The sequence below is a fragment of the Pleurodeles waltl genome, chromosome 1_2 (genome assembly GCF_031143425.1).
Source record: "Pleurodeles waltl isolate 20211129_DDA chromosome 1_2, aPleWal1.hap1.20221129, whole genome shotgun sequence".
Classification (NCBI taxonomy): Eukaryota; Metazoa; Chordata; class Amphibia; order Caudata; family Salamandridae; genus Pleurodeles; species Pleurodeles waltl.
The window spans coordinates 1204391048-1204535226 of NC_090437.1; the positions used below are offsets into that span (position 1 = coordinate 1204391048).

The following is a 144179-nucleotide window of genomic DNA, read 5'->3' on the forward strand; positions in this document are numbered from 1 at the left end:
TTAACCTTGTCTCAGGCTTGCCATTGCAAGGCCTGTGTGTGCAGTTTCACTGCCACCTCGACTTGGCATTTCAAAGTACTTGCCAAGCCTAGAACTCCCCTTTTTCTACATATAAGTCACCCTTAATGTGTGCCCTAGGTAAACCCTAGAGCAGGGTGCTGTGTAGGTAAAAGGCAGGACATGTACCTGTGTAGTTATATGTCCTGGTAGTGTAAAGCTCCTAAATTCGTTTTTACACTACTGTGAGGCCTGCTCCCTTCATAGGCTAACATTGGGGCTGCCCTCATACACTGTTGAAGTGGCAGCTGCTGATCTGAAAGGAGCAGGAAGGTCATATTTAGTATGGCCAGACTGGTAATACAAAATCTTGCTGACTGGTGAAGTCGGATTTAATATTACTATTCTAGAAATGCCACTTTTAGAAAGTGAGCATTTCTTTGCACTAAAAACTTGTTGTGCCCTTCAATCCACGTCTGGCTAGGTTTAGTTGACAGCTCCTTGTGCATTCACTCAGACACACCCCAAACACAGGGTACTCAGCCTCACTTGCATACATCTGCATTTTGAATGGGTCTTCCTGGGCTGGGAGGGTGGAGGGCCTGCTCTCACACAAAGGACTGCCACACCCCCTACTGGGACCCTGGCAGACAGGATTGAACTGAAAGGGGACCTGGTGCACTTCTTAGCCACTCTTTGAAGTCTCCCCCACTTCAAAGGCACATTTGGGTATAAAACAGGGCCTCTGCCCTACCACATCAGACACTTGCTGGAGAAGAAACCTGAACCAGAAACTACATCCTGCCAAGAAGAACTGCCTGGCTGCTCAAAGGACTCACCTGTCTGCTTTCTACAAAGGACTGCTGCCTTGCTGTTGCCCTGCTGCCTTGCTGAACTCTTGTCTGGCTGTGAAAGTGCTCTCCAAGGGCTTGGATAGAGCTTGCCTCCTGTTCCCTGAAGTCTCAGGACCAAAAACACTTCTCTTTTTCACTTGGACGCTCCGTGCGGCGAACATTTCGACGCACAGCTTGTTCCGCGGCGAGAAAAACGCCGCACACCGACGCGACGCTCTTGGGACGATCGAAAATCCGACGCATGGCTTCGCAAGGACAACGCCGCCCGACCTCTAGAGAAATCAACGCGACGCCTGCCGTGAGATCGTAATTTCGACGCGCAGCCCCGCAGACCGACGTCTAGAGGAGAAATTGATGCGACGCCTGCCGTGAGATCGTAATTTCGACGCGCAGCCCCGCAGACCGACACGCAGCTGGAGAACAAGCAGGAAAATCCACGTACAGACCCGGGACATCTGGTAATCTCCGCGATCCACAGAAAGAGACTGTCCGCGCGCCGGAAAACGACGCACGACTTCCCCGCGTGAAAAATAACGACGCGAGTCCGCGTGTGCTGGGGAGAAATCGACGCACACACCCTTTTTCCACGCACCTCTTCCTTTGTGGCCCTCTGAGGAGATTTTTCCACTCTAAACCAGGTTCTTGTGCTTGAAAGAGACTTTGTTTATATTCTAAAGACTTAAGACACTTTATATCACTTTTCAGTGATATCTCTACAATTTCCCATTGCAACTTTATTCTTTTTGACCTACAATTATCCTGATAAATATTATATAGTTTTCTAAACCCTGTGTGGTGTATTTTTGTGGTGCTATATGGTGGTATTGTATGATTTATTGCACAAATACTTTACACATTGCCTTCTAAGTTAAGCCTGACTGCTCGTGCCAAGCTACCAGAGGGTGGGCACAGGATAATCTTGGATTGTGTGTGACTTACCCTGACTAGAGTGAGGGCTTTTGCTTGGACAGGGGGTAACCTGACTGCCAACCAAAAACCCCATTTCTAACAAAAGTCAATCATGGTGCCTGTATTTGTGGATTCAGCAAGACCCACCATTTGAAGAATGTTGTGATGGGATCGCACCTCCAAATCCTCGTTTTTGACTTGAATGGCAGCTGGGACTTTTTGCATGGCCAATAGCTTCTCCGTGGTGTTATTCATACAGTGATATGTGATTCAGTCATTGAGATAAGTTTCTCTTGCTTTACTAGCGCTGTGGCCATATTATTAGCACACTATGTTAGAGTGTCTCTCGTGTTGTCTATGGAGGTCAGGTTTTGTTGCATCTGTAAAAGAAGAGCCTGTGTATCTGGTTTAGCAGTTACAGCGGGCTCCTCCACCCAGTCAGCAGGCTGCTTTCTTAGCTGGCTTGTTTGTGAATGGCCCTGCCCATTTTTCACCACCGACTGGGACCACACCTTGCACGTCACAAGAGTACTCAATGGGGGTGTTTAACGATCGTAGTTAAGGTAGTTATTCCAACCCCATGTCCGGGGCGCAGCTCCTAAGGGCCCCAGCAGGCCCACGGGTGGAGGGGGCAGAACAACACCATGCTGCAGTTGCAAAGATCAGCTGGCCTATCAGTGCAAAGCTCCTAGTATGGACAGCAAGAGTAGAAATCAAGTCTTATTCACGTGGGTTAAGCCCTTTCATACAGGCAAGAGGCACCAACAGGAGCTAGGATATGTAGAGCAAAGCTCTGTAAGCCTGTGCTGAATGGGGGTGGGAGTTGGCTGTTGAGTCAGGGGACCCCACTATTAACTGGTGTGTCATCTCTGGCAAATGATATCGTGAAGTGCAGCCTCACCCTCGTAGCGCCAAAGCCACATTGTCCGCCACAAGCAGGCCGCAGTCCTCCCCAGTGATCCACTGTCACCCTCAGGACCCTGCTGTGTCCTTTTAGGCCATTATCGTGTAGGCTCATTCCTCTTCTCAGGACAGCAATTCCATCTGGTCCCTGGCAAACAAACTGTGCTGTGCTGTAAGTGATGTGGGCTCCGCCAGGTCTGGTGGTTCTAGGCAGCAGCCGGCAGGCCTCCTACCATCCTCCAACGAACCTTCTTGTCTCCACACTTCAGCTGCAGCCCTGGACCCCCCATAATGGCCTTTTGCCACCCTCCAGGAAGCGTGTGCTGCCCCTGCCAACAACCAGGGCAGTTGCACTCTCGTCCTGGCGTGTAATGGCCTTTGGATGGATCCGGCTTGGGAAAGGCCGCACCGGTCTCAGGGGCTCTGATTTGGTCCCCTAAGCCGCAGGCAGCCAACCCACCGAACCGCCCGTGGCTCTTCTGAGTTTCTGCATGCTCCTCTCTTGCTGCCACAGTCCTCTTGTCCCCCTGCGCCAGCCCAGACAGAGCCATCGCCTCAGGGCCATAGCTAGTACCCTGAGGCCCAGCAAGGCGAGGGGCAATGACTGTGTCAAGAAGCCTGCTCCGCAGGCCCGCAAAGGGTCTTGAGTCAGGATGTGGGATCCTCCCATAATGGGGAATAAGTAAGTGGGTGGGTAACATCAAGATGCCACCTGTAAGATGTGGATTCAGCAGAATACTTGCGCTGGGCACGAAGAGCTTCTCACATGTGCGGCAATCTTGTAGCCAGGCACTCTAGCCTCTCCCTTGGATGCAAGATCATACCTAGAGCCCCTCACTTCCCTAATGGACCAAGTGTCAGTTACCTCAACATACTGTTGAGAAAAACAAGATGAAGTGCAATGCTGATATACTACTCAAACTCAATTTTCATGTCTAGCATACGGAGGCCTTCAGCTTGTCCGAAGCTCGGAACCTTTGCAAGGATGACCCTTTGTATGTCCCACCAATGTACATGATCACAACATCAAAGGGTCAATGATCACCACCAGGCAACCTGGTCATACCATATCTGACAATTCTTATTTTAGAACACTGCACTGTAAATCCCATGATATACCATTTGCTGAAGAGTTGTCCCTTCCTCATGACGACTGTGAGGAGGCAATATACATAATCTGAATTTACGAAGCATGCTTGACACAAACGGCAGCGACCACTGCCAAGTCGGTCTTTACCAGCTCTCACTTGTCCAGTCATTATCATGTGTCTATCCCCACTCCTTCCACTGCTTGCTCTCTTTACTGTCACCACTACTGTGTACCTTTGCTTGTATGTCTCTCTCCCTGACCCAAGAGATACAGCAAGGTTCAATTAATCACAGTTGTGCGCGAAACACTTATCAGTGTTGTGGGTGGATGTAATGTCCTAGGCTCTTCACGTTATTGTCGTGGCTCCTCCCATGGGCGTAGGAAGTGTGGGGGACGCGGGGGATGTATCCCCCCCAGATTTTGGAGGGTGGGGGACACGGGGGACGAAGGTGGGGGGGACAAGGGGACACAATAATTTCCCCTCTCACATCTATTATTCAGAGGGCCATTAGCGCACAAAAGCGCTACTTATAACAGCCCTGTACCGACCATCCTCCAATCTGATGGTAACAGAATGAAGGTGAGTCAGGAGGCCCCCTGCGCCCTCTGCTCTTTTGTTTGTCCTGTTCACACCTGTGGGCATTAAGGGTGCTCATAAGAACAAAGGGCATGAGGAGGAGAAAAGAGTTTTGGATGATTACTGTCTACACCAACTGCAGCTTTGAAGAGGAGCACTGCAGGAGGCCTTCAAGAGGAGCTGCAAGACATTGAGCAAGATCTAAAGAGATAACAGAGTCCCACTCAGCCTGACACCTGCAGGCTAGAAAGGAGACTGTGAAACACAATGTTTGTATTTGCCTAAGATCACACCAGTTGGTGAAACAGTGAAGTCGAGATTGGGCCCAGATTTTACCTTTTCACACAACAATTTAGCTATTAGAAGGGTATATTTTTCTAACATTTATGTTTAATGTTTTGTTATCTAGGTAATGAAGGGCTTGATTATAGAGTGTCTAACAGGGAGAAACCATATTTCATTTTAGGCTGTTATGTCTAGCGTTATTATTTATGTTGTTATTGTTACATACTTCAGCATATTGAAGTATATTATCTTTTCTCTATCTTTTCTTCACTGTACTCTGAAACAATCTACCCTATGCCACTGCACCCTACACCACTTTTCTCCACTCTGTGCTACTCTACACCACTGCAATCTATGCTGTGCCACCCTACTCTACACCACTCTACTCAGCAGCACTCCACACTACGCCACTGCAATCTATGCTATTCTACTCTAACCATTGCACAATACACCCCTACACTGTTCACCACTTTACTCAAATCCAGTGCTTTAAATGGAAAAATAGAAGTGCAGGTACTCTCTATCAGAGTACCTGCTTGTTTCTGAGAAGTGCCGGTACTCTCCAATTAAAAGTATTACGTTTTTCTTGAGATTTGCCGGTACTCTCCCTCTCAAAATAAAAAAGTGCTGGTACTCAGTACCGGAGAGTACCGGCCCATTTAAAGCACTGCTTAAATCCAATGCACTCTATGCCACTGCACTTTATGCCAATCTACTCTGCACCGCAGCACTCTATTCCACTGCTTTCAATGCCACTGTACTCTGCGCCATAGCACTCTAGGCGACTGCACTCTACGCCACTCTACAATACACCACTGTACTCTGCGACCCTCTAATCTGCAACATTGCACTCTGCCACTGAACTCCACGCCACTCTACTCTGCACCACTGCATTCAATGCCACTGTACTCTGTCCCACTGCACTCTTTTCTGCACCACTGCACTCTAATCTACTCTACTCTACACCACTCCACTGTAGGCCCTTCACTCTACTTTGAAATCATCTCCTCTATGCGACTGCAATCTACGCAACTCCACTCTATGCTATGCCAGTCTAATCTACCCTGCACCACTCCAATGTACCCTGCGCCACTCCAATCTGCTCTGTACCACTCTATGCTACTGCACTCTACATCACTATGCTCCACTCTGCAACAATCTACTCTTCACCGCTATACTGTACCCTGCAGCAATCTACTCCATCCCACTGCACTCTATGCCACTCTATTCTACTAAGCACCACTGTACTCTAAGCCACTCTTCTCTACTCTGTATCACTCTACATGACTGCACTCTACACCAATGCACTCTATGCCACTCTACTCTACATCAATGCATTCTATGACACTCTACTCTACACCACTGCCCTTTATGACACTCTACTCTGCAACACTGCACTCTGCCACTGAACTATACTCCTCTCTACTCTGCACCACTGCACTCTACTCTGCACCACTCAACTATATGCCACTCTACTACACTCTACACAAATGTACTATATGCCACTACACTATGCCACTCTACTCTGCATCACTGCACCCCACCATTGCACTTTACACCAGTCTACTCTACCTTGCACCACTCCACTCTACCATGCACCGCATCACTCTATGACACAACACTCTGAACAACTGCAATCTATGCAGTGCCACTCCACTCTGCTCCCCTCTACTCTTCACCACTCTACGCTACTGCACTGTACACTAAACCAGTGCTGTCTTCGTCAATGCACTCTACACCACTTTACTCAAAACCAACGCACTCTATACCACCACACTCTACGCCAATCTACTTTGCACCACTGTACTCTATGCCATTTCACTCTAGACCACCCAACTCCACTCTATGACACTTCACTCTGACATTACACTCCATGATACTAGACTCTGACACTCTATTCCATTAAACTATAACACTTTCTCCACTCTGTAACTCCCTACACAACTCCCTGTACGCCACTCCATTCCACTTTACTCCACTCTATGCCACTCCACACCACTCTATGTCACTTCAATCTACGATACTCTACTCAACGCCACTGCACAGCCCTCTATGCCACTCCACTATTCAACAATGTACTATGCTCAACAACACTCTACCCAACTTTCTCTATGCTAGTTCATGTTACTTTACTTCACTCTACTCCAGTTCACTCTTATTTATGCCTTTCCACTCTACGACACTCTGCCACTCCACTCTATTACACTGTGACACTACTCCACTCTACTACTACTTTATGGCATTGGCGCTTGATTAGAGATTCAGATCTCCATTGATTGCCTTGTCACTCATATGAGACGTGAGTCAGATTTATCTTCGCCGTTTTGGTTACAAGCACTATGTAACCCTTTTAACTCAAGCTTAAGAAGGCTTAGGATGATCCTGATACCTGTCTAGGGGATCGAAATATCGTCGGCCAAAGTACCTTGACTTGAATTTGTGATATTGTACATAAGTTGGCATAAGCATAGGTACTATGAGCTAATGACTTCTTGATTCACTATTTGAGTCATTCATGTAAAAGTGGGTGTATAACAGGGTGTAAATCACTATTGTGGATGCTAACCTTGTAGGAAAGTAGCCTCTTTCTAGCTTGGTTACCCCCACATTTGGCCTGTTTGCCAGTGTGTTTGAGTGTGTCTACTGGGATCCTGCTAATCAGGACCCCAGTAGTTATGCTCTCTCCCTTAAATTATGGTTGTTGCATACTGGTAACCCAGTATTTCACCCAAGATTGGCATACTGGTGCCCCCTTATAAGTCCCTAGTATATGGTACTTAGGTACCCAGGGCATTGGGGTTCCAGGAGATCCCTAGGGGCTGCAGCATTTTTTTTGCCACCCATAGGGAGCCCATGCAATGGCTTCTACAGAACTGCCATTGCAGCCTGCGTGAAAAGGTGCATGCACCCTTTCACTGCCAGTTACACCGCACCAGGTCACTTATAAATCACCCCTATAGCAGGCCCTCCAGCCCTGAGGGCAGGGTGCAGAGTACCTGTGTGTGAGGGCACCCCTGCACTAGCAGAGGTGCCCCCACGACCTCCAGGACCATTTTCCCAGACTTCAGGAGTGTGGGGATGCCATTTTACACGTGTACTGGAAATAGGTCACTACCTATTCCCAGCTACATAATGGTAACTCCGAACATAGGTATGTTTGGTATCAAACATGTTGGAATCATACCCCAAGGCTTTTTCAAGCATTGGTTGTATGATTCCATGCACTCTGGGGGCTCCTTGGCGGACCCCCAGTATTGCCATTCCAGCCTTCTGAGGTTTTCCAGGCAGCCCCAGCTGCTGCCACCTCTCAAACAGGTTTCTGCCCTCCTGTTGGTTGAGAAGCTCAAGCCCAGGAAGGCAGAATAAAGGAGTTCCTTTGATAGAGGGGTGTTACACCCTCTCCCTTTGGAAATAGGTTTGGAAGGGGTAGCTTCCTTCCCCAGGCCACTGGAAATGCTTTGAATGGTACATTTGGTGTCCTCCTTACATAATCCAGTCTACACCGGTTCAGGTACCCCCAGTCCCTGCTCTGGCACGAAACTGGACCACCACCCCAGATGTGCTGCTCAGAGCTCCTCCAGAGGGTCCCTGGGTTTTGCCATCTTGGATTCCAAGTTGGCAGCAAACTCTGGGAGCATCTGAGTGGCCAGTGCCAGCAGGTGGTGTCAGAGCCGTCCCCTGATAGGTGCTTACCTGTTTAGCTGTCCAATCCCCCTTTCAGGGCTATTTAGGGTCTCTCCTTTGAGAGGTTCTTCAGATTCAGATTGCAAGACTCTGCATCCTTTACTTCACTTTCTCACCTAAGAAACTGCATCTGGACCCTCCAGGAACTCCACAAACTGCAACAACGAAGCAAAGACGACTTCTGCAACATTGTATCTCCAGCTCTTGCCAGCAAATGCAACTGTTTCCCGGTTGTGCATCCTCAGAGGACAGCCTGTCTTCAGTCTGCACCAGAAGAATGAACGAATCTCCCTTGGAGTGAAGGAGTCACTCCCCTGCTTCAGCAGGCACCTCTCTGCAACGATGACCATCTGCATGGGTCCCCTCTCCTGACGAGTTGCATGGATCCTGCATCACGGGTGGTGGACTGAAGTGGTCCTGATGGTCCTGACGTCCTACTGTCCAACTTTGGTGGAGGTAAGAGCTTGCCTTCCCACGCAAGACAGTACTCCTGTGCACCACATGTTTTTCAGTTGCCAAGGCTTGTTGGCATCCTTCTATGAAATTCTTTGTGTACCATGTAGCTTCGGCCCCCAGCACTCCTTCCTGAGATGCACTGCTTCCTGAGTGGTTCTCTGGAGGTGTGGGATCCTTTGTTTTTGTGCTGCGTGAGCCTCCTTTTGCAACTCCTTTGTCCCCATGCTGGGGACTCCTATGTGCGCTGCCTGGTATTCCGTGGGCTCTCTGAGTTGCTGAGAGCCCCCTCTGACTCCTCCTCCTGGGTGGCCATTTTCCGCTAACCATGAGCTTTGCCTGTGCCAAGGCTTGTTGGTGGAATCCAGCGATGCAAACCAGACTGCAATCATCTATCCGGTGTGGGATATCATCTGCACCAACCACGAACCCGCATCCATCTTCTTGGGTGCAGTACTGACTGTTGTTCTTCACTAGTGGTTCTTCTTTTGCATCTTCATCCGGGTTAGCAGGGGCTCCTGTCCTCCCTGGACTCTTCTGTGCTTCTTGGACTTAGTCTTCCACAGGTCTTTAGGTCCAGGAATCTACCCTTTGTGTCTTGAAGTATCTTCTGGTTCTTGCATTATCTTCTTTCTCGTGTTCTTATGTGTTCTGGGAAAGTTACTGTGATTTACTCCTGCTTTCCTGGGCTCTGAGGTGGGTTCTATTACTTACCTCTGGTGTTTTCTAATACTCCTAGCACCCCTCTACACACTATACTTGCCTAGGTGGGAAACTGACATTCGCATTCCAGTTTCTTAGTCTATAGTTTGTGTTTCCCCTAGGCCCATTTCCAACCATTGTGATTTTCACTAATTGCACTGTTTTCTGTTTTTATTGCTATTGCTGCATACTAATGTATATAATTGGTGTATTACTTACCTTCTAAGGGAGTATAGTCTCTATGGTATTTTTGGCATTTGTGTCACTAAAATAAAGTACCTTTATTTTTGTAACACTTAGTATTTTCTTTCATGTGTGTGAGTACTGTGTGACTACAGTGGTATTGCATGAGCTTTGCATGTCTCCTAGATAAGCCTTGGCTACAGCTACCCCTAGAGAGCCTGGCGTCTAGACACTGCCTACATGTCACTAATAAGGGATAAATGGACATGGTATAAGGTGTAAGTACCATAGGTACCCACTACAAACCAGGCCAGCCTCCTCCAAACCACTGTACTATATAGGTTACTTTTTTACATTTTTCTTGTAATTGGTGACATTGGGTCATCCAGATAACTTGTGTAATGCCCGAATACCAGTCTTTCTCGATTTCCCCTGTTGATGTTTTCCCACTACATTTGATCTTTTATATTTTGATTGAATAAATGCATAAAACATTCCATTTGCATACTACTTTAATATCATTGTTTATGGGAGTGGTGTTGCATTTTATTCAAGGGACCCCTGTTCCTTTAAAGTTAGTTTACTGCTCCATTCTAGGACACTCTACTTACTCCATGATACTACGCCACACCAGTCGGTGACACATCATTCTCCTTTATGCCATTAACTTTCAGCCATGCTGAATAGTAGTCTCACTAGTGTACAGCATGGCTAAAACACATTGGCAAAGGCAAGATAACTTGCATAGGCGAGACCTATTGGCTATGCCAATGCTTGTTTATAAGGTATGAACTTTAAGGTGACTTGCAATATCCTTATGTACGCAGTGGGTATTTTACCCCATATAATACATGGTCACACCACCAGCTTTCCCACAAACCACTTATAACTCTAGTGCATAGGTTCCGTCATTCCAAGCTATTAAAATTAAAGTAGAGCAGAAGAAAGAAAAGCAACATTCATATATTTTTGCTTTAAACAGCTGCATTAATTATGCTCTGTGACCTGATCTGCCTTTTACCTTGGCTCCTAGCTCTGGCAGAAGACAATGTAATGTCAGAATTCAACTGTAATAACCCTATCATAGTCATTTTCTGATGTCTTTTCTTTATAATCAGTGAATGTCTTTTCTTTATACGCAGTGACTTGGTGCATCACAAACAGCTGTTTCTAAAGAAATTAGTGACTGTAGTTTATACAGAGATTAGAGAATCCATGTTTATATAGCCTGTAACTCCAAGAGCTTCTTCAGTTGAAATTCTCCTAGCTATGATTGATGTGGAGCTGAGCTTCCCAAGATCACACAAAGGAGCAGAAGTGTTATTAGAACTATGGTTTCCGAGCACAGTTTACAACTGTTGTAACTAATCGCTTTTGATCTCTCCAGTGCGGTTCCAATTGGCATGAGGCGAAGGGCATGATGGGTATGGGGCGCTAAGAGTATGTTCTTCCTTTTTACCCTCCCACCTTTATTTGCTTGGTGCATGAAGATGCAAGGTTAATCAACATGTTATTTTCACATTTTAGCTAATTACTTTGTGAATGTAAATAACAATAAAAGATACTTTCAGACTGTGAAAACATGCCTTCCTTTCTCCATATTTCACTTCCAATATATATATATATATTTATATATATATCAATTATATATATATATATATATATATATATATATATATATATATATATATATATATATATATATATATATATATATATATATGATTGTGTATATTTATCGGAGCCTGCAGTTCGTAAACAACGAGCGATTTGTATAGAGTTGATTGAAAGTCCCCCAAGGCTGTCCCTGTCCCCCCCAGAAATGTATTGTCTCCTACACCCCTGGCTCCTCCCTTTTGTACGGTGACGCCATTCTGGTTTGTGCTGGAGAGAGGACACACAACAGGAATGCGAGGGGCGGGGCAAGGCAGGGTTACACTTGGCTAAGGACCCATTGACGCTGGCTCGCCGCTCTGCCAGGTCCTCGCCTCATGCAAGGCCTATGTACCTTTCCATTCCTCACGCCTGACATCAGCCTGGCAAGTTTAATGGACTCATTCACGTCGTGTAGGATTAACAGATAGGGTTCATTCTGTCTATTTAACACAAACACACCACAAATCATGCACCAAAATATACTAGTTTCGAGAACGTGGTTCGAAGCAATGAACAGTAACGCCTTTTTTCTGCAAGTGTAGTTCCAGTTTACATCATTAGTTGATATCCAAGACGTTCATTTGGAACCTGGGCAGAAGACTGTCTTCCCTTTCTTGCCACAGAAGTTTTACTGCGCAGATTTCGGCCATCAAAATACAGTGACTCACTCTAATGCGACAGTCCGGCGCTGAATGTTGCAGTTTCATCTATTAAAGCTCCCCAGGGACAAGGAAGAAAACAGCTCATCACAAAAGCTGCGCCAAGGCTCGGTTTATTTGTAATTCTATTAAGTGGGTTAATAGATTTCAAGTAGAGGATTACTTGCTTGACAAGGCAACTAGCACAGATGTTTGGTTCAGTAAACACAAGGGATTCCAACCAGCAAATACGTTAAGTTCTTGATTTGTGACACTAAAATGAAATTGCACGGATCGATTGTTTTTTTTAACAATTTCACTTACTGTTTTGAAATTCAACAAAGATCAATAGCTCGATAATATGAAATCGGAACTCCACATTTCTACTTTCTTTACTAATGACTAACTGAAAGCAAGCGAGTGTATAGTTATCACTTCCGATGAGCGCGCGCGGATGCTCCGGAAGTCAGTGACAGGGTCCGTCAGGCAGGAGTCAAATACCGCAGAGGGCAGGGCTCAATTGTGCTCCTGCATAATCAGAGTGAAGCTAGCCAGGATTTCCTGAACCACTTAATAAAAGCCGGTTGCGGCTCTTCATCCACGTAGTGTTTTTTTAAAGGTATATACAGTTAAGGTGGTCACCTGCAATTTTCCCCACGGGCGTGACCAGTATTTTAATGTCCCAGCCTGTGCAACAATTAGGAAAACCAACTAAAGGCAGTATATTTCCCCTTGTCAGTACATCCTTTAAACAGTAAACATAAGAAGAAATCACTTCAAGATGTCTTTGACAGCTGAAGGGGCCAATTACCCCAGATCTACTCCGTGAGGGACTGGGGGTGAGGGGTTAGAAAGCACACTCGACACCAGAGTTTTGTAATTGTATAGGGGTGGGGGCTGCCCGGCATGGGCATGGCCATGTCCCTATCCCGAGTCTTTCTGCTTCCTCTGGGGGCAGATGGGGGTAATTTTCCCACTAGAATCCAGGGAAAGCTTTGTTTATTTTAATATAGGGGTGTCGGCTGCCAATCCTGGGTATTGTTTTGCATCCACCCCAACTAAACGGGCAACAGACTTTCTGCCCCTCCAATCTTCCTCTTTAAGGAGGGGGGGGACAAAAAGCCCCCTAGAAACCAGGGATTGTTTTTTTTTTTTTTAAATAAAAGGGTGGGGGCTGCCCAGCATAGCCATGCCCTCACCCCAAGTAAAAGGGGCAACAGTCTTTATGCAGGGGTAGATCAGGATAGTTACCCCCGATCTGCCCCCTAGGCAGGGCAGAAAGCCCACTGTTGCCCATGAAATTGCTAAACCACTTGTGTGGTAGGGCCTAGTGCCGGAGACACAAACAGATTAAACCAAGGTCAATAGGAGTCAGACTCCCATTGACCTTGGTTTGATCCGATCCTGTCACGGGCACTAGGACTAGCCACACAAGTTGGGAAGAGCTTTTACCAGCACAAGTGGGGTATTGCTGGGTGGCAGGAATTTGAGGATTCCAGAAGTTTCCATCACAGAAATGTAAGGAAAATGCGTGATTTCAGGCGAAGTTTGAGGTTTGCATGGGATTAGGGATAAAAAAAAATTAACCTCACGGGATCTACACAAGGACACCACCCTGGAATGCTAGGTGAAGGAAATTTGTAGCTCTCCTCAGATTCTAGGATTTTCTACCACAGAAATGTGAGGTAAATATGTTTTTAAGTCAAAGTTTGATGCTTGCAAGAGATTCTGGGTAAAACAAACCGGTGAGAGCCATGCAAGTCACCCCACCCTGGATTCCCCCAGGTGTCTCACAGTGTCACTTGGACTGGGAATACTTTTAAGGGTATCAGCCCTTCTGAAAGTCACCAAGAATTTCTCTGTGATAAATCTAGATATTTTCTTGTCCGCTTTAAGGATGTCCCAATTTCTTTAACATGTTATACATTTTTCTGTTCGCAACAAAGAGATTAGTGATAAATCACATTCCTTATTGTGAATTATTACCACTCCAAAATGTATTCTTATCAGTTACCACAATTTGCAGTTGGATATTATGCAGTCTTTTTGCTGATTTGATTAAAATATTCTAAAGGTAAACCCATTCTTTGACTCTCTCTACGGTGCTCTACTTAACATGAGTTTTGTTCTGCTCAGTTGGGCGTGATTTAAATGAGTTCCATAAAATAGATTTTTTTCTCACTAATACTAATAATAGTATTTTTTAATTAAATGACTTGGTATCAATAAATATTCTAATCTGTCATATGCATTATTGTGAAGATACGTCTTAAATTCCCCATTGGACCCTAACATTTTAGAAGTCGATTATGAGGCTCATGTAGACCGGCGCCTCAAGGGTGGTTACGTGGAAGTAGCATGCCCAATGGCTTAGTGCATCTGTTCTTTGCTTGCATGCAGAAGCTGCATGGGGTTACAAGTTTGTATACACTGTGCCATAACCTTGACAACCTAAACATCCAGAGCACAAAATCAATAGTTGTTCATACACAAATATCATTGGCCATTTGAGAATCCAGACATCATTGTAGAAGTCCTCCTTGAAACGCATATCAGGAACATAAATTATTTCCTGGTGAAAAATAATCTTTTGGATACATTGGTTTTATTCAGGATCTCAAATTGTTCTTGAACTAATTTGCTCTATGACACAAGAAAATTTCCATCTCACGCTGATGCACATTGCCGGCAAAATGGTAAATGGAGGTGGTGCTGTATCTTCCGAAGTCTGTAGACATGAGAGGGTTTATCCTTTTCCATGTCAAGTACTAGGTCGACTTTAAACCATAAACTGAACCCGAGTAAAGAGAAACAACCATTTAGCATATTGGTGGTTTGAGCCCTTTATTATTTTAAAGACAGATTTTGTAATTTGTCCATATTGTGACACCATGCACAGCATATTCACAACAGTGTCACCAGTTTGAAAAGGGTTCTTATTGACCAACAGTTCTGCATCATAGTTAATTTAATTAACAGTTTAGAAGAAGAATAAGCCTCCGGAAACAATGGTCCACTTCTAGGCTCCTTTAGTGATAAAAATGTTTCCATTCGCTAAATCTGACAAGAAAAGAAAAATAAGAATAAAAACTACCATGAAAATATAGCGACAGAAGGCTATAATATGTAAAAAATAGAAATCTATCAATTATATGCATTTTAAAACATGCAGCTGAATTTGCATAGTGGGGAATTTTTCAATCAATAAATCAATCAATCAATCACAATATTTGTAAAGCGCACTACGTACCCGTTAGGGTTTCAAGGCGCTGAAGGGAGGGGGGGGTGCTGCTATTGGTCGAAGAGCTAGGTCTTAAGAAGTCTCCTGAAGGCGAACAGGGCCTGGGTCTGCCGCAGGGAGGTCGGGAGGGTCTTGGCGGCAAGGTAGGAGAAGGATCTGCCCCCGGAGATATTGCGCTGGATGCGGGGAACGATGGCGAGGGCGAGGTTGGCGGAGAGGAGTTGGCGGGAGGGGGCGTGGAAGTTGAGTCTGTTGTTCAGGTAGGCAGGTCTGGCGTTGTGGAGTGCCTTGTGAGCGTGGGTGAGGAGCTTGAAGGTGATCCTCTTGTCTACGGGGAGTCAGTGGAGGTCTTTCAGGTGGTGGGAGATGTGGCAGCAGCGGGGTACGTAAAGGATCAGTCGGGCGGAGGCGTTTTGGATGCGTTGGAGGCGTCGGATGTCTTTTGCTTGGATGCCTGTGTAGAGTACGTTGCCGTAGTCTAGTCTACTGCTGACGAGGGCCTGGGTCACCGTTTTTCTGGTTTCCGTTGGGATCCATTTGTAGATTCTACGGAGCATGCGGAGGATGTTGTAGCAGGAGGAGGAAACTGCGTTGACCTGCTTGGACATGGTGAGGGCGGAGTCGAGGACGAAACCCAGGTTGCATGCGTGGTTGGCTGGCGTTGGCGGGGGTCCCAGCGCGGTGGGCCACCAGGAGTCATCCCAGGCTGAGGGGGTGCGTCCGAGGATGAGGACCTCTGTCTTGTCGGAGTTCAACTTCAGACGGCTCTTTCTCATCCACTCGGCGATGGACTTCATTCCCTCATGGAGGTTGGCTTTGGCGGTGTGTGGGTCTTTGGTGAGTGAGAGGATGAGCTGTGTGTTGTCGGCGTAGGAGAGAATGTTGAGGTTGTGCTGACGGGCCAGTTGTGCGAGGGGGGCCATGTAGATGTTGAACAGCGTCGGCTTAGTGAGGAGCCTTGGGGTACGCCGCAGATGATGTTGGTGGCTTCGGAGCAGAAGGGTGGGAGTCGGACTCTCTGGGTTCTGCCGGAGAGGAATGAGGAGATCCAGTTGAGGGCTTTTTCTTGTACTCCGGCTCCGTGGAGGCGTGTTAATAGGGTGCGGTGGCAGACTGTGTCGAAGGCTGCGGATAGGTCCAGGAGGATGAGGGCTGATGTTTCGCCGTTGTCCATTTGCTGTCTGATGTCATCTGTGGCGGCGAGGAGAGCAGTCTCGGTGCTGTGGTTGCGTCTGAAACCGGACTGGGAGGGGTCCAGGAGGGAGTTGTCCTCGAGGTGGTGGGTGAGCTGAGCGTTGACGATCTTCTCGGTGACCTTCGCCGGGAAGGGGAGGAGGGAGATCGGCCGGAAGTTTTTGAGGTCGTTGGGGTCTGCCTTGGGTTTCTTGAGGAGGGCGTGAATTTCGGCATGCTTCCAGCTTTCCGGGAAAGTTGCGGTTTTGAAGGATAAGTTGATGACCTTTCGAAGTTGGGGGGCGATGGTAGAGTCGGCTTTGTTGTAAATGTGGTGGGGGCATGGGTCAGAAGGGGATCCTGAGTGGATGGAGTTCATGATCTTGAGAGTTTCAGAGTCGTCTATGTGGGTCCAGGCGGTTGGTGCAGGTGGAGCTGTCGGGGTGGGGTCTGGCGGAGGCGTGGTGTTGAGGCTGTCGTGGATGTCAGCGATCTTTTGATAGAAGAAGGTGGACAGGGGGTCGCAGAGTTCTTGGGATGGTGGGATGTGTTGACGTTGGCGCTGGGGTGGGAGAGCTCTTTCACAATGCGTTGTGTGCGTTGTTGTTCAGGCGTTCTGTGAAGTGAGAACGTTTGGCGAGTCTGATTAGCTGGTGGTGCTTTCGGGTGGCCTCCTTGTGGGCTGCAAGGCTGTCGGGTGTGTGTTCGAGGAGCCATTTCTTCTTTAGTTTCTGACAGGTGCGTTTGGAGGTGAGGAGTTCGTCAGTGAACCAGGTGGCTTTTTTTCTTTCTTGGTTGTCGGTGGATCTCTTGAGTGGTGCGAGGGTGTTGGCGCAGTTATTGATCCACTGATGTAGGTTGAGGGCGGTGGCGTTTGGGTTGGTGGAGTCGGTGGGTGGGTTCTGGGCGAGGGTGCTGGTCAGCTGGTCTTCGGTGACTTTGCTCTAGCGGCGGTGTGGTGGTGGTTGGGTGCGGTGGTGTTCAAATGTGCTTCTTGAATGTGAAGTGGATGGAGTGGTGGTCGGTCCAGTGGAGTTCGGTGGTGTGGTTAAAGGTGACGTGGTTGCTTGCGGAGAAGATTGGATCAAGCGTGTGGCCGGTGATGTGGGTGGGGGTGTTGACCAGTTGTCTGATGCCGAGGTTGGAGAGGTTGTTGATCAGAGATGTGGTGTTGGCGTTGTTGTTGTTCTCCAGGTGGAAATTGAGGTCTCCAAGGAGGATGTAGTCCGTAGAGGTGAGCGCGTGGGTGCTCGTGAGGTCGGTGATGGAGTCGCTGAAGGGTGCTCGTGGTACAGGGGGTCAGTAGATGAGAGTTCCCCAGAAAGTGGTGTTGGGGTCAGTGTGGATCCGGAAGTGAAGGTGTTCGGCGGTCTTGAGGGTGTTGTCCGTGTGGGTGTGGATTTTGAGGGCGGATTTGTGGGCGATGGCTATTCCTCCTCCGATTCCGTTGGGGCGTCCCTCCTGGTGATCTTGTAGCCGTCCGGGATGGCTATGGCGATATCAGGTGCTGAGGAGTCGTTCCACCAAGTTTCGGTCAGGAAGGCTACATCAGGGGCGGTGGTGTCGCGCAGGTCCCAGAGCTCGGTGGCGTGCTTGCGTGCGGAGCGTGTGTTGAGGAGTATGCAGTGGAGGTGGTTTGTTGCGTTGTTGCGGGTTTCCTTGTTCTGACGCAGGTGAAGTTGCAGGCGTGGCAGGAGAATGGTCCCTTGGTGTTCTTTGGAGATGACTGGAAGCATGTTGTGGAGCGGCCGGGGTTGAGGGCGATGAGCTGGTTGGCCGAGTAGCGGCGTTTGGTGGTGCAGGGGTCGTGCGGACCAGGGGGGGTGGCGCTGGGCGCAGGCCAGGCGCGGGCCAGACACGGACGGGCGCAGACGGGCTTGCCTGTGGCGCGCTAACGGCGCACCCGCTGCGCGTTGACGCGCAGCGCCAGCCATTAAGAAGGGAGGGGAGGGAGGGGCAGCTGGGAGGCGGGAGGGAGCGGCGAATGGGGGTGTGATGGGGGTGGGGCCGCAGGGAGGCAGCAGCAGGGGAAAGCGGCAAGGGGGAGCGCCCAAGGGGCGAAAAAGCGGTTAGAAGGGCACAAATGGAAGCAAAACCAAAAATGGAGCAAAAGGCACAAAAAGCAAGGCACAGAATACAGTCACAAATACGGTGAAAACAGCACAATGCACACGAGTCTAGCGACGTAAAAGGGGCAAAAAAGGCAGATTAAAGCAAGGCACAGAATATAATCACAAATACAGTGAAATCGGCACAAAGCATACGAGTTCAGCGACACAAATGGGGCAGAAAGGCAGATTTAAGGCAAGGTACAGAATATAGACACAAATACAGTGAAAACGGCACAAAGCTTACCAGAAGCCCACTAGACGGGCCTCGAACACGCTAGCAGCAGTGTGGGCGGGGGTCAGGGGCACGACACAGCAAGGTAGTGCTGCGGACGTGGGGGAGCGAGCTCTTGACCGAAATCAGGTCAGAGGTCTCTCACCCTCGACGTGCAGCGCCAGCCATTAAGAAATTAGGTGGGAGGGAGGAGCAGCTGGAAGGCGGAAGGGAGCGGCGAATGGGGGCGCGAGGGTGGCGGGTCGCAGGGTGGCAGCAGCAGGGGAAAGCGGAAAGGGGGAGCGCCCAAGGGGAAAAAAAGCGGTTAGAAGGGCACAAATGGAAGCAAAACCAAAAATGGAGCAAAAGGCACAAAAAGCAAGGCACAGAATACAGTCACAAATACGGCGAAAACGGCTCAATGCACACAAGTCTAGCGACGTAAAAGGGGCAAAAAAGGCAGATTAAAGCAAGGCACAGAATATAGTCACAAATACAGTGAAATCGGCACAAAGCATACGAGTTCAGCGACGCAAATGGGGCAGAAAGGCAGATTTAAGGCAAGGTACAGAATATAGACACAAATACAGTGAAAACGGCACAAAGCTTACCAGAAGCCCACTAGACGGGCCTCGAACATGCTAGCAGCAGCGTGGGCGGGGGTCAGGGGCACGGACACAGTAAGGTGGTGCTGCGGACGTGGGGGAGTGAGCTCTTGACCAAAATCTTCAGGTCAGTGTGAGATGTGAAATGACGGGCCTGTGCACGTGTTTCTACCAGAACATCAGTTCCGAGTGCAGGAAGTGAGTAACCAGAAAATTCAAGCAGCCCACACTTTGAACCACACTTCTAATGGCCCTCTGCAAGTGAAACTTAAACCATCCTGCAAGAGTTCCCTTCACCTTTCCATCTATCCTTTCTTCCTTTCATCTTCCATCTGTTCACCCTTTCTTCTTTCCTTGTAGACTCCCTTCCTTCCACCTGACCTTCTAACATGCTTTCCTCATTCTACTATTCGGTCTTTCCTTTGCCCCTTCTTTTTACCTTTCACTCCTCTTTTCTTCATCTTTCTTTCTCCCCATCTTACTTACTGCCCTTACGTCTTCTCAGGTGTGTAGCTTGGTCAAGTAAGATTGGGAGGAGGTGAGGTTCAAATTTTCCGACAATCAGGTTGGCATATACTGTTTAAATACTTTACACCAAAAGCCGGGTCCGTGAGGTGCTTCAGGGACAGTGGAAAGGGAGAGGAATGCGGATTGGTAGGAATAACACAATATTGTGTAAAATATCCAGTGTTTTTGAGGTCTTTCAGAACAGAGAGGGAGAGAGTGTATGTGGGTTTTTGTCTGTGTGTATGCAAAAATTCTCGGTGAAATTTGACAGACATCTCACCACACCAGAGTGAAAGCACCTGTACCCAACTATTTATCAGAAAATACATTTATTGCGGGTGTAACAACCCCAGATATTGCACCCCTGCGTCTTCTTACTTTTTCCTCTCCCTACTGCCGATTCTGTTTGCCTCTCTGCCCTCTGTCACTCTTGCTCTGACACTTTCTTGTGATATTCTGTGAAGGAGGATCTCTATGTATCCACCTGTTATTCTCTTTGCCACAAATTGCCCCTCTACTCTCCTCTGTCTCACACACCATTCTCTGTTTCCCACGCCTCCTAGCTCTTGAACTCACCCACACTGAACCTTACTGCTCCTCCTACACACAGGCGCATCACATCCTCATCTTGCTCATCCTCCTCATTCCTTTTCTCTAGCCTACACGTCGTCTACTCACCGCCCTATGTAACGATTGTGTCACACACCCAATCTATCTCCATCTTCTAGCACCCTGACTTCTCATCCCCATCACACTTTCCACTAACTCAGCACATAGGCAAACTTCACTAATTTCTTCGCTCTCCACATCCTTATACTTTTCTTCAAACCTCCTTTTCCTCATTTCAGACACATCTAAGGTCCCCTCTTTCTGTTGCACTCTGCCTCTTGGCACCCATTTGTCTCTCTCTCTCTCTCTCTCTCTCTCTCTCTCTCTCTCTCTCTCTCTCTCTCTCTTTCTCTCTCTCACACACACACACACACACCTTTCTTACAACAGCTCAATACAACTTGCCTGTCCCTCACTCACAGCCCACCTCCTTAAAAAAAAAACTTTCCCTCAGAAGCCCTTCTAATAGACCCTCTTTCTATCTCGTGTCTTATAGGCCTTACCCTCCCTCAAATATTTTTTTTTCTTTTTCATGGCAGTTCTTTTTTATTTTTTATTTCCCCCTGTTTCCCATGTGCTTCTTCACTCTCTCTCTATGATTCACACTCTTTAATAATGTCTCTGTCTCTTATGGTGTCTAAGAATTGAAGGGTTGAATGAGCATTTTACAAACAGCACAGGTCAAAAATATGTACTTCACATTAGGCAGTGTCTATTTAGGGGCTTTGGTATTAACGTCTCTTTAGCAAATCTTTTGCAGGGCTGAACACTTAATGTAGTGATGATTTCAAGGTGAAACATTAGTATTTAGTTGTAAAAAAGAAGCAGAAAAAGGGATGCAGCCTTTTTAAAATGCTTGACTTCTGTAGGCACGTGTGTCACTGTTATTTGCAGCAGCCCAGTCACCCCCTTAATTTAAAAGTCATGCAAATACCCGCAAACCTCTTCAAAAAGGTTTTGAAGGCAGTGGTGCTGGAACAATTTTCAGAGTGTGGGTGATGCCATCACTGAAATTATTGGGGTTGTGAAAAATTCACGCATCACAAAAAGAACTAGTACAGGAAACGAGCCACACCCATTCAGCAGGAGAGTTGTATGAGTGTGGTATGTAGCCACTGGTGCATTTTGGAGCACGCTGTGGCAAAATATTACTGAATCATGGAGTGTCAGTGCACTGTCATTTACAGACAGTGAATTTTCCATTGAAATGGGCACTAAAGTTCCACAAGCATGTTGTTAAATAGGGAACAAATGATAATGTGTGAAATGATTTTAGTGAATATTTATCATTTGCGCATCACCAAGTAAAGTGTCTTAATTTGTTTTGATTCTATTAAAAGGTTTGTTTCTATCCTACTTCAGAATTACAAAAGAAAGTGTTTCATTTGTGCTTTCTTAACTATTGATATATTTTGAAATATTTGTACAGCTCAAGTTGTGTTGTGTGTTAGGAAAATTAACACCCTTTGCTTTACCACTCGGCAAGATTGTCACATAGTTTACATTACAAAATCCTCTCACTGTGCAGTTTGAGAAAGGATCTGAAAGGATGGTGACAACACTTCTTGTGATGTCAGGTGATGCCATTACACTTTGATTGTGCTATATAGTGCCTCCACTATTTTTTAGTACTTGTGCTCTTGTGCAGACACATATTACCCCACAGTGGGGCAAAGAATACTACATCTTACGTTGATCCATTTGCTTAGGTCATGGACCACTGTTCTGCACATGTTGTTGATGGAAACAGTGTAATATTTTCAGACGGATTCTCATCTGTAATTACCATGGCAGCATTCTTGAACAACGCGTTTTTTGCAGTTAGATGGCAGAGACAAATGCACAATTTGTGATGCTGCAAAGTCCCCTTTCCGTATAATTTAAAAGAGTGCTTTCTTCTTCAGACTTTGCTATTGGCCTTTTATAAAGAAACCTGTGGCAGCGGTGAACAAGAGAATGGAGCTCTGTTCTCGAAACACCAGAGTGAAAGGAATCCAGGAAGGCTTTTAAGAAACTAACTGTTGCTTGAGGGTCCTGAATGTGCTTTCTGCATACTAATGCCGGGACACATTCACAATCTGAATGAGTACCAGGCCAGTGCCAGTGTCCGCCTTGGAGACGCTAATTTGAATTTTAGAGTATTTGAACTCTTTCAGAATGTGAAGCACAAGCGTGCAGAATCCTTCCAACATGCCTAAGAAAACTGTAATTATACAGTGTACAGTACACATTAATTACACATTGCGGGATGATGAATTTACTACCAGGGAAACAGAATTGTGCAGATCCTGCTTTGAGTTATCCCTTTGCCTATAAGATGCGCACACGGCTGCAGTCAGGGACATCTGTTCTATTCATTCTTTTAAAGCATCTATTAAAGATGAATAGATTTTTTTTTTTAATTTCATCTTTGTTGACTTCCACGAAGAAACATCCCAGGAAATATCCAGGATACAGCAGATTAAAACATAATATATATATATATATGCCAAAGTTTCACAAAAAGGTGTTCCGAAATATCAGATCATAAATCAGCAGCATTACGAGTCATAATCGAGAAAACGATGAATAGATCAAGTATGGCACCGTAAACAAAGGTCTAAACATCATTGAACAGGAAGGATCTCCATCCACAGCCCACAAAGGAAAACTCTCCACCCCATCCCAGTTACTCCAATAACAGAGACTCAAGTATTTCTGTTCTAGGGTCACTGGTGTATGTGTCCTCAACTGTGCCAATAGACCTTGCTGAAACAAGACCCCACCAGCAGGGGCTGTTTCTCCTGTAGGGATAAGGGGCTGCACCCCTTTGAAATTCCTGCACATCTACATTAAAAAATATTCAATATATCGATTTGTTTTTGGAGATATGGTTGTATCTCCAAACAAATTGATGTATTTAAATCTGGGCTGTCATTCCTAGGCTGCCTGCCTGTCCCACTTCGCTTCGAAGAAGGAGATGAAGGCCATGCAGTAAATCAACTTTCCTGCACTGTGACGCACGACGCAGGGCTTAGCATTCTCAAGCCCTTCGTTTCCCTTGCGGTTTATGGCAGTATCCACTATAGGCCAGTGACGCTTTTAGCATCATGGTTTCGGACTTTGGAGTCTTCATCCCTCCATGAGGGTAGCCATTCATCATTTACAGGCATAGATCCCACCCTTTCCCATTTGTCAGACAGTAGGAGTGAATGCAACCACGTGTAACTTGGTGCCTTGTCTTCTGTAATGGTAAGTGTTATAATGCCAATCTTGAGTTATTTATATTGAGCTGTGACCCTTTATCACCTTAACCTCCCCCACTATGACATCCCAGGTTCTAGCTGCAGATTGCTAGCCGCTTCAGAAGTGGAGCTCCTATGTTAGTTCCCCCACTAAATGGTTCCAAAAGACGAGCAGGGTTCTGATTTTCCATACATAGTTTATCTAAATATCTGAATCAAGCTCAAAGCGAGAAATATGTGCTTACAGGAAAGGCAGTTATCTGCTGTATGGCATTACAGCTGGCCCTATCTTCATGTCCTTAACATTAATGCCAAAAACATGGATTGAGTTGCAAACAGTGAATGTTAAAAAAGTTAAGGTAATGTGTGTCAGTGATTTTGTTCCTCTCTTTATTCACGTTTTACTAAATGTTGCATTCCCCAAGAGAGTTAACTGTTTCATCTTGCTGTGTTTCTGTATTTTATTTCTCATGCATAGCATTACTCTTCAATAGTGCAAACTATGACTTGTGCCAGGTGCTTATGAAGGGTTTTGATTGAGCACGCTGGCGCTGAGGTTGAAGCCGGCAAAGCACAGTGCCTATCAATGGGTTGGTGACTCTGCAGAGCACACAGAACAATGGTCATGTATTCCAGTTACAATTACAGTTCAGTTTAAATGTGTGCGAAGGTTGTGCAGAGAAGTCAAAATATTTAGAAGGTGAAAGCAAAATGAAATAAAGTGCTTAAATATGAATGAGTGCAGTGTACGTTTGAGGTGGTATAATGCGGAAGATGCAAGGGAGTGCATTCAGGAGAGTGAAAAGTGGGTGCTGCAGAGGAAAGAGAGGAGGTTGAAAATGTGCAGATCGATGAAATGTGCAGAGAAAAAGGGCATACATATCTAATATAAAGCATACATAACTGAAGGCCATACTCCTTTCAAAGGCCTCAATAATATTTAATTTATAGTCTCACAGTTTCAGAATTGAAACATTTCTAATGTTAATTATTTATAACAAATCATTGTTGATACTCATTTATCTTAAACAGATAACCATGACAAAGCCAATAGGACTGACACGTTTTAGGTGTATGTCAGTTGTGTTATATTTCTGGGTGCAATAACATTTCTGAGAGAAACCAAACTACAGGTCAGGTGGCACACTAAGGGAATCACAGAAATTTATTTAGCATGCCCCTTTTAGAGAGCCTCCACTTTTTGAATCCCACTTAGAGACCGGTCTGCACATATTTCTGCATGACTGATTGCAGCCAGCAGCTGTGGGTGCTTCCCGATGCCTGGTTAGAACATTTTCTTCCAAAGTTGATGCTGCATGTAGTGCAAGACACTGGGCAAGCACACACTTTAAAGGGCCTGAAGTTGTCACGCAGTACAATTTGCACATTAAAATAACTGTTCCATTTATTATTACAGTAAGATATGGGGCAGTTTTTAATGTGTTTAATATTTCAAGGCTATATTTCCGCACTGCTTTATAAACCTTGCTTTCTCACTAAATTCATTTGCTTTCAAATGCAGCATTTGTCCATCTTTTTTCAATTCTTTCTTTGGAGGAGGCCCCACCATGGACCCCACGTTTGTCTATTAAGATTGCTCGCTTCACTCGCTACATTAAAGTTATACCCAACTTTTACGCCCACCACTTACAAATGTCCCCAGCTACCACTGCCCACCAATGTATAATGATTTCCTGTAATACAAAAATAATCATCCACTGTTGTCATGGGCGTTGATTCACCAAAATGTCAGGGATATCAGAAGTGACATCACATACCTGTCAACCTTAATGACATTACAGGAAGTGACATCATATAATCCCTGACCCTTATTTTATTTCTAGGAAGGCATGTCACATGACCCTAACATCAGAACAACTGAGGATTTGTGTTGGATTGTATATACAAAGTAACACAAATTGTACTCTGCACTGCTTTGCATTATTTTGTAGCAAGTGTATACCATGGCTAATGCATGGACATTCACATGGAACCATCCATGGGTTTTATCGCAAATTCCAATCTACAAACATTAAAAGACAGGAATTTGCAAAAAAATCAAAAGGCATAACAAGGAAATATTTTTTTCATTTTGTCTTGTTTTCCCAATTTTGCCTGGTTGCTGCACTGTACAGTAGATATATAAAGTGGGAAAAGCCTTAAAGCATAGTTTTTGTACTGGAAGGGACCCTTACCAGTACAAAACCTGTACTTCAGAAAATGCACACATTTTGTACTCTGACCCAAGGGTATGTGCATTTGTGCATGGCTGCCAAAACTGTGCCAGCGCATGGGGAGAAAAAAAATGCACCATATCTTATTAGATATGAGGCATTTTTTTCTCTCTCCATTTGACGGGAGGGTTGCACTGCATGAAAGAAAAGTACACCAGGGCCTCAATCTCACACACTACCTGCCACATGACTCGCGCACACATGCTGACACATAGAGAAACATTTTCTCACACGCACTCACTCTGTCTCTCACCTAAACAGTCATCCGCAAGCATCCATAAAACATACATTTACAACCATTTTTACTTACCAGAGCTGCCACCATAGGTCCTAAATTTCACTATCAGTATAATAAAAAACTAGCAGACAGAAGGAATGCAGAGCCCCCCTCCTGTGTTCTTGGCACTGAATTTGCAAACTATGAGGCCAGAAGTCACAACGACAGTGCCTGGAATCTCAAGGGGCAAGCCAAGGATCACCTCTGCAATCCCTAAATGACATAGATGACTGTACTCTTACATTTTAGGGAGGTCTGTCGGCTGAAGGGGCTGTCCATTTTGGGGCTGGTAGTCCGCAGCAAGGGTTCTCAATTTATTGCCGTCTTTGCTTTTGGCCCCCACTTATCTTGTGAGCACTTGCATTCATCTCAACGTGGACAAATATGCCCGGATCTACTTTCCACCTACAAAGGCAGCGAAGATCTCCAGTTTGTAGAAATCTGTCTCCTTGCAAGGATCAGCTGGAAGTCTGTAACATTTCTATGTGATATATCAGCTTTTGGCTGTGACATGAGCCCAAGGAGGCACTCTTTGGGCCTGGTCAGTGCACTGCTGTGCCTCCCGTGGCTCTACCCTGTAAGTAGAGCCCTTTTCCTGGCTCCTCTGAACTCCTGACCCATGTCAGGAGTTCGAGTCCCTCCTCCACCCGCAGGCTTCTGCCTGCACCTCATCCCTGGTGTCTAGTGGGACAGCTCTGCTTTCCTACTAGGCTATTTTCTGCCTCTCTCCTCCTTTTGCTTTGCTTTGCTCTCTGCTCTGCTTCACTACTGTCCCTTAGTGCTCCTTTTTCTTGTTTCTCTCTCACTCAGCTCTCTCTCTCTCACTTTTGCTCTACCCCTTTCTCTCTCCCCTGCCGCTGCTGCCCCATGCGGCCCGCCCCTCCTTCCTCTCCCGCACTGCATGCCCATCGCTGCTGTCCCCGCTGCCCCACCCCCTTTTTGGTTCCGCCCCTTTTTCGTGCCTTTTTCATCACACCTCCCAGCTGTCCTCTCCTCCCCCCTACCTCCCTACTTAATGGCGACCGTTTCTCAGCCCGACCCTCTTTAATGTCTACATGGCCCCGCTCGCTAACATCGCCCGATCCCACAACCTCAACATTATCTAATATGCTGACGACACCCAGCTGATCCTCTCCCTCACCAAGGACTCCACCAAGACCAACCTCCACGAAGGAATGAAGGCCATCACTGAATGGAATAAGAGCAGCTGCCTCAAACTCAATTCCGACAAGACGGAAGTCCTCATCTTCGGTGCCACCCCCTCCGCAAGGGATGACTCCTGGTGGCCTGCCACTCTCTGAACCGCTCCGACTCCCACCGAACACGCACGCAACCTAGGATTCATCCTGGACCCCTCACTATCCATGAGCCAGCAAGTCAATGCCATCTCCTCCTTCTGCTTCAGCACCCTCTGCATGCTCCGAAAGATCTACAAATGGATACCCACCAAAACCAGAAGAACAGTCAACCAAGCCCTTGTAAGCAGCAAACTGGACTATGTCAATGTCCTCTACACAGGAACCACGGCCAAACTCCAGAAGACGCTGCAACGCATCCAAAACGCCTCCGCACACCTCATCCTGGACATCCCCTGCCACATAACAGACCCCCTGAAAAACCTGTACTGGCTCCCAGTCAACAAGAGAATCACCTTCAAACTCCTCACCCACGCTCACAAAGCACTGCGCAACACCAGACCAGAATTCCTCAACAGCCGACTCTCCTTCTACACCCCGACTCATCATCTCCGCTCCGCCGACCTCACCCTCGCAACCGTCCCATGCGTCCGCAGAACTACAACCGGCAGTAGATCATTCTCACATCTCGCCGCCAAAACGTGGAACACTCTTCCCACCCACCTGCCCCAGACCAAAGACCTCCTTACCTTCAAGAAACTTCTCAAGACCTGGCTGTTCGAGCAGTAGCAGCACTTCCCTCCTCTTTTCCCCCCTCCCCTCCTCAGCGCCTTAAGACCCTCACGGGTGAGTAGTGCGCTTTACAAATTCCTGATGGATTGACTGATTTATGTCACGTTTGACAGTCCAATCTATGATGTGTCTCGTGACCTCACCGCCATCCACCACTACTTAATTACCACACAGATTCAGCCCTCTTTGCTTTACATCTGGGGCAGATGGGTGACATATCCAGGCACATGACCTGTAAAGCTGCCTGAGTTAAATATGTCCTGTGAATATAGATAAATTTCAAAAGCTCTGCTGGGCATTTTGTGAAACCTGCTGCACATGCTGCAGAGCACGGGCCCATTCAAAGTCTGTTAAGTCTTCCCACAAATCATCATTCTATTTAGTTCATAGAGTATGTAGGCTTTTTGCCTTGGTTGTCCTAATGGCCTTGTAAACTGCAGTAATAAAATTCCACCCCTTCGCACATGTGAAAAGCATATGTGTAATTGCATCTACATCTGGCTCTGCCCTGCCCCATGTTTGCGATATCACCTTGGATAATGATGCATGTATCAAGAACTGCCCCAGAGGCAATTTATAAGTGGCATTTATCTCCATGAATACCAGAAGAGTGCCTCAGCTATACAGCATGACTATTGAGGTCACTCCCACTCCTGCCTAAGCAGATTGAACCACAAGTTTTGCATTTGGACTAACCCTCTGCAGCACTGACAATTGTAACTTTGGGGCGTAAAGGGTCCTTTCCACCATAAATGTCAGATAGTGATCTTGGTTAAATTTCACTGATTGTAGGAGTATCAAGGTAAGTCGGATTGCTATCTTGAGATTCACGATGCATTCTCTGGTGTCAAGGGGATCTAATTCCTCATACATCTAGGTGTAGTCTAGAGTTGATCCAAGATAAAACTAGCCTACAACACACTGGAGCTGAGCCACCAGGTAGTACTATTGAAAACCGGGGGACACCCTGTCCTCCCTTTTCTAGGGGAAGATACAGCATTTCCAGTGAGACACGTCTCTTATTTGCCCTTCATACTAGTTCCATCAGATATGACCCTGAAAGAAGGGTCTCTTGAGTTGCAGGAGTTTGTTTTCAAAATAGTAAAGCAATCTGGATAGCATTATTAATTTAGAAAGAACCACCCTCTTCATCACCAATAGCACCAACTTACACCAAAATGCTAAGGAGGATCTAGCTGCCATCATCACCCAATCTAGATTACTTTGCATTACATCATTCAAATCTCTGTATACTCTAGCTCCTAAGTATTTAAATGTGTGGAATGCTACCAATAGCCCATGTATTGTAAAATAAGCTAAAACCATAGCTCCCTCTTGCTAAGTTGAAAAAGGCACAATTTAGCCATGCTAATTCAAACACCTGATTGCTTGCCAAATCCATTGAATTTATCCAGCACCAAAGTTGGGCCCTCAACACAGTCCATCCATATGTAACAGGAGGTCATTGACATACAACAAGATGACTTGGCTGTATCCATTGATTAGTATGTCTACCGTATGTCCGTCCTGCCTTGCATGAAAAGCTAGTGGTTCCATTGCTAGTGCAAAGAGCAGCAGTGAGAGGGTACAGCCCTGCCTTGTCCCACGCCACATCAGCAAAGCATTCAACACCAGTCTTCCCAATATGATCTGAACCGTGAACAAAGTGTACAAAAGCTGAATCTAGTTGATCACACTGGCCACAAAACTCATGCTCTGGACGACTGACCAGAGTAATTCCCAGTTTGAGTCAAATGCCTTCTCCGTGTCACTGGAACCACTGATGCTCTATTCTATCCAGTGTGGATGCTATTAATTATACGAGGCAATTTGTACACATTTGGGATCACGCCCCTATCTGAGATGAACCCAATTTGGTCCTGATGTGCTAAGTATGGCAAGACTAGTAATAGCCCATTAGCCAGTATCATCCTTAATATTTTACAATGAAAATTTAGTAACAATAGGCAACAGCATGATCTGACATCTGACAGTTGCACAGCTATGACAGCCTCCCTGGTGCTCTCAGGAAGCTCACGTCTTTCAAATGTCTGGATAACTGCTCCAGGGGAAGTCTGCCACTTCAAAGGGTTTTGCTGTCATAGCTGTAGTAACTGTCATAGCTACTTTAGTTTTGACCAGTGAGATCTGGACTTCTAAGCCCTCCATCTGTCCTGGGGTCAGCTGCGGTAATGCAGCAATCTGTATGTGGTGCTTTGTTATCTCTTTCCACTGCTCTGGACATTGAGTATAAAGTTTCTGACTCGTTGATTTTTGTCTGGGATTGTGTTACCCGCCTATTGTCTTGATAAAAAACTGTAATATCTGAGTGTGGAGTTTCATCCCAAACCATTCTTGCCAGGAGTCACCCTGTTCTAGCACCCTCAGAATGTCTTTGGGCAGCATACATAGCTTCCTATGCTCTGGTCTCAGCAAAGTACTGTCTAACACCACAGATTTTCATGTCAATTTCGGCCTTAAAATAGAGTCTAGTGTAGGGGGACTTTCTGGGCCGGTAGCCCCCGTCAGCTCAGAGACCAAAGTTCCCTGGGGCAACCCTGGGGGCTGTGGTGAAACATAGGCCCATATTTATACTCTGTTTGCACCGGATTTGAGTCATTTTTTTTTGTACACAAATCCAGCGCAAACTTAAGTCCATATTTATATTTTGACGCTAGACCCATCTAGCGTCAAAATATTGGCGTTAACTTCATTTTTTGCCGCAGAAAACTACCTTGCGTCAATGAGATGCAAGGTAGGCATTCCCGGGCTAAAAATTACTCTAAGGCCTTTGCGCCTTACTTATCCTCCTGTGCAAAAATCACATGCAGGTTTTTGTCAAAAAGTATAAACCGGGACTTAGTGCTCAAAGTCCTTTCTTGCTCTTGGTTCTTCATTCTTCGGACCCTTAGCTGAGTGTTAAATGCAGGCAGTGTTGTGCTCCACAATCTGCCAAATCACCCCTCTGTAGGAATTCAGGCCCTTTTTAGGTCAAGCGCACATGCGCTCTGACCTGTTGTAATCTATCTGTGGGCTTTTAACCACACCCATGGCCCGCCCATCACTATCACTCTTTTGTGGGCTTGCCTTTCAAAAATCCTTTGTTATCATTGGCAAATGCTTTACGTTTGTCCCTCCTTGGGGCAATTTGGTTACTGCCTTGGACATCGACCCTGTTACATAGATAATTGCACGACTACCGATACGTTTGAAGGTCAGCAATCTTCTTTCTCCTTTTGTGTCTCTCCTTGGCCCTCATGGCGGCCAAGGAGCTTTGAATTGGCTTGCTTATGTCAACTGTTTTAGTTTTCAATTTAATTAGCAAGAAAAGTCCAGTTAGGAATTTACAACGTTAACAGCTCTAACTCGAACAGACGTGAAACCCATTGCATTGCAAATGCTTGTTCTCCTTCAGTGAACAGCTAGAATGTGCATATTAAATACAGTTCCCAGTTTGCCCTGGCAGTCTGCTGTCCATGGTGCAGAATCAATAGTGTCAGCCACTTACTCAGTTGAAAGAGATCTTGGGCACTCATACTAGGTGGCAGCATTAAGAACCCTCCTGAACCTTATGTTGCACAGACATTTCAATTAAAGTTTCAGTGCTCTGCTTGCCACCATCCCACCAGGTCACCATCGAATATCCCTACATCCTTTCAATCACCACTGTACAGGCCACCAAATAAATCATGACCACTGCCCAGGTCCACATAGACAATGCAGCTTTCTTAGGCAGTACCGTGTCTTTGGAGGCACAGGACGCTGCTTTAGGATCGCTGTACTCCATGGCACAATGCAGTGGTGTGTTGGGAGTTCTGCTCACCCCTGTAGTGCCAGGACTAAGTGGGTTTCAGCTATGTACTCATCACCCCCGCGCAGGCCTCAGACTAGGCTGCGCCCACTGCCAGGATCCATGGATAAAGCAGGAGCCAGTGGATGAGTGCTGCTGTAGTTCAGGCCACAACGTCATTTGACACCAGCCACCTGGAGCACACCACAGCCCAGTCTCTCCTCCGCAGCTGGGCAACCAGCCCGGCTCTGGTCGACCAGTCAGCTTCTTCACTTCAGCAGGTCTTCAGTGTCCCGCCCGGCTGAAGCTCAGCATCCCATCCAGAACTTTGTTGCAGGTATATCCTTATGTCAGGTGCCATTGTGAGCTAGGCTAGTCGCATCTTCAAAGTAGCTGGGCCCATAAAGCCTCAATCAAGTGCTGCCACATCCAGACACACGCACTCGTTACACTTCAACAACATGTGCATAGTTTATTATATAGACTCTGGCCAATGCAGTGTTCTATACTAAACATAGCTGCGCCCATTCAACGATCAATCTACTGGCTGCAGGTTTACATCTTCAAAGCACTTGGGACCATTAGACTTTATATTTATGCATTTGAATGCATTGCAAATGAAGTATCAGCCTTCGAAAATGTTGAAAATCATGTAAGAGGGAAATTAGAATTTGATGTAATATAGCGCATCCCACTGCTATGATATATGATGGGATTTGTTTTATTTTATTGATGCTTCTATTTGACAGTAAGCATGAAATTAAATGGCATAAATGCAACAAAGCACCTGATGATGTACTGTCAGTCATTTTGTGTAGTTTATCACATTTAAATAATAACATTGAGAAACTAAATAAGAACCAAAAACTAATAACATTTTGGCAAGGCCAAGAAAACCAGAAAACATTTTATGTATGTTGAAACACATTCAGAATCAAAGCAAATGAAATCTTATTACTCTTGATTAGTATTGGGATTGGACATTAGCATTAACAAAGTCCTTAAATGGTTTTATTTGACGGTGTTAAACAATCGTCTTGATGAAATTTCTATCCCACTAGGCTTTAGCCTTGTTCTGAAAGCGAAATTGTATGCACACATCAAGATTTCATTAAAGAATATTTTATTGTATGAATGAATTCTGGGCAACTGAATTAAGGTTTTTGATCTACTCCTGATAAATGATCCATTCTGAATGTACCAGTAGCAGACAACATAATTTTATGAAAAGCAAATACCTGTTTGACTACAACTGATAAATATCAAAGTTTGAGTAAGATAAACAGGGATGCTAAAATCAAGTCCAATGTGCATTACCAATGACCATTAAGTCAGTGAAAACTGGGGATTAGGTGGCCAACAAAATGTCTACCAAACACAAAATGAATTTTAAATCTGAAAAGTACTATAACTGGACATTTCAAGTGTAAAACACTTAGGGCCTCATTTACAAGCTCTTTGCGCCACTTCTGCGTCATATTGATTTGACGCAGTCGTGGCGCTAGCAGTGCACTACACTGCTCAATATTTACAAACTGACGCATTGGGCCCAATGTGTCAGTTTGTAAAGCCATGCATTACATTTTACCTGCACCAAGTATAATGTGTGCAGGTAAAATGTAGGCGTTCTTCGGTAAAAGCCATGTAGAACTGGTGCAGTGAAATTTACAACTTTTCACTGTGTAATTTTATGACTTCACTGCGTCAGAATGTTACTGATTGCTCAGAGCTGACGTAAAATTGACGCAGGGCTTTTTCCTATGGCACTCTCCTCGCATTGCTGGAGTTGTGCCAGTTTAATGACTCAACTCCAGCAATGCATTAGTTCTTAGCGCCAACTGATGCGTCAGAATTTCTGTTGTGAAAACATTCGCCATGGAACTCTGAAGTGTAAATACAGCGCATCCATGGCGTTGTTAGGGGGTATGCGGCAGGCGCAAGAAATCTGATGCATCAATGACAATGCATTAGACTTTTGTAAATGAGGCCCTTAGGCCCATTTTTATACTCTATTTGCGCCGAATTTGTGTCAAAAATTTTAACAGTAGTCCCCTGGGCATGGCCATTGGGTGGGGGGCATGATTCCTGTCTTTCCTAAGACAGAAGTCATTTCAATGGGGGTTGTGCGTCAAAAAATGGCGTAAGTCCGGTTAGAGCCATGATTTTTTACTCTAACCTGACTTGCACCATTTTTTGACGCACAACCCCCATTCTTCCCTACGCCTGCGCTGGCCGGTTAGAGTCATTTATTTTGACTCTAATCAGCCCGCAACGCCGGCTAACGTCAATCCATAAATAAGACGCCTGCCCGGCGTGTTGGAATGGCGTTAGCCAGCGGTAAATGTTTTGACGCAGACCAGCATCGGCGCTGGTTTGCGTCAAAAAGTATAAATATGGGCCTTAGTGTTTATTTTTCTGTCAATATATTCTACACAGCACAGCACAATAAAACTTAACCTTTGGCCTGCACAATTAAGCTTAAGGATATAATAACGTAACACTTGTTTGGATCTTTCCCTGGATGTGTAGAGCGGCACATGAAATTGATAAATAAATGCATGGAATTGAAGATGCAGAAAGTGAAGTCGTTGCCACACAGTTGTTTGTTTGAGTGACATTTCCCTGGATTCCTAGAGGGAGTACACTACATGCTTACATAACGGTACATGTCTGCAGCTGTGTCTCTGTGGAAACCACAATTATGCTTTACAGTCTGACACATGCATGTTCATGTTGAACGCAAGTTGAGCCCAATGGTCAGCAAATTGTGCCACAGTCTCAAAGGTGAAGGGCGTCTGCAAACCATTTCTCTGAGTCCTTTCAATTGATTGAGGGGAGGCAGTCACACAGGCCTCTCTTCTCTGCTCGAAGGAGAAGGGTCTCCGTCTGTAAAATAGGTTTATCATAATAATTAGTACAATTAATACACTTAGCAAAATATATTTGATAAAAGGTGAGACTTAAGACATTTTAAGTTGTGTATGACAACAAATACATTCATTTATGTATTTATTAGCTCTATTGATCTGTACTAGGATCGGAGTCCAAACTGCACAATACAGCATAATGATTTCTGAACAGAGTCTCTGGTGCTGGACAGTCCGGTGGTCAGCCTTTAATGGCAAGATAATGTCTATATTAAAGTGTTTTGAGTCATTTGGGTTTAGGCAAGTATTTTGAGTCGTAACAGAAGGAGGAATTCTGAAGTTGCTTGTAAAGTGTGGAGGCATCCAGGCATTGTGGCACTTGTGCAATGTAGTTCTGAGAGTCAGGAATGATCCTGAAGTTTAGCCTGGAGTCTGGAGAAGACTTAACTCCAAAACTAGTGGAGAGACAGTATGATTGTGCTGATCTGGACAATGGGTATACTTCCAGAATGTCGAATTTAAAATATTGGGCTACAAAAAAATCATGGACAGCGTTTCGGTTACAAAAGTATTGTATGAAGGTATGCATATATAGGTAGCTATAGCTTTACCACATTTGTGTCTTGCTGGGACTTTGAAGTGGAACTAAGAATTGTAAATATATACCTAACTTCATTGTATGTTCGTATTCGACATTTCGGCTCCTATAGTTTTTGTAATATTATATTTTTGTGATAGATATCCATTATCAGTTTACATGGAGTATCATTATATCCCTTCATGGCTACTCTTGCATTGTTACAGGTTTGGAATGCAATGTCCACACATCCTGGACAGAGATTCATATCTTAACATTGCAAACACTGCACCTTGTAATGTGTTATGTGCCTAGAGGTGCTTTTCATCGTTCCCATTACTGACTCTCCTTGTAGAAATAGTGACACTGTGCTAACCCATTCACAGTTACTTTATTTTCTTTTGGCTCATTCCCAGGCTGTGCTTACACTGCATCATACTGATTTGTACTCAATACTCCCTTACTTTTCCCACAAACATTGTTCTAAGATGTTGTTGCTAGTTCTTTCTGGAATACTTTCCTAATACCTGAAAATACAGGTAATTGAAAGGAGGTTATAAGAACGTCAAGAAAAAACTGCTATATTTCTGATGGATGAAAACAACGAATGAATTTCTGCCTGGTTTCTTGTATGCTGAGGGCAATTTCTTTCCTCGTTTCCTACTGAAATATTCATCACCGCCTAATTTGGGAATGATGCTACTTTTATTTGTATACCTTACTGACTTGATAATTCCGAGCAGGCAAGATAAAAAAATGTCACAACACTTTGTTGAGCTCTATCATCAGGACTTGTTATTCTTTTGTTTCTATGAACCTTTACCCTTTTACAGCAAAGAAAGCATGGCAAAGGCAAACAAAATATCTTGACATTCTTTTTTTTTTGGTGCAATCTACAAGCAAAAGTCGTACCGCAACTACAGGACTACAAGGAGCCTGCAGGAGGTTTTGACCACCCTGGTAGGATGGGCGATTGATCTTTATGTATGGGTCTTGTTGGGACGGAAAAGTCCTCTGCATGGTAAGAGATGTGTACCCCTGCTCTGAGTGCCCTAACTGTATTGTTGTCTGGATCCCTAATGCTGATGTTTTGTCATGGGCGAACACAGATCATGTGTGTAAACCATGACATAGGCCTGCCTCATGGATTGCAGTCTTATTGGACCAGGAGGGGTCCCCAAAGGGCTACCTTTAAGGTGATGGAAGGCTACTGCCTGCCTTCACCAGGAGTTAAGCAGCATGAGCATGGCATTAGCAGCATACCTTGTAGTGATCAGTAGTACTGAACAGGACTTTTTTACCCTGTGTCACTGGAGTGCGGCCTGAGGGGTTATTCACCTTTTGAAAAGTTCCGTTGCTTAACTCACCCTTGGTCTACATCAGGTAATATGTGGAGGGCTGTGCAGCACAGCAGTAATTATTTTGCACTGGTTGTATGTGTGCCTGGGAAGGGTACAGTACAAGGATGGAGCAGTACTGTGCAGTGCATGTGTGGTTAGTAAATGTACTGGGTGTATGTATGCCTAAGAGGAATACATTGAATGAGAAATGTAGTGCTGAGCAGTGCGTTCGCAATGAAAGCATGTGCTGGATGTATATGTACTTGCAAGAAGTACAATACATGAAGGGTGAAGTGTTGTGCAGCACGCACATAGTGAGTGTGCTGGCAGTGTGCGTCGGTAAAGAGCACAGCCTGGTCAAATATAGAAAAGCTTCAGTGATGAACACTGCACTCACAATGTGTGTACTGAATTCACAGGAAGAGTGTGCTTGCTAAATGCATGTGTACATGTAAGTGTACAGTGCTTGGAGGAAAAGTGCTGGACAGAGAGTGTGCTGTAAATGTGCACTTAGTAAGTGTTCCTGCAATGGTACATTACATGGGGGGCCCTGGGTTCCTTTTTAAGAAGCCCAGGCCCACCTGGTGAACACATGAGGACAAGAAGAATCTACCCAGATAGATTTGTCTACTGCTGCATTCCTGTGAGCTGAGTATGGGCACACTGGAGGGAAAAGGAGCAGACTCCCTTTACACTTCACACTTCAAAAAAACGAATCTTTGATTCAGTGATAAAGCACAAGAAGGGGGCCTGGACACATCTCCGGAAGGGGAGATGATGCTGATAATGGAATCATAGAGTGTAGGGCTGGGGGGCTGGGATTAACTTTTTAATTCACATATCACCTTGACTGACATCCAGGTGTGAACTGTAGCCACTGAATTGTGTTGTGGACATTAGTTCTGATGTGACAGATATATTTCATGAATGAATGAGAAGTGACACTTCTCACGAAGCAGAAGCCCAACAGAAAATGTCAAAGACCCAGGCTCCAAGTCACACTTGGTGTCTGGAAAAGGACTATAAGAAGGGGAGGTTGAGTCCTGAAAAACGTGGCATGCACCAAGCAGCCAAACAGGTTGTGTAAGAAGGGGAAGCTCTGCAAGACTTTGGCCTGTGACCATGACTGAGGGCAAAGGTGAGCAAGTCTCCCTGCTAGGTGAGGGGACATAACCCAGAACACCAAGGTCACTTGTCCTGGAGCCTAAAGCACCAGCGCCTGCCTGCTTGCCAAACCAATGTGCTCTGTGAAGAAGAGCAGAGCGCTGGAGGGAGCTAGGTCCAGTAGGGAGCCCTGAAAGAAGATTCCCTGAGTGAGGTATGAGGCTGTGCACCGATAGGGCCATTGCCCATGTGCCGTGTTGACTCTGTGACCCCTGCAAGCCAGGAGAGGGCTGCAGCGACTGAGCTGAGAGTGAAGCAGAGTGTGGGTTTGGGCAAACCTGTACCGCTGTGCTGCGGTGAACCAGTATGTCTGAGGTGGCCACTGTAAAGTTATTACTGCTGAATCACTGGGATTTTAAACTGTCTTGGTGTGGGTGCTCGCACAAAGAAAGTCAGTGCCTGTCTTTTCCAAGAAACATGGCAACCCCATATGGCAGGATAGCCTGCCAGTGCCAATGTGCCAAAAGATCTGGGTCTTTAATTGAGGAGAGACAGGCTACGTCCCACGGGTTGGACCCTCACTGTGAGGGAACTGCACCTGATTGACCGGAGGGCTGCCGGCCATGCAATGGACGATGTCGAACTTCCCCACTGGACTTTAGTCAGGAACTGAAGAAAGGATTCCTTCATTCCTATTGAGAAAAGTCAACTTACTGCATCTTTGCGAGCTGGGAGCTACTCTCACATCTGAGAGACCTCTGGCAGCACCTCTTAGGAGAGAAAGCCTATGCCGCGGGTTGCTGCGTCATAGGCTGCAAGCATCCCAACATCTCCGAACTGAACAGGGCTCATGGTTGCACACTGAAGGCGCCCGCTGCATTGCCGAACTCTTCTGTGCTATGAGAGAGGCTAAGACGTAAACTGGGCCAGTTGGGCCCACGGGATTCACTACTAATGGTACTGCAGCACCATAAACACTTTTGACTAAATTTCTAAAGAGTCAAGGGAACAGTCTTGAGTACGGCCTAAAAGTTTGCATTGCCTGATGCAGCCACCAGTTAATGGAGAATACCCACCACATATTAAACGAAGGAGTGTGTGTCAGGGTTTTGCCTGACAACTACTAGAGTCCCAACCTCAAGGCAGATTGTATTGTTACTTCTGAATGTCGTACTTCTTCACATGTGTAAATTTAGAAATTAAATACTAGTTTTCGTCTAAAAGCAAGTATTTGGATGGACACTGATTTATTGTTCATACTGTCTACACTTTGAGTTATGAGTTGTCTTTACTGACCTGTATCTACATCCCCTCCAAGGGAGCCTTGAGTGCTAGACCACAGCTACCACTGAGAGTCAGGTGCAGAAGGGGTACTTGGCCCAGTTGAGCAGGCTCTACAGTAGGTCAGGCCCTGGGTCAGCAGATATAAAAAGCCTCAACCACCACACTTAGGAACAGTAACCCCTGTGTGCCCTGTGGCCCTCTAAAAGGGGTTCTGACAGGTCTACATACAATGAAGACAATCCTGAATTTATATTGTAGCTCCCTAACGAGCCAGCAACGACTGGGTGGGAAACACTGCATCAGATAGCCAAATTCCTTTTTAGGTATGGATGAAATTATTGCTCAAGAGGTGGTCCAAAAGACAACCAATATGGAATTTTACTTGAAGGAACAAGAGGAGGAATCTGTAACAAAATGTGTGGTTAAAAAACTGAGGCTATCATTTTTCTAAACTGAAGAGAAAGTCATACAGTGAGGCAAACTCTGTGGGACTTTCTTGAGACTGGATTATAGATGACATGAAACCCACACACCTGAACTTATATCTTATTGTTATTATTTGTAAGTGCATGTGTTTTCAGGAATTTCATGACGCTGATGACTGATGCCATATGTGAAGTGTTCTGTACAACTAGTGGGGAAACTACTAGGTTTCCAACATTCCCATGAATCTTAGATAATTTCTTTGGGCCAGTGGGTTTGGAGGAGGGTATTTCAGAGTCTTAGAATCAAAGGTTCTATCATCAGCTGTGAAAGAGATGCACCTGTCACAGGGAACTTCATGCTTCCAAAGGATTACAATGTGGTAAATAATTGTGGACCACCCTCCTCAGAAATGTTAGTACAGCCTCCTGATGTGCCATGTATACATTGCATACAACTTTAAACTGAATGAACTGGTAGACTGGTAGATATGGAAGCTTTGCCATCACTGTGGTTATATCTTCTCTGTCCCTGGTCTTAGTCTCCATTTTGCTGCTGTATTTTGCACTTTTTGAAGACTGTTTCTTAGTTTATTACAATCTCTCGTTGGCCTAACTATATACCTTTGTTATAGCTGAGTTTTAATAACAACATGCGTCCCAAAACTTGGTGGCCACAATTACAAGATAGGCTTAATTAGATGTGGGGACACTGTCGGAAGCAAGCTCTCTATATGGTGCACTAAAATGAAGTACACCGTGCAGAGAGTCCAATGGATCCCCAAAGGTTTGCAGAGGCAAAAATAGATAGGTCTATTGCTGTATTTGTTGTGGTGTGGGTGAGCAGTTAGGCTTATCAAGGAGTCGTGTTAAGCATTTGTTGTACTCACAGAGGCAATAAATAAGACACACACTCAAAGAATAAATCAGAGTCTAAATTAGAAAAGTAAAATTTGCTTTTATATTTGCTTTGAACCAAATAACTTAATTATAAGGTAAGCAGTTTTTAAATTAAAAATGCTTTTCAGTTTAAAAAATCGACATTTAGTGCAATTTTCAGGGTCTTCACTGTTAACCTATGAGAGGAAAACAAGAATGCAGTTTTGCAGGTAAGTGCTCTACTTACAAATCCAGTCTTTGGGATTTTAGGTCGACACCAGGCATGGATCAAATCAGTACCAAGTGTGCACCCACAGCAGCACAGGGGCGGCTTGGTGCAGAGGTCAAATTTTAGTCGGGTGCCCAATGCTAACCAATGGAGACTGGCGGTGAACGAAGATGAGCTGCTCACAGGTGAGTAAAGCGGTGTAAGAGGTTGGTCTCCTGTGGTTAAGCACAGGAGGCGGGGACACAAGACGGCACCAAACGTACACCCTCCTGGGCACAGGGGCGGTCAGAAGCAGAGTGCCAACACAATGTCGGGAACCCAATGTTAACCAATGGAGACAGGGGTAACCGAAGATGTGCTGCTCACAAATGAGTAAAGCAAGAGTTAGGGCCTGGAGTTGAGGTAGGTACAAGGGGGGCCGGGTGTAGAGTGTCAATACAGTGTTGGGTGCCTAGTGTAAGTCAATAGGGGAGATCTGTTTTGGAAAAAGGATGCAGGCTCAGGCCAGGAGATTGAATGAAGAAAACCTGCAGCTGCCCAGGTAAGTTCTGATGCTAGGGAATATAGGGACACAGATGGTACAGCTCCCCACGGCCCAGTGCTCTGAGTGCAGGGGTGTCTTTTGGCATTGGAAACAGCTTATCAGGCAGGTCACGGTCAGGGAAAGTCTGGCAGGGTTCAGCCCATAGTGACTCATAACCGCTAGGGGAACCTTCACGGGACTGGTGGGCCACTTGGACTCGGGCCGAGGATATCAGGTGCAGAAGTGGATCCGGAGGCGGTTTTGCAGTTCCTCAGGGCATAGTTCTTTGTCTTTTAAGATAGTTGTTTCTTGAACAGGTCGGCTGTTCACTGGAGATCGTGGTCTTTATTGAAGGCAGGCAGTTCTCCCAAGACTTTGGAGGTCACTGGGCTGTAGGACAGATCGTCTTCTGGTGCAGGATCGTCGAGGGCTGCAGACAAGCCGTAGGGCTCAGGTCAAGTTAGTTGGTGTCTGCAGTCTTCTCTGCCAGTGCAACTCTGTAGTGTCCATCCCTTCTTGGGTTATCAGGAATCTGAATTGTAGGGTTCAGGGGTGCCACCTAAATACTCAATTAGGAGTGTTACAGGGAGTGCCAAGTGGTAGCAAATGGGCTGACCACCTTTAGCGGGAATATACCCTTCTTATGGCCACTTCAGCTAGGAAGTGGGCATAACCCTAACCTTAGTGGCCTAATTCCTTCCAGACAAGATGGAGGAATTAAACAAGTAGTGATCACTTCAGCTCGTCCACCTTAGGGGTGGGACTGACATGAATTGGACACTTCTCCTAATTTAACTAATTTTCCCATCTGTGCTGCCGCCAGAAATAGGTTCAGGACAGGGGGACTGGTTACCTGCACCATCTGGAGAAACCTGGGTCACATTACAAAGGTGGCAAGGCCTTTGAAGCTTCCCACCCTGGAATGCCCATCCTGCCTGGGAGAGGAGGTACCACCTCTGCCCAGTGCAGACTTTTTTCTCTGGGCCTCTAGAGCACTGCCTGTCACTGCGGGGGTCCATAAACATGTGTGTGGTGTCTGAACTGGGCAGGACCAGTCAGTCAACACACTAGTAGCTGGAAGGTTTTGAGGGGGCACCTCAAAGTTGCCCTCTGTGTGCATTTCTTAATAAATCCATCATTGAAATCAGTGAGGGTTTATTATTCTGAGATGTTTGATACCAAACATCCCAGGTTCAGGGAAGCTATCATTTAGCTGGGGAACTCGTAGTAACCAGTGTCCAGTACATGCATTTAAAATGGCTTCCCCGTACATTTACTATGTCTCAGAAACAACAGAGGCACAACAGGGGCATGTCTGCTCATGCAAATATACCCTCACATGTAATATAATAATGCACCCTGCCTTAGGGCTGTAAGGCCTGCTAGAGGGCTGACTTACATATATTTCATCCAGGCTGTGTGCCGTATTGTGTTTTCAATTTTGGGAGCACCTTGTCATGCAGCCTGCAGTGGCATTCTGCATAAGGTTGATGCTGGGACCCTCAGAATGGCACAAGTTGTGTTGCACCACTGAGGTGCCCTCTTCAGTACCCATGTCCTAGGTACCAGACGTACCAGTTACTGGGGGCTTATACGGGTCAGAATGGCCTGGTCACCTGCAGATCAAGTGACCTGGAGTCTTTGTTTTAGGGAATGAACACTGGCACTAGGGACCCGGTTTGTAGGAACTCAGTGCACTTCAGTCAAAGTTGCATCTAAAAAACAGGCAAAAACTGGGGGATGTACTGCAAGCAGAACCCAGCTCCATACACACACAATGCAGTAAAAAATATTTTTCTGTCTGATATACCTGCACCTAAATCTGTGAGGAATTAACGTGCAGACAAATTTGCAAGTTGTTTTCTAATCCAGGGAGAAATCCACTTCCACCTGTGAGAAGGTGGTAACTCGAAAGTAGGTTCAGGGGCTTATATGAGGCTGGAGGTGGGATGGAGAAGAATCAGGTGGCAGGAGAGGCTTGCAGGTGCAGTGGGTATTGTTTCATGCTCATGCTATCTTGTAGGAGGTGCATGATCTTTGGGCCGGAACCCAAGGCACATGTTATGTTCCAGCTGTATTTTCCAGCTGGTAAAATAGGGCCAGATGTTCACACACCTGGGAAAACTGGATGCAGGAACACTGGACTTGTTAAAATCAGGCAGAGCAATTTCTCACCTCTCTACCCTACTTGGAATCGGTATTATGTGTTTTCTTTTTTGCATATGAGGAACAACGTGGCACAGTATGCGCAGCTTGAAGTGGATTATTCACAACTGGGATAAGCTAGAGATAAGGATTTAATTCACTTGACTAGAAATCAGAATGTTAGCAGGTCATGTCCTCACAGATAATTATCTCAGTTTCATGAAGTTCTGATATATCCAACCACTGACTGCTGAGAGACATATATTCAGTATTAATGCTGCGGGTGGTGCAGATTGATCAATTTGCATTCCATCAGTATACTTCAATAAATGTAGTCTTATCACTACACATATTAACACAGTCAGCGAGCTGATATACACATAGAAATTTACTGGGCTAAATTCTGAACCCTGGGGGACTCCACAGGGAAGGGCTTTAAGGGCTGAACTAGATGAAAGTTTGAAAAAAGCAGTAGCCAGGGCTCAAAAAAATGAAGAATCAGAACAAAGCAGCTCCAGGCCATTGTTGCACCTACCCACCATGTGTTTATGGTTTAAGGACCCCAACTGCATATTACAAATCCTGTTGCTTGCATTGCATGTATACAAATAACTATATAACAATGTGTTATGTATGTTTTGACAGTATACTTGTATGAGGCAGAGCTGGCTGTGAGTCAAGATGGTTTCAGGTCAGGTGAGCTCCCAACAGGCTCTTGTTTCTGTCCCTGCCTGCACTCTTTTGAATGCCAGAATGAAGAATTGAATACAGATAAATATTTTTCAGATTTTTAGGATGGCAGATGCTATGGTAGTGGTGCTAGCCCTTAGGGTCTTCCATCTTAGATATGCATTGATGCATATGATGCCGATCTCCGGATGCTGCCTCCACAAGAGGTGGGGGTGGATGGAGTGCAGCCCAAAGAGATGGGTTTCGAGGGGCAGTGCTGAGTGCTGTGGCAGAAATATCACTGTTGACCGGTGGTTTGGGGAGGAGAAGCTGGATAAGGGCAAGCTGGTAGAGCACTGTGATGTCCATGAGATTTTGGGAGCACAACTCTGGACAATCGGGAAAGTAAGGATTGCCGTAAACAGCACCTAACCCCATCTTTGGAACCTTTTGTGACAGCCCAGGGCCAGGTCCAGTGCTGGTCAGGTCGTAGAGAGACTGAGAAATCCATTATTTTTTGTGTTTCACTGGCTCCCTCGTCTTTAGCCAACACATTTGAGGAGTCTACCAGGGGGAAAGAAGAGCAGTGAGGGCTTCTTCAACCCAAAGGTGTCAAATGTTAAAGATGTCAGGAAAGACCTTGGTTGAGAGCCCCTGACAGCATACGGCTAACTAGGGGCGAACAGGAGATACAATGCTCTATTAATGACCTTCATGCTGATTTGAGGGAGATAATTGCAACAGTCAGCACTGCAGTAAATGGAATGGAGGGTAGCACTGCAGTAAATGGAATGGAGGGATAACTGGAATCCCTGCCAAGCAGAATGCTGGTAAATGAACAGGCACTGCAGTGTGATGGGCTGCTTTGAGATTTCCTCTGACATAGGGCAGGCCCAGAAATTCAAGAGAGTTGCCACTGACATTATGATGAAACAGTAGGAGAGAATGGAGGTACTGGACAATATCATAAGGGTTAGCCTAACTCCAGCTGCAGGCAGTAAACTCTAAATTTGGCGGCCGGAGCAAAGGCAGGGTTGCAGTTATAAAATCCTATGCCACCCTGACTGCCTTTACTCCCTCCGCCAAAGTTGAAATTGGGCCCTTAGGAGTTTGATGATGTCATAGAACTGAAAATTGCTGACAAGAAAAATTAAATATGAGCAGAAAATGACTGGAAGGTGTCAAAAATAATTCACAGAATCCTGGCACAGGGAGAATAAGGAGTGAAGTAGGGGGCTGGAGAGTGAAAAGGAGAAGAGAGGTTTATAGATGAGAAGCAGGCTAGGAAATACTGTTGGTTTTGTTGGGATAAGATAAAGAGAATTAAAGGGGATCCATGTTTTGATCTCAAGAAAAGAATCATGGATGATGTTATGGAGGGTTTGAAAATAGAAGAGAAAGAGATGAAAATTTGAAAATTATCAGCACAAGAACATAAGCATAAACAAGTGGCTCTATTAATTGATAATGGATAAAAAAGTGGATTGGGATCCTATGTCCATATATAGTGCTAGTGAAGGGAAACATAGCAGGAAGTCATGCAGAACCAGAAGGAGTAGCGCTCTCCCCGCTGCCTCTGCCTTGCTCCTTGTGTCTGCTGCCCAGCTGCAGCACACAAGACTGCAGGTTTGATCCTGTGGTCTGCCTAGCCTTACTCACTGCCTTGTCTAATTGCTGTCACAGTAATTGTTTTTTTGTAAAGTGTTTTTGTAAAGTGTAATTGTAGTCTTGTTTTTCTGGATCCTTAGTTGCCCCGTTCTGTTTTGCCTTCTTGCTGTGCCCTGTTGTTGCCTGTACTTTATCTGTTTTTTCCCGCCATTTTTTCCCTCACCCGACCACCGCCCTCCCGTCTCCCTGCCAGCCCCCTACCTCCCAGGACTACATAGTGAGGCCACTGTGTGTCTGTGCAGCGGGCGTGCCACCAGCACGTCAAAGCCGTGCCAAAAAGCAAGCTCGTCTGAGCTCTTCCACAGCTGGACCACGTCCAGCGCCAGGAACCGTGACCCCCACAGATCTCCTCCGTGGATCTGCATGCTCTTGACTCCTGAAGCAATAACAACTGTTGCCTTGCATCACCCTGCCACAAAGGGGGACCATTCATATTCACCCACTGCCAGTGCTCCTCCACCCCAGGACTGACCACCATCAGTGCCACCAATGTCTCACCATCCCCACCGACCAAGAGGACCTCAGAACAACTGAGGTGCATACTGTTCAATGCCAGATCACTCTGCAAACATGCAACTGAAGTCTTGGATACCATCTCAACCTTCGCTGTTGCCATAACCTTCACCACAGAGACCTGGCTCCATCCTGTCTCGGCACTGGATATCGCCGTGGCAACAACCCTCCCGGATCCAAAATTAAACACAGCACCAAAAGACATGGAAGCGGCATTGCCATCCTACACTAGGAATCAATCACCTGCACTATGACCAATGACAAAACCACACACATCATCAAACACATAAACTTCCAGCTCCACGCTGATGACACCATCACCATCAAAGGCACCCTCGCATACTGACCACCAGGATCAAGAACTGGCCTCAGTGATGCCATGACTGAATTCATCACCCTGCTCGCCATTAAATACGAACACTACATCTTCCTGGGAGACCTCAAATACCACCTGGATGATCCCACTGACACCAATACCACTGATTTACTGGAAAGGCTACACAACATCAGGCTCAAGCAGCTGGTCACGGGTCCTACACACAAAGCAGGACACACTCTGGACCCCATCTTCACATCCAGCAACAGAATCAGCTACAGCCACACCACAGAATTCACCTGGTCGGACCACTACATTGTACACTTCACCCACGCTGGATCCCCCACACTGCCCCCATCCGCCACAGTGCCCCCTCCTGTGGCTGGACCAAGGTCATTCAACAGCAGTGGACCAAGGCCCTCAGCACCTCACTGCCCAATGTCACCACCAACTTGGTTCAAGCAGTACAGAACTTTAACGAATGGATAATCAGTGCCAAACCAGCAAAGACCCACAGAACCACCACAAAAGCCAGCTGGTACACCCTGGAACTCAGCAAATCAAAATGCAGGTGCAAACAACTGGTGAGAAGAAGGTGCACCATAAGAACCATGCCAACTGAGCCACCTTCAAAATATCCCTGAACGGCTACCACCGCAAAATAAGAGGCCCTGACCTGCCGGATCCAGAACAGTGCCAACGAAAGCATGGAACTCTTCACCATCGTCAGTAAGTTTGCCTGCCCATCAGCCTTCGAAAATTCCACCCCCACCACAACAACTCTGCGATAGCCTCACAGATCACTTCCACAACAAGATAGAAACCATCTACAGTAACTTCGACCCCCAAACCTCCAACATCCCCAGCATCCCATCAACCTCCACCGCCGACTACCCTTTCACTGCATAAGGGCAACTTAGCACACCAAACACGATCACACTCTTGAGCTACATCCACCCAGGAGCACCCACCAACCCCTGCCTCCCACAGGATCTTCAACCTCGGAAGAAACAAGATCATCCGCCAACTTACCACCATCCTCAATGCCTCGTTAACCACAGCCACTTTTCTGGAAGCCTGGAAACACAAAGAGATCAGACCCTTCCTCAGGAAGCCCTCTGCAGACCCCAGCAAGCTTCAGAACAACTACCCAATCTCTCTGCTCCCGTTCCCCACCAATATCTTGAAGAAGGCCATCAACCTCCAACTCACCAAACATCTGGAGAGAAACAACCCGCTAGAACCATCCCAATCAGGCTTCAGAGCCAATCACAGGACTGAGACAGCTCTGATTGCCGCAACAGATGGCAACCACTCCCTGTTCAACAGAGGAGAAGCAGCCGCCCTGATCCTGCTCGACCTTTCCGCCACCATCAACACCATCTCCCACCACACACTGATCAACCAAGTACACCAGATGAGGAGCACAGATGATGCGCTCAGATGGATGGCATCCTTCCTCACAGGACACACCCAGAGAGTCAGCCTCCCCCCCTTCAGCTCACAGGTAAAGCACACCCTCTGCGGCGTCCGCCAAGGCTCCTCCCTAAGCCCAGCACTCTTCAACGTATACATGACACCACTCGCAGACATTGTGAGATCGCAGAGCATCAACATCATATCCTTTGCTGATGACACAGCTCGTTCTCTCGCTCTCAACAGATCCCACGAAGAGGAACACCAACTTCTACAACTGTATGAAGAATGCATCTGCCTGAATGAAGGGCAGCTGCCTGAAGCTCAAGCCAGACAAAACAGAGATTCTGATCTTTGGCAGACACTCAACCCTCTGGAACGACTTCTGGTGGCCAGCAGGGTTCTGGCCCACCCCCCACACTGAAAGTTCATGCCCACAACCTCAGCATCACTCTCCACAGTGAACTTTCCATGAAACACCAGATCAATGCCATTTCTTCAGCCTGCTTCTACATGCTCTGCATGCTCTGCAAGACCTTTAAGTGGCTCTCCATCAGCACGAGAAAGACAGTGATGCAGGTCCTCATTACCAGCCGACTGAACCACGGCAATGCACCCTACACAGGCACAACCACCTAAGTCATGCAAAGACTCCAGACAATCCAGAACGCAGTTGCCAGACTGATCCTCATCCTGACCAAGAAAACCCACATCACCCAGCACTTGAAGGACCTCCATTGACTCCCAATCCAAAAAGGATGCCACTTCAAGATCCTGACCCATGCCTACGAAGCCCTCCATATCGAGGACCCACCAACCTGAACCTTCACCTCCACAAACCGCCCATGAACCTTCGCTCAGCACACATCGCTCTCACAAGGATACCACACATACGCCACTGCTGTGCCAGGGGACACTCCTTCTCCCACCTCGCCGCTAAAGCCAGGAATGCCCTCCACCTCCGCACAGCACCCTCACTGACCCACTTCAGAAAGGGACTATGAACTGCCTTTTCAAAAAAACATTGACAGCAAGCACCTGGATACCCACTTGGGTGACAAGCCACACTATAGAAACGACACCTGATTGAGAAATACCAAGAGAGAAAATGATGCTCAGTTGTATAGGGCAGGCTACCGTGCGAAAGCAGGTGATAGAGAACAATAAGAGGGGGTGGACCTTTTGAATGCCAGGCAGAAGTGAGGTAGTTGATGATAGAATTAAGGGGGGCTGATAAGAAGTGCAGGGTGAAAGTGTGAAAATGAGGTGAAGATGAAATGGAGTTAAGATACAAATATCTGGAGAGGCGATGAGAAACAGGAAGATTTAGAGAACAGTCATTCTGTGTGCTTCAGAGCTTTCCTCAGTGCATGCGCCACAGTAGGCACTATTTATTGCTAGCTGGTACAGGCTATTTCGATCCACTTTTTTGTGTTACTAATAAGCATTGAAGTGAGGATGGATGATCAAATAAGCAGTTTACTGGACCACACGGAGCAGCTGGCCAACACTGCTACACATAATGATGTAAATCTAGAAACTATCCATTGCACAGCTTGAACACAAATTATAAGTTCCATGTTCCATAAATGAGCATTGCCCCGCCCAACACAGCAATATCACTGCACAAGATAGCTCCTGTACTTTATTGTAACAACACACACACTAACCCACCTCAAACAGAAAATTAACCCAACACACCAACACACCAATCAATGCACGCAAAGCAAAAAAAAACAATAGAAAGCAATACAATACATCACTAGATTACCTTTACTATCTGTAAACGACTTAAGGACTTAAACTTGCTAATATATTATTTTGCTGCTCGACTGACACAACTTTCATTTGATTACAAAGAAAGGGAGCACACTGCCTGCACTCCAGCAACAAAGTCCAACCCCAATGCATCATGGTAAATGCAGTCGAATTCATAGTCCGTTCAGAATGTAATAAAGTCTTTCACCTCTTTAGGCGCAGCAAGTGCTGTATATCTTTCACTTGATATTATCCTTTCGTAAAGTACCTCAGCCTCTATCCCAGGTCTAGGCCCGCACAGCCAAGGCAGAAACAATTGGTGTTAGCTCTTCTGCCCCTAAACGCCTTGAAAATTGTCACAATTCTGATTCAGTGAAAAGTCTTGCGTTACAACCCCAACATGGAATGTAAATCATCCAACCGTGAAACGCCACAAACTGCCACCCATTCAGACACAAACCCCACAAACATTTTAGGATGTTCTGCCATACCTTTTCTCTTGGGGAATACAGGTTGCTTCTTTTATGCTTGATAAACTGACTGGACACCATTGTCCGAGATGTATTCTTTCAGTTAAGTTTTCTAAGGATGTGAGCAGTTTAATACCTTGCCACTACTGCTAGACATCTTGCAATAAATACATATATTCAATACACTTAGGTTCACATTGATCACTAATACTGCTCATGCAATTATCTTGTATACAGTGTCATTCCTAAATGCACAGCATGCGTCCAATCCATAGGTTTGTGCCTCGAACACTATAGTGAACCAATTTTCCCTTTCCTGAATAACAACTCATACTCCAGAGAGAACTCAGATGCAATCATATCATGTGCTTGACATCCACTTAGCAGTTTGTTTTGCTCTAAGTAGTCTTAATATGTTCAAAAACTATCTTAGACTGTTATTACTAAAAGGGGCTTTTCTCCACTCTTTCTTGAACCGAAAGCTGCCCCCTTAAATGTATACATGCCACAACATTCAAAATATTCCTCCATCAATGAAGCCACCAACAGAAACAGAATGCTTTTCGAGACAATCAATCACACCATCAAACACCCCACCAAACCCACCCATTCTTCACAACACAGGAAAGTGCAATGCCGTCAACCTCTTCTTCAGTGAAAAAATATAGATCTAACAGCATGCAGACAAAACCAAACCTGTTCAATTCTTTCGCCAATCCCATCCTGTAAAATGCCAGTGTCATACACTCATCCTTCATCAGATCTCTTTCTGAAGAAGCTTTTATATTCCTACTCATCATTGTCATGCATCACTCACTCAAGGCATCATCCCAAAAGCTCTCAAGACAAGCAAGATCATTCCACTTCTAAACAATCTTGCCTTCTGACTTCCCCAACTACTGGCCCATCTCTCACCTACCATTCATTGGCAAGATAATTGAAAAAGCAGTCTAGAACACATCAGAAGTATACATAAATGATGACCATTTCCTGCACGACTAACAGTATGGCTTTAGACAATCCTGCAGTACAGAAACCACTACCTTACACATTGTAAACAATGCTCTTCTGACCACATATGAGGATGACACACATAGTAGTCTTGAATGGGATTTACTGACAATGTTCTTCACTGGGTCTCCTCCTACCTTTCCAACTAACACCAGTTGGTTCACATGGGTGCCTTAAGGTCACAAAAGATCCCTATCACCTGTGGAGATTCCCAGGGTTTCATACTGTCTTTTGTCGTCTTCAGCTTCTACATGGAACTGCTTTGTGCTGTACTCACAGATAACAGTATCTAGATTTGCCAATATGCTGATGATACACAATTCCACTTGAAAGTCTATTCTGTTTCAAACATGCAATGCCTCAAAACCTACCTGCAAATTATCCAGACCTTAATGTTCAGCATCTACCTGAAGATTAACCCATCCAAGACAGAATTGCTGTTATTTGCCAAGAAAAACAATCAAGAAACAGTACAAACCTGGCTCAATTACATGAAACTTGATGGCTTTGAACCCAAACTTTCACAAGAAGCCACATAATTTGCATTCACCCTAGGCACCATCCTGGCCGTCAAGGAACAAACTGCCAAAAAACAACAAGATGGTCTGATGCCAGTCTTCTATTCAAGAGAAAGTAAAACTGTTTCTTCCAGAACCCCACTTCAAAATGTCAAGCCCTCTTACTCTTGCATCTGGATGGTAGTAATGCCCTGCTCCGTAGCCTACCTGACTCCAGGCTGACACCCCATGAGGGCATCCTACATGCCACAGCACGTTTCATCCAGGGCCTGAAGAAATATGATTACATAATTTCCATCATGATGGAACTCCATTGGATCTCCTTGGCAGCTCACACCATTTTAAAGACATGCTGCATCATTTACACAGCTGTCACAACCAGAATCCACACTTAACTGGAAGACAAGCTCACCATCTTGTGATTCTCAGCATATCCCCAACAAGGCCACCATCAAACTGCAGACTAAGAAGTCTAAAACAGAAAAAAAGCAAGCAGGCTCGTCCATCTATGCACCCAGGGTCTGATACAACATCCTCACATCTACCAGGACTGCCACAATGCTGTACTATTTTAGGAAAGAGTTGAAAACTCACTTCTTTAAAGACCGCTACATCACAATGCTTTAACTGTCCACAACCCAGCTACCACTCCTAACATTTATTAACTGTATGCTTGTCTTTGACCTTTTACAGTGCTTTGCTGCCTTTTGGCTAGCTTGGTGCTGTAAAAATATCATATATATTCATACAAGTGCAAGGCTTGCACTTTCTCCCACTTAGAAGTGTGAAACTATGATAGTCAGCCTTTTAAGTTTCACTTTTTTTAATTGCGTGTTTAGCATGTTTACCATCTAAGGATCATCCCCTCCTCCCCTACATGCTCTGACTTCTAATGCTGTAATACCATCTCACCCCTTTCCGAAAGAGGTCACTCAGGCAACAGATCTTCCCTGTCTCCAAGTTTGGAACCTGACTATTCAGCCCCAGAGAAAATTTGTATTCCCCAACAATGGCTTAAAGGGAATATGAGGTGAGTCCTCAGTCAGTGCTTTTTGCATCACATACCATAGGGATGGCTCGTATCACTGGAGACATATGGAGGTCTGTTTCCCTGTGTTGTTCAAGTAGACAAGCCACTTTTTACAGAGATCTGCCTGAGAGTTATAGTCTATATATCCTCATTCATTTTATGTTTCATATGGGGCCATTCTAACAAAAAGTGTAGGTAGGATGGCTTTTAGTATCAAAGTAGGTGTGGTATACCTAGGTGTGGTATGCCCAAGCATCCATCCCAGGGTGTACGTGTCCCAGTCTCCATCCTATCCTCGATCTCCTCCCTTGCGAGATGTAGTGGGAGCATAAGTCCTGTAATTTCTAAATGCCACTTCTAGGGATGAAAAGTGATGGTATAAGAAACATACATCATTTTGGGAAATATATTCATCCTAACTGCTGCTGGCCTCCCAACCCATAGTATATAATGGTTATGCCAGTTTGAATGGTGTGTTCTGGTGGCATGTATTAATTGTTTCATGTTCCAATCAAGTTTCCAGTAGGAGCCTTTCAGTCACTATCCTTGAATATACTATGACCTCATCAGCCTACCTGAATGGTGACATTTTCTGAATTTCTTGTATTGTGTGGTCTGTTTTAGTGACCTAAGCTTCTGACTTCAACAACTAACTGTGCATCCAGAGACTGCCTGAAAGCTCTGGAGATCCAATATAAGCACTGGGCTCGGTGTCTGTTGTCTCTGCAATGTTGTGACTTGGAAAATATCCTGCCCTAATTACACCACATTTACTTCTGGATGACCTTTTATTGCTTGTAGGAAAGTTTTAAGGAAATCCTTGTCTTGCGACCCATCATGCTTGCTACCTCTACCATTGATTCTTATCCACACTTCTTGATTACTTTACCTTGCACATATCTCCCTCATAAAGATGTCGCCAAAACCTGCCTTTCAGAGGATGTCTGTCCAGATCTTGTGTATGTGTTACACAATGCTTCATTCATGGATGGTGCTAGGTCTACCACCGTGAACAATTCATCTATCAGTATCGTGAGGATTCCCAATACCTCCCCCAAGAACCAATTCGACCTCTGATCAAAAGCTTTAAGTTTTGCATAGCGCTCAGAACTTCATCTGTATTTGTGGGTGCTTCTAGTCTCTGCCTATCCACCTCCATAATAAAGTAGTTGTGTTTCTGGTAGGTACCGCTCTTTATCTGCAGTGCATACCTTCTTTTTTAGACCTGAATTCCTTTCTTGGAGCTTCGCCCAAACTGTTTGCTTTCACTCCGCCTGTTTTCTGAATTTGTTTTTGTTAGCATTAGGACTCTGTATACTTTACCACTGCTACCCTTTGCTAAGGTGCCTTTTTACTCTCCTTAAAATAAAGTATAATTGGTTTACACCTGATTGGCACATTTATACTACTTATAAGTCGTGAGTATATGGTACTACACGTACCCAGGGCCTGTACATTAAATGCTACTAGTGGAGCTGCAGCACTCATTGTGCCACTTACATACGTAGCCCTTTAAAATATTTGTGAGGCTTCCCACTACAGCTCTGACTGTTGTGCAGATGTAAAACTGTCAGCTAGACCTGCCAAAAGAAACCTGTTGCCATGTGTTAGACTTGGCTCTTTCTGCAGGGTGATCCCCAAACTTTTTACCTTCACTCTCCTTTTTTCCAAGCCCATTTTTGTTGGCTTTTAGGACTCTGGCACTTAACCAATGCTAATCAGGACTAAAGTGGCCTGTGTTCTCTCCTTCAAACATGGTGAAATTGGCTTACACCCTATTGGCACATTTAATAGACTTGTAGGACCCTAGTAAAATGTTACTACATGTACCTAGAGCCTCTAAATAAATGCTAGTAGTGGGCATGCAGCACTTATTATGCCACCCACTTAGGTAGCCTTTTTGAATATATCTCAGGCCTGACATTGCATTTCGTGTGTGTAGTTTCCACTGACATTTTGACCTGGCAAAATATTTTTTTTGCTAGGCCCAAAACTTCCTTTTTAATACCTCCCTATGGTAGGCCCTAAAAAGCCAATAGGGCAGGGTGCAGTTTATTTGGACGTGTACCTTTACATTTTACATGTCCTTGTAGTGAAAAACCGTTAAATTCATTTTTTTACTACTGCAAGGCATACCTCCCCTATAGGATAACATTGGGTTACCTTATTACATTTAATAAGTGATAACTTTAAATTGGGACGAAGTAGGAATGTCAAGTTTGGTGTCTAAAGAATTAAAACCCTCTTTAATAGTATAGTCAGATTTTAAGTCACAATTCTGAAAATACTGCTTATCATAGGTCAAATGACTAGGTGTAGCTCGCAGTTGGTCTTTGTGTATTGCTCCCAAGCAGTGAGACAAAAGGGGAATTGGTGTTGGCAGGATGGGTCATCTCTGACTTGATAGGGAGTGGAGCTGTCACCTACCACACCTGTACTTCACAAAGCCTCAGCACACTCACAAAGGGTTCACAGCATTCTTTTGTGCCCCCAGACAAGCTGGAGCCAGGGCAGGGAGGCAGAAAATTACAAACACCTCGAGGGGTAGAAAACTCTGGAAACGTCTCCTACTTCAAAGCTGACACCAAGTAAGAATATTGGACCCTCAGATCCAACTCTTCAGTACTCTCCAGCACCTGTGAATACTATAGAAGACGATCACCCTGCTGCATTGATGCTAGAGGCCTTCCCAGTGTTCTGAGAAGTAAGACTGGACCTGCACACTCCATGCCAGGCTGAAGTGACTCCATGCGTCAGCTGACTGACTTCCTGTTCTGAGCTACAGAGGACATAACAAGCTCCAGAGGCCTCTCCGCAACTACCCAGTTGACCTGCTGCCTGGACCTGCAACAGTACCTGTCTGAACCCTGATGGCCTCTGCTGGAGTGAGTTCCTGAGCCCCAAAAGCTGACACTTGATGTGACATCCCTTGAGCTACCCCTCCAAGTAAAGAAGAAATCCTGAAATGATGGGCTCTTTATGAATGGGTCTGTTCACGCCAAGATCTTACTTGGCGCCAATGCAAACCTTCAGTGAACCTGACTCTTCGCACTACAACAACCTCCAGTGATGTCTGGCAATGTAAGATCTGCACTTCCCCCTTACGCGTGGGCAGCCTGCAGTGACCGACAATGTGAATCTTCAGCACCGACCGCAACCCTCAAAAGGATCTTCATGTTGCCACGATGATCGTCATAGACACCCGGCCTGCTCGTTGCCCTACAGTGATGACCATCTGCAATTCTCTCCCTGCTCCTCACGACCTCCCCCACTGTGAATGGGACTTTTGACTCCGGACTTTCAAAGGTAACTTTTTCAGCTGGACTAACTTGGTCCTTGTATCGAGCCCATGGCCTGAGTCCCATCGCAGTCAGTTTGATCTCACACAACCAGATCACCGCGAGTGATGCTTTGTGCCTTTAGATGCTGCACTTACCTGAAATCTTTGAAACTGCATATCTCTAATTCAAGTACCAACGTTTGATTTGGAACAGATAAGAATGTCAACTTTGGACTCAAATGAATTGTAATTTAAAATCCTCTGTAATGGTAAAGTTGGATTTTAAGTCACAATTCTTAAAATGCCACTTTTTGAAAGTTTATATTTTCTTGTCCTAACCATTCAGGCCCATATTTATACTTTGTGCCGCAAAACTGCACAAATGCAGTTTTGTGGCAAAAAGTATAGGGCCAGCTTGCATCATTCCAAATTTATGGAATCCCGCAAGCCGGCGATAAGGGTGGGCTAGCATCTAGAAAAATGATGTCAGCCGGGTGGGGGTGGCGGTAAGGAGGAAGGGAGTTTTGCCTCATAAAATGACACTAGGCTGGTTAGAGGCAAAAAAAGGAAAATGTCACTTACCCAGTGTACATCTGTTTGTGGCATGAGACGCTGCAGATTCACATGCTGTGCACTGTTCCTGCCATCTAGTGTTGGGCTCGTAGTGTTACAAGTTGTTTTTCTTCGAAGAAGTCTTTTCGAGTCACGGGACCGAGTGACTCCTCCCTTTCGGCTCCATTGCGCATGGGCGTCGACTCCATCTTAGATTGTTTTCCCCGCAAAGGGTGAGGTAGGAGTTGTGAGTATACTAGAGGTGCCCATGCAATGGAGTAGTAATGTATGTACATAGTGTGTATTAAAATAATATTTGTTTACATATTTACAATTTTCATCCATCTAAAAATGGCTACAGGCTCCCGGGGAGGTGGGAGGGTGCATGTGAATCTGCAGCGCCACATGCCACGAACAGATGTACACTGGGTAAGTGACATTTTCCGTTCGATGGATTGTGTAGCTGCAGATACACATGCTGTGCATAGACTACAAAGCAGTAATATCCCCAAAAGTGGTGGTTAGCCTGTAGGAGCTGAAGTTGTCTGAAATAATGTTCTTAATACAGCCTGTCCTACTGTGGCTTGTTGTGCTGCTAACACGTCTACACTGTAATGCTTGGTAAATGTATGAGGCGTAGACCAGGTGGCTGCCTTACAAATTTCTGTCATTGGTATATTTCCAAGAAAAGCCATTGTGGCGCCTTTCTTTCTAGTGGAATGTGCCCTTGGTGTAATGGGTAATTCTCTTTTAGCTTTAAGGTAACAGGTGTGAATGCATTTAACTATCCATCTGGCAATGCCTTGTTTGGATATAGGGTTACCTGCATGAGGTTTTTGGAAAGCTACAAACAATTGTTTTGTTTTACAAAATTGTTTTGTTCTGTCAATGTAATACATTAGTGCTATTTTTATGTCTAATGTATGCAAGGCCCTTTCAGCAACTGAGTCTGGTTGTGGAAAGAAGACTGGGAGTTCCACAGTTTGGTTTAGATGGAATGGTGATATGACCTTTGGTAAGAATTTTGGATTTGTACGGAGAACCACTTTATGTTTATGTATTTGTATAAAGGGTTCGTAAATAGTAAATGCTTGTATTTCACTCACTCTTCTAAGTGATGTGATGGCTATTAGAAAGGCTACTTTCCAAGTCAGAAATTGGATTTGACAAGAATGCATGGGTTCAAATGGTGGGCCCATGAGTCGTGTTAATACAATATTAAGGTTCCACAAAGGTACTGGTGGTGTCCTTGGGGATATGATTCTTTTTAGTCCTTCCATAAATGCTTTAATAACTGGGATTCTAAAAAGCGATGTTGTATGTTTAATCTGCAGATAGGCGGATATTGCAGTGAGATGGATTTTAATGGAAGAGAAAGCTAGATTAGACTTTTGTAAGTGTAATAAATAATTTACAATGTCTTGTGTGGAGGCGTCTAGTGGCTTAATTTGATTAGTCTGAAAGTAGCAAACAAATCTTTTCCATTTGTTTGCGTAACAATGTCTTGTTGTAGGTTTTCTCACTTGTTTAATGACCTCCATAAACTCTTGTGAAAGGTTTAAATTTCCGAATTCTAAGACTTCAGGAGCCAGATTGCTAGATTGAGCGATGCTGGATTTGGGTGTCTGATCTGTTGTTTGTGTTGTGTCAACAGATCTGGTCTGTTTGGTAGTTTGATGTGGGGTACTACTGATAAGTCCAACAGTGTTGTGTACGACGGCTGGTGAGCCCAGGTTGGAGCTATGAGTATTAGTTTGAGTTTTTTTTTACTCAGTTTGTTGACCAGATAAGGAATGAGCGGTAGAGGGGGAAAAGCGTAAGCAAATATCCCTGACCAGCTGATCCATAGAGCATTGCCGCTGGACTGAGGGTGTGGAATTTTGTGTTTTCTTTTGTTGCAAATAGATCTATGTTTGGTGTCCCCCAGCAGTGGAAGTGATCCTGTAGTATCTGGGGATGTATTTCCCATTTGTGAGTTTGCTGTTGATCTCGACTGAGATTGTCGGCTAACTGATTTTGAATGCCTGGTATGTATTGTGCTATTAGGTGAATGTTGTTGGGAATTGTCCAATGCCAAATCTTTTGTGCTAAGAGACACAGTTGTGACAAGTGTACCCCCCCTGTTTGTTGAGATAGTACATTGTTGTCATATTGTCTGTCTTGACAAGAATGTGTTTGTGGGCTATTAGTGGTTGAAACGCTTTTAATGCTAGAAATACTGCTAGCAGTTCCAAGTGATTTATGTGAAGTAGTTTTTGTTGATTGTCCCATTGACCTTGTATGCTGTGATTGTTGAGGTGTGCTCCCCACCCAACCATGGAAGCATCTGTTGTGATAATGGCGTGAGGCACTGGGTCTTGAAATGGCTGCCCTTTGTTTAAATTTATAGGGTTCCACCATTGAAGCGAAGAGTGTTTGGCAGTCTATCAACACTAGATCTTGTAGTTGACCCTGTGCTTGCGTCCATTTTTTTGCTAGGCACTGTTGTAAGGGCCGCATGTGTAGTCTTGCGTTTGGGACAATGGCTATGCATGAGGACATCATGCCTAGTAGTTTCATTACGAACCTTACAGTGTAGTGTTGGTTTGTTGTATGCTTGATTTTACATTTTGGAACGATTGGACTCTTTGTGGACTTGGAGTGGCAATTGCTCTTTGTGTGTTGAGTGTTGCTCCCAAATATTGTTGTATTTGGGATGGTTGCAGATGTGATGTTTGGTAATTTATAGAAAAACCTAGTTTGTGTAGAGTTTCTATGACGTATTGCATGTGAAATTGACATTGTTGTTGAGTGTTGGCTTTTATTAGCCAATTGTCCAAATAAGGGAATACGTGAATGTGCTGTCTCCTTATGTGAGCTGCTACTACGGCTAGGCATTTTGTAAATACTCTGGGGGCTGTTGTTATCCCGAATGGTAGCACTTTGAATTGATAATGTTTGCCTTGAATTACAAACCTTAGGTATTTCCTGTGAGAAGGATGGATGGGTATGTGGAAATACGCATCCTTGAGATCCAGTGTTGTCATGTATTCCCTGTTTTTTAGCAAGGGAACTATGTCTTGAAGAGTTACCATGTGGAAATGATCTGATTTGATGAAGAGATTTAGGGGGTTATTCCAACTTTGGAGGAGGTGTTAATCCGTCCCAAAAGTGACGGAAAAGTGACGGATTTACCACCAGACGTACTACGAGTCCATTATATCCTATGGAACTCGTAATACGGCTGGTGGTATATCCGTCACTTTACCGTCACTTTTGGGACGGATTAACACCTCCTCCAAAGTTGGAATAACCCCCTTAGTGTTCTGAGATCTAAGATAGGCCTTAATGTTTTGTCCTTTTTTGGAATGAGGAAATATAGGGAATAAACACCTGTTCCTTTTTGGTGATTGGGTACTAGCTCTATTGCTTGTTTTTGTAACAGTGCTTGGACCTCTATATATTATAGGTCTAAGTCTGTGCGGTTTTGGTAGCACATCTGGAGGGAATGTTGTGAATTCTATGCAATAACCATGTTAGATAATTGATAGGACCCGTGTGTCTGTGGTAATATGTGTCCAATTGTGGTAGTATTTGGTTAGCCTCCCCCCCCACTGGTGACAAGTGTTGGGGTGTTGTGACATTGAAGTCACTGCTTGCTAGGGCTTGGTTTTGTGGGCTGGAATTTCCCTCTTCCTCTTGGGAATTGTCCGCTATAGGAACCACAAAACCCTCCTCTTTGGTATTGTGATTGATAGGTGGGTTTTGTTTGGGAGGTGTAAGGTTCAGATGTTTGTTGCCGAAACCCCCCTCTAAATTGTGGTTTCCTAAAAGTGCCTCTGAATTGTGGGGAGTAGAGCGCGCCCATGGCATTGGCCGTGTCTGTGTCTTTTTTCATTTTTTCAATGGCACTATCGACTTCTGACCCAAACAACTGATGTTGGTTAAATGGCATATTTAATACAGCTTGTTGAATTTCTGGTTTGAATCCAGAACTCTGCAGCCATGCATGCCTGCGAATTGTTACAGCCGTGTTGACAGTCCGTGCTGCTGTATCTGCAGAGTCTAATGCGGACCTTATCTGATTGTTCGATATGGCCTGTCCCTCTTCAACTACTTGCTGGGCACGTTTTTTATGTTCCTTGGCAAGCGCTTTATAATGTCTTGCATCTCGTCCCAGTGTGCCCTGTCGTAGCGTGCAAGTAAGGCTTGCGAATTCGCAATTCGATATTGATTGGCTGCTTGTGATGCCACTCGCTTGCCTGCTGCATCAAATTTTTAACTTTCTTTGTCAGGTGGTGGAGCATCCCATGACAATTGAGAGTTCACTCTTTTCCTTGCTGCTCCTACAACCACTGAGTCCGGTGTGAGCTGTTGCGTTATAAACACTGGGTCTGTTGGAGGTGGTTTGTATTTCTTTTCGACCCTAGGCGTGATAGCTCTTCCCTTTACAGGCTCAAGGAAGACCTGTTGTGCGTGTTGGGCATGCCCGGTAGCATTGGCAGGCTTTGATAGGATGCATGGGTGGATGCCAGAGTGTTGAAAAGGAAGTCATCCTTCACTGGTTCAGAGTGCATAGCTATGTTGTGGCCCTGGCTAGTACTTGCGTATATGCTGTACTGTCTTCTGGTGGGGACGGCTTGGTTGGATAACACTCTGGGCTGTTATCCGATATTGGTGGATCATATAAATCCCACGCATCAGCATCATCTTGGGTCATCCCAGTATGTGTGGGTGACTGCATTACTGGTGTTCCCACTGGTGATAATTGTGGTGAGTGCAGTGGGGATGGTTGTGGTGAGACCTGTGGTGTTGGCGACTTGTCCCTAATCACTTTTGCCTTTGGCTGCATTTCTGTTTCTTGAAATGCCAGTTTTCTTTTAGATTTGAGTGGAGGTAAAGTCTGAATCTTGCCAGTATCCTTTTGGATATGTAACGTCTGTTGTCTTTGGTCAGGTTCCTCTATATCCAACTCTTGCTCAAATCTATGTCTTTCCTTGGGTTGCATGGAAAGCCCTTGCTCCTCAGTGTATGAGCTTCGTTTCCGAGGCTGCTTTTTTCGGTACCGAAGATTCTAATGTAATAGTCTTTTTCGGTTCTGAGGAGCTTTTACGGGGTTTGCTCGATTCGCTCACTCAGTGTCAAAATTTTTCGGTGCTGGCATCTCGACCAGAGTCGGAAGACTTCGGCAACTCTTTGGCCTTTTTCGGTGCTGATGTTATCTGGTCACCTTTTTTTCGGTGGGTTGAGCCATGGCCTGCTGGCTGTGGCATCACCATGGCCTTAAGTTTCTTGGTGTGACCCTGAGTTTGGGACGGGGCAGGTTTACTCACGGTTTGTTGCACCGTCGAGGGTCGTTCACTGTCGGATTCATCCGAGTCAGTTTCTTGGATGGAGATTCTTTCTTCCTCCTCGACGTTGTGCTGTTCTTTTAGTTTCGACGCCATTTGCAGTCTTTTTGCACGTCGATCTCTCAAGGTTTTCTTCGATTGAAATGCTAGGCAAGCCTCACAAGTATCCTCTCTGTGTTTGTGTGACAAACACAGGTAACAGACCCGGTGCTGGTCTGTATAAGGATACTTTGCGTGACACTTCGGACAGAAACGGAAGGGGGTCCGGTCCATTAGTCTGGGACGATGGGTGTGGTCGGGCCGACCAGGCCTCGGTGAAGAGTGGAAGCCCCGATGGGCCGCCGAAGCAGTCTTCATGCCGATACACTAACACTAAACCGGTACCGAACAAGAACAATACCGTCTAATTTTCGATACTTTAGCTAACTTTCCCGATTTGAAATACGTAGCGAAGAGGAACACGTTCGAACCCGATGGCGGAAAGAAAACAATCTAAGATGGAGTCGACGCCCATGCGCAATGAAGCCGAAAGGGAGGAGTCACTCGGTCCCGTTACTCGAAAAGACTTCTTAGAAGAAAAACAACTTGTAACACCCCGAGCCCAACACTAGATGGCAGGAACAGTGCACAGCATGTGTATCTGCAGCTACACATGCCATCGAACATGCCATTTCCTGATGCAAAACCATCTATACCACATGACTCCACTTTTATAAAAGTCAGGAGTCATGCCCACCAACCCAATGGCCACACAGGGGACCAGTGTCCTCTAGGCATGGCCACTGCATCCAGTGACATGCAGGGAGGCCCATTTCAGGTCCCCCAATGGCACTCAATTAAAAAAAAAAAATACTTACCTATACTCTCCCTACTTACCTGGGATGGGGTCCCTCCTCCTCTGGTGTCCTTCTGGTGTGGGTGTTCCTGAGGTTTGGGGTGGGCACCTGTGGGCCCATTCCATGGTGTTTGACCATGGAAATGGGTCCACAGGTCCCCTAACGCCTGCTCTGACCCAGGCGGTAAATAATGGCGCTAACCAGGCTTAGCGCCATTATTTAGGCCCGCCTCCCACCCTTGCACCTTTTTTGCACGGGTGGCTAAATAAGGCGCCAGGGGCTTTGAGTCATTTTTTGGATGGGAACGCCTACCTTGCATCTCATTGACACAAGATGGTTTCAGGCATCCAAAAAATGATGTTAACTCCTATATTTTGATGCTAGACGGGTCTAACGTCAAAATATAAATATGGAGTTTAGTCCATAAACAAATGACCCAAATTCAGCACAGAGTATAAATATGCTCCTCAGTGCCCTCAGCCTGTGTACTGGGTTACATGACTGTGAATAGCCTTTGTGTATTTCTCCCCAAGTGTGAGACAAAGGAGGACTTATCGTTGGCAGGATCGGCAGGGTGGATCTGTTTCTATACCTCATTTACTTTTCAAAGGGTTGTCCTCAGCAAAGACACCCACACAAACCAGATGCTAGCCTTTTGTCAACCCAGACTACTTGCAGCCTTGGCAGGGAAAGGGAAGAACTTTTCAGAATCAATACTAGTCTTTTGTCAACCCAGACTACTTGCAGCCTTGGCAGGGAAAGGGAAGAACTTTCCAGAAACAAGTTTGGGGATACCCATGATGTCACCAACACGTTAAAGTATGACACTGGTATGAATATTTAAACCACCTCTTTCGTACACTCCTGGACCTGTGGAATTTAAAGAGAAAGGACTACCTTGCTCCACAGAGCACTGGCCTGCTGTTTGAGGCCTGCACTGTTCCTTAAAGGACTGCCCTGCAGCTACAAGAGGACTGCCCAGCTGCTTGATGCCTGCCTTGTTCTTCAGAGAACTGCTCCCCTTCTTGAGGCCTGCCCTGCTCTTTGAGAAGGAAGACTGGACCAGGTCCCTTCATCTCAGGTTACTCCAGAGATCAGATGGCTGACCTCCTATTCTGAGCTACAAGGACACAACAAACTCCAGAGGCTTCCCTGCAACTGCCCACCTGACCTGCTGCAACTGGATCTGCTTGATCCCCTCTGACCTCTGCTAGAGTGATTCCCACGAGATGCCTCCACAGGTCCTGGGCCCTTGGCTAGCAGCAGAGTGCACTACTCTGCAAGAATAAAAAATCCTGAATTTTTGGGACCTTGAACCAGCGTATTCATGCCAAGACTCTGCCGCATGTGACAACTGCCAAAGTGAAGCTCCAGTGAACTTGACTTTTCAAGCTGCAGTGACCTCCAGCAACACAAGATCTGCACTTTGCGCTACAGCAAGGACAGCCCGCGGTGACCGCCAACGCAAAGCTCCAGCAATTACTTTCCATGATGCCTGACCAGATCTCCAGGCTACAGAGATGACCACCAGAAACGCCAAGCCTGCTCTTTACACTACAGTAATGACCATCTGCAACACTCTTCCTGCTCCTTGCAGCCTCCTCCACTGTGAACTTGACTCTTCATGCCAGACTTTGAGAAGGTAATGTTTTCAGCCAATCTACCCTGGTCCCTGTATTCGGCCAGCGTTCCTTTGCGGTTAGCCTGAACTTGTGACTTTCCCCCAGTCTAGCACCATAGGATGATCATGAGTGGTGCTTTGTGCTTTTAGGCACTATACTTACCTGAAATGTTTAAACTGCATATCTCCTGTTCTACTGATTGGATTTATTGTTGTTTTGGTCCCATTTTATTTAATAAAATGTACTCTAACTTCTAAATTAGTGAGGGATTTTTCTGGTGTTCTGTTTTCATAGGTTAGTTAATTGACTTTCGTGGATCACATTGACAAGGGGTGTGGCTGTTGCCTGAGTGGGGCTCCCACACACCCCCCTCCAACATACAACCCAATTTCTTCCATTATTGATCTGTAAAGTATTGATACAAGCTATACTGCTTTACCATTTCCCCAGTGACATACTTATCTGTTCTGTCCCTCACTTCTTTAAGACAATCAGCTTTTTGTAGTTGGACCCCAATAAACAATTTTGCTCCTAGTCTCTCCAACCTCGCTTCAGACCTACTAGTGAATCTATTGGTACTTCCCAGGATGTAACCAATGGTTTAAGGTCGGTCTGGAAGACACAATGTATGCTCCAGATGTAGGAATTAAATGCATCTAGCATCCCTGTGCGTGCTATCATTTTATTCTCTTTCAAAGAGTATTGACGCTCTTGTTGCCTCAGTGAGCGCAAAGCAAATGCCTCTGTGCACTCACCACTTACATTACATCTCAGGCAACAATTCTGATAGACAATGTTTGAGAGCACCAAATTAAAACTCTTGTTCTTCTCTTCATACACACTTTACTCCTGTCTAGTCAAAGGCTTAGTAACTGAAGAAACCCCTGTTCCAAATTTGGAATAAAACACACATCCTATATATGGCAAACGCAGATCACTATCTTTTAGAGCAAGTACTTCTACTGGTTGTCATCTTGAGTGGGTGTGGGGGTCAGTGCTTATTTTGCTTAATTTACACTAAAAATATCAGCTGTTAAAAAAGCAAACTGTTTCCTTCTTTTAAGAAAAATGTAGAAGACAGACTGTAAGGAAATGCCTCCTTGGCATGGTTACCCCCTGACTTTTTGCCTTTGCTGATGCCAAGTTATGATTTGAAAGTGTGCTGGGACCCTGCTAACCAGGCCCCAGCACCAGTGCTCTTTCCCTAAACTGTACCTTTGTCTCCACAATTGGCACAACCCTGGCACCCAGGTAAGTCCCTTGTAACTGGTACCCCTGGTACCAAGGGCCCTGATGCCAGGGAAGGTCTCTAAGGGCTGCAGCATGTCTTATGCGACCCTAGGGACCCCTCACTCAGCACAGACACACTGCTTGCCAGCTTGTGTGGGCTGGTGGGGAGAAAATGACTAAGTCGACATGGCACACCCCTCAGACTGCAATGCCAACCTCACACTGCCAGGTGCATAGGTAAGTCGCCCCTCTAGCAGGTCTTACAGCCCTAAGGCAGGGTGCACTATACCACAGGTGAGGGCATAGGTGCATGAGCACTATGCCCCTACAGTGTCTAAGCAAAACCTTAGACATTGTAAGTGCAGGTTAGCGATAAGAGTATATGGTCTGGGAGTCTGTCAAACACGAACGCCACAGCACCAAAATGGCTACACTGAAAACTGTGAAGTTTGGTATCAAACTTCTAAGCACAATAAATGCACACTGATGCCAGTGTGCTCTTTATTGTAAAAATACACCCAGAGGGCATCTTAGAGATGCCCCCTGAAAACATATCCGACTTCCAGTGTGGGCTGACTAGTTTTGCCAGCCTGCCACACACCAGACATGTTGCTGGCCACATGGGGAGAGTGCCTTTGTCACTCTTTGGCCAGGAACAAAGCCTGTACTGGGTGGAGGTGCTTCTCACCTCCCCCTGCAGGAGCTGTAACACCTGGCGGCGAGCCTCAAAGGCTCACCCCCTTTGTTACAGCGCCACAGGGCATCCCAGCTAGTGGAGATGCCCGCCCCTCCGGCCACTGCCTCCACTTCTGGCGGCAAGGCTGGAGGAGATAATGAGAAAAATAAGGAGTCACTCCCCAGTCACGACAGCCTCTAAGGTGTCCTGAGCCGAGGTGACTCTGACTTTTAGAAATCCTCCATCTTGCAGATGGAGGATTCCACCAATAGGATTAGGGATGTGCCCCCTCCCCACAGGGAGGAGGCACAAAGAGGGTGTAGCCACCCTCAGGGATAGTAGCCATTGGCTACTATCCTCCCAGACCTAAACACACCCCTAAATTAAGTATTTAGGGGCTCCCAGAACCGAGGAAGATAGATTCCTGCAAACTAAGAAGAAGAAGGATTGCTGACCTGAAGCCCTGCAGAGACGACGGAGACGACAACTGCTTTGGCCCCAGCCCTACCGGCCTGTCTCCCCACTTTGAGAAAAACTGCAACAGCGACGCATCCCACAGGGTCCAGCGACCTCTGAAGCCTCAGAGGACTACCCTGCATCTAAAAGGACCAAGAAGCTCCCGAGAACAGCGGTCTTGTTCAAGAAACTGCAACAAATTGCAACAAAGAAGCAACTTTTAAAGACCACACGTTTCCTGCCGGAAGCGTGAGACTTTCCACTCTGCACCTGATGCCCCCGGCTCGACCTGCGGAAAACTAACACTACAGGGAGGACTCCCCGGCGACTGCGAGCCCGTGAGTAGCCAGAGTTGACCCCACTGAACCCCCACAGCGACGCCTGCAGAGGAAATCCAGAGGCTCCCCCTGACCACGACTGCCTGCTTTAAGGAACCCAACGCCTGGAAAACACACTGCACCCGCAGCCCCAAGGACCTAAAGGAACCGAACTCCAGTGCAGGAGCGACCCCCAGGCGACCCTGTGCCTAGCCCAGGTGGTGGCTACCCTGAGGAGGCTCCCCCCCTGTGCCTGCCTCCATCGTTGAAGAGACCCCCGGGTCTCCCCATTGATTCCTATTGAAAACCTGACGCCTGTTTGCACTCTGCACCCGGCCGCCCCTGTGCCGCTGAGGGTGTACTTTCTGTGCCTGCTTGTGTCCCCCCCGGTGCCCTACAAAACCCCCCTGGTCTCCCCTCCGAAGTCGAGGGTACTTACCTGCTGGCAGACTGGAACCAGGGCACCCCTATTTCCATTGAAGCCTATGTGTTTTGGGTACCACTTTGGCCTCTGCACCTGACTGGCCCTGAGCTGCTGGTGTGGTAACTTTGGGGTTGCCTTGAACCCCCAACGGTGGGCTACCTTGGACCCAACTTTGAACCCTGAAAGTGTTTTACTTACCTGTGAACTTAACAATTACTTACCTACCCCAGGAACTGTTGATTTGTGCAGTGTCCACTTTTAAAATAGCTTATTGCCATTTTTGCCAAAACTGTACATGCGATTGTGATAATTCAAAGTTCCTAAGATACCCGAGTGAATACCTTTCATTTAAAGTATTGTTTGTAAATCTTGAACCTGTGGTTCTTAAAATAAACTAAGAAAATATATTTTTCTATATTAAAACCTATTGGCCTGGAATTGTCTTTGAGTGTGTGTTCCTCATTTATTGCCTGTGTGTGTACAACAAATGCTTAACACTACCCTCTGATAAGCCTACTGCTCGACCACACTATCACAAAATAGAGCATTAGAATTATCTCTTTTTGCCACTATCTTACCTCTAAGAGGAACCCTTGGACCCTGTGCCCACTATTTCTTATTTTGAAATACTATATACAGAGCCAACTTCCTACACAGACCAATTCAATTATTATATTTCCAAACTGGTATCTGTAATTACTTCAGAACTGAGATATGAAATGCATACCTTGTGAATGGAGTGGTCCACCAGTTAAACCAGTTCCAAGGTGGTCTGTTCTTTCATGGAATCCCATAAATTGTATGTCTTTAATACAGATGTTTACTAATTGGTATTGCCGATACTTTATGCAGCAGAGCTGCATCTCCTACTCAAAGGCAGATCAGCCAAGCCGAAGCAAAGAATAGAAGATGTACACTTAACAGATTGTTTCCACTCACTCTTAAAGCCCTCATCCGGATCTGTACATGGAAATAGCATATCCCTGGATATTCCCACTAGGCCATTCCTTTTAATGAGTCCCACACTTCTAATTTCAGAAATTGCAACCAAGCATCATCACCTACAACCTATATCTACAGCTCCCCTTTGTTCTACTCATCTTCCTATCATAAAATATATATTTTGGGAAGAAGTGGGTGAAGGCCAAACACGGATGGTTGATCTATGTATGACTTCTCCAGTGGTGCAATTAATGGCAGATTAGAGAATGCTAATAGAGGAAGACCAATCAAACTCTGCATTGGCAATGGCTTCTTCCCCTTTCCATCCTTCAATGTTTCATCAGCTGTAATGTTCATGTGCATTGCAAGCCATGTGGATATCTAGCTATGGTGATCCACAGATATACATAGCCTAGAAGGACTCAAATACTGGTAGGCTCACACAGTCTTTATTCTCCTGAGGTCTATGATATGAGTACCTTTGAATTGGTTAATAATAAACATCCATTATTGGTCATTAGCACTCAGAGGTCTCATTGGGTAAAGGTGTACACCTGTTATGTTTTATGCTTAGCTTGTGGTGTCTGTGTACCACTTTTGATGATCAAGTGCATCAAGGACGGTGTAGTAGAATTATGGGCCTTACCCACTGCATTTGCAGTTTTGTCCCTGACCAACCTTTAAATTCTTTAGCAAGTTTTGTGGGTTCTGGCATACAGGGATAGGCACATTGAGAGAAGTGTACCCTCCACACTGAGGACTGCGGCGGAGAAAAGCGCGGGCGCTTTAACCTGCTTGGCACATCCCTTGTCTCTCCATTTAAGTTGTTTTTCATCCAACCCAGTATACAGTTTGCTATGGACCATTTAATCTGTAGGGGGCTTATTCGGGTATTCAAGTGTCTTACTAATTGTTATGGTTTGATTTGTGCTGGGCTAAACACTTCGGCATTGAGTGTTTGCTTTTTCATGACATTACTGGAACGGCAATTTTGTGTTCAGTTGACCTTGGGGCAAAAACATTTCTGGCCCTCACCTCTAGGCTCTGCCACCAGTTGCTCACTGACCATGTGTTCGTGGAGAGCTGGATATTGCTGCCTGTATATTTGTTGTTAGAGATGTTGTTAATGATATTGTGACTTCTGGCAATTGACATTTATATTACAGAATATATTATTCCAAAATAATTACTTCATTCATTCATTTTGTGTGTGTTTGCTAGATTCCATACTACATTAATCTTAGGGTACACACATTGCGTTTTGGGACACTGATGCTGGCACTACAGAAACGATTTGAATAGAATGTGTACTATAGAAACAATGTGATTAGAATTTCCACTACAGAAACAATCTGAACAAACTTTGTTACAGATACATTAATATTGGAAACTGTGCTAAAAAGAACTTAGGCTAATTTTACACTAAACATGGAATCTATTTATCCACTCCCACATCATCACCATTCGTCATTGGCTGCATAATTTCACTGGGGTCAAAGAGGTTTTGGTGATGTAACTTTCTGTGCTGCCACTGGGTGGTTGGAGTTAAACATGTGTGTTGTCTGTAACTTCAGCTACCCCTGGCATTTTGGCTTTTAGTAAACCTAGGCTTGGAGTATTCCTATCAGATTTAATGGCACAAATGCTCATCCTCATATTTACTATCAATGCTGCAGTTTCAGTCGTCTAGTGTCTAGAACACTCAAGATAACAACTTTATCTTGTGTGTTCTAAAGATAACACTTTAATGTTCAATTGTATTTTCTATGTATACTAGAATGTTGCACGGAATGCAATAACACCACTCCCTTTAATCACTTCATGAATGAGCCATTGAAAAAGTAGGTTGGCTGAATGATATTCTAAACTGGAACATACATTCTGGTTGGGTAGGGGCTTAGGGATGAGTAGGGGTATAGGGTGGTAAAGGTATTTTTACGATTAAGGGGTGGGTAGGAGTATGGGGGTAAGGGTAGTTTTAGGGTTTACAGGTGGGTAAAGGTATTGGGTGGTAAGGGTATTTTTAGTGTTTAGGAGTGGGTAAAGGTATTAGATAGTATGGGGCTTTAAGAGTGGGTAGGGACACTGGGTTCTAAGAGTAATTAAAAAAGTGGGTTTTGGGGCTTTCCTATATATATATATATATATATATATATATATATATATATATATATATGTGTGTGTGTGCATATTTATATGTTTTACTAGTTTGCGCCGAAGTTGCATCATTTTTTTTACGCAAATTCGGCGCAAACTTAACTCCATATTTATAATTTGATTCTAGACACGTCTAGCGTCAAAATACTGGAGTTAGCACAATTTTTGTGATTCTTGAACCTACCTTGTGTCAATGAGATGCAAGGTAGGCGTTCCCATCTAAACAATTGTGCTATCCCCATAGCGCCATATTTATCAACCCGTGCTAAAATGATGCACGGGTGGGAGGAGGGGTTAAATAATGGTGCAAAGCTTGCTTTGCACCATTATTTAATGCCTGGGTCAGACCAGGCATTAGAAGACCTGTGGACCCATTTCCATGGTTAAATAATATGGAATGGGTTCACAGGTGCCCTCCCCAAGCCCCAGGAACAACCCCAACCACACCAGAGGGAGACCAGAGGATGGGGGACCCTATCCAAGGTAAGTAGGGTAAGTATTGGTAAGTACTTTTTATTTATTTTTTAAGTGCCAACGGGGGCCCTAACTTGGGACCCCCTGCATTGCACAGGGTGCAATGGCTATGCCCGGGGACACTTGTCCCCTGTGCTGGCCATTGGGGTGGTGGGCATGACTCCTGTCTTTCCTAAAACAGGAGTCATATTTTTGGTGGTCGTGCGCCAGGAAATGACGCTAGTCTGGTTAGAGGCATTTTTTTGCCTCTAACCAGGCTAGCGCCATTTTCTGATGCACAACCCCCTCCTTCCCTACCGCCACCCGGCTAGTGTCTTTCTTGAAGACACTAACCCAAGTTTAGCGCTGGCTTGTGCCATTCAATAAATACGGTGCCCAGCTGGCGTTGCTAAATGAAGCAAGCAGGCGCTAAACTTTTTGCTGCAAAACTGCATTAGCGCAGTTTCGCAGCAAAAAGCATAAATCTGGGCCTTACTTTCTTAATACTTACCTTAAATAGACTATACATTTTGTGGTAAAATTATATGTATGGTAAAATAATGTGGGGTAAAACATTTGTGATAAAGGCATGCTTTGTGTTTTGATGCGTTGTAATGTTATACAATCCTTCTGATGTTACGGAAGCCCTCTGATGTCTTCATTCAACACCCAAGATCACCTATTGGTAGTTAGACCTTAATCCCCTGTAGAAAAACAGTGGTTATCATGTACTTTACACATGGCAAAGGCTGTTCAGCCATCCAAATGGTTTGTTCACCACTTCTCAAATCAGTGCCTAGGCACAAAGTATGACTCCTCTTATGAGCTATGCCGATTGAGGATAGCCAAATAGATGATTCAGCGGCTCAGTAACACTTTACTTGCACATCTGAACCAGTATTTCACTAAATCCTCTTCTGATACTCAATCGTACAAGCCTCAGCGTATGTTTAACTATCGCAAATCCCTTCTTTGGCTCTAATAACAAGCCCAAAATCTTTAAGTTCCTTTAAGATATTCTCAAGAACACCTGTATGTTTCTGAAAGATATTGTCAGTAGTTACTCTGAAATAATTCACATCAGATACCAATTATATTTGCCCCAGAGTGCATGGGACAGCTGCATTGCTCAAATGGTACACATATGAATGATACACAATACTTTTCAGCGTGGAAATAGGGAATTGGGGGAATCAAGGAGGCATGTTGCATTCGGACTCAGTGGAAGGCCGCTGGGGCAGGCACGTAAAGTCATTCTGTTTAGGGTAGAAAATATGGTGTGAAAGAGAGAGGAAGAGATTCTCAGTTGTAAGATGAGTTCATTCTAGACTATCTCTCCTACATAGACAGAAAGTAATTGTTTACTTGGCCATTCTTTCTCGAATTTCTGTCATTCTAACCTTGTAAAGTATGTGTTGCATGCTGTATGTACTCCAGAGGGATGTGGGGCTTGCCTGTGACATAATGTCAACAATTAATTGGTATCTTTGTAGATCACACAGTAGGACTTGAATTTGATGCATTCTATGTGGGAAGTGTAAGGTGCTGTCTTAAAGAGGGGGTGTGTGGTTGAATGTCCATTGACTGGATATCAAGATGGGTGTGTGTGGAGCCTATATGGTGTTCTGGATGATGTCCTGGAGACAAGTGAGGAAAACATTGCCACCACTGACGTAGAACGGGGCATGGGCCTGAAGAGTAGAACAAAAGTTGTCCAAAATGTAACTCTACAGAAACATTTCAAGCATGCTACTTGGGATTTCTATATTACAAGGCCCTTGAAAGTCAAAAGTTGCATCTATGTTTTAGATGGTGGAATATCTTAATCCAGTATGTTAAGCCTACAAATTTCCTTTAAAAAGCACTACTTACCCGTGCATCCAGGTTATATGCGGTCTTTTTCAAATCCTGCAAAGCCCTCTGCATGAATTCAAACGCATGGCAGTCAACACAGGGTCGACCTAAGGGGAAGAAATAGAAAAATGCAATCTTATACACGAATCATATCTACCTTGCAGCTGTGGATGGCACTTTAGACACACATATTGAAACTCTGCATACACGTTCACAAGGAGACCGGTCTAATCCTAATGATTGTGTCACGTGGCTGGCTGGCAAACAGTGAAGCAAAGCATGCAGCAGGTGTTGGCTGTGCCTCATGCACTGCACCTCACGACTAACAGTAACAATTGTGTACATCAGCGTATAGATGCATATGTACTACATGTGTACAAATAAATATTAGGGCAATGTATTCTACATCTGTGCAAGATCGGTGTAAGTTGATAACAATACTTCCGCATTTTCGGAGCTAGTGTGAAATGCTTTTGTGGGTGCATTCACATTTCTGATACCCTCTACCTTACAGTATGTAGATATTGGGGGTTATTACAACTTTGGAGGAGGTGTTAATCCATCCCAAAAGTGACGGTAAAGTGACGGATATACCACCAGCCGTATTACGAGTCCATTATATCCTATGGAACTCGTAATACGGCTGGTGGTATTTCCGTCACATTTGGGACGGATTAACACCTCCTCCAAAGTTGTAATAACCCCCATTATTTTTATTCACATGTGCATATTAAAATCCACATATCACAAGGAAAGAAACCCCCCTCCACCCCCACACACACACACATACACACACACTGCTGACCGCCGTATATTGAGCAAGTTGAAGGGGAGGATATTTGGGGCACGTACTTATTAGCCCCTTAGTCTCTTGGGGGAAGTAGTCAGAGAGAGTGTGCGGCAATTACCAACACAACACAACCAACACAACAGTACCAACACAACATGAAGGCCTTTTTATGTTAGGCTCTGCTGATGATCTGCCCACCAAGAGCTGCCAAGGTTTCCTTTTAAGATGTATGCTAATACAGCCCAAAATAAAGATCACAAAAACAAGGTGGTATCTGGAGTTTGGAAAGATGTAGAGATGTTGAATAACAGAAACAAAGTGGTTTGTTGGTCATAATGTTCTATAATACAGTTGTTTCATTCCCACTAACCCAACCGATCTTAATGCTAAGGGTCAGGTGCCATTCTGACATTGGTCTGGTGATAAGTGGTTCAATCTCGACAGTATTTACTTATTTCGGAAACTTTCATTTAAATAACTTGCCATGATCCAGAATGGACCGGTCTACCAGAAGGTCAGGATCAGTTCTATCTCCTAGGCAATAGGTTGCCACAGTAGGGGAGCTGATGTCCCGCCGTTTGGTAAATTCAAGTTTTGGAAAAAGAAAAGAACCAGATGGTGTTCACTTGTATACAGCAGCAGAGGCAATTGAGTCTAAGGTAAATAGGAAATAGTTACTGCCCCTACCTACTGGTCAACTTTCAAAGCTGAAAATGGCAGCTGTTTTGGGCACATTGATCCCTATGAGGCTGAGCCACAAAACATTTATGAGTACAGGAAGTAGTACTCTTATATACTCTTACATGCCTCTGTGAATCGGCTCCAAAACTTCCAACTGCAAAGAGGACATAGGGCCACTGAACTCGCAATAATTTGTGTCTGATGTTGCATGAGGCTCCCATGGAGTGATTTTGTAGCCAATGACTCATTCCAGGAATCCAACTATATAAAGAGGACAGTCAGTAATCAAAAGAGAATCTTTCATGAACGAGCATGCCCACAAAACAGATTGAAAATCCTCAAGTGTTGTTCATGCCCAGTGCCTAATGTCTTCTATGAGCATGCACTGGTGATTATCGTTTCGTTCCAGAGCATAGAAAAACATGTCCCTTTTCTGTTTTGTATGCTCTGCGTGTGTGGTCTGCTGCTATTTGTTTCGGTTTGGCAGAATTGCCTGGGTTGCATATTTTGAGCATAGGCTGATGTTTAGTACCGCACCTCTGTGCATGTGATGGTTTATTTTCCCATTGGCTCCATTGAGGTATTTATGTTTGTCTGTAGCACTGCAGAAAAAAGAGCAATAGTGCTTGCAATGGGACATCAGAGAACAAACGGTGATGTCTCGTGTTGGATGTGTCCACCTATTGAGAGATTCATTGATACTGATTCATGGCAGGAGTGACCACTCAGGGGCTGCCCAGGCCTAGTGCTTAAAGTCTCACTGAGCATGCGCTGGCAGTTCGCTTTTCTCCTCCGAGTATTTGGTAACACGTTTCTGAGATACATGCTGTGTGTGGGCAGTCTGATGCTTTTCTTACCTTGTCAGAGTTGCCAGAGTCGCATATGTTAAATTAAATAGGCTAATGATTAATAACGCTCCTCTGAGCGCGTGGTAATGAGCTGTTTCTGTTGCTCACTTGGAATATTTACTCCTTTGTTTAGCACGAGTAAAAGGAAAAAGCAAAAGAAACGTCTTGTTAGTGATCATGCATTGATTCGTTTCTCTTCTGGAAAGACTGGATTACGCTCCAAATGAACAGGGACCAGCGATTACAGATGAGTACAATTGTACTGGAGAAATCGGTTTTCATTCACACTGATCACACACCCGTGAGCAGGAGCAGATTGGTGTTGCCCGGCAGAGCATGCTTACATAAGCAGTTTTCTCCTTGAGCAGCAAAGGCTTGTTTCTTTTTGTTTCTTCGTGGGCCCCTTTTGGGTCTGGCACATCCAGAGCGTTTTTCATAAACAAAGTCATTCATGGGCAAAGCCTCTTGGTCGCGCTTTCTATTGGTGAATCTGTAATTGTGCGGGATCTAACAAATGGGCGCGTTACTCAAGTCATGGTTTATGTGAGTGGATGAGTGCGAATATATGAATGGGAGAGTGACTGAGTTCAAGTATAAATGAATGAGTGAGCACGTGTGTGAGTAAGCAGCAGCGGCAGCGGTGGAGAACAGCTTCCAGCCACCAACATGATTGTAGGCATCCATTCACTCAAGCATCGACTTGTTCATCCATCCATCCACGCACTCGCCCATTCATCCATTCATGTAGTCCATCTACTCATCCAGCAATCGGTCATGTATTCGCTGACCCATTTCTCTGTTCATGCACTCACCCATTCATATATGCATTCAGTTACACATCCATAATCCCATTACTCATCCATACATTCATCCACCCTGACACATTTTTTCATTCACACACTCTACGATTCTTACAACCACACAAACAGTATTGCCAATCGATGAGGAATCACTTCATTAAAATAAAAGCCAATCTATTGGCTTTGCGAGTGCTTGCACTAGAGTGGTACAATATTTTTAGAAAAATCAGGAAAATAGATGTTTTGCTCAAGCATTGTAGGTTTAGACTAGAATATTTAACAATTACTGCTTGAAACGTTTTGGAGCCAGTAAATTAGGCACGTGAGCCTTATTGTTGTTTAGTGAAAGCATTGCTTCCCCTATGGGTTCTATAGCAGACCAGCCTGTCGCTCCTTTATTCAGCAAGGGCAAGCAAGGTGTGCTCACTATCCCTAATGGCTGTCATGCACAATATCTTATATCATAACATATCTGCCCAATAGTCGTACTTCCTGGGCACAAATACTCAACAGCGTATAGGCAAACACATAATCATCATTTATGGAAAATATATTGCAAAATATATCAAAATGAAGATCCAACATATTAAGACAGATGTAGGGTATATTCAATGTTTATTTTATGTAAAAGACATCAGCCAAACGTAGCACTGTAACATCAGCCCACACGTGTTTTGCTCTGGCTAGCTTGGCCCCAAAGCCTTTTGTAGTGTGTTATATTTTATTTATGAGGCACATAAACGGGTAGCTTCTTGCTGCTGGAAAAACATCAAAGGATAAAACCTGGTAGAAGAGGCAGAGAGCGAGGGTCACACAATGTAAAAAGCCAGGTTCATGACCCACCTGAAGGAAATCACATTAGGCTTGTTTGGTGCTGAGGTTGCAAGGTAAAGAGTTACAAAGATTTGCTGCTGCCATGGAAAAGGAGTGTACCTTGAAAAGGACATGATGCCTGTGCTAGGAACTATCAGTAAAATGAGGCTGGCAGAACGGAGAAATTGGATGGAGCAGAAGAGAGTGAATCTGGAAGCCAGAAAGGCTACAGAATCCTCATATGGCTTTAAGTCAATACTTTTAAAATAACTCTGGAGCGATGGACAATCAATAAAGAGACCTGAGCACAGGCGTATGCACCCTTCTCAGGGTGCTACTGACAACACGAGCAACTACCTTTCGAACAAGCTGCAGACATAAGGGACATTTTCTAGGGAAGCCAGATAAATGCAACTGGCATAATTGAGTCTAGATTGGATGATGGATGGCATTTGTCACTGTAATGTATAAGTTGAAAAGACCGGGAAGATCTTTTTAGGAATGTGCAGTCGGGTAAAAAAAGGTGCCGGTAATTCTTGTATCTTGGGCATCCAAGTTTGTGATCTAGACGAACCGCTAGATTCCTTGAAGGGCATCGGCCGTAGGCCCTTCATTTCTGAGCACATGGGCCTTTCCTTCTATTCATTGTCTGAAGATGCAAGCAAGATCTCTGTAGTTGCTGGGTTTAGTCTCAAGAGGTTAGTAATATCCACCACCAGACGATGAACAGAACTTCAGACATGATGCCTGTGCCTTGTTGGGCAGTTTTTGATAAACAGGTGTTGCAGACCAAACAAAGCTATGTGTCATCTGCAAACATTTGGGAACAAACCATTTACTTACTGAAGTAGTAGAACAATGCAGAAAGAGCTACAGACTGAGTTTCTCCAAGACAGAATGTATTTTATGCAGTCAAAAACTGGGCATGAGAATCCAAACTACACCAACGTATGAAATAGGATGCTACAATCAATGGTATCAAAAACAGACAAGAACACCTCCATTTCCAATAAGCCACTGAAGGTTGTTAAGGAGTCAAGGAAGGATAGCACCATCAGTTTGGTGCTATGTCCAAGGCAGAACTTGGCTTGGTGTCTTCTTTGATAATGGCTTCCTCGCCATGGATTTCCAGAGATCTAAGAAAAGGATAGGTCTCACAAAGATGTTGAAAAGAGAGACAATCTCTCTGCTGGTCAAGAACAGTGGCATCATAAATTGAGCTGGTCAGAGTTCTATAGGAGTGTCTGACAAGCGACTGCCCTTGATGACCTGCACTATGTGGCCGTCTCTAATGTGGATAAAGGTTTCCATCCTGCCATTTGCGTAGCCAGTATGATAGAGACTAGGCAGGTTATCCGGTCTAGGGATCGTTAATGTGGCAATAGTAGCCTGAACATTTTAAACTGTACCCATTAAAAAAGCAGACAATATTTTGCAACAGATGTTGGGAAGGGGTGGCACTAGGGCTAGAAGCCAGTGGGAGATAAGGTGGGAGGCAAGCTTAGAGTAAAAAGCCATTGTGGCTTAGTTTTAAATTTATGCAAGATGACTATGGTAGCACACCTGGCTTTGAGCTCTGTGGAGTAGTCCCTTGCCTTTTCCATATCCCCTCGGATTATGAACAGCTAATTTGAGATTTTTTAATTCTGGAGAGAACCAGGGATTGGTTCTTCTGCAGGCATGGGGAGCTGTATCCTTCCAGAACGTATCCTTCCAGAACTGGAACTGGTGGCAAGTGCTGCAGTCAGGGCAACACTGAAATGATTTAGGAGGTCTTTGGGGTGACTGTTTGCGGAGGTGATCAGAAATTGCCATGAAGTATTATAATGCTGAGGGCACACTTTCCTGTTTCCCATTTTTGCATTTACACACTGAGGAGGTTGATGGAAATCTTTGACTTGTGTATGATTTGATACTTTCACATAGAAAGGATCCTCATAGTGATTGGTCCAAATACATTAAATGAGATTATTATCAGACATGAAGTAACCTAAGGATGAAACAGTGTAACACTTAACCCATTATGTTTGATGGCTGATATTCCAGCAACTTCAGATTTAATACAGTCAGATGATTTACGATGATTCCGCAAACAGCCCGTGGGTGTCTCTAACTAGTGGTTGAGGTTACCTACAAAATCAAAGTCATGTTTGGTGGTGGCTAATGCTATAGCCTCTTAGTGAAAAAAGACAGACTTGAAAGTGCTAAATTAGGTTGTCAGTATGCCTGAATGAATTTAACGGTCAAGGGAACAGCAGAAAGTCAAACAATAAGGGTTTCAGCCCCATCATGTAACTGTGTCATTATTGTTTGAACTATGAAAGATTGATGAGGGATAACTGCTAACCCACCCACAATTCTCTCTGTATTGTCCTACCTGTAGATTCTATCATTTTCAGGTGCCAGTGTCCAACAGTTATACCTCAGTGGCCGGGTTATCCGGTTGCTGCTGCAGTAAACTTGAACTCTCGGCCTTGCTACCCACCACCGTGAATTAAACCTACAGAAAATCCAGGAAGGTTTTGAAAATCTGACTGCTTTCACAAGCAATGCTGTCGTTTGGTGCTGTTTCTCTGTGAGACCTATTGCAGATAGATACATGAATGGTTATCAGTCTGTGCTAAAATATCTTTCTCGTGTGAACATTCGTTCTCTATAAATCTCATGATATAACCTAACCTAGGCTTTCTTTGTAGGGTTACCATCATCCGACAGCCAGGCTTCTGTCTTAAAGAACAGATGAATATCATGGAGGAAGACTGGGTTTATATGATATTTATATTACACTGCAGGATGTATATTACACAACATGATTTTGATATAGGATTCATGTTGTCTATTCTAATACATGGAGGAGAATTATTTCTTAAAAACAGATACGTGATAAAGATTTTCAATTTTAAGGGCACATACAGTGGCAGGCTGAAGTTTAGTCTGAGCAGGGAACAAATAATTAAACCAGCCTGGGATCATACATTTTCCTCTTGGGTTGACCTAAGTTTGAGAAGGGAGCTGACGTAATTTAGACAGGAAGGCTGGCGCCTGAAAGTGATCTAGCAAGAGGTAGCGCACACAGGCTCGCCTGAGGCGTTCTTTCTGTGTTTGAGCTCGTGATGTGAAGCTGCAGTCACGCAGTAGATCAAAGTCAAGTGTCTGTGGCGCCAAAGAGGGCTAGACCTTCTCCAACCCAAAAACTGACCTAAAGCGTCATGTGCACTTGTTTACTCAGACTTAATGCGTTACTTTATATCCAGGACCCTTAATCATACCTCCTCATTTGTTACAAATACATAGGAAGCAGGCCTACATTGCTGCCATTCACTTTAAAAAGGAAACCGAGGGAAATAACTAATAAACGTCACCATACCACAACACATGGCACGATAAACGGATGAGTTAAAGTGTATATGTGTGTTTTCATTTTGGTATTTTATACTGCAATATGAAGTAGGCCAAAGTGCGATCGGTGCTCTAACTTTGCAACCCATTCATCAATCATTCCAACAATATGTTACTAAGGAATCACATCCTCCCGGGAGACCACTCAACCACTACTATGAAACCGGATCTGGCATACCAACTCCCTCACGTCATCCCCATTACTGGACTTTTATACCCGCACACTTTGCCTGCCTTGAGATGGCAAAATGTTTAATGAAAGAACTGTATACCTCAGTATTTTCGCATTACTTGTAATTCCTATTTTGGCCACTAACTGGTTCACCTGGGAATTATGCAACACAAAAAGATGATGGACGGAATGCTGAACATTGTCAAAAATTCACCCGTGGTCACAGGTCTGGGTTTAACCCATCGTTATTTGGCTTGCCACACCTTTCCAGTTTGGATCCAGCCATATGTAAAAAATTCCACCATACAACACTCCGGTTTCGTCGTGCATTTTGACAAGGAATATTTCAGAAAGAATTTCACAAACTGCCAACTACAACCCACATAAGCTCCCACTGATGTAAAGTCCCCAAGGTCTGACTCCATTTTATGTAGGCCCCAACTCCATCTTGACTAGAGGAGGTCGCCATCTTCCCTCTCTCACACAATGGGAGTCACCATCTTTCCTGATTCATGCAGAATTATTGTTATATCTGCCATTCAAAGCAGAGATCACCAGTCCCTATCTTTCTAAGTGTCAACCCATTTGATTGATGACACGGATATGACCATCAATGCGACATTTGTCTGGGCCCAATGTCTACTTTTCGCCATGTTAAGGATAATTAAGAATACATACAGACATGTAATGAAACTAGTGCAGTCTGAATTGACATCCTTTTACCTTATATATTCATAAAGAAACGTCTAGGGTGCACATAATCTATGTCAGACATTCTTAAACGTATGTCAGAAATTCCAACTTCTGATAAATGTTAGTATATAAGGATGATCACTTATCTGGAGAAGTCCTTCGTCCAGACAATGGCTGAAGATCTTGCCACAGATGGTCTCATCTACTGCTGGCACACTTCTCACTTTGCAAATTCTACATCTCGCCTGAAGCTGATAGCACTGATTCCCAGAGGAAGGCTGACTGACTGCTACTGCAGTGTGTATTTTCCCTTCACGGGCAACACTGTCTTTGAGCCTCTGCTGATAAAGACAGCCTTTGCTGTCAACAAGATTTGCAGTGTGTCTCTTTTCCCTAAGACACTCTAGACTACAAGTTGCCCTTCCTTCCATGTTCTCACACTGTAGCCCATAGAAGTAGACGTTAGGGTGTGAGGTTCCAGATGATTTTTAGATGACATTTTAACAATGCTAGAAATGTTCATTTTATTCTAATTATTTAAAACATACTATGTTGTTATTTTTATAATCTTCTGAATAGTTGTTTTAAATGTACTGAGAAAAGGATTGTTTCTGTAGTAATAAACACCTTTTACTTAAAAGTGTTAATTCTTCTTATTAGAATAACAAAATAAGGCTTGTTTCAGTTTCCACAGTGCCCCCAGTCCCTTTGTGGGATTGTAAGTAACCCAAAAGCAATACTTGTATCTCAATTGCACACTGAATAGTATCTTGCGGTGCTACAATAAACTGTCTTTCACATTTGTCATTAGTGCATTGAACTGTGCTCACTCATGTCACCGGTGGGTGGGAAAGCATACCTTGTAGAGTTACACTAAAGTCATAACTTACACAACATTCGGCACCTAACATGGGACACGTATCTTTCAGTTATGCCTTGAGTAGTTTTTGCTTATCACACAAACCTGAACCGTTATTACATCATGGTTACCTCCTATCAGAGATAAGGAAAATCCTGTTTCCGAAGGTTCGTCAAGCTTGACTCATAAAAGGGTATTCCCCATTTTGTGGATTTTCTAATTCTTTGGTTCTAAATTTAAACTTGAATCCATTCATCATGGCAGGAGAGATCAATTACAAATCTTGAGGTGTTCCAGATGGGGTGGAGGCAGTTACTTTTGTAATAGCTGCACATCCAGCGTATGCATTTGAGACTTTTTACTCATGGGTGGAGTTTGAGCCTGCTGATGCTGCCAAGTTTCAAGAGTACAAAGCAGTAGACAACCCAGCACATTATAGGGCTTACTAAGGGCCTGATTTAGAGTTTGGCGGAGGGGGTTACAGACGTGATGAATATCCTGTCCGCCATATTACGATTCCATTATATCCTATGGAAATCGTAATATGGTGGACGGGATATCCATCACATTTGTGACAGAGTAACCCATCTGCCAAACTCTGAATCAGGCCCTGAGAGTACTTGTGGTTCCTAATGCAAGTTGAGCAGAGTCATCTGTGTAAAAGATGCTATGATAAGACTCAACAGATAAGGTGCCTCATTTACCAGGCCTTTGCACCACTGCCGTGCCATTTTTTTGTGGTGCAGCTGTGGCACAAGCAGTGTTTACCTTGCTCCAGATTCACAAATTGACGCATTGGGCACAATGCCTCAGTTTGTAAACCCTCGTGTCACATTATACCTGCACCTTCAAGGACCCTACTGCTTTTGGTATGCGATCCTGGCTCCTCCAGACCTGTGAGTTGCCACCCCCCAGCCTTGAGGTCCAGTTAGCACAAGGACATGTGGGAAAGTTGCTATGCAGGTAGGCATGCTGCACTGCCAGGCTAGTCACACCCCCTAAGGAAGGCAGCCTGATGTGCTCCACGAAAGAAGGGTTCCACCATCTTTTTTTTGGTGGAACTAGGAACTCTGGGACAGGGTTATGCTCCCTTCGCACAAGAAGTGCTCATTTAGGGGGTGTAGTCATCCAAAGGTTAAGTAGTTCATTGGCTCTACACTCCCCTAAGCACCCCTAAATTCAGTATTTAAATGGCCCCCGACACCAAAAGAACAAATTCGTCTGACAGAAGAAAAAGAAAGACCAAGAACTGTGGACTGCTTGTGGACTTTGGTGCAAAATCCTCCCTGCTTACCTGCTCCTGTCCCCAAAGTTGCGACAACCCGACTAATCCTTCAGATGTGCATCCTCCAAAAGACTCAAAGGGCCTCCAGCACTTCGCCACACTGTCAGCATCTCCCGTGAAGTGGAGGAGCCACTTCCCGTCAGCTTGCAGGCATCAGCTACAAAGTCCAGTCAACCGTTCGGCTGACCAACGGGCTCGCCAATGCAGCAGCCATTCAAGAAGAGGTCACCAGGCTCCAGCAGGACCAATCCGTCTCTCGCAAAGTGAGAAGACCCCAGGACCTACTGGAGCTGAACTGCACAAACACCTGGGGTACCAGACCTCTTGCAGCAACCAATCCTTGTTTAAGTCCAGTCTAGACTCCAACTCCATGGCCAGAGACCAGTCGACGATGGGCGTCAGCATGGTAGAGGCAACCATTGAGAGTGGACGGCTGCCCTGTTTTTCTCCCCTCTTTGCAGGTCCACCCAAGGATTGTGGGTGCCTTGACACAGGAGCACCCCACGACCGAAACCCACTGTACCTGAGCTCCACGGCCTGGGTCCCTGACAACCGACAATGGTCTGTTGCTCCCAGGACCCCCACAGACTGAGCCCCCCTGTTCAGAGCTCCCAGATATCTCCGTAGGTCCCCCTAGCAGTCTGTTTCTAGGTGGCCACTGCTCTTCACCAGCTGCGCAGAGCACGAGGCACCCAGCATGTCAGGCACCACTGCACCTGGATGCTCCAGAATAGGTAAAACAGTCCCACTGGTGTTGTAAGTGACATTGCTCCCCTAGCGCCCTACAACTGACAGGGGACATCTGGGAACTGTCTGCAAAGACCCCGTTGCAGTAAAAGTACTTTTAGGTCTTTGAGGCATAAAAGCGCATTTGAGTAAAACTGCTACTTACGTGCAAACTGTTGTACAGCAACAGTATTTACCTTCTTTGAAGATTTTTCTAAACATTCGTCTTGAGTTTCTTTTTGAGTGTGTGTCCCACTTTTTGACTTTGTGTGTTCAACATATCCTCAGCATTACTCTCTGATAAGCCTAAACTGCTCACCCACACTACCACAAAAGCGAACATTTGTGATTATTACTTTTAACCCCTGTAAACCAATAAGGGTAGTCTGGGCTATCTGCACCGTGTCTCCTCACATTGGTTTACTACGTAGATAGCCAGTTTCCTACACTACCCAAATACAAGATTAGCTCACTATACCCACTTCTGCACAACTGCTGGTAAGGCACATAGGCAGAGAATATCTGGGTCATAAATGATGCCCTCATTACCATTAACCGAGAGCCCATCCTACAGGTTCTACTTAATATCTCATTAACTTTTAACAAAGTCTCTGTTAAGGCAGTGATTAGCATCTTTTAAATGTATGTGAGATGTAATGATATATTTAGCTGGCTGTCAGTCTACCTTTCCAAGTGACATACACTCATCCAGTTGTAATCTTCCAGTTCATCATGGCTACAGGTGATTAACAGAGAACTCAAGGAGATGAGTCTCTCTCCCTTAACTTCAGTTTGCACTGGGAACCCCTCAAATCCTCCTGGCCAGATTCCTGTCCATCAGCCTAGGGTTCCCATATTTCTAGGAACCAATTGTGCTAGCTATTGGTTTACATTTTGCTATTCTGGAAGGACCAGGTGATGGTAGGTGAAAATAGTTTCTATAAAATTCTCTGTGTTCTTTGGTAACATGACAACTATATTGTCATTTGCTTTAAAAAACATGTAGAAATAATTTAGACAGCTCACAACACTTTTAAATTGACTTACTCCTGCATTTGCTGATCTTGATTTATATTTCTCAAAACATACAAGGTTTTATTGATCTTGCAATTATTGTACATGTATGGCCTTATAAATAAAAGCTAGGCACGTAACAAAATAGTCAGGTGGCAGCCAAGGTCCACCAGTATGCAGATGGCACAGACCATATCTCCCAACTGCCCAATTGCATGGATATCAATTAAGTCAGGACCATGTCTCACTGTCACCCAAGCGTGAATGTCAAGCACCTAACTCAAAGTGAATCCTGCATAGACCTACATCCGACATGCTTTGCTCCCTGAGTTGAAATTATATGGATTTACAACACATCTTGTCACCAACACGAAATCATTAGAATTTATCACCAACAAAGACTTCTAGAACCCAGAACTATTCCTTCAAAGTAGAATTAAGTTTTGTATTCCAGAAGCAGAATTCAGAACCACTGTACAAGCTGAGCCAATGTGCAAGCACCTTGGCTGACGGTCCATTGTACAAGACCTGGACCTTTCTGGCCAAGAATGCAACAATGCATTACTCACATGACTCCAATGAATATTGATCTTTATGCAGGAGCATGATCTATCAAAGAAGTACACATGCATGACCACATCATACTCATTCTGATAACCCTGCAACACTTACCTTTGCAGGTCAGCACCATACTCAAGATCAGCCGCATCACATAAATGGGAGTAATAACAAACACACCACCCTACCTGGCAAGAAAAATATCTCAGCAAATACACAAAGCTATTATATAGCCAGATTCAAAGTCAAGAAATGCAAACAGGAAAATACCAGAAAACAAGCCTTCTTAAACTATGCACCCAGCACCCGGAATAGCATCTCGCTGCACTGCTGCAGATCTTGCTTAATCCTAAAACACCACCTTTAAAACAAGCATTGGCAAAGCAAATATGTCTCACCTATGGAAGAGCTATTGGCTTTGCCAGTATGCTTTAGCCATGCTGTACATCAGCTTGGCAGCTGTTCACCATGACTAAAAGTGAGTGCCATAAATGAGTATGGCATGGAGTGGAATGTTGTAAAATAGAGTGGGGTGTGATGGAGTGGTGTGGAGTGGAGAAAAGTTGAGTAGTGTGAAGTGGAGTGTCATAGAGTGGGTTGGCATAGAGTGTTGTGGAGTGGTGTAGAGCAGAGCGGAGTGGCATAGAGAGTGGTGCGTATAGTGGAGTAGAGTGTTGTAGAGTAGAATGGTGTAGGGAGGTTAGATTTTCGTAGAGTGGAGTGGCTTGGAGTGGAGTCGTGTATTAGAGTGGAATGGCATAGAGTGGCATACATTAGAGTAGAGTGTCATAGAGTGGAGTGGCATAGAGTGTTAAAGTAGAGTGACATAGACTGGCAAGAAGTAGTGGAGAGTGGAGTACTGGAGTGGGGTAGAGTAGAGTTGAGTAGTCTGTCATAGAACATGGAGGAGTAAAGTGGCATGGAGCGGTGTAGAGGGAGTTGCGCAGAGAGTCATAGAGTGTAGAGTTGAAGAGTGGCATAGAGTGGAGTACAGTGTTGTAGAGTGGAGTGGCATAAAGTGGAGTCGACTTTAATGGAGTACAGTGTCATAGAGTGAAGTGTTGTAGAGTGGCCTAGAGTGAACTGGCATAAAGTACAGAGGTGCAGAAGAGATTGGCATAGATTACAGTGGCTTAGAGTGCACTAGTTTTGAGTAAAGTGGTGTAGAGTGCATTGACATAGAGTGCAGTGCTGTAGAGTGGAGTGGTGTAGAGTAGTGGTGCAGAGTAGAGTACAGTGGAGTGACGTAGCTTAGACTGAAGTGGGGCAGAGTGAAATGGTGCAGGGTGGAGTGGAGTGGGGTTGATTGCAGTGGAATAGAGTGCAGTGGCGCAGAGTAGACTAGAGTGGCATAGAGTGCATTGTCATAGAGTGCATTGGCAGAGTTGAGTGGTGCAGAGTAGAGTGCAGTAGCATAGAGTGTAGTGGTGCAGAGTAGCATAGAATTCAGTGGTGGAGAATGTAATCTTGCAGAGTACAGCATCTTAGAGTCAGTGTTGTAGAGTGCGTTGGCATAGAGTGCAGTGGCGCAGTGTTGCAGAATAGAGTGCTGTAGATACAGTATGGTACAGGGTGGACTATAGTGGCGTAGAGTGCAGTAACATAGAGCGCAATGGTATAGAGTAGTGTAGAATTCAGTGTCATAAAGTGTTGCAGAGTAGAGTGCAGTGATGCAGAGCGCAATGGTGTTGAACAGCGTAGCATGCAGTGTAACAGAGTTCAGTGGCAGATGGTGCAGTCTTACAGAGTAGAGTGTCTTCGAGTGCAGCAGTGTAGAGTGTATTGGCATAGAGATCATTAGTGTAGACTGCAGTGGTTTCAAGTGTAACAGAGTGAAGTGCTGTAAAGAGCAGTGGCATACAGTACAGTGGTGCAGAGTAGAATAGAGTGGCATAGCATGTAATGACATAAAGTGTTGCAGAGTAGAGTTTAGTGGTGTAGAGTGCAGTGGTGCAGAGTAGTTGACCTAGAGTGCAGTGGTCTAGAGTAGACTGTTTCAGAATAGAGTGAAGTAGTGGAGAGTGGAAGGCAGCAGGGTAATGTAGAGTGGTGCAAGGTAGAATGGAGTGGCATAGAGTAGTTAGGTAGACTGCACTGGCGTAGAGTGGAAATATGCAGAGTAGAGTAGAGTGGTGTAGAGTGCAGTGGAGAAGAGTGTAGTGGTGCATTGTAAAGTAGAGTGCAGTGACATAGAGTAGAGTGGTGCAGAGTAGAGTACAGAGGTGTAGAATGAAGTGGTGTAGAGTGCAGTGGCATAGAGTGCAGTGGTGCACATGAGATTAAAGTGGCATACAGTACAGTGGGGTAGAGTAGGGTGGTCCAGTGGCATAGAGTAAAATGGTGCAGAGTAAAATGGCATAGAGTACAGTTGTGCAGAGTAGAATAGAGTGGCTTACAGGTCAGTGGCTAAGATTACAGTGGCATAGTGCGCACTGAAAGTTTAGTGAGTAGAGGCTTAGAGTGCAGAGGGCACACAGTGCAGAGGCATAGAGTGCAGTGGCATAGAGTGCAATGGCGTAGAGTGCAGTGGCATAGAGTAGAGTGTTGCAGATTAGAGTATAGTGCCATACAGTGCATTGTCATAGAGTGCATTGGCAGAGTTGAGTGGTGCAGAGTAGAGTGCAGTAGCATAGAGTGTAGTGGTGCAGAGTAAAGTGCAGTAGCATAGAGTGTAGTGGTGCAGAGTAGCATAGAATTCAGTGGTGGAGAATGTAATCTTGCAGAGTACAGCATCTTAGAGTCAGTGTTGTAGAGTGCGTTGGCATAGAGTGCAGTGGCGCAGTGTTGCAGAATAGAGTGCTGTAGATACAGTATGGTACAGGGTGGACTATAGTGGCGTAGAGTGCAGTAACATAGAGCGCAATGGTATAGAGTAGTGTAGAATTCAGTGTCATAAAGTGTTGCAGAGTAGAGTGCAGTGATGCAGAGCACAATGGTGTTGAACAGCGTAGCATGCAGTGTAACAGAGTTCAGTGGCAGATGGTGCAGTCTTACAGAGTAGAGTGTCTTCGAGTGCAGCAGTGTAGAGTGTATTGGCATAGAGATCATTAGTGTAGACTGCAGTGGTTTCAAGTGTAACAGAGTGAAGTGCTGTAAAGAGCAGTGGCATACAGTACAGTGGTGCAGAGTAGAATAGAGTGACATAGCATGTAATGACATAAAGTGTTGCAGAGTAGAGTTTAGTGGTGTAGAGTGCAGTGGTGCAGAGTAGTTGACCTAGAGTGCAGTGGTCTAGAGTAGACTGTTTCAGAATAGAGTGAAGTAGTGGAGAGTGGAAGGCAGCAGGGTAAAGTAGAGTGGTGCAAGGTAGAATGGAGTGGCATAGAGTAGTTAGGTAGACTGCACTGGCGTAGAGTGGAAATATGCAGAGTAGAGTAGAGTGGTGTAGAGTGCAGTGGAGAAGAGTGTAGTGGTGCATTGTAAAGTAGAGTGCAGTGACATAGAGTAGAGTGGTGCAGAGTAGAGTACAGAGGTGTAGAATGAAGTGGTGTAGAGTGCAGTGGCATAGAGTGCAGTGGTGCACATGAGATTAAAGTGGCATACAGTACAGTGGGGTAGAGTAGGGTGGTCCAGTGGCATAGAGTAAAATGGTGCAGAGTAAAATGGCATAGAGTACAGTTGTGCAGAGTAGAATAGAGTGGCTTACAGGTCAGTGGCTAAGATTACAGTGGCATAGTGCGCACTGAAAGTTTAGTGAGTAGAGGCTTAGAGTGCAGAGGGCACACAGTGCAGAGGCATAGAGTGCAGTGGCATAGAGTGCAATGGCGTAGAGTGCAGTGGCATAGAGTAGAGTGTTGCAGATTAGAGTATAGTGCCATACAGTGCAGTGGCATAGAGTGTAGTGGTTTTGAGAAAAGTGGTGTAGAGTGCAAAGGCATAGAGTGCAGTACTGTACAGTGCGATGGCATAGAGTGGAATAGTGTAGAGTGGAATACAGTGGTATAGAGTGCAGTTGCATAGAGTAGATTGTTTCATAGTAGAGTGAAGCATCGTAGAGTGCAGTGGCATAGAGTAGAGAGCTATAGAGTGCAGTGGTGCAGAGTAAATTAGAGTGGCTTAGAGTGGATTAGCATAGAGTACAGTGGAGTGCAGTGGAGCGGTGCAGAGTGGAGTGGTGCAGGGTAGAGTGCAGCGGCATGGAGTGGAGAGATGCAGAGTAGAGTGGCGTAGAGTGTAGTAGCATAGAGTACGTTGGCACAGAGTGGCATACAGAAGTGTGGTGCAGAGCAGACTGCAGTGGCATAGGGTGCAGTGGCATAGAGTGTTGGACTGTATACTGTCATAGAGTGCAGTGGTGTATAGTATAGTCTCTTAAAGTGCATTGGCGTAGAGGGCAGTGGAGTAGAGTGGTGCAGAGTAGAGAGACGTAGAGAGTAGTGGCAAAGAGTAGAAAAGAATGACAGAGAGCGCAATGGCAGAGAGTACGATGGTGTACAGTGTTGCAGAGTAGAGTGTAGTGGCATAGAGTGCAGTAGTGCAGAGTAGTTTGGCGTAGAGTGCAGTGGGGTAGAGTGCATTGTTTTTTTTAATAAAGTGGTGTTAAGTGCTTTGGCATAGAGTGCAGTGGTTAGAGTAGAGTGGAGTGGCACAGAGTAGAGTGGCACAGAATAGAATGGCGCAGAATGGAGCGGTGCAGCGTATATTGCAGTGGTGTAGAGTGGAGTGGGGCAGAGTAGATTATTTCAAAGTAGAGTGAAGTGACGTAGAGTGGAATGGTGCACAGCATAGTGGAGTGCTGCAGGATAGAATGCCATCGCATAGATTGCAGTGGCATAGAGTGCAGTGGTGCAGAGTATATTAAAATGCCATATAATGCATTGGCATAGAGATGAATGGTGAAGAATACAGTGCAGTGGTGTAGAGTAGCATGGAGTTCAGTGGAGAAGAGTGTAGTCTTGTCAAATAGAGTGTCTTAGAGTGCAGTGTTGTAGGGTGGCGTAGAGTGCAGTGGTGTAGAGTAGAGTGTTACAGAGTAGACTACAGTGGCTTAGAGTGCAGTGGTGCAGAGTAGATTGGCGTAAAGTGCATTGTTTTTTAGTAAAATAGTATAGAGTGCATTGGCATAGACTGCAGTAGTTGCAGTAGGGTTGAGTGGCACAGAGTAGAATGGTACAAAATAGAGTGGCACAGAGTGAAATGGTGCAGCCTAGATTGCAGTGGCGGATTGCAGTGGCGTAGAGTGGAGTGGTGCCGTATCCCTTAAATACTGCCAGTGTACCTCACACTCATTGGTTGAAGTGCATTAGAAAAATATTTGGTACTGTGACGCTGCATGCAATAGGGATGGGGTCAGTGAACATGGGGGTGGGGTCAAAGGTGTGGCTAAAAAAACCGAAATATTCTGAAAGTTTTTTTGGTCTTTCCCCTTCAGATAGCCACATATAAAATAACTTACAGCTTAACTAAAAAATAAAAAATAATTTTATGTTAAACTTTCATTACACACACTATAAGATATACTGCTACTAAATGTGAAAAAAGGTTTCAGATAAAATGGTCCTTCTAAATATAGATTTTAGTAATACCCAGACTGTATCTAATGATTTACTTTTACATAACTGCCTTGAAAAGCATACACTTCACGGCTCAGCTCAGTAACTCCCTTGCACTACCATTGGAATAGAATAAATATTTGTAATCACAAAGGTTTGTGTGATTCGATCAATTAAAACAACACCTGGTCCCAAGTCCCCTTTACGTTTGCAGATTAACCAATTGAGCTCATTTGCATTTCTTTTAGACGAGCAGGTACCATGGCAAGAAGGCCTGTTTATTGTTAAACTGTCTGCCACTGCACCTCCTGCACTTGTTGCTAGTTACACGCATGGCTATTGTTCACGCGCTGAAATATGCGGAAGAACACACATTTTACACTAGGCCTGCCAGCAGTTTTACGCCGTTCATTTCGATCTATTCCATTTCAGTCTGTCAGGTGAATGGATGTGCGCCATTCCAGGTTAAACAAAGCATCTCTTTGCAGAGTCCCAGGCTTCCGTGTGGGAGAGAGTGCAAACACTCCCTCCCCTGCCGCAATGAACATAAACCCCCTTAGAGTACATACTTTCTGCAGGAATGACGCTCCCCGCCTCTGGATTGGCCGCAGCGAACCTCACACTCAGCAAACCCAGGACAGAAATTATCAGCACCATTAAACACATCAATCTCGAGACAGGAGGCGACGGCATCGTTCTAATCGATAATTACAGCTTCGTCCTAGGTCAGAAAGGGAAAGAGAAACAGAGAGACAACGTTGCCTTTCTTCCTTAGAAAACATTTCCATTGATGGCTGAAGGCGTAAACAGAATAAATAAAGCCCACTGGTGACCGGAACGGCACTAACCTTGCTCGGGAGTCTGCTGGAAGAAGGACCTTTTTTCATGAGTCCCTTTAGAATGGCAGATTTGTTGCTGGATCATAAAGATCAGTAATGCGCATGCTCAGACCCAGCCTGTGGTACCCAGCGCATCCTCTCGCCCCCGAAAAGGGTCATTGCTATGGAGATTCACCATAGCAACAGCAGGGAAAAGAGTAGTCGTGCAAAAACCTGGATTTAAAGTAACAGTGATGTGCGAGACATGCTTAGTGATTTGCTTTGCTTCGTTAGAGATTTTATCTGCCTTCGACGCCTTTTCTGACCACAATCCAAGTGTTCACTTTACCTACCGTGTATCTAGTCCCTGCAGTTAGCATCCCACACTCTCACATCATGTTTATAAATAAACTAGTGTTAATGGAAACGTTCATCTTTAGTCATTAAAGAAGGTGCATTGTTCTGAAATTAAAAACGTGTTTGTTTTTGAATTATGGAATCTCTCAGTAATGCCGTGTTCTCTTTCTGTCAATGTTGTGTTTCCTCCATTAAGACTATAAAGCCAATGGGCAATATCTTTAAATCGATATCCCACTGACGACATTGTGCAGTATGATATAATGACCACCTCTAAAGAAGATGCATTCATAGAAGATCAAAGTTCAAATGAACAGATACATAGAGGGCACTGGTCCAAATCTGATGATGATGTGACAGAAAAGACCTAGCCTTTAGACGTGGTACTTACTAGTAAACATCAATGAGACGACTTGTGAGTGAGACTATACTGCAAGGCGTGAGGCTCACTCACAGTGAGACTCGAAGGGGACTGAATGGAAAAAGTGACAAGGTTAAAAGGAGGAGCAAGTGTTGTGTTACACAGATTGTGTAGTACAGCATTCATCAACACTTCGGCTCTTGTCGAATTATAGCGCCTACACTGTAGTGCTTAATTTGTCCAGGTGGTTGCAGATAGTGAGCTCCGGCATCTTTTTTTGGGGACCGGCACTTTTATTTTTCAATATCAGACTTTGGTGGTCAATATGTACATGGTGGTTTCCCCGCCAGGGAAAGGCTGTCGGACGGGGTGCACCGGGGCACCCCTGCGGGCCCCTGCACTGCCCATGCACTTCTTTGGTGTTTTTTCCACAAATTAAGCACAGAGTGCTTGCTATATAAAGATAATGGCAGCAACACGTGAGATTAAGCTCTAAATCCCTTTCCTCACCTACAAGCGCCTGGCCAACCTCACCCCACATATCTCTTCAACACAAATTCTCCCCCTATGCACCTGTTGCAAATTTTACTCCTCACTCTTCCAACTCCTGAAGTTTCCTAAACACAAGATATTAACTAGTGACCAAGCTTCTCAGTAGTTGCTCCGACACTGTGGCAGAAGCTTCCATTTCACATCAGAGCAATGTCATCCCGTCCAGCTTTCACAAAGGCTCTGAAAACATTTCTGTTTTTAATGTGTTAAATCAGTATCCTTAGTGGTCTGTACTTATAAATGGTTCCCTTCTTATTGTGTGCATGATAACATATATAGGATGAAGTGCACCAGAAGGAACATACATTGCATGATTACATTACATTGAAAATTACATGTAAAACACAGGATACTGCAGGCTATGAGGAGTTTATTGACTGGATGGAGGCAGGAGCAGTGTGGAACACTAAGATGATTTGGAATATCTACCTGTACATTGGTGGTATTTTATTCAGTACAACCTATGGCTATTCACATAATATTAACACAGGTGGAAAAATATCAGAATGTAAATATTTCATTTCTCTGTGGAAAATCACTAAAATATTTAGTTGTGAATACCATTAAACATAAGCAATGAAAAGAAAAAAGGAAAGGCATTACTTATGTAGCAATTAAATATTGCGCAAAATAGAATTGTTTTCAATATATTGACCTGAAGAGATCAGAACACAAGTTAATTAAAATTTAGTAGTGTAGAGTGGGTTGTGTGTTAGTAGGTTCAGTATGTTTGACTAGTACATATTTTGATAGGTTTTCAGTAGGTTCTTTGTGCCAGAAGGTTCAGTGTGTTTGGCCTGTGTTCTGTACGTTCAGCGTCTTTGGCTAGTGTACAGTAGGTTCAGTATGTTTGACCAGTGAACAGTATGTTCAGTGTGCCAGTAGTTTTAGCACATTTGACAAGTATTCAGTAGGTTCAATGTGTGAGTACGTTTAGTGCGTGTAAGTACTATGCAGTTTGTTCAGGTATCAGTAGGTTCAGTGTATAGGTTCAGTGTGTTTGACCAGTTTAAAGTAGGTTCAGTGAGTCATTAGGTTCACTGTGATAGGTTCATAAGGTTGAGTAGGTTCAGTGAGTCATTAGGTTCAGTGTGTTATGTTCAGTGCGTTTTGAACATAATAGGTTGTGTGTGGATACACTCAGTGAGCCAGATTTACAACAAACTGGCACCAAAATCAGCAGCGCCGCGCTGCACCAGTTTTGAAACACAGGGATGCACCGTATTTACAAGAATACAGCCCACCCTTGCATTTCCCCCGGTGCCGGTGCTAAATTTAGCTGCCAGCGACAACGCAGACATCCTTGCACGATTGTGCCAGGGTGTCTGCATTGAGAGGATAGGTTGTTTATGTGCAGGACGGTGTCCCTTCCTACACACAAACGATAATTCATGGCAGACTGCAGCACACATAAAAAAAGCAAAAACGAGGAGAAATAATAGCATTTCTCCTCGTTGCATCCTGCTAACACCACCGCTAGGGTGACGTTAGATTTACAGATTCTTGTAAATGTGGGGCAGTATCAAAAGCAATGGGTGTTGCGGCGGAATACCGACCCATTATATCAAGGTGGGGGTAAGCCACAAAAAATGGCTTAGCGCCACCTTGTAAATATGCGTAATGCACAGCACCCCTGGAGTGTCACAAAAAGTGACACTCCGGTGGCACTATGGGGCTTGTAAATATGCCCCAGTGTTCTTAAGTAGTATGCAGAAGGTTAATTGTGGTTGTGATTCAGTGTGTCAGTGATAAATGCACACTCCAACAAGGGCAATATCAAGGATATGTCTGCGTATCCACAGAGTGGCCACATATAGCAGGCACTTTACTACTACACCAAGGTACACCAAAAGAAAGCTCATGTGCACCCATCAGCACCAGGACTGCACCAGCACCAGAACCCCTGCCTGCCCTGCCAACCAACTCAGTTTTTCTTCTGCAGAATTCATATGTTTGCTGCTTCCCAAAGTTAGGAGCTCATGTCTTCACTCCTTCACTGCTCTCCATGGCCCCGTTTCCTTTCTCACATGCAGTTTTTTCATGTCTATCACCAACCACAATACTAGTATTTACCCACCTTACTCTACTCTTACCCACATGGATAAATCTATTTCAGCTCACTCTGTCCCTATCATGTTCAAATGTTTCCTGATAAATGTGAGATACTTAGCCAAACACAGTTAAAGATCCAGGACTTCATTGCTAATTAAACTCCAGATGCCCTCTTCTGCACATAAAACTGGCTTTATGGCTCTTCTGCCCCCATTGTGATGGTGACAATTACTTCTGCTATGCCATCATCTGTCACAATCACCCTAATTGTCAAGCCATAACATTTAAGACCTGAATTAGTTGCTCCCCTGATCACTTTGTACACCTTATCAATGGTGAAGCCCTCTTTTTTCATTCCAGCTTGTGTCCACTAATCCCTTTACTGAAGATCTCGTCTACCACCCTCCAGGCCCTAATGCCAACTTTAAGAATGAGCTTATAGACTCTGTATCACCCTGTGCTCTGAAATACCCAGACTTCACAATACTTGGTGACCTCAGTTATCACCTAGAATATCACTCCTGTTCCAACGCTAGTGCTCTCATCGAAGCCTCCACTGTGATCCAGCTACATCAACATGTTTGTTCACCCACGCATCAGGCAGTGTTGTGTAAACTATGACTCTGGTGTAGCTCTGCAAGGTATACTTTCCCAATAAAAAGATACACCAATATCGTTTTCTGGGTAACATCACCTTAGTTTATTTCAGTTCCATAGACACAACCAACCCTGGCAAGATCTTAGTCCCAACTGCCAACAAGCAGCTTTAACATTCCAGCTTCTCCCCACATTGCTAAGTAACGAACATGTCATCACATTCTAGTATCTAACACCCACCACGGGTGACTCAAGTGAACTTGGTTCAGTGCACCAACGCTGAATGTGAAAAATAGGTTATTGTAGCCCCACAGAATCCCACCCGGTACATTGTTGAAGTAGAATCATTGCTTTTGTATTACTAACATTCCCTAAACCGGGATCTCGGGCATCTTGGTATCGGAAAAAACCAATTTCATTCTTCACAATATCACACACACAAATGACAGTAAGAAGAATAAACACTTTAACTAAAAGCATTTATTGCAACAGAGCGAACCTGTTTCCTAGCACATATAAAACAACCACACAGAACATCATAAAAACAGAAACTAGACGTGTTGTGAACAGCAAGAATAAAATGAACATTTCTAACACAGTTAAAATGTCATAAAAAAATCTAACACCCTAAAACCTACTTCTATGTGCTACGCTCAGAGAGCATGGAAAATAGAACTTGCAATCTAGACTTTCTTAGAGAGAAGCAATGCACTGCATACCTTGTTGACAGAAAGGCAGTGTTTCCTGCAAAAGGAAAATACACATGCAGCGGCATCATCCTTTCTTCTGGACTCAGCTCATTATTTGAATCAGATGCAATGAAGCATCTTGGTGCACTGGCAGCAGTCAAGATCGTCTCTGGCAGTATCTTGTGCAATAATCTGGGCGACGGATCTCTTATCACATGTGGCAGCCCATATGTATTATCTCTTATCGAGAAATGGAATTTGTCACTTAAATTCAGGAATTTCTGACATAGATTATTTGCATCAAAGGTGTATATGTGTTCCAGATATATCCTGATGACCATATAAGGTAAATGGAGGTCAATTCAGACTACACTGTTTTGACTGTATGTGTGTTTGCTCTTATTTGACCTTGACATTGTGATAACCAGACTCCTGTCTTAGACTATTTCTCATCAGAAGTTAGATCTATGTCATTGTCTGAATTACTTGACATCTTTGCAGTTCTTGGAATGATAATGTCAGACAACAGCTACGTCAGTGGCAGACATGACAATGATTCTGCATAAATTGGGGAAAATGGCGACTCTTGTTACCTAAGATGGACTCAGGGCCTACTCAAAAATGAAGTCAGGTATTAGGGCCTTTATATCAACAGGTCACATTGTAGACCATATTTCTTCAAACTTCACTGACCTTATAATTAGTACCCTTCTTCTTCTTCTATGAACCGACCAATATGCAATATCCTTTTGTGCTCCACTGCATTCCTCTCCTAGTAGTTGTCCCAGCCCTGACTCTGTGCTTTCCTGCACCTGGTGCAAGTTAAACACTGATGACTTTTGCCAGGCCTGATCCAATTGCCCTCCCACTCTCTCTTCTGACATTGACATAGCCACATCCACTTTTTCTACTTGGGTCACTGATATACTTGACATAACTATTGCCTTAATAATGCCCCATAGCTAGATTTTAGCCTTCAGCCCCGCAGTACAACAACCATTTGAGAATGTTGAAATGTGCATGTAACGCCTTAGAGTGTGGCTGGAAAATCCACTGTGGCAATGTAGCTAAAGCCAAGTAAAAAAACTGCTGTTCAAAATTATCACAAAACTATATCTTCCACTTACTTAGCAATCTCCTCTAACAAAATCAACTCTGCCACTAATGGGTCTTGGGAAATCTTCAAGGGTGTCAAATCCATTACCAATCCTACCACCTCTTCTTCTACACCTTCCTTCCTCCCTCGACCTTTGTAACACTGTGGCCCGTTACTTCTCAAAAAATGTAGACCGTTTACTTTACCTGCCCTTCTGAATCCTTGTTGGTCCACTCCCTGACCTCTCACAGTCATCTCTTTCTCCCAAACGCTCCTCTCTTTCTGAGCCATCTGTCCTGGGCCCAGAACCCATCTATACCTTGGCTAATGCTGTTAAATCAGCCTCACAGTCTAACCCTTCCCTTGCCACATACTGGTTTCAGGAGCCGATGCCACCTTCCCAGTGATTATGGGCCTCAGTAATAAGTCATTCCAGTCTTCCACTGCTGTCCTACCTGGAAGTGAGCTAAAAATGCCCCACTATTAAAGAAACCTTAGGCTCTCTGATATTAGTCAACTACAAGCCAATTTCTCTGTTGTCCTTCCTTGTGAAAATTGTGGAAAAGCATGTTAGTCTTAGCTTCTCCCTGCCCTTTGAAACAAATCATCTCCTGTACTCATTCCAATATTGTTTTCAGCTTCTGCATAGCACCGAGTCTGCCCATCTGGCTGTTACTGAACATCTTCATGCCTCAAAGAAGCACTGCCGCCCTAATTATCTTAGATCTCTCTGCAGCATTTGCTACTGTGTCTTATGCTATCATCATCAACCTACTTTACGAGTTAGGCATCTGCAGTTCTGCACCCAGATTGATTCTCTCAGTCACTTTCCTCACATACAAATCCTGCATTGTGTGAATGCATCCTTCCTCCTAGTCTCTCCCATGTGGGTTGTGAGAATTTGGGGTGTTGGTTGAGGGGAGCGTGAGCCCTTTTCAAGCAACAGCCACAATCCTTGTCAGGGTGAATCACAAGTAGACACTAAATTAACCTGTGCTCAACTCTCTGGTGGCTTGACAAAAAAGCAGTCAGGCTTAACTTGGAATTAATGTGCAATCTATTTATGCAGCACACAAACAGCAATAAAGGGAAAACACAACACAAGAAAAATCCCACACCTCTTTGGAAAAAGAGTGAATTTTAACAAATCATTTGCCACCAAAACAACAAAATCTAATCAGTAGAACTGGAGGTATGCAATTTTAGAGGTTTCAGGTAAGGAGAGCACCTAGCAGCCGAAAGAGCCACTGGTGGCCATCTGGTCATGTGGGATTGGGGGAAAATTACCAGTTTAGGCCCACTGAAATGGAGCACGGGTCAGTTATAGAGTTCAGGTTAGTCCAGCTGAAAAAGATACCTTCTAAAGTTCCATTTGAGGGGGAGGAGACATGAGGAGCAGGGAGAGCATCGTAGATGTTTGTCACTGTAGTACAAAGAGCAGGCCATGCATTGTGAACAGTTGTTGTTGTAGGGCGAATATCCTGTCAGGCGTTGCTGACGGTCATTGCCGGAGATTCACATTGATGGGCACCACAGCCTCTTATGATGTAGCATGAAGTGCAGCTCTCGGTAGCTGTTGTAGTGTGAAGAGTCGAGTTCACCAGAGTTTCGTGTTCGCTGTTGGCATGGATGGCAAGATCTTGGCACAAACGGGCCTGTTTGCAGTCACAAAGAGCTCAAAACTTCAAGAGTCTTCCTTTTCTTCAAATAGGAATTCAACTGATGCCACAGGAATGGCCTGGGCCTGTAAGGTACCGCTAGGGGATCAGGAACTCACTCCAACAGAGGCCAGCAGGTCTCAGGCAGGTTCAGTTTCAGGTCCAGTTGCAGCAGGTCAGCTGAGCATTTGCACAAAGGCCTCTTGAGCTTGGTACGTCCCTGTAGCTCAGAAAAGGAGGTCAGTCAGCTGACCCTTGAAGTCACTTCAGCCTGAGATGAAGAGTGCAGTCCAGTCTTTCTTCTCAGCAAGCAGGGCAGGCCCCAATCAGCCAGGTCCTTCTTCTGTAGCATCCACAGTTCCAGGAGTGTACTGAAGAGTGGGTCTTTAAAGTGGGAGAAGCTTCTGGTGCTACTGAGATGTCTGGAATTTCCTGCCACGCTGTCCTGGTCCCGGTCTATATGGGGGCACAATAGGCTAGTGTGAAGTCCTTTGTGTGTGAGCTGAACCAATGCCTTTGAAGTGCAAGTGTGGTAGGTGACAGCTGTGCTCCCACCCCCCCACAGCCTGCCAGAAATGGTCCATCCTGCCAACATCCAGACTCTATTGTGATGATGTCTGGGAGAAATACACAAAGACCAACTGGCAACTACACCTTGTCATGTAATCCAGGAACAGGCTCCAGGTACCAAATGGTTAGGACAAGAAAATGAAACTTCTAAAGTGACATTTTCAGAATTGTGACTTAGGGCCAGATGTAGGAAGCCTTTTGCTCGTCGCAAACTGCAAAAAAAAGTAGTTTGCGACGCGCAAAAGGCAAAACGCGATGCACAACCACAATTTGCGAGTCGGTACCGACTCTCAATTTGAGGCTGCGACTCGCAAATAGGAAGGGGTGTTCCCTTCCTATTTGCGACCGCATCGCCATGCTGAGTTGCTTTGTGATCGCGAATGCGGTCGCAAACCAACTCGCAGTTACCCTCCACTTGAAGTGGATGGTAACTCATTCGCAAAAGGGAAGGGGTCCCCATGGGACCCCTTCCCCTTTGTGAATGCCCCAAAAAAATATTTTTTCAGAGCAGGCAGTGGTCCTATGGACCACTGCCTACTCTGAAAAAACTGAAACCAAATGGTTTCGGAAGTTTTTCTTTTTGCAGCTCGTTTTCCTTTAAGGAAAACGGGCTGCAAAAAGAAAAAAAAACTGCTTTATTAAAAAAGCAGTCACAGACATGGTGGTCTGCTGTCTCCAGCAGGCCACCATCCCTGTGAGTGCATGGACTCGCTATGGGGTCGCAAACTGCGACCCACCTCATTAATATTCATGAGGTGGGTCTTTGCGACCCCATAGCGAGTCGCAGAAGGTGTCTGAGACACCTTTCTGCATAACATTTTGCGAGTTGCAAATTGCGAGTCACTATGACTCGCAATTTGCAAGTCGCAAAATGTTTTTTTGCTACATCTGGCCCTTAAAATCTGAGTTTACCAATAAAGAGAGTTTTAAATTACAATTCCTCAGACACCAAACATCACTTTCCTACCCGCTGTCAATCAATCAACAGTTATCATTTATTAAATGTTATAAGGTAATACAATGTTATCCTATGGGAGAGGTAGACCTTGCAATAGTGAAAAACAAATTTGTGAGTTTTTCACTATCAGGACATATAAAACTTAAAGGTACATGTCCATTTTTTAAATATAGTGCACAATGCCCTATGGACTATTTAGGGCCTACCCTAGGGATGTTAAAAAGAGACCTTTAGGCCTGGCAAAAGGTGTATGTTGCAAGGTCGAAATGGCAGTTTGAAACTGCAAACAGGCTGCAATGGCAGACCCGAGGCATGTTTAAAAATGCTACTTAAGAGGGTGGTACAATAAGTGCTACAGGCCCAATAATAGCATTTAATAATTTACAGGCCCTGGATGCATGTAATGCCACTTTACTAGAGACTTACAAGAAAATTAAATGTGCTAATTATGTGTAATCCAATTTCACCATATTTACATGAAAGAGTTCAAGCACGTTAGTACTAGTTCACAGAATTTAAGTCACAATTCTGAAAATTACACCTTTACAAAGTTGACATTTCTTGTCCTAACCATTTGTTGCCTTCAGAATGTATCCTGAATCATGTGTAGCTGGCAGTGGGCTTTTGTGTATTCCTTCCAGACAGTGACACAAAAGGAAACTAGGTGTTGCTAGGAACAGCTGGGCAGAGCTGTGCACAATCCCTCTTACATTTTAAAGGGGCTGCCTCAGTACACTCAGAAAGGACTTAATTACTAGCCTTTTGTCATCCCACATATCCCTGTACCAGGGCAGGGAGGAAGGAAATTCCAGAACCATCTGTGGGAGTGGTAACTCCAGACATTTCTTCCACTTCTAAGAAGGCACCAGGTATAAAAATGGGACCCTTAGACTCACTCTTCACTACACTCCTAGACTTGCAGATACTACAGAAGAAGGACTGCCCTGCTGCTAGAGTACCACTTTGCTGCTTGAAGTCTGCCCTACTCTCTGAAAAGAAAGACTGGACTTGCTCTCTTCTCCCAGTAAGATAGACTCCCAGGTTCAGCTGGCTGACCTTCGTTTCAGAGGTACAGGGACACAACAAACTCGAGAGGCCTCCCTGCCCAGCTAGTGTGCTGCAACTGTACCTGCATGGACCTGCAACTGGGCCTGCCTGAGCCCTGCCGGCCTCTTTTAGAGTCCATGATTCACAAGACGTGCCTCCCTAGGTTCTGGGTCCTTTGTTGGCATCAGAGATACTCCTGACAAAAAGGAGATGTTCTGAAAGGTTGGGCTCTTCCCAACTGCAAATTGGCCAGTTTGTGCCACCCGCAATGACCACCAACATTCAGCGACTGCCAACAACGGTCGGCAATGCAAGATCTGCTTTTAGTGCTACAGCATCAACATCCTGCGATGACCGCTAATGTGATGCTCCTTCAACAACTGTCCAAGATGTCCAGCAAGATCTTCACGCTACAAATGTCAGTGATTCTTAGCTTGCTGTTCGTACTATAGTGACAAACATCTGCGATGCCCTCCTTGCTCCTCATGGCCTTCTCCTCCACAAACCTGACTCTTCCCATCCGGACTTTGAGAAGGTTTTCCAGCAGTACTAACCCGGTCCTGCAGTCCATTGTGCTTGACCTGAACTTGTGGCTTTTCCAACAGTCCAGCACAACCAAGTAGGAATGGTGCTTTGTGTTTTTGGGCGCTATATTTACCTAAATTTTTGAAATTGGAAATCTCTGGTTCTACTGATTCGATTTTTGTCATTATGTCCTCATTTCATTTATTACATTTTATTCTATTTTTTTAATTGGTGTGGGATTTTTCTTGTTTTGTGTTTTCACTTTATTACTGTGTGAGTGTGGCATAAATACCTAATACATTGCCTCTGAGTTAGTCCTCACTGTTTTTGTGCAAAGCTACCAGAGTGTTAAGCATAGGTTACTTTACTTACTTTTTGTGGTTCACTCTGACAGGGGTTGCAGTTGTTACTTGAGAAGGGTTCACACCCTCCTACACCAAAAACCCAATCTCTCACAATTGGCTCTTCCAATTAAAATTCTGTTATTTTCAGTTCAGCTGATTCTCAGAGCTACGATGCTCCAGCTGGTGCAGCGGCATGCTTTACAAATCGAAATCAAATAAAATTGATCAGCATACCATAGGTTCAGTGTGTTTGACAAGTGTTAGACCTATCAGCTTTAGGGTGGTCTTCTCCCAAACTTTTTGCCTGCTTTGCCTCACTTTTGCTGATCTGTTTTTGTTGACCTTAGGACGCTGGGCATTTTACCTCTGCTAACCAGTGCTAAACATGGTAACATTGGTGTATCCACAATTGGCATATTTAATTTACGTAAAAAGTCCCTATTAAAGTGCACTATATGTGCTCAAGGACTGTAAATTAAATGGTACTAGTGGGACTCCAGCACTGATTGTGCCACCCACTTACGTAGCCCTTTAAACATGTCTCAGACCTGCCACTGCAAACCCTGTGCACGAGATTTGACTGCCATGTCGACTTGGCATTTAAAACTCCTTGCCAGGGCTTAGACTCTCCTTTTATTACACATAAGTCACTCCTAAGGTAGGCCGTAGGTTGCCCATAGGGCAGGTTGCTATGTAATTGAAAGGCAGGATATATACTTTTAAAATTTACATGTCCCGGTAGTGAAAGACTCGCAAATTCGTTTTTCACTACTGGGAGGCCAACCCCTCTCACAGGATAAGGTTGGAGATTTCTTAGTACATTTAATAAAGTGTAATTCCTGATTGAAAAGGACTAGAGTTGTCATGCTTAGTGCCTATGGGATTGTAATGATAAATATTCTTTAATGGTAAGGTTGGATAACTATTACAATTTTGAAAATGACACTTTTAGAAAGTTGGCATTTTCCTTCTCTTAGACCTGTGTGTCTGCAGTCTGTCTCCAGTAAACATCTGAGCTGGGGGTCACAGCTGGTTTCCTGCATTCCCTCTAGACAGCCTCACACAAAGGTAAGAGAGGTGTTATGGATTGGCCATCTGTATGTTGATGGGCCCTCTGGGCAGGATGGGAGGGAGGAGCTGACACTTACCCTTCAATAGGCAGTGTCCTGCTCCCACATAAAAAACTACTTAACCCCATGTAGTGAGCCTGGAGCTAGGGTAGGTAGGGAGGACCTATATGCACTTCAAAGCCCATCTTTGAAGTCACCACCACTTAAAAGGCACCACTGGGTATAAGAAATGGACATCTGACTCTACCAACTCAGTACACTTCTGGACCTGTGAAGAACTCTGCCAGGAAGAAGGACTGCTGTGCCGCTACAAGGACTGCCACTTTGGACTGCTGCTCTCGAAGAGCTGCTTTTCTGATATGCTGCCCTGCTGCCCTCTGTCCTGCTGAGAAAGTACTGGACCAATCTCACTTGAACCCAGAGTGACTCCAAGGGCTTGCTGGCTTGCCACCTGTTTTTCTGAAGTCTCGGGGACACAAAATACTAAGGGCTTGATTCAGAAGTCGGCGGAGGGAAATACACCATCACCAATGTAACGGATATCCCATCTGCCGTATTGTGACCCCATTCTATCTTATGGGGACCATAATACAGTGGACGGGGTATCTGTCATGTTGGTGATGGAGTATTCCCTCCACTGACTTCTAAATCAGACCCTAAGACCCATCATCACCTACAGCACCTAGACTTTGCTTGCTGCAAGTTTTGCTCTGCTCAGTGGTGCCAATCCAGTCCTGGACCTTTGAAAGTGGGTATAAAGTGCTGCAACTGGCAAAATCTACGCATCTCCTTCGATGCAGATGCATCGCTGCTCAAGGACTTTGCATTGTCGGCTGATCTACTCAATAACGACGCATCCCCTTCATCGCAAAGGGTTAGCTGATGATGCATTTCCGACTGGGCGGATTGGAACTGAAGCATTGCCTGCATCCAAAGGGCTCAACACCGATCTATCACCTCCTCTGCTCCCTGCATTGAGTCTTTGACATTGACACAACTCCAGCCAAAGGTACTTTTTTAGCGGGCCAATGTTGGTCCCTGTATATGGCCCGCACTCCATCATGGTCAGGCTATCTCGACTTCTACTTATTGGATTTATGTTGTTTTGGTCTTGCTTTGTTCATTAAATTAAGCTCTATTTTCCTAATCAGGTGTGGTATCTTTTGTGTGGTGTTCTCACTGTCTTACTGTTTTAAGTGTTGCACAAATACTTTACACATTGCCTCCTAAGTTAAGCCTGCCTGCTCTGTGCCAAGCTACCAGAGGGTGAGCACATGTTCATTTATGATGGACTTACCCTGACTAGGATTGCGAGCCCTACTTGGACAGGGTGCTACCTCTGCCAACTAGAGACCCCATTTATAAAAACTAGTGTGTGTAGGAGGTTCAGTATTACAGTGTATTAGTGTGTTTGGCCTGTGTACAGTAGGTTCAGTGTGTCTTACCACTGTAAAGTAGATCCAGTGTGTTTGACCAGTTCATATAGGTTCTGTGTATCAGTATATTCAGTGTGTTTGAGAACTGTAAAGTAGATTCAGTGTAGCAGCTAGGTCAGTCGGTTTGACCAGTATAAAGTAGGTTAAACATCTTTGACCAGTGTACTGTAGGTTCAGTATGTTTGACCAATGTACAGTAGGTTTAGTGTGTCAGTAGGTTCAGTGTGTTTGAACAGTGTTTAGTAAACTATGTGTGTCAGTAGGTTCAGCGTGTTTGACCATTGTACAGTAGGTTCAGTTGGGGCAGTAGGTTTAATAAGTTTGATTTGTGTATAGTAGGTTTAGTGTGTCAGTAGGTTCAGTATGTTTTATCAGCATATAGGAGGTTCAGTGTGTCTTTGACTAATCCAGTAGGTTCAGTGCATTTTACCAGTGTACAGTATGTTGCTTGTACATTGACTCCAACAACGAAGTTTCAATTTTAACATTTCAAGGTTAAGAATAAGGAAACCGTGTGAAGCATCAGAGACGAAACTAAAGTAAGACGAGTAAGAGGGAGAAGGTGATGGCTATTTCAATTTCAGTATTTAATATGTTAAATTTTCAATACGAAAAATAAAGGAAGGAAAACATAAAGGATATTAAACTTTTACTTCACCCTCTTTTCTGTGCTTGGCATTTAGGGCCAGATGTAGGAAATTCCTGATTGTGAGTCGCAATGCAGATGCAGGATGGTGTCCCTGACACCATCTGCGAGTCGCAAGGGGGTCGCAAAGGCCCACCTCATTAATATTAATGAGGTGGGTCGCAATTTGCGACCCCCTTGCGAGTCGCAGCACTCACAGGGAAGGTGGCCTGCGGGAGACAGCAGATCACCATGTCTGTAACTGCTTTTAAATAAAGCAGTTTTTTTTGTTTGTAACGCAGCCCGTTTTCCTTAAAGGAAAACAAAATGCATTACAAAATGAAAAACTGAAACGTGTCAGTTTCATTTTTTCAGAGCAGGCAGTGGTCCATAGGACCAATGCCTGCTCTGAAAAAATGTTTTCAAGGCCATTCACAGAGGGGATGGGGTCCCATGGGGACCCCTTTCCTTTTGCGAATGGGTTACCACCAGTGTGACACTGGTGGTAACTGCGGTTGCTTTGCGACCGCTCCTAGTCACCAAACAATCCTACATCGCGCTACGACTCGCAAATAGGAAGGGGAACACCCCTTCCTATTTGCGACTCGCAGTCCCATTTTGCAAGTCGGTAACCAGGCTACTGACTCGCAAAATGGGAATGGGCATCGCAATGTGGGTTTTGCGCCTTGCAAACAGTGTTTTTCGCTGTTTGCGACGCGTAAAAGCCTTGCTACATCTGGCCCTTACTTCTCTCCATTTGCTTTTAGAGAGTTACACCTTCACCTCACCAAAAGCATCAGGAAAATTACTTTTAAGGTTAATATAATTTAGTACTAGGGTTAGAAAGCATAACATTATTATTAAATGTTTATTGTTAAGATTAGTATTACAGTAAGTAAATTGGAAAGAACTAAATTAAGGTGAATATACTGTTTGTTAAATTTAAATATTTTAATATAAAAAATTAACGTTATTCTTAGAAGAAATATACATTTATTGTCATAGCAAAATAAAGTTGGGGTCCTGGTTACTGGAAGAGTAAGGTAAATACTTTTTTTGTTATTAAAAATGTGACTTAGGAGGATGGTAGAGGCCTATGTTATTAACAGTTAATGTAATTAAATTACACCAAAAAAGCAGTTAAGGAAACTATTACCCTTATTATAAAGTTTATGGTTAGACAAAGGGGGTAAAATGACAAGGTACAGTGTAGAAAGTAAATGCCATGTTATTGTCATATACAAGAAAGCAAAATAAAAGTAGACAACTGTGTAGGAAAGTACCATCTTGCCTGGCACGTTACCCCCATTTTTACTTGTGTGTCAGTTTGTTTTTGCCTGTCTCACTGGGATCCTGCTAGCCAGGACCCCAGTGCTCATAGTTTGTGGCCTGAATGGTTTCCCTGTGTGGTGCCTAACTGTGTCATTGAGGCTCTGCTAACCAGAACCTCAGTGCTTATGCTCTCTCTGTCTTTAAAATTGTCACTGCAGGCTAGTGACCATTTTTACCAATTCTGATTGGCACACTGGAACACCCTTATAATTCCCTAGTATATGGTACCTAGGTACCCAGGGTATTGGGATTCCAGGAGATCCCTATGGGCTGCAGCATTTCTTTTGCCACCCATAGGGAGCTCAGACAATTCTTACACAGGACTGCCACTGCAGCCTGAGTGAAATAACGTCCACGTTATTTCACAGCCATTTTAAATTGCACTTAAGTAACTTATAAGTCACCTATATGTCTAACCCTCACTTAGTGAAGGTTAGATGCAAAGTGTGAGGGCACGCTGGCACTAGCCAAGGTACCCCCACATAGTTCAGGGCAATTTCCCCGGACTTTGTGAGTGCGGGGACACCATTACACATGTGCACTACATATAGGTCAATACCTATATGTAGCTTCACAATGGTAACTCCGAATATGGCCATGTAACATGTCTAAGATCATGGGATTGTCCCCCATGCCAAATCTGGTATTGGGGTGCCAATCCCATGTATCCTCGGGGCTCCAGCATGGACCCCGGGTACTGCCAAACTAGCTCTCTGGGGTTTCCACTGCAGCTACCGCTGCTGCCAACCCACAGACAGGCTTCTGCCCTCCTGGGGTCTGGACAGCCCAGTCCCAGGAAGGCAGAACAAAGGATTTCCTCTGAGAGAGGGTGTTACACCCTCTCCCTTTGGAAATAGGTGTTAAGGGCCTGAGAGGAGTAGCCTCTCCTGGCCTCTGGGAATGCTTTGAAGGGCACAGATGGTTGGTGCCCTCCTTGCATAAACCAGTCTACTCCGGTTCAGGGATCCCCCCAGCCCCTGCTCTGGCGCGAAACTGGACAAAGGAAAGGGGAGTGACCACTTCCCTGTCCATCACCACCCCAGGGGTGGTGCCCAGAGCTCCTCCATTGTGTCCCAGACCTCTGCCATCTTGAATGGCGCGTGAGGGCACAATGGAGGCCTCTGAGTGGCCAGTGCCAGCAGGTGACGTCAGAGACCCCTCCTGATAGGTGCTTACCTGGTTAGGTGGCCAATCCTCCTCTGAGGGCTATTTAGGGTCTCTCATGTGGGTTTCTCGTCAGATAACGAATGCAAGAGCTCACCAGAGTTCCTCTGCATCTCCCTCTTCGACTTCTGCCAAGGATCGACCGCTGACTGCTCCAGGACACCTGCAAAACCACAACAACAACAAAGTAGCAAGAAGACTACCAGCAACATTGTAGCGCATAATCCTGCCGGCTTTCTCGACTGTTTCCTGGTGGTGCATGCTCTGAGGGCTGTCTGCCTTCACCCTGTACTGGAAGCCAAGAAGAAATCTCCTTTGGGTCGACTGAATCTTCTCCCTGCTAACGCAGGCACCAAACTTCTGCTTCACCGGTCCTCTGGGTCCCATCTCATCGTGATGAGCATGGCCCTGGAACACAGTAGCTGGATCCAAGTGAACTCGACAGTCCAGTGGTCCATCTATCCAAATTTGGTGGAGGTAAGTCCTTGCCTAGTGGCAAAGTGGTTCGCATTCCACTTTCTTAGTATATGTTTTGTGTTGCCCCTAGGCCTTTGCATCCTATTGTTTTCTACAGTGTTTGCACTACTTTTCTAACTGTTTACTTACCTGATTTTGGTTTGTGTGTATATTTTGTGTATTTTACTTACCTCCTAAGGGAGTATATCCTCTGAGATATGTTGGCACATTGTCACTAAAATAAAATACCTTTATTTTTAGTAACTGAGTACTGTGATTCTAATGATATAGTGCTATATGAAATAAGTGGTATACTTGGAGCTTTGCATGTCTCCTAGTTCAGCCTAAGCTGCTCTGCTATAGCTACCTCTATCAGCCTAAGCTGCTAGAACACTACTAATCTACTAATAAGGGATAACTGTACCTGGCACAAGGTGTAAGTACCATCAGCTACCCACAATAAGCCAGGCCAGCCTCCTACAAACTGCAAGTGAAGAAGTAAAGGTTTAGGGAAGTAAAGTGAGTCTTTTGGCATCGGCATTAGTAAGGTCTCTAGAACCGGCATGATGTCAATCGTGTTCTTAATATTAATATATCGATGAGAGCAGTGCTGGAATTGGATACAAAAGATACAAATTGGGTCAAGATGTGGCAGAGGAGGAAAATGGGTGGAGTCACTGGGCCGAAGCTTGAAAAGCAGCGGCTGACAATCAACCTATACATTTATTTTTTTAAAGTCTGCTGCAAAGAAATTGACAACAAGGCCAAATGGCACAGCAAATCTGTTCTCAAATTCCTAATGGTTCACAAAGAGCCTGTATTTTAAAATATTTTACTGGGTTAAGACACCTACCGCAGAGATCTTGGTGTGCCCAGAAACTTTGAGGGGATTATAGTAGCAGTAAGATTACTCATGTGGTTAATGCAGTTCTGGGAGAGTTCTGTGTTTTGTCCAGTCACAGTTTTGACTCACAAAGTAGCATAGAGGGTTAAGGTGCCTTCTGCAAAGCACATAGTGTTACATGCAAATCACAGATTTATATTTTGTGTTTCAGCCCTTTCATCATAGCACAGTGATCTCGTTACCAGCATCAAGAGCTGCATGAAAAACTGTACGTCATGGATTGAGAACCTTTTTGTTTTTTTTCTCAATCAGTTGTTATTCTAAGATCACAAAGAAGGGCTCCTCTGGAAACTAAAAAAATCTTACTGGTATAGACAACCCCAATCACTATGATAAGTTGTATATACTAACGTTTGTGTTTCTCCCATTTACTCTTAACATAAAATGTCTACAAATATGGACGCAAACTACACCAGTACATCAGATTCCCTCACACCCCACAGGAATTACAGCAGATAAAAATAGAGTTTTACCGGATAGCACAGTTCCCCCATGTCCTAGGTGCCATAGATGGCACACATGTGGCAATCTGTCCACCATCAGCCACAAAGTATGTGTACCGCAACCGGAAATACCAACATTTCATGAATATACAGGTGATATGCAATGCCTCCTACATCATTACTGATCTTGTGGCCAGGTACCCAGGGAGCACATATGATTCTTACATCTTTCGCCACAGCGGGATTCACACAAGACTGCTATCTGGGGAGTATGGTGAAGGATATCTACTGGGTAATGTCCCTCTGTACACTGGTGCATTGATGGCGTACCGATGTCAGATGGCTCAGTTACTCATCACACCCTCTGTCCCTTCCAGGAGACAGTGCTTACGCAGTGCGCACCTACATGATGACGCCCTACCTCAATCCAACAACACCAGCTGAACGGCGATACAATGCAGCACACAGGGCAACCCGCAACGTGGTGGAGCGCATCTTTGGACTGCTGAAGAGTCGCTTCCGGTGCCTCCACAAAAGTGGAGGGGCACTACAGTACAGTCCAGAGACAACATATAGAATAGTGGCTACTTGTGCAATCCTGCACAATATAGCTACCGCCAGGGGCATACCTGTAGAAATCAGTGATACTGAATCAGATAAGGATGACGATCCCATACCACCTCTACAGCCAGCAGACAGGACCAGTGCAGCAGAGGGAAGGCAAAGGTGTGCCAACATCACACACAATCATTTCAGACGTGAGTATTAATGACACAAATCCCCTGACAACTGTACCTGTAGTGAAATACATTTATTACCTTAAGTCAGGTAATGTACGTGTGAGTAATAAAAAAAAGGTAATGTGACAAACGCAAACCAACGAAGAACCAGAGTTATGCACTATTACTTCATAGTGTCAACAGCAGTCCAATAGCAGCAAGAGTCATTTTTTTCACCCATGCACACCACTCGGGTGCCCAGTTACGTCACTGGCACCTCGATTGTCACCCTCAGTGGCAGTGCTGTGCCTGGCACTGCGCCGTCTGGTGTCCGCTGCAGGTACGGCAACACTCTTGAGGCTGGAACTGCCCTCAGTGTCCCCCAGTGCTAGCTCACTCGGAGTGGCTGATCTTGTCCCATAATGTGTTCGATCACATTTGTCTGATCTGCACAAGTCCATTGACAACGTCCCTGCTGCTGCTGTGTGCTGCCTCCACTTGCGCAGCCACTGCACGACAGGCAATCAGTGCTGTGGAATTTGCCATCCTGTTAGAGGAACGACAGTAGCTGCCAAACATGGTACGGAATCTGCGCTCCTGTCTGCGCTGGCTCACCCTCTCATGGCGCAGCTCCTGGCAGAGTTCACGGACAGCACTTGTAAGGTCCCTGGTGTCCTGTGATGCCTGCACCTGTCCCTCACACAGCTGTACAATGTTAATATTGAGGGAGTCAAGTTGGCAATGCAGGTCCATCATGTTGCGGTTATGTTTGCGCAGGTTTTTGTCTAATGCAAGGATCTGCTTATTTTGCAGACGCTGCTGCTACAACATAGCAGCTTCCAGGCCACCAAATAAGGAGGGACCCTCACCTGACTCATGCTGCTGTGCCCAGGACTCTGTCGCAATCCTGCGTGGTGCTGTGGTTGGATGACACCTGCCCTCCTGCCCTCCTGAATCTGGCTGTGCCTGTCTGGTGCTGATGGGATACTTGGCCCTTCCTGCTGCTCATCGGAGTCGTTGCTCAGCTCTGGCAGTGCCAGTGCCCTGGGCCTGCGTCGTACAGTCCATATATTGAGGAACCCACTGGTGTTCGAATCTGAGGGCAGATGGGTGTCTGTGTCGCCTACCCTTGCAGATGCTGTGGCTGCTGGGCCTGGCCCACCTGCAACAACAATATGCAGCATGTCAGTTCTGTGTGTTACATTTTGGTCAGACAATGGCAATAAAGGTACAGGTACTGCTCTACACGGTGTTGTGTGTGTTGTGTTCCTCTGGGTATCACTCTACTTAAATACATTGTTGTGCTACTTTCAGTTCTGGGTTGTGGACTGCCACTCCCATAATGCATTGTGATGCTGCTTCTGAGATGTGGACTGTACTGCTTCTCACACTGTTTCACATTACTTGCTAATTCCTAAGGGGCTTTTGTGCATACACATATAGGGTTACAAAACAATATTTCACTTACCTTGGCTGGTACTTGGTGTACTGGAGGTGTCGATGTCTGTGACACCAGTCACAGCTTCAGGGAGGAGTGTGGACTCCACTAGGTCCTCCAATGGTGTTGATGGTGCCTCTGTGGGTGGACCGCCTCCTGTGACCCTGGCCTCCGCAAGTCTCCTTTCCACCCTCTCCTTTGCACGGGACCGCAGGTCATACCACCTTTTTTTTATTTCTTCAATGGAGCGCTGTGCCACTCCAATTTCGCAGATTTTGGACTGTATGTTCAACCATAGTTTCCTCTTTTCACTCTCAGGCACCTGGAGTGAGCTTTTTCCAACAGGCGGTCATGGCTCCTCACCACCTCCTCAGTTAGTACCTCAGGCTCCTCCAGGTGTGCATTCTCGAACTTTCTTGCAATTTGCGGTTTTTTACAGAATCGCAAAAAAATTGCAATTTGCGATAATGCAAATTGCGATTCGGTAAATGGGCCTCGCAAACCACAAATAGCGATTTTAAAAAAATCTCTATTTCCGAATCGCAATATTGTTACATGGCCAATTGCGACTCGGAAATAGCAATTTCTTAAAAATCGCTATTTGTGATTCGCAAGCTCCAGTTTTCATACATATGGCCCTTGGTCCTGACAAATGCCACTGACCCCGCAGGGACCAGTAGGAGAGCCTCCAAGTACACAAACTGTGTTTTACCATTTTCCCACTGTGTATGTGTGCTATTAGGTGCAGCACACATGTACAGTTTTAAAAGTATGAAGAAATAAAAAGATTTGTCTCTGTTACACCCTCTTTTAGGAGGCGTAAGATTTTGGACCAAATTCCTGTCTACAATTAATAGCGATTTGAATCAAATCTAATTGGTGGTTGCATGGGAATGACCATGTACCACCCATGGAATGCTACTTGACGCAAAGTTAAGTACACAGAAATGTGATGGATGGAATGTTTGCATTAATCTCAGCCCCTGGTAATTACTCTGGGCAGTATCTCAGTCCACTGTTATTTGTCCCACAATGTCACCTCAGTTTGAACCAAGCTATATGCAAATCTTTCCTGACCCTGCTCAAACTGAAACAGTTCAGTCCAAACCCAAGCCAGGTCCTCCCAGAACAGGAACACAAGCAAACCAGAATCTGTTTCACCCTAGTTATGGCCTCATCAGCCAGGTACAGCTTGGTTACAGTGACACTGTGCATGGCACCCATGTGTGGGCATACCCCTCCTCGACAAACTAATGTACACAAAAATGTGGTGGATGGAATGCTTGAATTAATCCCAGACGGGCCGCATCCCAGTCCATTGTTATTTCGCACACCATGTCAGCTAAGTTTGGACCCCCATTTAGTTGTCTTTTAGGGTTACCATGGGTCGCAGCCACAAACCTTGGCCTGCCTCTTGTGACTCTTGACACTGCCTTTGCATGCCCTTGTCTCAGAGGCATGAGTTTCAATTACAAATGTGACGAGAAATTCGTTTTCAGATATTGTTGGGTAGTTGGTTGACTGTAAGAGGTGATAACAGATCAAGACTGGGATTCTATAACAGGTTCATCCTTGTCTTGCTCAAATGAGATTAATTTCCCAGGTTAATTTACTCATTTCTTAAACCCTCCCTGAGTGATTGGAATTTCCCACTGGTTAGCTAGATTCACTGGCACCAGAGTTGTGTTTAAAGACAGCTGCCATGAGTAGTTTGCTTTAAGGGGTGCGGGCTGGGCGCAATGAGGGTAGCAGCCTCCTCGTGATACTCCCGTCCTTCTCTCCCTGTCCCGGGAGATCCCGATCTGCATGGGCCCTATAATTCGGATGGCAGTAGGGCTGAAGTCATGGAGTGGCCAGCGGCAGTGCTGCGGGAGCGCTTTTAGACCCGGGGACCGGCTCTTGAGGCTGATATTTCAAGCGGCGCGGAGCTGCAAGAGATCCAAGATGGCGGCCGCCATCTTCAGCACCGCGCAAATGCCTCGCTGACGCAGCAGAGATCACCCGGACGACCCAACTCCGAAGCGGTGAGTGTGGGGACCGCCGGAGTTGCGGGATTGGCCGAGGGAACGACGCAGGGGCTGTGAGACACCCGAGGACTTGCTGAGCCCAAACTTGAAGAGCACCACCAAACCTGAAAAGTCCCCATTCTGATTTGAACCAGCATGGAACGAAGACCCAGGGGACACAAGCTGAGAGAAAAGGAGTGTAAACGCAACATTCAAAGCGCGCTAAGCCGCGGGAACCACAGCCATAGCAACTACCACCTGGTAAACACTTTAACTTTCGATAAGAGGCATGCGAAAGACCTTACCCCTTTGTTGCTACGAGGGGAGAGACACTAGAGCTTTAAAGAATTGGGGGCCAAACTAAAGAAGCACCACGGAGCTTAGATAGAGGCCATACCTGTAAACCAAGGAGAAAGCCAACTGGCTCTTGATCCCTGGAGGGAACCCAGAAAGGACCTTTTAGCCTTGCGAACCGCATTTACAATTTTGTGCGTGTGGGAGCGGAGGAAACTCCCCTGGGCACCATCTTCCTGCTAAAAAAAAAAAGCGGCCCTACTGACGACTGAGGGAGAAATCGAGTAGGGCAGATCTGAAGCCCCATTGGAGCAGACCGACGCTGAGAACGAACCACCGAACACCTGGGCGGTGAGTTAGGACTGGAGCTGATAGAGACCACTACTAGGAGCTTGGGAAGAAAGAAGGGGTTGTGTGGAGAGAGGCAGTCCCGCAAACAGAACAAACCTGACCCCTTGCGTGACCCCCACTGATCCGGAACAGAACTTACCACAGTGTCTATCTTTAAAGATGAACAGGATGGGTAGGACGGGCAAGAAAAAAGAGCCAGAAACAAAAAATGGACCCTCCCCGAGAGAGATGGCAGATCTGGGAGATTCATTGGATCCCACCCCAGCGAGAGAGATGGCAGATCTGGGAGATTAATTGGATCCCACCCTAGCGGAGAGGGGAAGAGACCCCACTCTTCAAGATGTCCTACTAGCTTTCTCAGCATCCCGGGTTGCGCTGGAAGGGAAAATCGACGCATTGGCCACTGACTTTATGGTGCTCAGGGATGATCATCGTTGCCTGGCTGAGAGAGTGAATGCCACAGACAAGCAACTTGAGGAACTACGACCCGAGATCAAACACGACACCAAAACGATGCAGAAAATGGAAAAAAGGATCCAAGTACTAGAACTACGCACAGAAGACGCAGAAAATCGTTCTCGCCGAAACAATATACAGGTGAGTGGGCTACCTGAACGGGCAGAAAAACCTAACCAGGTGGAGTTTCTTGAGCGCTGGCTGAGAGAGGAGGTGGCTGAGAATGGTCTATCCCCCTTCTTTGCAATTGAGAGAGCACATCGAGTCCCGGCTCGCCCCCCTCCTCTGGGGGCCCCACCTCGACCAATAATAGCTAAATTGCTTCACTCCAGGGACTGAGACTACTTACTGAACCAGAGCAGGAAGAGAGGAGACAGCATGATAGATAACCAAGTGGTCCGCATCTTCCCAGACTTCTCCAAAGAAGTACAGAAACAAAGAGCTTCTTTTAGGGAGCCAAACAGAGGCTCTGCAAAATGGGGATCCAACATGGAATGATGTTCCCGGCAAGACTGAGAGTAGTGACCAAAACGGGCATACAATTCTTCAACACAGCCGAAGAAACCTGGCAATGGATTGACACACAGTCCCAGGAAGAACACTTACAGAGCTCCGAGACCTCCCAGTCAGAACGGTGGAAGAAAGTCAACCGCAGTAGAACCAGCAGGATGGGCAGCCCATCTCCATCCAAAATGCTGAAAGAGAGACAAAAAGCGATGGAGGCAGCTGCTTTCCTTGGGAGCCCAGACCCGGGCTCCTATAAACTGACACAAGAGGAGCCTGAATTGTCAGGATCTTAGCTGGAATCAGATCTATCACACTCACCAGACAAAGTTGGCCCCAGTGTGACACCTGGCACTTCAGACTGCATCATTTGAGGAAACGCTGTCCGAGCCTACTTATGGAAAACAGTAAGGCCCAAAACTGAGAGGATGTTACAGCCAATGAGACGGCGAAGAGCTAACCTGGGATCATCTCTGAGCCTAACTGCATAACAATAACCAAGCTCGCAGACAAACAGAAACAATGTTGACCCAGTATGCTACCTGCCCCGGGACGGGGAGACGGTGTCACAGTGCACTTTGGATTTGAGATAAGAGCACTCCCCCTATTTGACACATTGGATTATAGCTTTTTTTTTGGTTTGGGTGAGAGACGTTCCTACTTTTGTCCTGGGGATGGGGAGTTGGGCTATTAGTTATAGGGGTTTAGGGGCGGGGATAAATGAGCTTCTGATAAGAATTTCTACAAACATGGCGCTAACTTGGATATCTATTAAACAGGGTGGAGCGAATGGCAAGACTAGTGAAGTGATATTTAGCCAAGAAGGGGGGGGGAAACACCAAAATGATGACGTTAACTTCATATAAATTCCTCATGTGGAATGTAAGAGGCATGCACTCGATGACTAAAAGATATAGGCCCTCATTCTAACCCTGGCGGTGTAACACCGCCAGGGCAGAGGGCAGAGGAAGCACCGCCAACAGGCTGGCGGTGCTTCCTGGGCCATTCTGACCGCGGCGGTATCGCCGCGGTCAGAAAAGGGGAACCGGCGGTTTACCGCCGGTTTTCCCCTGGCCCAGGGAATCCTCCATGGCGGCGCTGCAAGCAGCGCCGCCATGGGGATTCTGACCCCCTTACCGCCAGCCTGTTCCTGGCGGTTTTCACCGCCAGGAATAGGCTGGCGGTAACGGGTGTCGTGGGGCCACTGGGGGCCCCTGCACTGCCCATGCCACAGGCATGGGCAGTGCAGGGGCCCCCTAACAGGGCCCCACCATGATTTTCACTGTCTGCTGAGCAGACAGTGAAAATCGCGACGAGTGCCACTGCACCCGTCGAACCCCTGCAACTCCGCCGGCTCCATTCGGAGCCGGCATCCTCGTTGCAGGGGCATTTCCGCTGGGCTGGCGGGCGCTCTTTTGGAGAGCGCCCGCCGGCCCAGCGGAAATGTGAGAATGGCCGCCGCGTTCTTTTGACCGCGGTGCGGTCATTTGTCGGCGGGACTTTGGCGGGCGGCCTCGGCCGCCCGCCAAAGTCTGAATTAGGCCCATAATGTTTTTTCATATTTACAACGGAGGGGAATTCAGAAAGCACTGCTTCAGGAAATACACTTGACTCAGGCAGAAGGGAAGGCACTGCAAAAGAGATGGCGAGGCCAGGCATACTTTACTTCCTTTTCTGAATTTGCAAGGGGGACACTAATTTGGAGCCGAGCGGGGTCCCATTCCAGATATTGGATAGCCTAGTAGACCCTGAGGGTAGATTTGTAGCAGTTAGGGGCAGACTGGAAGGTAAAGAGCTAGCGCTAATTAATGTATATGTGCCCAACACAGACCAGGGAGAATTCTTTGCGAACATATCAGGCTTACTGGCCCCTTATTTGCAAGCCTCAGTCATACTAGGGGTGATTTTCATTGCGTGGGGGACCCTACCCTGGATAGATCACATCTGCCACTATATGATTCACCAATAGTGAGAACGGCCTGTTCATTCACGACCTGGCAAAAGAACTGGGGGCTGATCGACGCTTGGAGCAGATTACAAAACATTACCCAAACAAAAGAGATTACTCATTCTTCTCCCAGTTACATGAGTTACAAGTCAGATTAGACACATTCCTCTGCACCCCAGATGTATACCCCCAAATATACAATACGGAATACCTAACACGCACTATTTCCGACCACAACCCGCTGCTATTATCAATGAGATGGGGGGTCTCCTATCCCTAGCATACCCACTTGGAGACTAAAACCTGAAACTCTCAAAGACCCACTCTTCCGAGAGGAGTTACAGCAGCATATTACTCCGTTTTTTAATGACAATGATGCAACTGCTGTTAGACCCATGAACGAATGGGACGTTTTTAAAGTGGTGATCCGGGGGAAATGCATAGGTAGAGTGTTGGGTGTGCGTAGAACTTTACTAGGGGAGACAGAACGAGCAGAGGACAAACTGAGGGAGGCTGAGAAAAACCGACCTGAGAACCCACACCTACAGAAAACCATTTTGGAACTCAGGGCGGAAGTAGTAGACTGCACAGAATGCCTCAGATGCTTCGACTATAGAAGTTATATTGCTCGTGTGCATGGGGAGAGAGATAAGGAGGGCCGCCTACTTGCATGGGTAGTGTCAAAGTCCCTTAGGTCCCCAGCCATTATGGATTTAACCACGGAACAGGGGGGTCATATATATATGGACAGGAACAAATCAACGAGCGCTTTACATCCTTTTACGAACAACTACACAAGAAATGAATCAATCATCCTTCGGACGCCATAATGGGATACTTTTTTTGTTAAATCTTTTTATTGCATTTATAACATAAACAAAATGCATATTACTAAAATACTTATACAAGATAAGAATAGAGTGGGAAAAAAAATAAAAATAGGTAGTAGAAAGGTATGAAGATTATACTCTGTTTGATAAGTGGTCACGAGTCTGTTGTTTGGTGGTCTGATGTAGGGGGTAAGTCCGCCGTGAGGGGGGGGAGGTCTACAGGGCAATCAGGGCGAAGGGTGATGATTACGAGCAGGATGCATTTGTTGTGGGTGGAGTGTACCTTTGTAGATATAGTTTCGCAGCTGTATATCTAGGGTGTGTGTTTATATTCTTATCATCTGTGTTCGAATGAAGTTTCAGGTCTAGGTAGTTATGTATAGGAAATATGTTGGTTGTGATGTCTCGGATCAGTATTTTTCCAGAAGACTAGGGAGGTCGTGTATCATCTTTTTCCTGTAGTTGATCTGCCACGGAGTCCCATATATCAGCGTGCTTGACTACCACTCCTATATCACGTAATGTGTGCAACACCTGTATTTCTGCATTGACCCAACGCTGTACGTCAGTTTTCCAGTGGCGGGAATCTGGGGCGCTAGGTGATTTCCACTGTGTGGCGATGAGTCGTTTGAGGATTACAAATGCTAGATCTGCGCATCTGTGTTTTTGTTTATCTTTGCTACGTTTGTGTCTGATACCCAATAGGCAGGACTCAGGGGTAAGTGCTAGGGGAATACCGAGCCATGTAGCAGTTTGTTGTGTGATGTCTTGCCATACTCGGGTAGTGGTGGGCAGTTCCAGGTCATGTTCAAGAAATCAGCTTCCGTGTTACCACACCTTGGACAATCAGAACTAGCTTGGGGGTACATGTGGTGGATTCGGTGTGGAGTCAGGTACGTCTGGTGTAGGTAGTTGAGCTGGGTGTATCTGAAACGTGCATTGCGCGATACCTCGCGTGTTTGATGTGAGGGCCATGGACCATGTTGGAGCTGTGAATTGTGTGTGAAGTGCTTTTTCCCATTTGTTCTTAGCTTGTGGCTGTGCTTCTTCTGGGTTAGCTCGTAGCACGTTATGGATCCCTGAGATACTTGTTGATGTACCGATGTCTGATAGCAATTCATGCAGAATAGGTGATGGTAGTGGTTCCCTGCTACCGTGTCCCCATGTGTTGCGTATTAGAGATTGTAGTGCACCGTACATAATAAAACTGCCCTGTCCCAGAGTGTACGTCGACGCGAGTGCCTCGTAGGGGAGAAATTGGCCCTCTGCGAGTAATTCTCCCACTAACCGGAGGCCTTTGGCGGCCCAGTCAGTGAGACACAGACGGCCATGTAATCTATCTACCCCTGGGATGGCGAGTAATGGGGTCTTAGGCGAGTATGGTGGTTTTCCGGGTCCCCTGTTCACATAGCGCCGCCACACCCTTTCGGCCACTTTTAACAGGATATTGTTGTGTCGCGGTAGGGCCACACGTCCCACGAGCCATTCCAGTATGTTTAAACCACCCAGTTGTGTGGTCACAGTGTGGGTTTCCGAGTGAGTGGGGTCTTGTAACCAAGTTAAGATCCACCGCAGCTGAGCAGCTGCGTAGTAGAGCTCAAATTGTGGTACACCCATCCCGCCTCTGTCCAGTAGTAGGCAGATCTTAGCCAAAGCCACACGTTTACGTCCGGTGCTCCATATCAAGTCTATCAACAGCTTATTCAGCTGTGCGAAAAAAGTGCTAGGAAGCAATAGTGGTAGGGCAGCGAAAAAATATAGTAGTCGAGGGAGTATAATCATTTTGATTAATGCCACTCTACCCATAGGTGATAGTGGTAGTGCGCACCAAAAGGGCAGCAGTCCTTTTATTGATCTAATCGTCCGGTCTAGATTGCCCTCCTTGAGGTCAGATTCGTCATGATATATGTGCACTCCTAAATATTTGAAAGTGCTGTAAGTCCATTGTAAATTATGCTCAGTGGGTATGTGGGTCTGTGTGTCGGGTAGTCGGCGCATGTGGAATAGACATGATTTGGCCCAGTTAACGCGTAGGCCGGATATGTCTCCGAATGAGTTCAATAATTGTAGCAGGATTGGTAGGGATTCGGTATGGTTACGTAAGTATATTAATGCATCGTCTGCGTATAAGGACACTATGCGGTGTTCCACGCCGTCCGGTATGCCCCATCTTGTGGCTTCATTGCGCAATTTAGCATCCCTGTCGCGTGCCTCTACCGATCTTGAATTTTTCGGAAGTGATGGTGCCCGTTTTTACTCTAGCTATGGGGTCTGAATATAAGATAGATATCCAGCGTGTGAACACTTTACCAAATCCCAGTAACTGCAGGGTTGCCATCAGATATGGCCATCCCAGTGTGTCGAAAGCTTTTTCAACGTCTAGTGAAACCGCAACTCTGGAGTAGTCTGTATCAGGAGTTTCAGCGATCAGGCGCAATAGGTTCCTGATGTTGATAGAGGTGTTGCGTCCTGGTATGAATCCTGATTGGTCTGGGTGTACCAGGGAAGAAATTATTGGGAGAAGTCGGTTGGATAGTACCTGGTCTAATATTTTACACTCCGAGTTTAAAAGTGATAGGGGTCGGTAAGAGCGTACGTCCAGTGGGTCGCGGCCCTTTTTATGGAGGACTACAATCGTAGCTTTGCGCTGTGAGTATGAGAGATGACCTGTTTCATATGCCTCCTGTAGCATGGTCAGATATGGAGTGAGCGTTTGTGATGAGAAAGTCTGATAGTACTCGATCGGTAGTCCGTCCCTCCCTGGTGCTTTATTGTGGGCTAGCTGTTGCAGTGCTTGTTTTATTTCGTCACTTTCGATGGGTTTGTCTAACTCTAGTGCTTGTGCAGCCGTTAATTGATTTACGTGGGAAGTCTTGAAGAAATCTTCTAGTTGTGGTGCGAGTGGGGGAGGTTCTGCCTGATATAACCTTGCATAATACTGCCTAAATGCGTCGTTTATTTCTGATTGTGTATTCACTATCACACCAGTATCTAGGCGGATGGCGTTTATAGGAGTATGCTGCTGGGTCCCTTTCGCTAACCAGGCCAGCATACGACTTGATCTATTGCCCTCGGCGTGTAATCGTGCCGTATGGTATCGATAGTCGAATTTTCGTAGACGGGTTTCGGCATCGCCCCATTGCTTTTTGAGTGTGATCAAGTTATTCTTAGCAGTACTATTTAAGGCCGCCTCGCATTCTGCCTTCCGTAATTTCTCCTCGATATCATGTAGCTCTGAGAGCAGTGTGCGCCTGATACCTCCTGCAGCCCGATGCACATGCCCCTGACTACCACCTTGTGTCCATCCCACTCGATTGCGCGTGTTGTGGCTGTTTGACTATTAATTGTGAACTATGATTTTATGGTGTTAGCTAGTTCTTCCCGGAATGGCGGGTCGCGCAACAAGATGGGTTGTAAGCGCCAAGTGGGTATTCGTGATGGCTGAATACCCCATCTCAGTGTGACGATTAGGGGGCAGTGGTCCGATAGGGTTTTGGCCAGATAGTTGGCGCTATGTATTAAGTGTGTTAATGTGGGCGAGCATAATAGTAAATCAATCCGTGTGTGGAGGTTGTGTACGGGTGAATAAAAGGAATATTCTCTATCAACGGGATGAAGACTTCTCCATGCATCGTGTAGCCTCCGTTCTGTTATCCAGGACCTTAGCATCTCAGATACCCGTCTACTAGGAGCGCTTATTAATGACGGGTGTGATCTGTCCATAGAGATATCCGGTACACTGTTAAAATCTCCTCCCCAGATAATTGGTATGGACGGGTCCCGTGAGATCTGTACGGATGTGGCCCTCAGGAATTCCCCTTGTCCCGAGTTTGGGGCATATATACCAGCTATGGCTAGCTGTCTACCATCCAACTCTCCACTGAGGCAGACATATCTGCCATCTGTGTCTACATATGTGTCTTGGACCGTGTATGGGATCCCTGGTGCGATCCATATCAGTACTCCCTTTGCATATTTGGATATTTTAGTTCCATAAACAGTGCCCGACCAGCTCTTATTAATTTCCTTTAATTCTTGTGTGGTGGCATGGGTCTCCTGTAGTATAGCTATATGCACTTTGAGGCGTTTGAGATATGTATGTACTCAGCGTCTTTTAGTTGGGTTAGCCAGGCCTCTTATGTTCCAGGTTACAATGTTGTATGTCATTGAAACGTTTTGTGTACGAATCACTAGCGGCGCATGTTTTTAAGTAGGATTTGCTGCATCCCCTCGCCCATCGCCCCCATGACCTCCCCAAATCCGATCAACCCTCGAGTGTGGTGTGGTTAATACATACCTTAAAGAATTAAGAGTAAGAGGAGTATAGAAGAAAGGGGGAAAGGGGAAAAAGTATGAATAACCAGGCACAACAGGTGGAAGAGTGGCTGCGAGCCGATTCGTGTCCATACGGGAACCCATCTGGGTTAGGGGGCTGCTGTGGTATGTGGTGGCCGCGGGGTCCGGCCCATTTGGGTGTCGTCTTCTCCCAATTAGGCGCGTTCAGGCTGGAAGGCACGCCGGCTTCAGGCGCATAGTGTTTATAGCTTTCGGAGTAGGTTAATCGCTGCATCTGTGTGTTACCTTTTCAGAGGTCGTCTGCGGTGCGTGGTGTGACCACCGGTCCCGAGATTAGTGGGGATGTGGGCAGGCTTTGCGGGGACCCCACCGAGTCCGATTCCGTGGTGCCATATTCGCGGTTGTGCTGTATTCGAATACTCGAGAACCTATTAACGTCCTTTAATGCTTGAGCTTGCCAGTCCGATGGTTGCTTTTCAGTAGGGCGTGATCCGGTTCTGGGTTTCAATTTCCTTTTCTTACGCTTTTTTTGTGTTAGCCATTCCTTTTGCTCTGGGTGTTCATCTGTGGGGTCTATTAAGCCCTTGGCGTGGATCCAAGTCCATACATCCTCTGGGGACGGGAAGACGTGAGTTTTATCGCCATCCACTACTCGTAGTCTGGCAGGATACATGAGGGAGTATGGAAAGTTCTTATCGCGTAGTACCTGTTTTGCCTTAGTAAAGGTGGCACATCTGCGCTGGACCTCTGCTGTATAGTCCGAATAGGCTGTGACTTTTACGTTTTCAATTTCGACGGGTCCCAGCGCACGGAAGCTCTTTAGGATTTGATCTTTATCACGGTAATTCAACAGCCTGGCTATTAATGGGCGAGGAGGGGCTCCCGGGCGTGCAGGACCGCCCGGGATCCGGTGTGGCCGCTCCACTGTCAGAAAAGGGGAGGCCTCCTGCTGCAATATGTGATCTTTTAGCCAGCTCTCTAGAAATAACTCTGCGTTAGGGAGCTCGATTCGCTCCGGGAATCCCATAAATCTAATGTTATTACGGCGTGACCGGCCTTCCGCCTCTTCCGCGCGTCTTTGGAGTTGTATTATCTCAGATTCCTGCTGTTGTATTCGGTTTTTCATGTCCTCTATATTTGGTTGAGATGTTTCTAGGGTAGATTCGACGGTGGTTACTCTATCCGCTAGCTTCCGGTGTTCAGTGCGTAGGATAGTGACTTCCACTGCCACTGCATCTATCTTTCCTTCCAGGGATGTTTTAGTTTCTAATATTGCCTGCAGTACCTTGTCAATTTGTAACGAGTGAGCAGCTAGCATTTCAGTCACTTTGTGCAGTGGATCTGGGCTCTCCATCGTTGGCGGGTCCCCATGTCTGGTCTCTGATTGGCCCCTCGGTGGCTTCGGTTTCACCATGGTTTTGCCTGTTCTGAGCTCTCTTCGTATTGCGTTGTGATTGAGGTGGTTAGTTTATACAGTTCTTGTATTAGGCGAAATTTGTTGTGTGCCCAACAGTGGGAGCTTGATGCGTTCCGCAAAAGGTACGCACCGGATGTGTGCAATTGACGATTGCGTGTTGCAGCGCACGTGTCTGTGCATTTTATGTTGGGGGAGAATCAGCTTTGCTCTTTGCAAGAGAGGTGTGCCTGGTACTTGCAGTTGGCGGTTGCGCTCTGCGGTTCCCGTATCTATGCGTTTTATGTTAGGAAAAGAGAAAAGGAAGAAACGGCATTGCTCCCTGGCTGTATGCAAGACTAGGAAATGTCACTGATTCCAAATTTTCGTTGGTGGGTGTGGTAGATGCCTTTACCTAGTGCTTGATTTCCGAGCCCACCCAAGACACACCTTTAATAGGGCACAGCGTAGTTTGATTTCCCCTTTGAACTCTGATGTGCGTTACGTGTTGGGAATGGCTAGCGATCCGCAGTTGTTGCTGGGCTCCGTACTTCTCCATCGACCTGACCTCCTTTTAGCACGCAAGCGTTTGGTGTAATTAAACAGCAGTTCCCAAGAACTTCGATCTGCGGCTTTTCCCTCGTCCGCAGTTAGATCTCAATCGGGCCGCGCCGTCATGCTTGTGTTCCGCGATTGGGCTCTAATGTTCGTCCGGGGTCTTAAGCTGCCCGTTAGATTGGGCGCTTATGGCATACGAGGGTGTATCCGTGGTTGCGTGCTGTGGTGCCCGTAACTGCGCGATTTATGTTAGGAAGAAAAAAGAAAGGAAGAAACGGCTTTGCACCCAGGCTGTGTGCAAGGCTAGGGAATGTCACTGAGTCCAGTTTTCGTTGGTGTGTGTGGTGGATGCCTTTACATAGTGCTTGACTTCTGGGCCCACCCTAAACACTCCTTCAATAGATCACAGCGTAGTTTGATTTCACCTTTGAGCTCCGTTGTACGTTTCGTGTTAGGAATGGCTAGCGCACCGCATTTGTTGCTAGGCTCCGTACCTCCCCATCGACCTGGCCTCTCCTTAGCACGCAAGCGTTCGGTGTGATTAAACAGCAGTTTCCAGAAACTGCCTTTTTTCTTGTCCACAGTTAGATCTCGATCGGGCTGCGTCGCTATGGGCGCACTTCGCGACTAGGCCCGTAACTGCGCGATTTATGTTAGGAAAAAAAAAAGAAAGGAAGAAACGGCTTAGCACCCATGCTGTGTGCAAGGCTAGGGAATGTCACTGAGTCCAGTTTTCGTTGGTGGGTGTGGTGGATGCCTTTACATAGTGCTTGACTACTGGGCCCACCCTAAACACTCCTTCAATAGAGCACAGCGTAGTTTGATTTCACCTTTGAGCTCCGTTGTACGTTTCGTGTTAGGAATGGCTAGCGCACCGCATTTGTTGCTAGGCTCCGTACCTCCCCATCGACCTGGCCTCTCCTTAGCACGCAAGCGTTCGGTGTGATTAAACAGCAGTTTCCAGAAACTTCGGTCTACGGCCTTTTTTCTTGTCCGCAGTTAGATCTCGATCGGGCCGCGTCGCCATGCGCAGGCTTCGCGACTAGGCCCAAATGTTCGTCCGGAGTCTTAAGCAGCCCGTTAGGTCGGCGTCTATGGCATGCGAGGGTGCATCCGTGGCTCCTCGCCGTCCCCACCCGCAGCGCTAGGATCGCTCCGTACCTGCGCGCAGGGTGCAGCCGCCGCTATCGTCGGGCCGCTCAGCTCCTCGCTGGTGCTCGTCCGCGTCTCTTTACCATCGGGGCCCCGGGCGAGCCGCTGCGTCAGTTTGTTCAGGTCTTCAGGGTCTCGGGATGTTACTGAGCATGAAGCATGTGGGTTCGGAGGTTTTCAACGCCTGGGGACAGGAGGATTACAGGATAATTATGGGCCGGGCGCGGAGCTCTGATTCAAGCGACCGCACTCGCCGCCATCTTGGCCACGCCCCCACCATAATGGGATACTTATCGGGGCTACAACTGAACTCACTACCACCAGAAGCTATAGGACAACTGGATGGGCCCATAACACAAACAGAAATTAGAGAAGCTATTAAAAGTCTGGCTAGAGGGAAAAACCCAGGGACAGATGGCCTCCCTATAGAGTTTTACGCCACTTACACAGACATTCTTTTGCCGCAACTAGAAAGCCTATATAAAACTGCTGAAGAACAGGGCGAACTACCAACAACGGCTCGGGAGGCGATTATAATTCCCCTCCTCAAACCTGGTAAAAATGCTACAGAGGTGGGGGCATACAGACCATTATCCATGTTAAACCTTGACTACAAAGTTCTCAGTAAAATCTTGGCAACCAGACTCCTCCCATACATGACCACATTGATACACCCAGATGAGGCAGGCTTCATCCCAGGGCGTAGCACTGCCGGTAACATCCGCAGACTACTAGCCATCATGAGAGATCAATCAGCCAGGGCCTCCCCCACCGGAGTACTGGCAGTAGATATAGAGAAAGCGTTTGATAGTTTGAATTGGGAGTTTCTTTACAAAGTGATGGCACACCTCAAAATAGGTCCTGGGTGAAACTCATACACCAAACCCACGGCAAGAGTACGCACGGGACAGACAATATCCAGGAGTTATGTGCTTGAAAGAGGAACCAGGCAGGGCTGCCCCCTATTCCCACTTCTATTTGCCTTGGCAATGGAACCCCTAGCAGCAGCGGCTAGGACGGGAGGAGGGGGACTGGGAATAATGGCAGGAGGCGAGAGACATCGTATAGCCCTAAATGCTGATGACCTCTTAATATTTCTAGAGGACGTCCAGAGAGATCTGCCATGGGCACGCTCCATGTTAGCGGGGTTTGAAAGATACTCAGGTCTGAAAGTAAACTGGGACAAAACTGGCCTGTTCCCGCTGGGAGGACCCCAGGCACCTCCGCCAAACTTAGAGCTAGTCAGATGGATCCCGAATGGGCTCCCATATTTGGGAGTAAAAATTTACCATGATATACAGGATATCCTGGAGGGCAACATTGGTAGCTCCATTCGTTCTGTAAAGGCATGTATGGCCTTTTGGTACACTTTACCTTTATCAGTAGCAGGAAGAATAGCAGTCCCCAAAATGATAGTACTCCCAAGACTGTAATACATTTCACGGTACTGCCTATCTGGATCCCGGGAGTAATCTTTAAAGATCTAGAAACAATGACAATATCATTTATTATGGGAAAAGGCAGGAGGAGAGTAGCTCTATCTAAACTTCAACGTCAGACCTCAGACGGCTGCCTAGCAGTACCAGATTTTGAATCTTATTATATGGCGGCTCAGCTTCAGTGGTTAGCACAATGGAGGTCAAGCAGAGAGGAGGGGGGACAATGGTGAAGGCGTTTACACCCCGGGAGTCCAGATTTTTTGAGATCTTGCTGAGCACCCCTGGGAATAGTAAACAAGACCCTCCAGAATTGGAGGTTCTGGCGCGATGCTGAAGAACTTTCCTTCGAAGAATCGGGGTGAAGTTCCCTTACTCCCCGGAGCTCCCTATTATGTCACTACTGTCCCTCCCGCGTTGGGACTCGTGGAATGACCTTAAATATTGGGCTGAGACTGGGATCCTTGCAGTAGGTGAATTGTTTAAAGATGGGGAACTGATGTCCTTTGAGGCCCGTAGTGCGGAATTTGGGCTACCAGGGGGACACTTTCTGCTACACGGAGCCATTGGCAGCCTCCATCCGGAGACACTGGCAGATGAGAGGGGGGAACCCACAACCCAGGCGGTATGCACCTACCTGGCTTCCGCCTCCGGCAAACACAAAGCAGTTTCGACCCTCTATGGCCTATTGCGGGCAGATAAAACGATCCCCCTGACCCTACTTAAACAAGCTTTGGAAAAGGATCTAAACTAAGATATTCCAGAGGAAGAGTGGGAGAGTACCCTGAAGGGACTCCCTGGAGCGACATGAAATGCCAGATTTATACTCATAAATGTTTATGTACTCCACCAGGCGTACTTAACACCATCACGTATTAACAAATATTTTGGTAAGATGACCGAGGGTTGCCCTAGATGTGGCTTGATAGGGGCCGAGTTCAGAAATATGTTCTGGGACTCCCCCAGCCTGGACCACTATTGGATCGAGGTACTTCTCACCCTGTCGCGACTTATAGAAAAGGAAATACCCCGTACTATGGGACATTGTTCTTACACTGGTTTCCTCATCTTGCCAAGCATAATGTCACAAATAGGTTTCAAGGACTGGCCCTTTCACTGGCTAAGCAAGAGATCACGGCATCTTGGAAAAATCCAAGGGGTCCTACAGCATCCCATTGGAAAACTGAATGAACAAAGTGGGCGAGTAGCGAGGCAATCATTCTCCACCGAGAAGCCAAGCGCGGAATCAGACCCACGGAAGTGGCTGAACGATGGGAGGTCTTACTCGAGGCCCTCAAAGCTTACACCCAGAATCGAACTCCACCGTAGAAGTCTCACTTCTTGCGTCGGGATTCTGTCCTTCGCGAGACATGTTAGGCGCATCACCACAAAAGACCTTAAGCACACCTCAGAAGCTCATGAGGGAGGGAACTGGGGCGGGATAAGGATGGGAAGTTAATGTGTAGTTTTATGTTAACCTTATTGTGTATGAATACCGAATCGACAATCACTGGGGACCCATGTCCCACTTGCTAATTGTGTAATACAAACTGTTTGTCGACTGTATGTTTGCAATGAAAACTTAAAATCACAATAAAATATGGTTTTAAAAAAATTAGTAGTTTGCTTTAGTATTCCAAATCTCTCTCCATACTTAGGCCCTCATTATGAGATCAGCGGTAAATCCCACTTACCGCCATGCTGACGGCCACCAACTTACCGCTGCCATGGCGGATATCTGTTCACCATATTATGACACACACACACACCAATCCGTCAGTATTCAGCCACATACACAAATCCGCCACACCAAAGGTCAGTAATAAACTGGCGGTATCAAAACCCACACCGTTACGCCAACAGAACAATGCCCACCACATTATGACCCACGAATCACCACAGTGGACATTCATCGGCGGTACACCATTGGCGGTACATACCTCTGCACTCAAAATGGACACACACATACAAAACAACACCACAGTGGACAATTCAAACAACACACACCTGACACCCATACACACACCACACCCACATACCCAAACCACTATAAAACACACCCACATTACCCACAACCCTTTACGATTACAAAGCATTGCCACCAGAGAGACACAAGACCACTGACATAACTAGAGCCACACACTATTCACACCTATACACCACTCACACACTACACATCACACACCCCAACATATTAGCCAATACACCCTCACCACACACCTCACACAACACCCATGGCACCACAAATACACCCCCATTTCACAGAGGAGGAACTAAGGGTCATGGTGGAGGAATTCTCAGGGTAGAGCCACAGTTATTTGGAGCACAGGTGCAGCAGATATCTATAGCTAGGAAGATGGAGCTATGGTGGAGAATCGTGGACAGGGTCAACGCCGTGGGACAGCACCCAAGAACTAGGCATGACATCAGGAAGAGGTGGAACGACCTATAGGGGAAGGTACGTTCCATTGCAGCAAGACACCAGCTCGCTGTACAGAGGACTGGCAGTGGACCCCCCCTCCTCCCCCACAACACACAGCATTAGAGGAGCAAGTCTTGGCAATCCTGCATCCTGAGTGCCTGGCTGGAGTCAGAGGAGGACTGGACTCTGGTAAGTCAACTCTCTACTACTATCATCCCCCACCTGCATGCCATCACATACCCTCACTCCCATCACTCCACTACTTCCCACACACCCCACCATCACATCTCACTCATCCCAATGCCAAACCCTGCATGATGTACCAATACATGGACACCCCTCACAGCCCTGCATGGATACTCATCATTAAAGCATGCACACCATGGAGAACTAACAATCCCACCATACACTAACATACACAAGTGAAAGGTGCCAGGGCAAATCCAATCAAAGAGGTGAAAGCCACGGATGGACAATATGTCAGACTCAGAAACCATCACACATCATTTACATCCCCACAGGTACCCCAGCCAATGTCAGCGGAGAGGAGGTGCCAGCAATATCCAGTTCCCCAACTGAAGAGGCCCACAGTGATGACAGCAACTCTGGTCTTCAGGATCTGGATGAGCTACCTGGCCCATCAGGGAACACGGGACAGCCGGTTACCCTGGCCCAGTCACACACCACCACAGAGGCTCCCCCATATTGGAAACACCACCACAGCACCCACCCAGCGTACCCATACTTCTGTCCCCAGGACAAGTCAATAAGCAGTGTGTCCACATCTACAGGGACCCCAGGGCACACTTCGCCCACAAGACAATAAGGAACCTGGGGTCAGTGGCAGTGCACACACGGTTTAGGCGACAGAGGCAAAGGCCAACAGGGACACTGGGAGGACTGCTGTGCGCCAGGGGGAGGACAGGCCCAGGGAACCGACTCTCCAGGAGGCTCTCACAGAGATCTATTTTCTCACACAAAATAATTGACAACAGAAAACCCTACTAAAAGGCCTCACATTCCCATTAGTATAGAGTATAGTGATGGTGCCCAATACATTCTAAACATGCCTGTTCACAGAGACCCTGGGAGCTTATCAACATTCCCAGAACACGATGAGCCAGATCCTGGACAATGTGGGCATCTGCAGGAGGGACAGTACCAGGGGATCAGGGAGGACTTGCAGGCCATTAACAACACCCTGATCTCCATTGCAGGGGTGCTGGCAGAGATGGCCAACATTATGAGGGAGGCAGTCTCACACCAGCGGGTCCCTGCCCCTAGCCAGACATCTGAACAGCCTTCCACTTCCGCTAGTGGCCAGGACTCACAGGACACCAGCACCCCTCCACCTGCAGAAGGTGAACCGCCTCACAAACGATCCCTGCGATCCGGACAGAAGCCAGAGACATTTGCCAAGACCTCCGCCAGGAAATGAGACTCTCCTGATTGTCACCCTTGTGTCCCACTCTGTCACCCTGTCCACCTTGAACTGCCATTGCTCCCCTTTCTTTGTCCCCTTGGACAATGCACCTGTGCCTCAAACAGATTTGAACAATACCCATCATCACCCCATCCCATTGCACTTGCTCCTCCATATATTAGCACTTCAATAAACACCCTTTTAAAAAACAAAACATTTGGAGTATGTCATGTATATCAAATATGTATTCATTGAAACATGTACAAACATTGCAAATCAACTGTACAGAGAATGAGCATAGATTAATGACCTGTAGCCGGCTGTAGTGATCACACCAGGAGTACATATCAGGTCACCAACATCTGCAAAAATTAATTGCCAGAGGGAACAGTAAGTGGGCCTAGAAGTTGCAAATATCAGCAGGCCATTGCCACACAATGTTAAACAAATGTCATTGAAATGTGAAGCAACACTGCCCTACCTATGTGTCATTGGAAGTATTGTTGGATCACATTTGTTCTGTTCTCCTCATCCTCATCCTCTGCCTCATCATCCTCACTGTCCACAGGGTCTACTGCTGCCACACGGGCATCTCCAGCCTCCTCCTCCTGCAGGAATGGGACATGCCGTCTGTTGGCCAGGTTATGCAACATGCAGCATGCCACCACTATCTGGCAGACCTTCTTTGGTGAGTAGCACAGGGATCCACCTGTTAGTTGGAGGCACTGGACCCTAGCCTTCAGGTGGCCAAAGGTCCTTTCAATGATCCTTCTGGTTCGCCCATATGCCTCATTATAATGTTCTTCTGCCCTTGTCTTGGCATTCCTCACAGGGTTCAACAGCCATGATGGGATTGGGTAACCAGAGTCCCCTGCAAATATTGAGGGACAACATTTAGCCACACACTATCCTGTATGGCCTACACCATACCCATAGGCCAACATATACTGGGTAGAAACCAGGGCTCACCTATTAGCCACAAACCCCCGTGCCTCTGCAGTTGGGCCATCACATTTGGGATGTTGCTTTTCCTCAGGACAAAGGCATCATGCACCGACCCAGGATACTTAGCATTGGAGTGGAGATGTACTGGTTCGCCAGGCACACCATCTGAACATTCATAGAGTGGAAACTCTTACGATTCCTGAACACCTGTTCATTCTGGCGGGGGGGACAAATGCATTATGTGTTCCATCAATTGCCCCAATTATGTTGGGGATATGTCCCATTGCACAAAACTCGGCCTTTACTGTGGCCAAATCCTCAACCTGGGGGGAAACAATGTAGCTGCACATGTGTTTTATCAGGGTAGACAACGCTCTTGTCAGCACTATTGAGAACATTGGCTGGGACGTTCCTGCTGCCAAGCCCACTGTCACTTGGAAAGAACCAGTTAACAAGAAATGGAGTACAGATAGTACTTGCACACATGGGGGGATCCCAGTGGGGTGACGGATAGCAAATATCAGGTCAGGCTCCAGTGGGGCACACAGCTCTGTGATTGTGGCCCTGTCCAGACTATAGGAGAGGATAATGTGCCTGTCCTCCAGTGTTGCCAAGTCCACTAGGGGTATGTCTCCATCTCCTATTCATCCACAGCTGTAGGAATCTAAGGGACAAAAGAGTGAGGAGCCGGTCACAAACTGAACAATGGAACTATAACTGAACTTTGCATCCTGTAAACATGAAATGGGTCATTATGATTTGTCCAGTATGTGCTAATATCTTCTGTGACGCAGCATTATTCCAGGGCCTCCCCCCCCCCACCCTGGAATGGCATCCACCTGTCCTGTGTGGAGAGACAAGAGGAAGTGAGGTAATTCCGCTGACGTTGTGCGCCATTGCCGGAGGCGGTCGGGAACCGCCGTGTCGTGCAAATCCTCATTGGCTAACATTGTGCCCTATGGGTTACAGTGCACTGCCGCGGACGTGACCGCCATTTTCTATCTGATTCCTCACTTGTCACCTGACCTTCCATAGGAGATGACCTACACTGCATGTGCTGCTGTGACCTGTGTCTAGAACCTACCTTGGCCCGTGTGACTGTGGAAAGGGCCCCAGCCTTCACTTCGGAGGAGTTGGAGAGACTGGTGGTGGGGTCCTACCCCAGTACGGACTGCTGTATGGGCCTGCAAACAAACAGGTGAGTACACTATGAGCACGATGCATGTGGGCTGAATGCATGGAGTTGTGTGTGTGAAGGCCTCATGGAAGGGGGGTGGGTGGATGGCCTCTTGACGGCATACAGGTTGTGTGCTGATCCATGTGTGTTTAAATGATGATATGAAGGGGTATGGTGGGCTATATGTGTAACAGGCAGGAATGTCTGTCTAATGTTATTTTCCTGTGAGTATTGCCTCTGCAGGTCAGCGCCCATCAAAAGAAGGGTATATGGCGTGCCATCGCCAAGGAGGTGCGGACCCTGGGGGTATATGGCAGGCGGAGCACCCACTGTCACAAACTGTGAGAGGACCTGAGACGCTGGGCACGGAAGACCACAGAGGCCCAGCTGGGGATGGCCTCCCAATGAAGAAGGGGTGCCTGTCAAACCCTGACCCCACCTGTTGGCCCGCATACTGGTGGTGGCCTATCCTGAGCTGGATCGGCGCTTGAGTGCATCACAGCAGCAAAAAGGGGGTGAGTACAGTTCCAATCATTACAACTTACTCATGGTAGGCTGGTATCCGGGTGTTGGATGTGTGTCAGTGGGTCCCCCTAGTCCATTCCTGACATTTCAGCATAGGTCCCCTGGTGGCTAGGGTTCAGAAGGTAAACTTTTGCTACCTAGCTCGTAGGCATCCACTACTGGTCAGGGCTGCGTGGGTCCCAGGTATGCTGCATTTGGCAGTGTGTGCCCCTCCCTATGCCTTGGTGGCTAACTATTCCTCTGGTAGTGCAATGTATATTGTGTAGGCCTGTTCCCTGTATGTGAGTGTGCTGTGTACGCCAACGGTGGTGTTGGTGCAGCCATTGACCCATTGTATCCTTTGTCTCTTACCCCCCTTTCTTGTTTTGTCATCCTGTCTTCTGTGTATTAGCATCATCTAGCGGAGGAGCAAAGGCACCTGCGACGGAGGGAGCTGCATCCCACAGGACCCAGGAGGCAGAGTCCACCGACATTGAGGACACCAGTGGGACAGAGGGCAAGGGGAGCACCACAGCGGAGACTGGAGGCGACAGTTCTGACACAGATACCTCCTCTGATGGAAGCTCCTTGGTGGTGGTGGACACTTTGATCACCTCAGCTACAGGTACAGCCGCCACCCCCCATATCAGCACCACCCTCCCAGCAGCCCCTCAGTGAGTTGCCCATGCCCGCTCACCCAGGAGGGTGGGCATCTCCTTCGCCCCAGGCACCTCAGGTCTTGCCCTAGTTAGCCCTGCTCCCCTGGGTGAGGAGGCTATTGACCTCCTGAGATCCATCTCTGTAGAGCAGTCAACCATTGTGAATGCCATCCAGGGGCTGTCAGCCCAGATGCAACAATCTAATCCATTCCTGGAGGGAATTCACACTGGATTGGCAGCCCAACAGAGATCGATTCAGGCTCTGGCCTCCTCTCTGATGGCAGCCATTGTCCCTGTTTCTACCGTCCCCCCTCCAACTTCCACTGCTAAGTCCCACCCCCCTCAAACCAAACCTATTCCAAGCACACATACAGACGAGCATGCACACAAGACAACACCCAAGAGTGTCACAGGCAAACACAAGCACCTCACTTCATCCCACAGGCACTCACACAAACACCATCCAGTTGCAGACACAACTACATGCACTATTTCCATTGTCTCCCTCTCATCCCCCACCACCACCTCCCTCCCAGCCACGTCTACACTCACACCTGCATGCACTACATCATCATCCACTACCAGCATCATCACCACACTAAGCAGAACACACACCTCACTGGCAGACACCTACACAACAGCCACACACACATCCCCTGTGTCCTCTCCCACTGTGTCTGTCCCCCCACCCCAAGGTACACAAATGCAAGCGCTCAGACACCCAACAGCCATCCACCTCCCAACAGCATACAGCCCATGCACCTGCACCCAAAAGCAGCAGACAGACACCTCCAACAACCACTCCCTCATCCTCCACTCCCATTCCTTCTCCCTCTTCCCGCCCCAATGTCCCTAAAAAACTGATCCTATCCACTATTGCCCTCTTCCCTACCCCACCCCCCAACTTCCACGTATGGGCAGGGTATCACAAACCCAGGTTAGCACCCCAGCCACACAGTCCACGAGCCCAGTACTAACTGCACCCCCTCGTGGTGAAAAGGGATCCAGGTCATATGTACGGAAGAGGAAGGAGCCTGCACCAGCCAGCCTAAAGGGGAAGGAGACTGCCCCAGCCGGCAAGAAGGGCAAGGAGCCTACACCTGCCATACGAAAGGCCAAGGAGTCTGCCCCAGCAGACAGGAAGATCAAGGAGCCTGCAACATCAGGCAGGAAGATCAAGGAGCCTGCACCAGCAGGCAGGAAGGGCAAGGAGCCTGCACCAGCAGTCAGGAAGGGCAAGGAGCCTGCACCAGGAGGTAGGTAGATCAAGGAGCCTGGATCAGGAACTGTGATGGAGCCCCACCACCAACAATGGTTGTTCAACCGTCCGAGGTTGCAGGGGATGGGCAGGAGCCTCCCCCCACCAGCAGCACCACCACTATGCAGCCACTCGAGGTTGCAAAGGCTGGGCAGAAGCCTCCCCCGACCAGCACCACCACCACTGTGCAGCCGTCACCGCCGGCAGAAGGTATGTAATCCTGCCTCCATGGGCTGCTGTGCGGCCTGTCCACTTCAGAACCAGTGGGTATGACACCCACCTGAGAGACTGTGACCTTGCACTCCCCAGGATCAAGCACAGGGCACGTTGCCTCCTCCAGAACCAGTGAGTATGACACCCACCTGTGAGACTGTGGGCCATCACTCCCCAGGATTAAGCATAGGGCACGTTGCCCCCTCCAGAACCAGTGGGTAAGACACCCACATGCCCATCACTCCCCAGGATCAAGCACAGGGCATGTTGCCCCCTACAGAACCAGTGGGTATGACACCCACCTGAGAGACTGTGACCTTGCACTCCCCGGGATCAAGCACAGGGCACGTTGCCCCCTCCAGAACCAGTGGGTATGACACCCACCTGAGAGACTGTGACCTTGCACTCCCCAGGATCAAGCACAGGGCACGTTGCCCCCCTCCAGAACCAGTGGTCTTGTTACATCTACCGGCTGAGGTGCCCCCATCCCCGCCCCCCTGAGGTGCCTGCCTATTTACCAACTGATGCCCTTGCAGTGTTCTCTCTGTGTTGAAGCAGGTGACATGTGTGGCCTTGGACTTTGGCCTGCGGCCATGTGGCCCACGAAAATTGAGGACCAGACTGTGTCCCTTTTTCTCTACATATATATATATCTATTATCTTGCCTAACTTAATATTGCAACTGTGCTGATCTTATTACAAACACTTTGGCAAAATCGTTTTGTCCTTGCATTATTCAGCCGAGTTGCAGGGCCAAAATTGTTTTTGTAATGCATCTGGTTGTGTGTATGGTCAGTGTGTGTGTGGTGTGTGTTGTGTGTGTGTGTGTCACTTTCTTTTTCCTCCCCCTCCTTTGTGTGCTAGGCGGCTGTACTCACTGTTGTCGTCTTTGCCGGCATTGGTTTTCGTGGTGGAGCAGAACATAGAATATCATAGGAAAACATGCAGTTCGGGTTCCATGGTTCTTCCCTGTGTCTCCAATGGTGAGTTCTTTCACTTCTGAGCTCAGTTTCCCCCAGGCTTTTGATGTCATTGGTACCACCCCAGAAAAGGTGGCGGATTGTGTTGTTGTAATATGGTGGACGGAACATTGACTTCCGCCTGGCTGTAGGCGGCTACCGCTGTGGTGCCTGTTGTTTCCGCCCGGGCGGTCGGTGTGGTACATTGGCTGTGTTTTGGGGATCTTTCCGCCATGGTCATAATTTGGCAGTAGTTACCGCCAGCCTGTTGGCGGTATTACCGCCACTTTATCCCCGTTCACGGTCGTAATGAGGGCCTTAGTTAGTTAAGTCGCGCAGGTTCATTCAAGATTTAGTGAATGCTTCCTCCTGACGAGTTCTTATTTTACTAATCCAAACTCTAAATGTATCTAAGCTTGGGAAGTATTTTTTAGGAGGAAGAACAGTCACCTAGATTTGCTTGTACAATGTCTATCATTCTGGCATCCCTCCCGCAAAGTAATTCAGATCCATTTGCTAGGGTAGGCATACATTTGCTATTCAGAACTTGTACAATGGAATCCAGTGATTGGTTGTGTGATTTCATGTGCAGGTATCCACATGCAAAAAGATTATGAATCATGTTCTTGTCCTTATTAGTTGAAGATGGGCTTTAAAATTGCATCTGTTGCCAAAGATGATCCAGAGATACATATAAGTCGGGGTTGGAGCAGAGTATGTTCAGGTGCCACCCTCTCTATAGCATATTTATGCATTTACATGTAACATATATACTCAGCATGTGCTTTAATTCATTAACCTGTCTATTTTACCTCCATAAATATTTAGTAGGTCGTCACTTTTGAGCATGCTAGGAAATTACATGTAGTTGTATTGGACTGAGTGATAATCAATGTAACTGTGTTTACTAAAAATATTTACATTTATTAATAATCATCTAAGTACTAAGGATAACTAATACTGTAACGTGCCTCCATTTTGTTCTCAAGTTAATTCAGCTTGATGTTAGGCCTTAGTTGAACATTGCACACGTAAACTTGCCAATATGATGGTTTCTTTTACTCTGTAGGTGCATTACTAGGTTCTTTACTAGCTAGAGAAAGATTTACTGTTATGTAATAGACTGATAATGATGTCTGAGAAAGTAACGTTGCCAATGGACTTAAAAGGATGATAAACGTAACACAAAGTCAATCCATTATTGTTTCTCATTTTATGTATTTTCAGACAAAACTACAATTTCTGTTATACTACTATGTCATCATTTAGAACATTTACAGTTCAAGACGATTATATGGTACTAGTCATCATAAACCACCATATATGCTCTGCATGTCCAACAGTTAAAGTTATCTAAAGAAGCAATTTTATATATGTGAACTCATAGACGACAACAATGCTTAAAGGAGATTTTTATAAATGTCATCCCATATCCCAGACCACATAGTGACATATCACCCGAATTATCTAAGTACCATTTTTGCATTATAACAATGGTATCATCAGACTAAGAACTTCTGATGTAAAATAAGAAGGTAACTGTAGGAAAGTAGCCTCTTTATAGCATGGTTACCCCCACGTTTTCCCTATTTGTGAGTTTGTGTCAGTGTGTTTTTACTGTGCCACTGGGATCCTGCTATCCAGGACCCCAGTGCTCATAGATAAAAACCTATATGTCAGTGTGTTTTGCCTGTCTCACTGGGATCCTGCTAGCCAGGACCCCAGTGCTCATAGTTTGTGGCCTAATGTGTATTCCTGTGTAGTGCCTAACTGTGTCACTGAGGCTCTGCTAACCAGAACCTCAGTGCTTATGCTCTCTCTGCTTTTAGATTTGTCACTGTAGGCCAGTGACTTCATTTAGCAATTTCAATTTGCACACTGGACCCCCCTTATAAGTCCCTAGTATATGGTACCTGGGTACCCAGGGCATTGGGGTTCTAAGATATTTTTGGTACTGTGTCACCTAAATAAATACCTTTATTTTTGGTAACACTGAGTATTGTCTTTACTTGTGTATAAGTACTGTGTAACTATAAGTGGTATTGCATGAGCTTTGCATGTCTCATAGTTCAGCCTAAGCTGCTCTGCTATGGCTACCTCTATCAGCCTAAGCTGCTAGAACACTACTACTTCACTAATAAGGGATAACTGGGCCTGGTATAAGGTGTAAGTACCCAAGGTACCCACTATACACCAGGCCAGCCTCCTACAGTAACTTTTTTGAAAATGTTTAGGCAGGCTGTGCTTAACAGTAAGAGTAGTATCATTACATTCGGTCCATCCTCTGTTATTCTTTAAGTAGATTGTGTAGTGTCCTGATGCTGCAGTCTCTCCATGATGGAAATTTATGGCTTCAGTAGAAAAACTGCATCCTGAAATAGAAGTTTAAGGAGCAGTAAAGTTAGAAATAGAAGCATTTATTTTTCTTTGACAGTACATCTTTGACTCATAAAAATTACATATTTGGTTACCATTGTAAAATTGTGTGGACATAAGTTGTTTTGTTGTGATTAATATACAGTGTGGACATAAGTTGTTTTGCATAGCTTTAGATATTAAATTGTTAAATAGAATACATTTTCTATTGGATATTGGTATATATATATATATATATATATATATACACATCTTTCAAAGTTTGTACAGTGGTGCTTGAATGTAGACAATTTAAGCATTAATGTTCCTGAGAATAGCTTATACCAAACAGGTCACAACTTGTGTGAGCTTTGGTAGCTATTATTTCTATAACAGTCAAACCAAGAGCCAAATGTAGCAAACTTTTGCGAGTCGCAAATGGCCCGAATCGCTATTTGCGACCCCGCAAAATCGGAAATGGGATGCAAAAATCCCATTTCCGACTCGCAAAATGCGATGCGAGCCATTACCGACTCGCAAAATTTGCGACCCCATTTTGCGACCCGCTAATAGGAAGTTGCAATTTGCGAGTCGCAAACCATATGCAATAGCAACTCGCAAATTGCGACTAGTCGCAAAAAGCCCATTTTGCACTTCCAATTTACCACTAACTCAGAGCAGGTGGTAACCATTACCAAAGTATAAAAGGAGACCCAGAAGGCATCTGGGTTACTCAAGATGGCGGAGATATACCTGATAGCAGTGAGGAGGAGAGCCCACGCAGCCCAGCAGAGGAGGAGGAGGAGCCAGAGACAGGAGAAGATTTACAGAACAAGGCAGACACTCTTCCAGCAAACTGAGGAGGAAATATATGACAAATACAGACTTAGCAGTGCAGCTATACTAGATTTAATAGATTTACTCAAACCACAGCTAGAACGCCAGACTGTGCGCGGCTGCGCCATCCCTACGCATGTGCAAGTGCTATGCTCACTGCACCTCTTGGCCTCGGGGAGCTATCAGGGGGTCATTGCTGTGGCAGGTGGGGTATCCCAAAGTGCACTATCAAGGTTCCTCAGGGCATTCCTAGATGCCTTACTCACACACATGTCCCGATACATATACCTACCCAGGAATGAGGCAGAAATTAACAGAACCAAGTTGGACTTTTACCGGATTGCCAACTTTCCCCATGTCATTGGGTGTGTAGATAGGACACTGTAGGAGGCTGGACTGGCTTGTAGTGAGTACCAAGGGGTACTTACACCTTGCACCAGGCCCAGGTATCCCTTATTAGTGTATAGGGTGTCTAGCAGCTTAGGCTGATAGATAATGGTAGCTTAGCAGAGCAGCTTAGGCTGAACTAGGAGACGAGTGAAGCTCCTACAGTACCACTAGTGTCATATGCACAATATCATAAGAAAACACAATACACAGATATACTAAAAATAAAGGTACTTTATTTTTATGACAATATGCCAAAAGTATCTCAGTGAGTACCCTCAGTATGAGGATAGCAAATATACACAAGATAAATGTACACAATACCACAAATATGCAGTATAGTATTAGAAAACAGTGCAAACAATGTATAGTTACAATAGGATGCAATGGGGACACATAGGGATAGGGGCAACACAAACCATATACTCCAAAAGTGGAATGCAAACCACGAATGGACCCCAAACCTATGTGACCTTGTAGAGGGTCGCTGGGACTGTAAGAAAACAGTGAGGGTTAGAAAAATAGCCCACCCCAAGACCCTGAAAAGTGAGTGCAAAGTGCACTAAAGTTCCCCAAAGAGCACAGAAGTCGTGATATGGGAATTCTGCAGGAAAGACCAAAACCAGCAATGCAACAACGTTGGATTTCCAGACGAGGGTACCTGTGGAACAAGGGGACCAAGTCCAAAAGTCACGACCAAGTCGAGAGTGGGCAGATGCCCAGGAAATGCCAGCTGTGGGTGCAAAGAAGCTTCTACTAGGCAGTAGAAGCTGAGGATTCTGCAGGAACAACAAGGGCTAGAAACTTTCCCTTTGGAGGATGGATGTCCCACGCAGTGGAGAGTCGTGCAGAAGTCTTTTCCTGAAGAAAGACTGCAAACAAGCCTTGCTAGTTGCAAGTCATGCAGTTAGGGTTTTTGGATGCTGCTGTAGCCCAGGAGGGACCAGGATGTCACCAATTGTGTCAGAGGACAGAAGGGGCGCCCAGCAAGACAAGGAGCCCTCTCAGAAGCAGGCAGCACCCGCAGAAGTGCCGGAACAGGCACTACGAAGTGGAGTGAAACAGTGCTCACCCGAAGTTGCACAAAGGAGTCCCACGCCGCCGGAGGACAACTCAGGAGGTCGTGCAATGCAGGTTAGAGTGCCGTGGACCCAGGCTTGGCTGTGCACAAAGGATTCCCTCGGAAAGTGCACAGGAGCCGGAGTAGCTGCATAAGACACGGTTCCCAGCAATGCAGTCTGGCGTGGGGAGGCAAGGACTTACCTCCACCAAACTTGGACTGAAAAGTCACTGGACTGTGGGAGTCACTTGGACAGAGTTGCTGGATTCAAGGGACCTCGCTCGTCGTGCTGAGAGGAGACCCAGGGGACCGGTGATGCAGTTCTTTGGTGCCTGCGGTTGCAGGGGGACGATTCCGTCGACCCACGGGAGATTTCTTCGGAGCTTCTAGTGCAGAGAGGAGGCAGACTACCCCCACAGCATGCACCACCAGGAAAGCAGTCGAGAAGGCGGCAGGATCAGCGTTACAGAGTTGCAGTAGTCGTCTTTGCTACTTTGTTGCAGTTTTGCAGGCTTCCAGCACGGTCAGCAGTCGATTCCTTGGCAGAAGGTGAAGAGAGAGATGCAGAGGAACTCGGATGAGCTCTTGCATTCGTTATCTAAGGAAATCCCCAAAGCAGAGATCCTAAATAGCCAGAAAAGAGGGTTTGGCTACTTAGGAGAGAAGATAGGCTAGCAACACCTGAAGGAGCCTATCAGAAGGAGTCTCTGACGTCACCTGCTGGCCCTGGCCACTCAGAGCAGTCCAGTGTGCCAGCAGCACCTCTGTTTCCAAGATGGCAGAGGTCTGGAGCACACTGGAGGAGCTCTGGGCACCTCCCAGGGGAGGTGCAGGTCAGGGGAGTGGTCACCCCCCTTTCCTTTGTCCAGTTTCGCGCCAGAGCAGGGCTGAGGGGTCCCTGAACCGGTGTAGACTGGCTTATGCAGAAATGGGCACCATGTGTGCCCATGAAAGCATTTCCAGAGGCTGGGGGAGGCTACTCCTCCCCTGCCTTAACACCATTTTCCAAAGGGAGAGGGTGTAACACCCTCTCTCTGAGGAAGTCCTTTGTTCTGCCTTCCTGGGCCAAGCCTGGCTGGACCCCAGGAGGGCAGAAACCTGTCTGAGGGTTTGGCAGCAGCTGCAGTGAAACCCCTGAAAAGGCAGTTTGGCAGTACCCGGGTCTGTGCTACAGACCTGTGGGATCATGGGATTGTGCCAACAATGCCAGGATGGCATAGAGGGTGGGCAATTCCATGATCTTAGACATTTTACATGGCCATATTCGGAGTTACCATTGTGAAGCTACACATAGGTAGTGACCTATATGTAGTGCACGTGTGTAATGGTGTCCCCGCACTCACAAAGTCCGGGGAATTGGCCCTGAACAATGTGGTGAAGTACTGGGTTTTTCAGAACCCAGCGGTGCCAGGGAACACACCCTAAGACTTCGAGTCCTTCCTGTTTCAGACTACAGAAACACAGAGTCTTATTGGTGAAGTCAAAGATCTTGTTTATTGGCTGCAGCCAGCAACAGGTATCCTAGAAGTACAACACAGAGTATATTCTCAGGCGACTGCTTCCTTTGCAAAACTAACCTTCTCTTTTATACAAAATATTATGCTTTAGGCAAACATTCCTTATTTTACAGTTGACCATTCACATATTTTCACTACAAAGAAATAGCAGGTTTATGATGACAAGCCCATATTTCAGTTTGTCCAGCCCTCAATCAATTACCCGGCAAGGCTTAGTACTTTCATCAGATATCGACGGACCCCCAATATAAACAGGCACTTCCTCCTTGTAAAGCAAGTCATAAAGAAAGAAACAGAGACAGGTGTGTGTAAGATTAGGCATGGTTTGTGTGTGATGAAAGGTTTATGATGTGTTGTGCCTTGATACTAATCTCATTCGGCCACTGGGAAAGAAACTGGCCGAACAGGTTTGGCTTCAGGCAGTGGAGTCAGCTTGCCCAGGTCACAGAGGAGTCAGCAAAGGTGTACGTGTCCTTCAGACTCGTTTTCAGCATTAGACATTAGCCTATGTGAGGGCAATCACGAAATGGCTGTCGTTTAAATGGAACACGAGGGTTCAAGACGGAAACTCTGATATTCGGGTGATTTCGTTACCCGAATATGAATACAATGCTTGTGCATACTATTCTGATCATTCCCGGTCTGTTGATACCAAAATCGTTGTGATACAACGATGTTTATAACACGGGTCCAGAATTTTCAGTACCACAGGCCCTCCTTTTGCCCTTACATAGGCAATAACCTATACTCACGCTAATCTGAGTCCAGGTCTATATTCATAAAGTCGTTGAGATGTTGCTGTAGCATCATCCTATTACTTAGTTCGTCCCTTGATACAGGTTTCCTTACACACGATGTAGCACAGAGGCCACAGACAGGAGCACACTGTACACACAGACAGGACAGGAAAAGAATGGCTAAGATCATCCCAATGACTACCAGAGTCTTCCATCCCCAGGCGGATATCAGCTCCCAGAACCACCCCATCAATGACCAATCTCCTTTATCCACGTGAATAGATTCGGAGATCTTATGTAGTTTGGAAATGGCCTGGTAGACTGTCGGAGCGTTATCTGGGATGAAAACACAGCAACTTGATTGGATCACTTTACATACCCCACCTCGGTCTGCAAGTATGACGTCTAATGCAACCCTGTTCTGAAGAGTCATAAGGCGATCCGACTGGAGC

At 45.9% G+C, this 144179-nt stretch overlaps 1 protein-coding gene across 1 annotated transcript; it reads right to left on the reverse strand.

Moving 5' to 3' along the window:
- Window positions 1–32293: 32293 nt before the first annotated feature.
- Window positions 32294–91780, reverse strand: NICOL1 (NELL2 interacting cell ontogeny regulator 1). The gene is made up of 4 exons (XM_069203792.1): window positions 91688–91780; window positions 91409–91560; window positions 72728–72816; window positions 32294–34727 (listed from the first exon to the last, which is right to left on the reverse strand). The coding sequence occupies exons 2-4, from the start codon at window positions 91530–91532 to the stop codon at window positions 34662–34664; spliced, it is 279 nt and encodes a 92-aa protein (XP_069059893.1). The 5' UTR covers window positions 91533–91560; window positions 91688–91780; the 3' UTR covers window positions 32294–34661.
- Between the last annotated feature and the right edge of the window lie 52399 nt (window positions 91781–144179).

Coding starts and splice junctions, on each gene's coding strand:
- NICOL1 (XM_069203792.1), bottom strand. CDS start 91,532: ATGCCGTCGCCTCCTGTCTCGAGATTGATGTGTTTAATGGTGCTGATA. Junction 72,817..91,408: donor GAGCGTCATTCCTGCAGAAA/GTATGTACTCTA, acceptor TCTTCCCCTTAG/GTCGACCCTGTGTTGACTGC. Junction 34,728..72,727: donor CATATAACCTGGATGCACGG/GTAAGTAGTGCT, acceptor CCTATTTTACAG/ACGGAGACCCTTCTCCTTCG.